The 107,039-nt window shown below is 42.0% G+C and overlaps 4 protein-coding genes and 1 non-coding gene across 8 annotated transcripts; 4 read left to right on the forward strand and 1 right to left on the reverse strand.

Moving 5' to 3' along the window:
* The first annotated feature begins 4,618 nt into the window (after positions 1-4,618).
* Lmod3 (leiomodin 3) lies at positions 4,619-17,506 on the forward strand. Of its 2 annotated transcripts, XM_085840238.1 has the most exons (4): positions 4,619-4,720; positions 5,162-5,479; positions 9,280-10,668; positions 17,127-17,506. In XM_085840238.1, exons 2-4 carry the CDS (start codon positions 5,186-5,188, stop codon positions 17,151-17,153), a joined length of 1,710 nt encoding a protein of 569 aa, XP_085696364.1. In that variant the 5' UTR covers positions 4,619-4,720; positions 5,162-5,185; the 3' UTR covers positions 17,154-17,506. The 2 variants fall into 2 exon arrangements, with proteins under 2 accessions (XP_085696364.1, XP_085696363.1); XM_085840237.1 differs by lacking the exon at positions 4,619-4,720 and having other exon boundaries at positions 4,912-5,479.
* A 3,940-nt stretch (positions 17,507-21,446) lies between these two features.
* On the reverse strand, positions 21,447-45,791 carry Arl6ip5 (ARF like GTPase 6 interacting protein 5). Its single transcript, XM_021164981.3, has 3 exons — positions 45,527-45,791; positions 26,182-26,399; positions 21,447-23,542 (listed from the first exon to the last, which is right to left on the reverse strand). Exons 1-3 carry the CDS (start codon positions 45,700-45,702, stop codon positions 23,370-23,372), a joined length of 567 nt encoding a protein of 188 aa, XP_021020640.2. The 5' UTR covers positions 45,703-45,791; the 3' UTR covers positions 21,447-23,369.
* Positions 45,792-50,929: 5,138 nt separating this feature from the next.
* Positions 50,930-72,962, forward strand: Uba3 (ubiquitin like modifier activating enzyme 3). 3 transcript variants are annotated; one of them, XM_085840239.1, is made up of 18 exons: positions 50,947-51,023; positions 51,209-51,250; positions 52,971-53,091; positions 54,557-54,637; positions 57,237-57,319; positions 59,643-59,723; positions 63,855-63,898; positions 65,054-65,118; positions 65,395-65,550; positions 66,934-67,036; positions 67,148-67,261; positions 70,229-70,282; positions 70,734-70,770; positions 70,857-70,938; positions 71,200-71,300; positions 71,404-71,467; positions 71,553-71,607; positions 72,095-72,962. In XM_085840239.1, exons 1-18 carry the CDS (start codon positions 51,004-51,006, stop codon positions 72,178-72,180), a joined length of 1,389 nt encoding a protein of 462 aa, XP_085696365.1. In that variant the 5' UTR covers positions 50,947-51,003; the 3' UTR covers positions 72,181-72,962. The 3 variants fall into 3 exon arrangements, with proteins under 3 accessions (XP_085696366.1, XP_085696365.1, XP_085696367.1); XM_085840240.1 differs by lacking the exon at positions 51,209-51,250 and having other exon boundaries at positions 50,930-51,023; XM_085840241.1 differs by lacking the exons at positions 50,947-51,023; positions 51,209-51,250 and adding an exon at positions 51,774-52,155.
* Positions 72,963-78,820: 5,858 nt separating this feature from the next.
* Tmf1 (TATA element modulatory factor 1) lies at positions 78,821-103,453 on the forward strand. The gene is made up of 17 exons (XM_085840242.1): positions 78,821-79,093; positions 80,987-82,182; positions 84,419-84,522; positions 85,505-85,631; positions 87,415-87,520; positions 89,084-89,226; positions 89,711-89,877; positions 90,453-90,609; positions 92,298-92,390; positions 92,972-93,128; positions 95,089-95,281; positions 96,273-96,342; positions 96,540-96,632; positions 98,414-98,515; positions 98,776-98,928; positions 100,008-100,133; positions 101,209-103,453. Exons 1-17 carry the CDS (start codon positions 78,952-78,954, stop codon positions 101,350-101,352), a joined length of 3,273 nt encoding a protein of 1,090 aa, XP_085696368.1. The 5' UTR covers positions 78,821-78,951; the 3' UTR covers positions 101,353-103,453.
* Positions 93,692-93,822, forward strand: LOC115031370 (small nucleolar RNA SNORA36 family). Its single transcript, XR_003837011.1, has one exon. It is a non-coding gene; the product is annotated as a small nucleolar RNA SNORA36 family (small nucleolar RNA).
* Positions 103,454-107,039: the final 3,586 nt, after the last annotated feature.

Raw genomic sequence — 107,039 nt, forward strand, 5'->3', positions numbered from 1 at the left:
AGGAGATGACCTCAGTGAAAGATGAAGGAGGAAGAGGAAGAGAAGGGGAGGAGGAGGAGGGGGAGGGAGAAGGGAGGGGGAGGGGAAGAAGAAGGAGAGGGAGAAGGAAAGAGGGAGGAGGAGGTGGAGGAGGAGGAGGAGAAGGAGGAGGAAAGAGGGAGGAGGGAGGATGAGGAGGAAGAAGAAGAAGAGGAGGAGGAGGAGGAGGAAAATTCTAAACTTTGGCACAATCTGCCACAGGGATTGATGGGAATTGCACAGGAGGAAAGCATTGTAGTCCAGATCCTGCAGGAGCCTAGGACTACGCATGCATGCACACATGCATATACACACACATGCACACACACATGAATGTACATGTGAGAGCTTCAGGTTGATCAAAAGCCAGGAATCCTATACCCTCCTGTCACAGAAGAATCATCACATTTCCAAGTACAGATGTTCGTCTTGTGGAAGGCCGTCCGTGTGTCTGATGGCTGTTCCTCTACTGATACGTTTCCCTTCAGCTTCCATAGCCAAGTGTCCATTTCTTGTGCAGCTTCCCAGAGTTACTAAATCCATTTTGAGTAAATATGTGTGGGTAAATTATTATCTTTCATACAAATGTGTATTATGAATATTAATCTCTTACAGAGATAAGCCACCACGTATCTAACCTTTTCCCCTAATTTATTTAAAAATTATTAGTTCATCTCAGATGTAGAGAATAGACAGCAAGTGGTTTTCCTTGGTGCGGTTTCTCCTCCCTTACTCCCTATTCCAGTTTCTTTCCCTCCCTGCCCCCTCCTACTCCTCTCCCCCACCCCTCCCTCAATCTCTCCGTCTTCCATTAAACTTAGATGTACTCCTCTAAGGGGAAGGGGAAGTAGAGTGGGGATGTGGGGATGGGGGTGGCAGTACAGGACATACAGCAAAATGCTGCAGTCACTAAAGGTCAGAGCTCTAGGTGGGAACACTATGGGGTTTTAAAGCTTAATTTTTGGCTGACACAGTGAAAGGCCCAAGACCTCCAACACCTCCAAAATGCTACATTCCTTCGTTATTAAGGACAATCTGGGTTTTGTTTTTGTTTTTTGTTTGTTTGTTTTTTGGTTTTGTTTGTTTGTTTGTTTGTTTGTTGGTTGGTTTTTCAAGACAGGGTTTCTCGGTGTAACCCTGGCTGTCCTGGAACTCACTCTGTAGACCAGGCTGGCCTTGAACTCAGAAACCCACCTGCCTCTGCCTCACAAGTGCTAGGATTAAAGGCGTGTGCCACCACTGCCCGGCTATTTTTTGTTTGTTTGGTTGGTTGGTTTGGTTTGTTTTTTGTTTGTTTGTTTGTTTGTTTGCTTGCTTGCTTTTTGGACAATCTGAAGGCAAGTGTCTCCACTCATTGGTCCAATGTGCTTCCTGAGCAGTAGCCAAAGTGGCCTTCTGAAAGCATAAACCGTAGTATGCTCCATGTAAAACCCTCTGCTGGTTCCCAATGATGCTTAGAATGAACAACAGAGCCCTGGATGTAAAGACACACCCTGCCTAACCCTGCCTTCCTCCCTGCCCCAAATCCTCCATGCCCAACAATGTCCAGTCATGTGAGGTTTAGGTCACCTCACATTCCAAGATCCGTCATGCCTGACTTTGCATGTGCCATTCCCATGCATTTCCTAGGTCTATGCTTATCAGATTCCCCTTCCCAGGGGGAATCAGTCTCCACTGTTGTTCTCTAGCATATAGAATCCATCTTCCTTAGCATTTCCTGCAACCAAAAATGGTTGCTGTCATCTCCCGCACTAGAATATAATGACTTTCTCTGCCTCGATTTCTACCACATTCCTAGCTACCTAACATAGTGCATGGCACAAAGCAGGCCCTCACCAAACATTGTGTCTTGAGCTACGTAAGCCTGGCCTGTCAGATGAGTGCTTGGCCCTTGCCCTGGGATTCCCAGGCCCAGGGCAGTGTCAATCATTTCTGGTTGCATTGAAAAGTAATGGGAGAAGAATGAGCAGAGTCTTTGAGGCATTGGGCTGTTCTAGATTTACACATCAGGATCACCAGAGGATGTCCCCGTCCCCGCAAAAGCACAGATTCCAAGACCTCATTTTGAGAATTCCGATTCAGCAGCTTCTAGCAGGGAGTCGATTTCCTTTCTTCCACTAGACTCCAATCCAGAGACAGTTGATCTGTGACCTGTTGGGCCATGCAGGTGACATACCTACAGGTAGCTGTTTGCTCTTGTGGTCATGTTGGATGCTGAGGTGGCAAGCTGCTGAGGTGACCACTGTAATGCACTATGAAGAGCAAACACAGCTAACCCATCTCAGTGTTCAACTAATCAGACCTGTGAAGATGCCCTGTCTGCCGGCAGGAGGGTAAGGTGCTCTGGGAAGCAGCTGAGAGAGATTTAGTCACTTCCCACTCATGAGAGATGCCGTCAGAGGAATCAGGGCTCCTTGTAGCAATGATCTTCAATCAGCTTGGTCATCAGAGGCACATGAAAACCAGTGGCATACCTCAGGACCAAGTGATAATCTGAAAGAATTCAAATTGTCTTTCTCGGGAGGGTTCCATATCTACATTTCACTGCTAAGCTTTTATGTTCTTCATAGGCAATTGCATCTAAAAGATGCTAGGCTGCTTTCTGTAAAATTGCCAAGATTTTAAAAGCCTCTTGTTTGTGGCTGTTAATATAATGTTTTCTTTTACGGAAGCATTTTTTTTTTAATGCAGGGTCAAAAAATATGAAAAACTAAATTCATTTCATGTAAATGCCTAAGCGGTCCTCTTAATGTTATCCCATGGTAAATTATATACATATATGTTACTATGCCTCTTACATATATATGTGTTTATATGAATACATACATATATACATATGCAGGTATGTTGTGGTGGTTTGAATATGCTTGGCCCATGGGAAGTGCCACTATTAGGTGTGGCCTTGTTGTTGTTCTATATTTTATACTTTGTTCTTGTTTTTCCTTAACTGTTTCTGTGGCTGATGCTGAAATATGACACACTGTGTTGTTTGAGGGGATGAAGCCCTGTTTGTACTTCTGAGAAATGAAAACAGTTTAGATATGTAACAATTAGGATTGGTTATATGAACTATGCACTTTATCAATTATAGCTCTTTACAGAGAGATCTTAAAAATTATGTGGTTCTAGAATATATAATTGCCTCAAAAGTAATCTGATTTGGTCAAGGAGAAAACAGAGAGCAGACTGGATATGGGTGGGGCTTGCCTGTAATCATGACACATGGCTGTCAGAGGCGTGAGAATAGCTACAAGTTCAAGACCAGCCATACCACGACGTGTGTTCCAAAGCTACGTAACAAAACTCTATGTCAAAAACAAACAATAAACCAAAGAGCACAGGGCTAGGGGCGCAGCCAAGGGCAGAGCTGACTTCCAAGGTCAAATTGCCAAAGGCTATAAAGATGGCATGTTGATCCAGAGTTCCTATTTCTAAAGAAATGACTGAGACAAGCCAGAGCGTTCATTGCAGTTGCTCTCAACAGGGAAATAAAGTGAAAAATTCACACTCTCTCTTGCTCTGTATTTTATGTTCCTATTTGTACAAAAATATCTAAATTTCTGAGTAAAGAGTTGCAAAACTCAGAATTTGACAATAGTTAGCCTATGGTGACACACGCCTTTAATTCCAGCATTTGGGAGGCAGAAGCAGGCAGATCTCTGGGTTCAAGTCCAGCCTGGTCTACAGAGTGAGTTCCAGGACAGCCAGGGCTACACAGAAGGACTCTTGTCTCTGGAAAAAATATAAAAATATAATGTATATGAAATATATAAATACATAATGGTGAAGCCTTTCCCCAGCCCAGCCCTCCAACCTATGCCCTTCCCTAAAGTCACGTGAAATGTTTTGTTTCTTATTTATTATTCAATAATCTATCTCACTGATATTTTTATATTTATCTATTTGGGTTGTGTTGGAGACAGGGTCTCTCTATGTAGCCCTTTTTGTCCTGGAACTTGCTATGTAAACCAGGCTGAACTTGAACTCACAGAGATCTGCCTGCCTCTGCCTCCTGAGTACAAGTACAGAGACTAAAGGCATCCAGAACCTGACCCGGCTCTTATTTTTATTTACGTACATTTGTTTAATTTACTGTCTCAAGACTATGTCATGAGACAGTAAGTTAAACTGTCATGCACACTGTTTTAGAGTTTTGTGTAGCCAGTTAATATATCCAATTGTGCTTTCATCTTGGTGGGAGTGTATCTGAGGGATATACCTCAAAAGGTAGGGTTGTTGGGTCAACATAAATGTATGTTAGTAATTTGAAAAAAAATTAGTGTACCTCCCCGACAGGTTACAAAGAAATTCTTTTCCCGTCCCTTTTCTCCCAATATTTCAACAGTATGATTACAAAAATTCTCTTCAGAGCCATCTTATGTAGCTAGGTTTGATAAACACTAAAGACATAAATGGTTTTAAACCCCTTACATGGCCCCTCTCCCTTACATGGAAATTCAGGGCCTTGTTATCCCCATCTGTCAGGTCACAGGATCTAGGTGCAGATAAGAGCAGCTTGCACCGGTTCACTTACACAGGGGTGAATACCATAGCAAGACCTGAGCTGTTCCCTTCAGAGGCACGGCTTCCAGAGCCTGCTGGAAAGAACAGGCAAAGCCCAGCTCACTGGCCACCTTCAGGGGACGACGCTTCTATTCCAGGAGAAACTGCATTTGCTGGCTGGTTTTCATTCTGATGTTTTGTGAGTTGTTTAAATAAGCAGTGGCAGGCTCCCCCGGGAGATCTAGAGCATGGGGTGTGGGCTGCGTGGGGTGGGAGGGCTTTAGAAAAGAATGTGTTTATTTCTGCAGAGATTCCATAGCCTGGCTACTCGCTGTCCGGCCCAGCAGCTGTACTGAAATGTCAGATGGATTTGTCCAGATGACTCAAGTTGCCAAAAAGGGACTCATGTAGTAGTTCCACAACTAGACGCTGCCCAGAAAACCTTGCTTAATATAGATCCCACATGAGCTGAGCTATAGTCAATCCCAGCAGCTCAACCAACACCATTGAGTGAGAAAATCTCTCAAGGGTGGATTGGCCTAAGATATTTGTTAATTAGAAGACACTGAGGTGTTTGCATACTGATTCCTTCTTTTTAAAAATATCATATTGGATTATTTCTTCTTTTCTGGTGATCTAGAAACAGATAGAAAAAAAGTAAACTATGTCGGGGCACAGCAGGAATTCGGAGCAAGAAGACACCTTTAGTGAGGAGCTTGATGAAGACGAACTCCTAGCCAACTTATCCCCTGAAGAGCTGAAGGAACTGCAGTCAGAGATGGAAGTCATGGCCCCTGACCCCCACCTTCCTGTGGGGATGATCCAAAAGGATCAAACAGACAAGGCACCCACAGGAAACTTCGACCATAAGTCTCTTGTTGATTACATGTATTTGCAAAAGGCGTCTAGACGCATGCTGGAAGATGAACGAGTTCCTGTCAGTTTTGTGCAGTCTGAGGTAACCAGGGATCTGTGTGGGACACAAATGGCTGCTGGGACTGGGCTGGCAGGGTAGTGTTTTGCAATTGTGATTTCTCAAAACTGAATGAAATGTGTGATTCTCTTTTGGATTTTGCCACACCTAAATTAAATTATAATATTAAGTTCTATCCCAGGCTGTAACTTTCTGAAAAAATAGTATAATTGCAAGGTAGGGGGGAGAAGGTGATAACCTCTTGTCAGTGTTTCTCTTTCAACATTGGCACCAGGGTCTCTGTGTGGAGTTGGTGGTCTGTAGCCATGAATGATATGTAATGGTTTAACTCAGAAACAGCTCTTCTGTCTTTTTTTTTTTTTTTTTTTTTGGCTTCTCCTTTTGAGAAGCTTGTCCAAATTCTACTCCACATTTCTTCAGACTACTTATGCATATACGATATTTTACATATAATGTCAAAGATTCCCCACTTCTGAAGAAATCTGGCCATACACTAAACCAAACCCAAGACTGAAAATGTGGGCACACTGTATGTGCATTGGGCATCAGTGATGACATCTGGAAATTGATGTCTAAGAAGGAATCTTCAAGATAGTCCTCTCTTGAGACACTTATCTAAAAACTAGAGCTGGCATGAGTTTTGTATAAAGCACAGTTAAATTTTAATTACATTTTTTATTATTAGGTGTGTGTGTGTGTGTGTGTGTGTGTATGTGTGTGAGTGTGTGTGTAGGTCAAGCGAGGTGGCAGGTACCTTTACCTGATAAGCTATCTTGATGGTTCTAAAGGACAAATTTTAATGTTGCACTTAAAAATGATTGAGAAGAAAGAAGGCAGATTTCTCATGTATGGTTTCTTTGGGGCCACCTGCTAGATACAGGTGTATGTTGTCACATTGATGTAATAGAAGGCAGTAGTGAACATTAAGCAGAAACTGAAGTCCAGGAAATAAATCTCAGGCTTGATCAGACCAGAGCTTACCGTGTCCTTTGCAGACCTCTTACAATTGCACTTCTGTGAGTTCGAAGACAATTCCACACAAAGACCAGTTTTAGGAGGACTAGACAGAACCAATGCTTTTGTTTCCTGGTGTGCATTAAACACCTTGATAATTGGCTCCCCCTGCTGGAGCAGATGAGGCATGGGATGTTTTAGGAGGTAGTTTAAGGACAATGTTGTCAACTGTCAGATCCAACCTGCCATGTATCACCAGCATTGAGTTCTTGCTCAGAACACTGCATGTCAGACTTCTCCACCAGCTTTGGGAATTACAGCCGCAAGATGCACAGATGCACACAAAGTGGAGAAGGATTCAGGAGAAGCTAGTGAACTCTGATTTGAAGCCTGCCTTTTCCCTTCCCAGACACTGCAGAGTTGTAAATCTCACCCTAATCCTGTTCCATTTCAAGGCTGGCTCTTTCCTCAATGCGCTTTGCTTCAGAGACTAGTGAGTAATGAAGGTGGTTTCCCCAGAGCTAGGATTCAAACCAAGGTTTTAAAAACACACTCCAGATTATCAGAGGAGTCTCCTTCCCCTGCACCATGTCGCAGTCTCAGAGTCTCAGGAAATGCAATATCATGTGTGTCTCCGAGAGCAGTGGATACTTTAGGAAGGGTAGAAGGAATATTTTTTTTTTGAGACAAGGGTTTCTCTCTGTAGCCCTGGCTGTCTTGGAACTCACTGTGTAGACAAGTCTGGCCTCAAATTCACAGAGATCCACCTGCCTCTGCCTCCCAAGGGCTGGAATGAAAGGCGTGTCCCACCAGAGCTCGGCAGGAAGCTATTTTCTAACACAGCTCTGTGGAGTAGAAACACTCCCTTTCAAATACACATGGAACAAAGGCTTTGCTACAGGGATCTAAAAATCTGTATCAGTTCTAAATATGTTTTAACAACCATCTTTTAAAATATCGAATCTGTGGGTTGGGGATTTAGCTCAGTGGTAGAGCTCTTGCCTAGCAACACAAGGCCCTGGGTTTGGTCCTCAGCTCTTGGAAAAATAAATAAATAAATAAATAAATAAAAATATAGAATCTGAAAACAAAATTAACTAACTTTTATTTTAATGTACTTGGTCTTGTGTATCCTCAGGGACTCCATCCTTGAACTCAACGAATTGTGAACGGAAAACACTGAAAAGGGTTTTGTTTACTTATTTATTTGCCATGTGGACTGGGTATATACAGACACTTTTTTCTTTTTTAAAATAAAACAGTCCCTGTTTACATCATGTGTAGTAGCTATTAGGGCGTCTAGAGACAGGGTAAAATGTTCTCATATGGGCAGGCGGGGTGTAGGATGGAAATGTGCATACACATATATATGTATGTACGGGCACAACCCCAAGCGTGTGTCTGCAAAAGCTCCTCCTTGGTTGGTTTTGCTCACTGTGGGATCCTCTGTATCAGCAACACAAGGCAAATGTAAAACCAAAGGCTGCACAGTGCAGGTAGCAGACACGCGGCAGACATTCAGTTCCTCCAGGGGTCACCTTCCTGACTCAGAAAAAAACAAAAACAAAAACAAGGATTTGATAATAATTATAGAAGTGTTTTCCTATACATATATAAATTTGTACGTATACATATATGGAATAACATTACACATGTGGTTTATTAGATTGAGTTATTTCACTTAAAATGGTTTTCATTAAAGCTTTTGTTGATTTGGAGACAGGGTCTCTCTATGTAGCTCTGGGTAGTAGAGACACATTATTTAGACCATATGCTGGCCCAGAACCCAGAGACCTGCCTGCCTCTGCCTCTGGAAAGGTGAAGTTAAAGGCAAGTGCCACCATGCCTGGCTTTAAGTTTTTACAAAATCTTTTGTATATGTGTGGTTTTTGTATGTATGTGTGTTTCTGTGTATGAATGTGTGTGTGTGTGTCAGAGAGGGAGGGAGAGGGAGAGGGAGAGGGAGAGGGAGAGGGAGAGGGAGAGGGAGAGGGAGAGGGAGAGGGAGAGGGAGAGGGACAGGGAGAGGGAGAGGGAGAGGGAGAGGGAGAGGGAGAGGGAGAGGGAGAGGGAGAGGGAGAGGGAGAGGGAGAGGGAGAGGGAGAGGGAGAGGGAGTCAACCACCTTAGGTGTCAGTCACAGCATTCACCTGTTTGAGTCAGGGTCTCTTAGTCTCTTAATCATCACTGCCTGGCAGGCTTAACTGGCCCAGAGCCTTCAGAGATTCTTCTGTCTCCATCTCCTGTCTTTCATCTTACTTTATGTGGGTGCTGAAACTGGGGTCCTCAGATTCTTACACTGGTACACCCAGTACTTACCCACAGAACCACTTCCCCAGCCCTAAAAATATTTTGAAAGACTTTTTTTAAAGATTTATGTATTTATTATATGTAAGTACACTGTAGCTCTGTCCTCAGATACTCCAGAAGAGGGCATCAGATTTCGTTACAGATGGTTGTGAGCCACCATGTGGTTGCTGGGATTTGAACTCAGGACGCTGCCGGCTCTCTTAACCACTGAGCCATCTCGCCAGCCCTTGAAAGACTTTTTTATGTTTAATGGTGTGTGCATGCACGCATGCATGTGCATTCCTTTGTGTGTGAGATTAGCCTTAGTGTATTTGAGTACAGTACCTAAGGAGGCCGGAAGAGGGCGTCAGGTCCCTGGAGCTGGAGTTAAGAGCAGCTGTAAGCAGCCAGAAGAGGGTGTGGGGAAACAAAATCAGGTCCTCTGGAAAGGCTGCAAACATTTCTTAACTGCTGAGCCATCTCTCCAGCCCCCTAAAAAATACTTTAAACTCCAGTAGACATTGCTATATTTTGTATTTCTTCGCTGCTATGGATTCTAATTGGTGTAAACCTTTCTTTTAGGGAAACACTCAAAAACAGCATGAAGTAAGAGACAAGGGCATTAAAAACATGCCCCAGTTTTTAAAAGAAAAGCTCAATAGTGAAATCCTTGCAAAGAAAAGAGAATCAAATGGGAGCAACAATGTACAAGAAACAGAAGATGATGATGAAGATGAAGAGGAGGAGGAAGATGAAGAAGATGAAGAGGGTGGTGAAGATGAAGAGGATGATGAAGAGGAAGAGGATGAAGATGGTGAACAAGCCAACATAGAAAAAAATGACGCAAAAGAACAAATCCACAACAATACGGGCACCTGCCAGCAACTGGCTACTAAAACAGCAAACGAGCAAAAAGACACACCAGAGACCAAAGAAAAAGGTGAGAAGAAAATAGCCAAATTAGACCCTAAGAAGTTAGCTCTAGATACCAGTTTTCTGAAGGTAAGTGCGAGGCCCTCAGGGAACCAGACAGACCTGGACGGGAGCTTGAGACGAGTGAGACAGAACGACCCCGACATGAAGGAACTCAACCTGAACAACATTGAAAATATCCCTAAAGAAATGTTACTGGACTTCGTCAATGCCATGAAGAAAAACAAACACATCAAAACCTTCAGTTTAGCCAACGTCGGTGCTGATGAGAGCGTAGCGTTCGCCCTGGCCAACATGCTGCGGGAAAACAGGAGCGTCACCACCCTCAATATCGAGTCCAACTTCATCACCGGGAAGGGCATCGTGGCCATCATGAGGTGCCTCCAGTTCAATGAAACGCTAACTGAACTTCGGTTTCACAACCAGAGACATATGCTAGGCCACCACGCCGAGATGGAAATATCCAGGCTTCTGAAGGCCAACAGCACTCTGTTGAAGATGGGCTACCATTTCGAGCTTCCGGGTCCCAGAATGGTGGTAACGAATCTGCTTACCAGGAACCAGGATAAACGGAGGCAGAAACGACAGGAGGAACAGCAGCAGCAGCAACTGAAAGAGCAGAGAAAGCTGATAGCTATGTTGGAGAATGGGTTGGGGCTGCCTCCTGGGATGTGGGAGAGGTTGGGAGGACCCATGCCCGACCCCAGAATGCAGGAATTCTTCCAGCCTGCATCTGGGCGGCCCCTCGATGCTCAGGAAGTCCCCTTTGGCTCAAGAAAGGAAATGATCAAAAATCCGCCCCAGCCTCCACAGTGCAAGACGGACCCTGACTCCTTCAGGGTGGTGAAGCTGAAGAGAATTCAGCGCAAATCTCGAATGCCGGAAGCCAGAGAGGCACAGGAGAAAACCAACCTCAAAGATGTAATCAAAACGCTCAAGCCAGTGCCCAGAAATAGGCCGCCCCCGCTGGTGGAAATCACTCCCAGAGACCAGCTCTTGAATGACATCCGACACAGCAATGTTGCCTACCTTAAACCTGTAAGTAACAAGAGGGAGAAAAGACAAACGCTTCCCTGTGCCCCTTCCCACTCTCTCTTGTCTATGTTATATTTTAGTTTTGAGACAGGCCCCCATGTGTTTCAGGCTGACCTCGAATCTACTAGGTATTAAGGGTGGTGTACCCCACCATGCCTGGTTTATGTGGGGATTGATATCAGGGCTTTGTGCGCGCTAGGCAAGGGCACTACCAAGTGAGCTATACCCTCTGTGCCAGCCCCATTAGTTTAACACCGTGAGGTCTTGATTGTTGGTAAGCAGAGGTGAAAGACCAATACAGTTAAATTTCTAGTTACTCTTAAGGACAGACTCATATACGCCCTGGGACAGCAATACTTGCAGCTAAGTTCTATTGAGGTCGTACATGTATACGCCGACGCTTATGATCATCGGAATTCCAGAAGGTTGGCACGGTTATTCTCCCCCTTTTGTGAAGGAGACACGGATGCTTGGGGAAATTATTAGCATGTCTAGCAGACGCGACTAAGGAAGTGGTAGGCACCAATGTTAAAACTTGTTTTTGAGGTGTCCAACTTTTACTTAGCACACTATTTTGAATCCTTGGTGTGCATATGTAAAACCAGATTGTTCTGGGCACATAGAGCTGAGAATTAGAGACCCTCAGAGCCTCCTTGAAGGAGTCAATAAGAAAAAAAAATTGAGCACCTTTGTAAGTATCTGGAATAAAGGCTCCAGGGACTCCGCTCTTCATCAGCAGACGAAGCTCAACCACCTGCAAATGCATGCCTGTTTGCTTTTGAGGCAGCCAGTCAAATGGCAAGCCTCCGGTTACTATCTTCCTGAGCCAAGGGAGTTTAAAATATCTGACTGTTATTTCAGTTTTAATATTCATAGTGTCTCCATAAAAGTCTGTGATAAAGCTGACTAGGGAGCTGGCTTTATTCCCTGAGCCTAGGTTGCAGAAATGATTTTTTTTTGCGGTCATTATTACAGTGGTAGTCATAAAGGCTGAAGGATCGGTGTCCATAGGCCATGTTGATTGATACCTGACTGCATTAAATATATATTATGCTATCTGATATGATATGCATTGCATAATATAATATATTCTATTAAGTGTATAAAATATATAATTATACAAATATATACATATATACAATTGAGCTAAGATTGTGTTGAGGACACAGTCTATATATTATTTCATCGTAGAGATCCCCATGTTTTCAGGATATGGAAAGCAAATACCATTGTGAGTCTGTGATTTTTTTTCTCCTGCTTTACTGAGCTATAATCTTAAGGTAGTTGCCGTTATTCACATATATGTGTAGGAATGTCTTGAATTCTCATCTCCTCTAAATGTATTGTCATTGTCCTGTTACCTGCATCAGAGACGTTTTTCATCTGTGATTTTGAGAGAGCTTGATTGGTCCTAAGACAGGTGTCACTGTAGAATGCTAGAAGTCACGTGAGGCCAGGCAGAGGTCCTCTGCCTGCCTTTGGACAGGACAGAGACCAGACCTCTGCTGGGGTAGGTGAGAGTGCTGTCTATAAAAACTGTCACTTTGTAGTCATGGGTGGACAATGGTCAAGCTGGCTTGGTGCTATATAGTCAGAAAGCAATATACTAAAAACTACAAGAGTTTTAAAAATCCATGTTAAAGGGGGAGGAGCTCAAGTGACCATCTGAGCAAACCTCCTGACTCTGGAAGGAGTGACCTCTGAGGCTACAGGCAATTCTCTACCATAGCCAGCATTTTATGTGGGCCCTGGGGATCTGAACTTGGGGCCTCATACTTGCATAGTCAGCACTTTTCTCTCTGAGCCAGCCCCCTGGTGCCATTCTTTAAAATACTACTACTACTGCTGCTGCTACTGCTACTGTTACTGCTAAATAATAATAATAGCAATAACAGCAACAACAATAAGCTAAAAGGGAAAATCCTTTTAGAATGGGAGCCTTGCTTATTGCCATGTGCTTTGAAATGGCTTTCCACTTCTGGTTGCCAACAGCTCCTCTTGCCTTCGGTTGCCTGTGTCTGTCTTTTGCATGCATCTCTCTCGGCTATGCCCCATGACTTCTGTTCAGCCCTATAAAGTGCTCTGTGAGGACAACGTGAAAACACATCACTCAACTGCTGGACAAGCTTCACTGACGTCCAGTTGCTCCCACCTCTCTATGTCTTCGTCCCATAGAAGAAATGTCTTGCTTTAAAGCCAGACCATAAAGCAATCTTTTCAAAGTGTTTCAAATTTGTTTTAGCTTGTCTTTTGAAATAATATTAGATTGACAGATGCTCAAAACCAGCACAGACTTCTTACCTTTGCCCATTGCCTGCCCCCCATTTGCTGTCATTATTTAAAATGCAATGCATGCATGCTACCCATGGCAGCTGGCTCCCTGGCGGTAATGATGATGGTAGTGTGTGCTTACCTGTGGCCAGCTGCTGTAAACACCTTCAGCTGTAAGGTGCTTCCTCATACCAGAGGAACTGAAGCATCATGAAGTTACATCTCAGACTCAATGAACTGCCATCAACACTAGAAATGGCGCTGTCATGACTGCCAGCACAAAGGGATGTCTTTGGTCAGTCAAATGAGACCTAACCAGGTTCTCTTTATAGGGGATAGAGGGGAGGCATTGTGGATTTGAACTGTAAGTGCAACAAAGAGGTAAACACACTCTGCGTGTGTGTGTGAGCCCTATTCTGACTGGATTTTTGGTTTTTTGTCAACTTGATGCAAGCTAGAGTCATTTGAGAAGAGGGAACCTCAACTGAACTGAGAAAATGCCCCGACGAGACTGGCCTGTGGGCAAGCCTGCGTGCCATTTTCTTGATTGATGATTAGATGGTGTGGGAGGACTGAGCCCACTGTGGGTGGTGCCATCCCTCAGCAGGTGTTTCTGGGTTGTATAAAAAAGCAGACTGAAGAAGCTGTGGGGAGCAAGTCAGTGACGTAGCACTCCTCCAGGGCTTCCACCCCAGCTCCTGCCCTGGCTTCTCTCAGTGATGCAGTCATAAGTTGTAAAGTGAAATAAACTCTGTCTTCCCCAAGCAGCTTTGGGTCATGATATTTTTCACAGCAACAGAAGCTTAGAAAATTAGAAAATTAGAATATCGACTGTTCAAAACACACCTGCCAATCATTGGACCTTGGAAATCTCTAAAACATATGTATTTCTCTCTTAGACTTAGAAATATTATTATTATGCATTATTAAGAATATCCCGGGCGTGGTGGCGCACGCCTTTAATCCCAGCACTCGGGAGGCAGAGGCAGGCGGATTTCTGAGTTCGAGGCCAGCCTGGTCTACAAAGTGAGTGCCAGGACAGCCAGGGCTACACAGAGAAACCCTGACTCGAAAAATCAAAAAAAAAAAAAAAAAAAAAAAAAGAATATCCCAATAATCAGTTTGAATTTTTAATTTTTGTTTAATTTAATGCTTATTCTCTCAGTACCACATGCTCCTGGTCTGGGATCCCAGAATGGGAATGAACAGCAATAAATAAATAAATAAAATAAAGGAAAACCTGTATACTTTGCTCAAATGCTACATACTACAAGAAACAGCCAATTCAATTCAGTTTGAGAGAAATACCCTCTCCAGGTCACATGCTGAAAACAGGTAGCTACAAACCAAACTTCAGGCCTACTTTAATTGGACAAGGTATTATTTTATAAGTTCTAAATGTCCCAGGAAACATGCAAATATTTGGCACCACTGAAAGATTAAACCCAGCCATGTAAAACTTGCATGTGCATGTCATAAGTGGGGTGTGTGTGCATTGTGTGTGTTGTGTTTTACTGGGAATTGATCTCAGAGCTTTGCACATGCAAGGCAAATGTTCTCCGCCAGTTCCTTCTGCATTGTGGCCTCTCTGTGGGCTGGGTAATGGCCTCTCCAGTTTTTCTTATGCTGACTGACCTCCAATCATCTTGCTTCATTCACATTTATTGTTTCCTGAAGAATTCTTTAGGAATTGTTCTTGTTTTTTAATGTCTTGTCCAAGAAAGTGCATTCCTTAGATAAAACCCTATGAGTTGAGTTAATAGCTGTCAAGAACTCTGATGCCAACACATAGTAAGGTTCCCCCTCCCCCATAAATGCACATTTTCTTTTTTTGTTTTGTTTTGTTTTTCGAAACAGGGTTTCTCTGTGTAACCTTGGCTGTCCCGGAACTCACTCTGTAGCCCAGGCTGGCCTCGAACTCAGAAATCCGCCTGCCTCTGCCTCTGCCTCTGCCTCCCAAGTGCTGGGATTAAAGGCATGTCCCACCACTCCCCGGCTCTTTTTTTTTTTTTTTTTAAGATTTACTTATTTATGTATATGAGTACACTGTTGCTGTCTTCAGACACACCAGAAGAGGGCATCAGATCCCATTACAGATGATGGTTAGCCACCATGTGGTTGCTGGGACTTGAACTCAGGACCTCTGGAAGAGCAGTCAGTGCTCTTAACCGCTGAGCCATCTCTCTAACCCCATTTTCTTTAATCTTTCTTAAAAATGTTTATGACTCACTTACCATCTACCATAACAGAGAAACCTTTGTACTTTTCACTGAGATAAGAGTCCCATACATGTGGCGCTTGAGCCATCAAGGGGACTATACATAGCATGCACTCCACTGCACACTGGGCTGACCTGCCTGGGTAGATTGCTCCCAGCCAAGTCAGCAATGGAATAGCATCACCAAGCTTTCCCTCCAGAAAGACTTGAGTTTGATAGCATCACGTGCAGCCCCAGCTCACCAGAGCCACCATGGCACACCAGCAACTTCGGAGTTTAAGATGATAGAACTTAATCAAGGCCAGTTCCCTTCGGATGCTTCAGGGTACTCCAAGTGTCTTCCTTCAGCCTGTTCTCAGACCAGGCTCCTCTGTGTAGGCTGTAAACCCTACCCAGACACAGCCACCCCCTTTCTCTCGAAGTCTGACACCAGAAGTGCAGAGGATCAGAGTTACATGGGGACTTCCTTTGGCCTGAAGAGGATATTGAATGTCCCCTCAGGAGGGCAGGGCACTGTGAAACATTCCTCTCCAGAGGGCATAAACAAAGAACTGACTGCAAGCAGAACCCACAAGGGCTCGTCACGCTGACAGGTGCACATGGGCAGGGATGAGGAAAAACATGCTCAGCTGTTAACAAACTCCGAGCGTCTTAGCACTGTCAGCATCTTCTGAAAATGCACACACGATGGATGCTCAAGTCACCTCCTAAGGCAGAGCACCACTTAAAACTCTTTAAGGACTGGCTGGACTTGAGGCTGTTGCTATGCAACAGAAGCTGAATGTAGATCTTAGAGTTGGGCAGATGTGACTCATTTGTAGTTATTTTGTCCTTGTGAAGTTTACCTAGATACAGTTTACTTTCTTTTTGAAGAATATATTCTGTTTTTAAATGTTACTGAAATATTAGAAATGTGCTTCAAGAAGGATAGGCTCTGTGTGTGTGTGTGCGTGTGCGTGTGCGTGTGTGTGTTTTCATGTCAGGAGTCAATCTCAAGCATCATTCCTTGGGAGCTATTTACCTTGGTTTGTGAAACAGGGCCTCTCACTGGCCTGATAAGCTTGATTAGCAGGCAGAGGCTGGCCAGGGAGCCTCCCGGGTCACTGTGTCGATCTCTCAAATGTTAAAACCGTGAGCAGATGCCATCACTCCTGGCTTTTTAATGTTGTTTGGAGACATCTAATTCATTTGCCACTCAAGCACTTTACTAACGAAGCTATCTCCCCTTCAGCCCCTAGAACATATATAATTTTTCATTATATGTAGATGCTTGTGTGTGGCTATGTGCATGTGAGTGTAGGTGCTTGGAGAGGCCACAAGAGGGCGTAAGATCCTCTGAAGCTGGAGTTTCAGGGAGTTGTGAGCGCCTAATGTGGGTGCTGGGAAGCTGAGCGTCTCTCCAGCAGTTCTAGCCTTGTGACCTCAGGGAAGTCATGTCTGCACAGAGCCCCTCCTCCTCCTCTTCCTCTTCCTCCTCCTCCGTCCTCCACTTCCTCCTGCTCCTCCTCCTTCTCCTCAAAAGGCTGGTGTAGGACAGACACAGTGTAAGAATTAGTTTTTTTTCCTTTTGGTTTTGTTTTTTAAAGTAATTGTCCCTGTTTATCGCTCACTCCCCTTATATAACTTGATCTTTTAACACTATGGACTGGAAACTCTTACTGTCATTTTACAGTGGAGGAAAGCGATACTTAGCACCCACCAAGCAGCTAGTAAACTCTTGGCACCAGACTTGAGCTTCCCTTGTTTCTGTGGTCCATTTCCCCACAAGCCTTGGATTGGTAAATGCCCAATAACAGTGGCTTTGCTTCTTTTGCCTCTGTGGTGATGTTGGAGAGCAATGCAGCCAATATTTCTAACGTCTTCTGCATCCACCAAGACATGTACGTTTTATGATTTTTGCTTTACAGCTCTTACATTTCCAGGATTCATTCTTTTTCTTCTTCTTCTTCTTCTTCAAATGCTTAAAACGCAGGTGCAACTGCCAAAGGAGCTGGAGTAAGATGAGCGGAGTCACCTAGAACAGCAAGATCAGAGCTGGAGGCCATTTCACGAACAGTGCAGGGGATGGACCTGGGGCCGTGGCTCCAGCCAGGCTGGGGATGGTTTGGGCTGTGAAAAGACACAGGCCCAAGAGGAAAGGGAAGGATACAGAACACCAATGTTCACAGACAACACGTTCTTCTCAGAGTTTGACTGCCTTGCGTGAAAATTGTAGCGTGGTGCTTCTAGAAGCAGAAGCTAACCTCGTTTGGTAAACCCTTTACTATTGTCTTCTTCTAGTGAGTAACAATAAATATGAAGGAAGTGTTAACTGTCGAGCCCACTTTCATCTTTTTCCTCCTCCCAATCTCCTCCATCATCACTGCATGGCATCTAAAAGGGAATAAATGTGAGGTGAGTGCCTGCCAGGCCTTCTGCAGTTTTTTGGAATAAAGGACTCTTGGCTAGTTCTTGCAGAACCAGTAAAAATCCCTCCTCTCACTCTGCTCGTTATTGGTCTCACAAAATACCCAACAAAAGCCACTTAAGGAGGAAAGGATTTACTGTGGTTCATGATTGGAGGGTGTAGTTTATCATGGAGTCCCAGGTAAGGCACGGCAGCAGGAGCCTAAGGCAGCTGGTTCCATCGGTCACAGGAGGCAGAGGGAGATGGAGATGGCATTCAGTGGCATCCTCTTGTGACATTCAGTCTAGGACCCCAGGCCAGGGATGCTGCCATCCACATCCAGGGTTCGTCTTCTCTCCTCAGTTCAGCCTCTCTGGAAAGTTCCCCAAGATGTACCCATAGGTGAGTCTCCTAGGTGGTTCTAAATCCAGGCAAGCTACCAGTGACGATTAGTCAGCCTGAACTCTGCTCAGCATCTCCTTGCTGACTCCCTGATGTCTTGAAGTAGTCTACTGCTACAGGTGTCTGTGAGGAGCAAAGCGTGCAAGCAACAGGCTGTGGGGAAAGCAAAGTGTGACCAGAAAAAGTCAGGAGAAGAGCAAACCCTTCACACATACAAATACCCTGCTGTGATTCCGAACTTAGGGACAGCGACAGACAGCATGCTGTTTTACAGATAAAAATGTGGGGGTGATAAATAATACAGTAATCGGCAGTTTTTACACACACACACACACACACTTAACCTGAGTCTCTTCAGAACCCTTCTAAAGGAGGCATGTCTACAGGATTAAACCCCTCATCCTCTGCTTCAGGATACTCTACCACCAGGCCCTGGTGAGCCAATCCATTCTCTTCCCTTGAAAGTCTTATGTTGCTCCTGACAGAACATCCATCCATCCTCCTACACATGCAGTGTATCTGTCCTCTTTGACTTTTCCATAGAAAAGCCCAAGACATCCACCATCTATGAAGGTCCTGTCCAATCTCCCAACCACATGGCAGGTCCTATCCCTTCTGTTTAAGCGTTCCCAACAGCTCCAAGCCCTTTCCTTCCCTCCTTCCAAGTTTCTGCGGTTCTTAGCATTATAGTTAGGAGATGCACAGAATTTAAGATATTGTAATAAAATCTCTAAAATAGTGAACTTTTTTTTTAAGTAATGAAAATACGGGAATTAGGAAATCAAGTTTTGGTGACTTTCTGGGTTCTTTGGTCTTTTTGTTTGTTATGCTTTGTTTTTCTAGACAGGGTTTCTCTGTGTAGCCTTAGCTGGCCTGGAACTTGCTCTGTAGACCAGGCTGGCCTTGATCTCGTGGATCTGGCTATCTCTGCCTCCTAAGTTTTCAGATTAAAAGTGTGTACTTCTTTTTTTTTCTTTTTGTACTTTCTGTTTTCTTACCTGAAAAAGAAAGCAACACCTTCCTTCTCTTCCCTTTTAATAATCATAGGTGATGTATTGCAGGCAAAGTGGGCTGGGAGAGAATCTCTCTAACGCAGCGGTTCTCAACCTTTCTAACGCTGCTGTGACCCCCCCCCTTTAACACAATTCCTCATGTTGTGACACGACCCTCCCCACTTCCCCGCCAGAGGCCAAACCTACTCCATCTTGGAACCACCCTCATCTTAAAAGAAAAAAGAAAGCCTGAGAACTTGACCTGCAGCTAAACCCAAGTACCAGGAAGGATCCCATGGCTTGCCCTTGGCCAGAGTTACTCCCTAGCTACTTCTTAGCAACAGTTAATCAAAACTTAGTCTGATTGTTTCAGATGCACTTTCAGACCCTTCCTGACTGTATACCTTCTTGCTTCAGAGCACCCACCTGTTGGCTTAATATAGGCATTCAGTTAGATGCTTACCAGGATGGAAACCCGCCCCCACCCCCAACTTGCTCCCATTTTCCTATAAAATCTTGTCTCAATGAGAGTTCAGGGCTGCTTTACATTGAAGTCGGCTCTTTCATGGTCTTTTGGGGTTCATGAAATCTTTCTGGCACAACACTCCAACTATAAAATTAGTTTTATTGCTGTTTTATAACTGTAATTTTGCTACTGTTGTGAATTGTAAAGTTAAACCTGTGTTTTTGGATGGTCTTAGGCAACCCCTGTGAAAGGGTTGCTTGACCCCCAAAGGGGTCAAGACCCACAGATTGAGAACAACTGCTCTAATGGAACAAACTAGAAACAGTTCATCGTAGGAAGAAAAAATTATGAAAAAATTCTGGGCTTTCTGGTTTGATTTGGTTTTGGTTTTAAAGATAGAGAATACAAAAGTGGACACATTTATGTAGTTTTCAGCTAAGCAATTTTTTAAAAAAATAGCCATCACATAATAGCTTTGTTATCCCCTTCAAAAATGTTATTTTTAGCTGTGTGTGTAAGAGCATGCACATGCATGTCGTAGCATGGGTTATGGTCAGAGGACCCCTCGGTGGAATCAGCTTTCCCCTTTCCCCGTTATATGGATTCCAGAGATCAAATCAAGGTCAAGGGAGACACACAGAGAGAAAGCAGTTCCCACTGTGCTCTTTGTTTATCTACGATTTTAACTTGTTTTAAGAGGTGGGTCGTATTAGGGCCAGTGAGATGGCTCAACAGGTAAGCATGCTTGCTGCCAAGGGCTAACAACCTGAGTTCTGTCTCCAGAACGCACACAGTAGGAGAGAAGTGATTACCATACATTGTATTCTGACCTTCACATGAACAAAATAAATAATTGCAAATTTTAAAAATATGGTATTTATACACCATGGGTTTTTTTTTTCTGTTATTTTCTGTGATTGATGGTGTTAATTATCAACTTGACAGAATCTGAAATCACCTGGGAGACAGACCTCTGAGCATTCCAGCTGAGGATTACCTTGATTACATTCAAGTGGGAAGATCCGCCCACTGTGGGTAGCACCATTCCCTAGTTGAAAGTGGAGCTGGACGACAGCACTCATCACTTCCTGCCTCTGACTGTGGGTGTAGTAAGTCCAGCAACTTTAGGCTCCCATTGCGTTGACTTTCCCACGGTGACAGACTGTACCTTCCTTGAACTATAAACTAGCATAAACCTTTTCTCTCTTAAGTTACTTTCATGGTGCAGGAATCTTTGTGGAATAAGCACTCTGACACCAATGAGAGTGGAAGAGAGGAGATGTCACTGGTAGACTGAAGCCAGGACATCTTGTGAAACGCCTCAGTCCTGGGTCCAGTTTGTATTCTCATTTTAGACTCTAAAACAGCAACCCTGATTTTAGGAACTACATTAAAGGGTCACAGCATTAGGAAGGGTGAGAGCCACAGCTTTGAAACCACAAGGATGTACAGGGCAAGCAAGCAAGATTTTACAGAAGTGCCAGTCAGCAGGTTGGTAAGGACAATGTTTCCCTTGTTGACAACTGTCTCTCCAGGTCATTCTGTTCCAGGCAGCAATGTAAGTAAATCACTAAACAGATCAATAAATCAGTACCTAACAATTGGTCCTTTCTACGGTATCCTCTTTCATTAGGCGGAGTATTTTATCACAGCACCAGGAAGGGAGACTAAGAAGTCATCTTTCTGGACCTGATTACTGGCTGCTGGAAATTGCACTGAATACCTTTTTAAATTTCAAGCTATCATTTCCTACAAATTCATGACACTTGTGTCAGAACATATCACATTAAAATGGAAGGGGTTTATGTGGTGGGCACTCGCCTTTAATCCCAGCACTCCCGAAGCAGAGGCAGGTGAATCTCTGAGTTTAAGGCCACCCTGGTCTACATGGTGAGTTTCAGGACAGCCAGAGCTGTTACACAGAAAAAACATCTTGAAAAACCCCAAAAACAAATACAAAAACCCAAAGACCAAAACCCAAAAACAAAAGGGGGAGGTCTTAGTTAAGGATTTACTGCAGTGAAGAGACACCATGACAAAGGCAACTCTTATAAGGACAGCTTTTAATGGGGGTTGGCTTACAGGTTCAGAGGACCAGTTCATCATCATCAAAGTGGGAACATGGCAGCATCCAGGCAGGCATGGTACAGGGTAGGTGAGAGTTCTACATCTTCATCTGAAGACTGCTAGCAGAATACTGTCTTCCAGGCAGCTAGCTTGAGGGTTTTAAAGCCCACGCCCACAGTGACACATCTACTCCAACAAGGCCAAACTTTCTAATTGTGCCACTCCCTGGGCCGAGCATATACAAACCATCACAGGGTATAAATGTATATAAACCTATAGCAAGTTTAAAAGATTCTGCCAAACTTCAGTTGTTTTTCTAGCTTCAAATAAACACCTATAATGGGTTTTATTAAACAGCTTTCAAAATACAAGGTAGAAGTATTAAGTTTTTTCAGTTTTTTTTTTTCAGGCTATTGCCAAGTTTCTTGATATTTAGCACAGATATACATTGAATAAAGTCTCACTAAAATGCTTCCAACTTTATTCTTCCTACTTGGGTAATGCTACAGATTCTAAACCCTATCTGAAGCTCTGGGCTCAAGATAAGGCTTCATATTGACTGAGAGGCTAAAACACAAGACATCAGAGCTGCCATGGTGGTCATGGGTTATTTAGGACACACAGAAGGGCTTTGGGAAAGGTCCCACCAGTTATCCTTTCAATGTTAGGAAAACCTAAGTGTTTTCTATTTTACCTGTGAAATCACCAAACTGGCAAACACCCACGTGTCATCTATTTCTTAATATATGAGCCATAAAGGGGTAACTGTAGCGAAACGCATAGGCTCACGTCATCCTAACTCCAATGCTATTTATGTAAGTGTATGGCCACCATGCCTACTGTCAACAGCTTTGAGGTACAGGACCTGTTTAAACCCTTTTGGCTTGGTCCTCTAGGAAAGCTTTGCAGGCTCAAAAGCTCAACCTTGGTTGTCCTCTCTGAACTCCTAAGGAATTAATAAAATACATGCTCATTTCTTTCTTTCTAAATGCTCTCTCTCTCTCTTTCTCTCTCTCACACACACTCTTTCACACACACAAATAAAAACGATAAAAATAAATCTTAAAAAAAAAAACCTAAACCATTTAAATATCATTATCTTGGATACCCTTTTATTGTTGTAGTAACGAAAAATGTGCCATATAGACAGAACTCAAGTTTGGTTCTATTTGTATTTATTCTTAACAAGAATAACAGAAGTTACAGAGTTGTAACCATCCCCCCACCCCCAACCCTACCCCAGGAGGTTGACATTTAGTTTGCAAGAAACACCTGCTGGTGAAAGCATATTACTAACCCTTTTAAAAATTTTTACAAAATTTAACAAAACATTGCCCTAAACAGCTACCTTCATATTCGTAAACAAAATATAAACAACTGGCTGACCCAGTTTCCACTGCACATCAAACAGGTGCCCAAGTGATAGCCTCTGGTTTTAAAACAACAAAAATAACACTGCTAAACTAACATACCCGAAACATCATACTCTTAGGGGATTTTGGAGGGGATGTCAGACAGCATTAGAAACAGGCTGACACACAACATCCTCGCCTTTAACTGATCTTCATGTCCTCCACATTGCCTCCAGACTCTACAGGGACTTCTTCCCTACCATAAGATGGAACTGTGGCTGTCTAATCCACACTTTTTCAAAAGCACACCGGACACTTCAGATACCACGGGAGAGTGGGTCTGTATTTTTGCAGTTTCTGAGGCCTTCTGTGGGTCATATCAGAGATCTTAGCAGTGGGCCTGTGCATGCATGATGCCTTGGAGAGGTGGGTGGTAAGACGTGCACCGTGCACCTTCTGTTTCAAAACCACAGACTTGAAAATGGATCTGAACAAGGGGGAAAGTGCAACCGGATTCCCGCTGCAGGCCCCGTCACTGGGCGGGCTGTGCTTACTCCCTCGCTTTGCTGATGTAGTCAGCAAATTTGTTGATGTTCTCTTCCTGCTGTTCCAAGGCATCCAGGATGATGCCCATCGGAGTTTTCTTCAGGCCGATTCCCTCCATTTTATTTTCCAGCTTGTTCTTGAGGTTTCGAAGTCTCAGGGATGCGTGGATGAACATCACTGAAAGAAGTGACAGCATCAAATTATGTCAAATAAATAAAATTTCTATTGTTTTTGAATCGTGTGTGGGTATGTCTGTGTCTGTGGGTTTATGCACGTGAGAGCTGATGCCTGCAGCGGCCAATGGCATCAGGTCCCCCTGGAGGTGGCTCCTGGAGGTGGCCTTCTAGGTGGTGCTAAGCCACCTAACACGGATGTGGAGAACCAACCTTGGGTCCTCTGTGCTCTTAAGCACTGAGCCATCTCTCCAGCCCAATAATCCCCACTTCAGCCCCTCACACATATAGTAAACTGTGTCTTTTAGCTGTCAGGTCTGCTTGCTTCACTTATCCTCAGATGGTTACATAGCCTTTATATAAAGCTGCTTCCCAAGCCACACACAGACTGTTGTGTGTGTGGAAGAAAACACAGTACTCATTTGGAAGACCGTTGATCTGGCAGCCACATTCTTTTATTCTGCCCACTGAAATCCCTACCTTGCAAATGTTCCTTAAACAACATGACATTCAACACAATTGTTCACTGATGTGACTCCAGTCTGACTATGAATCCACTTGCCCACGGTTTCCCAGGAAGGACATTTTTTTTTTTTTTTTGCATTCTTGGTTTATCTGTACTTTGTTCCTTAAATGCCAGAATATAGGAAAACCCCACCTTTAATGTACTTCCAAAGAAGCATGTTTTCTGAAGGCGTCACTGGGAATGACCTGGCCTTGTTTACTATGAAATAGGTTCCATGGTCCTTCTTTGTGGACCTCTTGTCGCGGAACCTTAAGGGAATGGGATAGAGAATCTGTATTTTAAGACACTCTATGTGATCTATAACAGTTATTTGTTCCATGTACATACACAGCACCCAAAGAGCCTATTTAAGTAGGGCTGGGGAGTTGATGAGATGGCTCTGTGGGTAAAGTGCCTGCCTCCAAGCCTGGTGACCTGAGTTCGATTTCCAGGAATCACATGCTAGAAGAAGTCGTCCTCTTACCTCCATAGTTTCTTGGGCAAGATTATGTCTGGCTGGATGAAGGATGGATGGATAGATGGATGGATAGGTGGGTAGATGATAAATAGATGAAATTTTGAAAAATTAAAAATAAAGGGCAAGAAAATGACTCAGTGCATAATGTGTGAGGGCTGGAGTCTCCAGGACCAACCTAAAAGCCAGGTAGGCATGGCAGCCAGCCTGCAACCCCAGCACTTATAAGGAAGACACAGGAGATCCTCAGGACAAGCCAGACAGAGTAGCCAAGTGACTACTGCCTTAATCAATAAAGTAGAGAGCACTGGTGGAGGACACCTGATGTAAACTCTGGGCCTGTGTGCTCACCCTTACGCACATGGGAATCACACGTATGCATATGCACACATACATGTACTACATAATACATATATAAACAAAAGAGCCTATTATAAGCAAATTTCCATCCTACACTATGCACAATCCAGAGAAAGACTAGACGTCCGTAGCCTACTCTGACCTTTAAAGATACGGGCCATTTTCTAAGCATCAGGCACTTGGGGTACCACTGTTGACCCACAGAATCAGGCTTTCCCAGGGATATGGCTTAGAGATACATGTTTTCAAACAGTTCTTGAACAGATGTTCCCCGTGTATCAGAGTTTGGGAGTGACTGATCTTAGTTTCCTTGTCTCAGAAATAGGTGAACACAGCCTACTTAGGATGACTGATGATGCTCTGGTTTCCTGCAAATCTGGCAAGAGAAACAAATCGACTCTGATGTCTTTCATTCCTCTGGCCTGTCTCAGGCTCTCAGGCAGAGAAGGGACTGCCTTCTGTTAACTGTTAACAGGCAGTATATTTAAATGGGATCATTCCGGCACTAACTCATAGTATAGCAAGGAAAATCTGGGGAAACTTTCCCAAAGCTTGAACTTACTGGTTGATAGAGTGTATGTAATAAAGTGTAGGATTCATTTGTAAATATTTTGGGCTCAATCTGACAAGATCTCAGATAAGCAAACGATTTTATTTACTATTTAACACATGCATAGATGAAACATTTTCAAATGTAAAGGGACATTCTCTCATCAGAAAGGACACTAACATTTCGCCAGATCTCTGCTGCTAAGACCTGGAATTAGATCTCTGTTTCACTTCATACTGTTTGAGGTCTTAGAAAATAAGGTGTTTAGAAAATATCTAGTTTACCAGAATCACAGTATTTAGTGTTTATACCGTGGTCCAGCTACTTTTTCAGATATACTTACTTTTCTATGAGTATGAGAGTTTTACCTGGATGTATGTATATATGTAAACATGCATGCATACCTCACGCATGCCTGCTGCCTGCAGAGATAAGAAGAAGGTATCCCCTGCAACTAGAATTGTGGATGGCTGTGAGCTGCCATGAAGATACCATGCAGGTTGTACCAGTTCTTGCCACGTGACTGGGATTTGCATTTGTTTTGTTGAGTGATATCTCTGTGTAAGAAGAGCCACATGGCACACTGCAAGTGCTCACACATATCTATGGGAATAAGCAACTGCCAGGCTTTCATGTGCTGTCTTAGAAGATGCTAACACTGTTAGATATACGGAGGGGCTATGCAGTGCTCACTGGCCAACTTCATCTACATTTATTTTAATGAAGGGAGGCAAGGAAAGCAGGCTTACTTACACAGCAAGGGAAGAGTGATGCCGAACACAAAGACCATGACACCCCCGAACATGGATATAAGGAAGTAGCTGGCTAGCATGACCACCATCACGAAGGCCGTTGGGTACTGCTTCTTCATCCGGCGGAGGATGTCTTTATTGTGCGCTGCCCACACAAACCCCATGAACACCAGCACCACAATGACTCCTCCGAGGATCATGTTGAAGGGGCTCAGAAACCTGGGGTAGGAAAGCAGAGAATGGCTGGCTCAATGGCAGGTGGAGCATGGGCAGAGAAGGGAAGAGGAGGGGTGAAAACCACTGAGAACCCATGAAGTACTTCATCAACACCGGAACTTTAAAGCCCACAAGCTATGAGGTAGAAGAACTGGCTGATTCTAAATAGAGAAACAGCCTTCATAGTTAGAAACGGTGACACTTACAGCTGGACATGGCGGGCCACACAATCCTAGCACTTGGGAGGCTGAGGCAGGAGGATCATGAGTTCAAGGCTAGCTTTAGCCACATAGCAAGACTCTATCTTAACAACAACAACCCCCGACAACAAAACAGAATGTGAAAAATATGAAAAATGTGAAAAGAGGAAGAGGAGGGAAGAAGGGGTGATCAATAACAACAACAAAGGAAACAGTGGAACTAAGACCACCACAAGCAGTCTGGTGCCTACCCGACTTGCCAGGATATCTTACTAGAGCCCACAATTTGAAGAGCCCATGTTTTTTTGTTTTTTGTTTTTGTTTTGTTGTTGTTGTTGTTGTTGTTGTTTTCGAGACAGGGTTTCTCTGTGTAGCCTTGGCTGTCCTGGAACTCACTTTGTTGACCAGGCTGGCCTCAAACTCAGAAATCCGCCTGCCTCTGCCTCCCGAGTGCTGGGATTAAAGGCTTGTGCCACCATGCCAGGCTAGCCCATGTTCTTATAGTTGCATTGTGTTTAACTTTCATACATCCTAGGCACTACTGCACACCAATTGCTTTGTTCTTTTTTTATTTACTTTTAGCACTGTTTCATGTTTAGTAGAAATAATGAATGAATGAAGTCATCTATCCATCGGTAGGGGGATCATACAATGGCCTCCATGAACAAGATCCTGTCTACAGTCATATTTCTGTTTGGACTACACAGTGCTTATTGGAGTATTTCTTTGAATCCTATAGAAAAACCACAAAACAAAACATGGGGTAACTCCTGCTTCAATTGGAACAAGAGAATTCGATCACTCTGAGCCCACCTTCTATTTTGGAACCCAGCAGCTGGAATACCTTCTCCCTGAGGCTGAACAGAGGCTCTCCATGGAGCCCAGTCATCCCTATCCACCACCGCTTCCTTGACATGAAAGCCCAAAGCAAGCTGCTGATCGCAGTAAGTGATCTAGTCCTTATGCCCCACAGAAACATTGGTTTATGGTTTCTGACACATACACACAACAACCCCTTGATTGAACTTTCCAGCAGCCCCAAGCATCTTCAACATAGGTTGTCAACTCAGAAATCCAAATATATAGCCTCTAAATTCACTGGTCCATGAGACAAAGGTCTTCATCGGAGGACAACTGTCACTGACTTTGGATAATGCAGGAAACACTAGGAAGAAGAAATTTACCACAAGTGTTTTGTAAATGACAAGGACCCAGCACTGTAGTCTTCCCCTCCTTTTTTTTGGGGGGGGGGGAGGTTTCGAGGCAGGGTTTCTCTGTGTATCCCTGGCTGTCCTGGAACTCACTTTGTAGACCAGGCTGGCCTCGAACTCAGAAATCCGCCTGCCTCTGCCTCCCAAGTGCTGGGATTAAAGGCGTGCGCCACCACTGCCCGGCTTCCCCTCTTTTTTATGGAGATAGATTCTCACTACATAGCCCAATATTGTGGTTTGAATGAGAATGACCCCCACAGGTTGATATGTTTGAATACTTGGTTCCTACTTGTCAGAACTAATTGGGAAGGATTTGGAGGTATGGCCTTGTTGGAGGAGGTGTGTCAGTAGGCGGTGGGCTCTGAGATTTCAAAGGACTCCAGCCATTCTTAGGGCACCCGCTTTCTGCTTGCCAAACCAAATATGGGCTCTCAGCTGTTCCTCCTGCCGTGCCTTTGCTTTGCTGCCATGGACTCCTAACCTTCTGAAACGGCAAGCCCAATTTAAAGTTTCATTTATAGGCTTCCTTAAGTGAGAATTTTGGTTTCTTTAAACATTCAGTTATATGAATATGCTTTTGTTTAAATGCCGGGTGTGGGATGAGAGGCTGCTTCCCAGCAGGTGATTGTGATTTGCCTTGTGCACTAGCAGGGGTGTGATCTTTGCCAGTTGTAGATAGTCTAATTCTGGGGACTCTGGAGAAGGTATACATGGGAGAGCTCCAAGAGGGCCTGGTGTGGCCGCTGCTCGTGGCTGCTGCTCCTCCCCGCTGCTCCCACCCCAGTTCATCCTGCTGCTGTTGCTGCTGCTGCATCTGCTGTTGCATTTGCTATTACTGGTTTGTTGGGCTGCTAGATATAGTCTGATGACAGATCGGACTTGCCACAAGGAACCCAATTCTAGTCAGCAGGAAGTAGCCTGTTGAGGTCCACGCCCCCTTTCCCCTCTAACCTTCTCTCTCTCCTACCTAGTGTTGGAAGTTGGAAGGAATCAGGGTGGAATAAGGGTTGGAAGAGTGATAGACATAAAAGCCCAATAACTAGCTAAAAGAGCACAACAGTTGCCTTTATCGTGGCGTTTATCACCACTATAGAAAAGTAACTAAGACACCCAGGTTGACCTCGAAACCCACCATCCTCCTGCCTCAGCCTTCCAGGTACTATAGTTACGTATGTGCACCACCATTTCCAAATGAAAATTCCTTCACGTTTTAGCTCTGATCCTACTGAAACACCAGCTATTTGAGTAGGGAGTGAAAGTCTCTTATCCTTGCTGCCAGGTGGTTGGAATGAATGTAAAACTGCTTAGAAGAAGCTTCAGCTTCTCCACTTAAAAAAAAAAAAAGCAAAGAATCGCTGGGTGTGGTGATGCAGACCTTTAATCTCGGCATTCGGGAAGTGGAGACGAGTGTGTCTCTGTGAGCAGCAGTGTGTCTCTGTGGACAGCCTGGTCTACAGTCTGAGTTCCAAGCCAGCCAGGACTGCATAGTGAGAGCCTGTCTTTAAAGCAGAAAAGGGGAGGGGGAGCGTGAGCATGCAGAGAATTAGACAATGGAAAGAGTAGTGTACTATAGCTTAAACACACTACAGCCTCTAACACTTACGAATGCAGTTCTGGGACCAACTGCTGTTCTGAGCCAGTCTCACCACAGAACGTGGAGACTTTAATCTGTCACCTCCAACCAGGACTCTTAACCTTCTCAGAAAAGGGGAAACACAAGCCCCAGCTAGAAAATACAGGTGCCAGCTTAGGACAATCATCATGCCGAGCTACTTCTGACTCAGGGCAAGACCATTACAGCCTCTAACCATGACAAGCTCCAACTGCAATTACTCCAGGACACTGTGACATTGAGCCACTGCCTGCCTGCCTGCCTGGAAATTCACTCCCCTTCTGGCATGGAAGCAGCCCCTCTCAGAGCGGCTGTGTGCAGATGGGCTCTCTCTACTGCCTTGCCCTCTGTTGATGTACCAAAGTGTAGCTAATGAACTGTGTGTCTTCCTCCTTTTGTCTTCAGAACATCCATTCCCACCAGTGCCATCCCCGCCAGGACAATCACAGTTGCCTATTTCACTCAAAATCCTTGACAACACTGAGACCCTGCAAGCTTGAGAAGACAAAGGTAATAAACAATCTTGCCAAGACTGAGATATATCCACACTGGTGGTGTATGTGTGAAACACTGTTAGGAATAACCTATGTGAACAATGCTTTACTGGACTGGGATATATATATATATATATATATATATATATATATATATTGCCCAAGCTACCCTTGAACTCTGTCTTCCTACCTTAGCTTCCCTGGCAGCTGGGATTACAGGTCTGCACCACCTGATCTGGCTTATAATTGGCATGTTATTTTCTAATAACAATAACAATATATATATTATATAATAACAATAACAATATATATATATATAGTATATATAAAGTAACTAAGATACCTGGGTTGGCCTGAAACCCACCATCCTCCTGCCTCAGCCTCCCAGGTACTATAGTAATATATGTGCATATATGAATATATGATTAAAAAGCTGAAGTATACAGACAGGCACTACTAGATGTGGCTTATAATTTAGTAGCACAACAAGATATTGACAATAGCTAGGCGGTGGTGGCACTCGCCTTTAATCCCAGCACTTGGAAGGCAGAGGCAGGCGGATTTCTGAGGCCAGCCTGGTCTACAAAGTGAGTTCCAGGACAGCCAGGACTATACAGAGAAACCCTGTCTCGAAAAAGCAAAAAACAAAAAAAGATATTGACAATATATTGAGTAGGTGAAAAAATAAAATACATTCCCTCTATTATATTTAGCATATTATGCTTGTGACATAACCCTAAAGCAGAAATGTCTATCATTTACATTTCCTTTTTACCTCCCTTTCTTCTTTCTTCTCCTCTCTCTCTCTCCCTCTGTCTCTCTCTGCCTCTCTCTCTCTCTCTCTCTCTCTCTCTCTCTCTCCTGTGATAGGGTCTCATGTATCCCACCATAGTCTCAGACTTAATGCACAGATAAGGACAACCTTATCTCCTGATTCTCCTGCTTCTACCTCCCAAGTCCTGGAACACAGATGTGGGCCACCGTGCCCAGTTGACATGTGCTTCATATCAAACCCAGGACTTTATGGTTGAGTGTGCTAGTGGGACTGAGCCCAGGGCTTTGTACATGCGTAGGTAAAGGTTCTATCATGAAGCTGTGTCCTCACACTGGTGGTTCTGGTTTATCTTGTTTTTTTGTTTTGTTTTGTTGGTTTTATTTTTCTGGGTTAGGGGTGTGTGTCTCAGCACCTCAGCAACTTGCCCAAGCTACCCTTGAACTCTGTCTTCCTACCTTAGCTTCCCTGGCAGCTGGGATTACAGGTCTGCACCACCTGATCTGGCTTATAATTGGCATGTAATTTTCTAATAACAATAAGACAACTACATAAAGAAGAAAATATAGAAGTATAAGATCAACTGCTTCTCAGCTCGCAGCCGAGGCTTAGCGCTCTCTTTGTATCTCTCAGATTGCATTACTGGGGTTTGAGTTCATATGCCACCTTGAGGCTTTTCCATCTTTACCTCAACCTTGGCTTCCTGCTGTCTGTCTGCACTCTGTGTGCCAGTTTGGACCATCTGACCTCCTCCAGGCTCTCAACACTCAGATCACAGGCTGTTCTGCCTGCTTGCCCTCACTCCCTCCTGGTTCCAAGCCTCTCTGTGTCATTATTATTTTACTGTGTATTTTCATCTGGGTCATACCTTGTCTCCTGATACAATCCCAGCTTTGATTTTTGTTTGTTGTTGGAGACAGAGGCTCATATAGCACAGGCTAGCTGGATCTCACCGATGTCTTAAGTTCTTGACCCTCCTGCCTTTACTTTCCAAGGTGGGATTAAGAGCACATGCCGCCATGCTCCAAGACTTAAATCTGAGAAAGGCAGAATCAGGCAGTGCAAAAAGTATATCCTTCTGAACAAATCTTAGACAGCCTTGTGTCAGAGGCCAGGGACCTTCCACAGATTAAAAAAAATTGTCATTCCTAGTACATACTCCCCCCCCCCCCCACACACACACACTGAGAGAGAGAGAGACAGAGAGAGTCCCCTTTTCATCCCTTTCTTCTTTTTTTTTTTGGTTTTTCGAGACAGGGTTTCTCTGTGTAGCCCTGGCTGTCCTGGCACTCACTTTGTAGACCAGGCTGGCCTCGAACTCAGAAATCCGCCTGCCTCTGCCTCCCGAGTGCTGGGATTAAAGGCGTGCGCCACCACACCCGGCCCCTTTCTTCTTTTGTATGTGTATTTTTGTGAAAAGGTCTCCCACTGCAGCCCATCTGTCCTTAAAGTCATGGCAATCCTTCTGCCTCACCCTTCCAAGTGCTGGGATTACAGGCATGGGCCACCATGCCTAGCATTTATTTTTATATTGTTCAATCACCTTATGCTACTTGGATAATTAAAAATACCTGACACTTAAAAATAATAAAGATATCCTTTTTAACACAGCCATCCTTGTAACCTAGGACCCAGCCAAGTGTTTCTGGGCTGTAAAGAAAAGCAAAGATCAAAATTAACAGAAAGAACTAGAATGGAGGGCCAGGGAGGAAGGTGCTTGCTACACAAGCCTGAGGGAATGAGCTTGGTCCTCAGCACCCTGAGAAAAGCCAGTGGGAAAATGTGCACTTGTAATCCCAGCACAGGGGAGGTAGAGCTAGGCGGGTCCCTGGGACTCACTCAGTGACTAGCTAACCTCGTCTGTTTGGCAAGCCCGGGTCTCAGTGAGAGACTTTGTCTCAAAAGCGTGGTGCATGGTGGGGAGAGAGGCAGCTGAGGATGGAGGTCTGGAACTGACGAAGACTCGGACACACTGAACTCCAAACAAGAGCTGGTGAGTCTGCAGCAAAGTACCACAGCCTTTCTGGAATTCTCATTAAAAGAATAATTTGTAAGGTGTATAGTAAAAGTCACATAAAGTATTTTTTCTTCTATTTTTTACTTTGGACAAGTAGAGCAGAGATCTGAACCGAATGTCTAAATAAAGCCCTCGATGAAGAACAATGGAAAATCCAGAGCTGACTCAAGCGATTCCACATTTGCTGTTCACCTGTTCCTGTAGCTCAGGCTCAAGGGAAAAGAAGCAAGGGCTCCTAGAGAACCGGTTTTAGCTTGCAACGTGGCCAGCCACAAACTATAATTAGAAAGCATCAAGCTTCAAGCTGGGGGCGGGGGCAGGGGGGGGGGCAGAGAACAAAGTTACTGGGAGGAGAAATTAGTTTCTTCCACATTCAGAGTACGTGCAGCTTCCTTCTGAAAGTCATTCAAATGAGCACCACAGAGATGGTCTGGTAGCCACTTACACTTGTAACACAATAACACACAGGCACACATGAAACACACACAGACACAAGACTAAGTGCATTTTCCAATGAGGGCAAGAATCTGGGAAGCAGTTATGGTCTGAGATGCCAATGGTTGGGCGGTTAGTCACACCCATCAAGATAAAACCCACTTTTGGAATAGTGGTTTCCGTAAACAAGACACTCATCTTTCACGGGGCCCTGCTGGGTGTGGGCTTACTTACTGGTTATCCATGAATAATAAGAAACAACGGGGAGGAAAAGGGAAAGGGAAAGTACTTAGAGGAAGACGATAGAAGATGGAGAATAGGCAGGACATTTGAGATTCTGTTCTTTGTGGAACACAAACCTAATTATGCAGGCCAAAACCATGAAATATGTTTTCAACTTGAGATGAACATATTTGTATAGATTACCCCATTCTGTTGGATAATAAACGTTTTCCCGAGGTGGGGTTGTTCTTGATTGTAAAAACATTCAGAATGCCACTGTGAGTTTCTGAAGCCATCTTAAACGGTGAGCGAAAACAATCCCACTGTGCAGTATGAGGCAAAACAGAGGTTCAAAAAAAGCAAGAAAGCAGAGTCATGGGGGAGATGTGGGGGAGGAGACACGGTGGGGCTGGGCTTCACAGTCCACCCATTCTGTGTGGGTAAGCACCTCAATGCAGACAGGGATTTAACCCCTCCATTCCAAACTGCTCTGTTCCTCCACCATGGGAATTCCCCTAGATTATTTCTCTCTGAGTAGAAAGAGGCAGAGGCTGAGGGGCCGTTGAGGGATAGAGAGAGCAGTTGCCCAGTGTGTGCATGTGGAGGGGGTAGGGAGAGAGAGAGAGAGAGAGAGAGAGAGAGAGAGAGAGAGAGAGAGAGAGAGAGAGATCTTAATGAAGGTGGCTCTGTGATGAAATACATCCCAATGCTGTCCTGTCCTCATGATGCAGCTGGCCACATCTACAGATTCATATCCACTCACAAGAGAGGAAAATCCCACCCAATTACCGAGTTCTAGGGCTAGGAGCATCTTGGAAAGTCCCTCAGCTCAGAAAGAAGTGAGCCAAGGAAGTCAGCAACCGTGCCCAAGGCCACCAACTGCAGGGCTGTCAGTACAGTTAAAGAAAACAGACGGTTCGGAGCAGAGCAAGAACTTTTGATAAATTCTGTCACACCTAGAGAACTCCTAAGGCCCAGAAGTGTTTCCGAAGCAGAAACAGTCTCACGCTGACTTCTAACCCAGCAGCTGTTTCAGACGTGTGGTTCCGGAGGAGCCTGACTCACATGGATGGGGAGCAGAAGGCCTGTTTACTCACAGGGCGCTTCTCTGAGAAGATGAGGTTTTCCTGTGGTCTTTACCCAGGCAGGGACTCACACCAAGTATGAACACACCCAGGCACTTGCTTGCTTCTCGTGGCCTTTATAAAAACAGCATTCTGTACATTCTACAAGGCCTGCCCAGACTACAATATATACACTGTTGTACCTGAGGTGGGTCCCTCGGACAGGAAGCTTGGCTGCAGAGTGAGGTGCCTGCTCTCTCTACTCACCAACCTCGGTGTTTGGCTTAGACTACATCTACTAAGGGACCCTTTTGGTACTTGACACGCAGCAGCCGTTCCTGCCAGCTTCCTGATGCCATGTCTTGATTCTGCACTTATGCCAGGCTTCAGGGGGGTTCTAGAGGTTATGCGGCTTTCCCGGGCTCCCACTGGCCTGTGCAGGAGCTGTTTTCTCTGCCTGATTCACTCCAACCCTCTTTCAGGCTCAGTTCAGCAGCCTTTTCTCAGCCTCTCTGATACCATATGCCTCTTTCCCGCAGCCCCAACCACAGTGCCGGCTTCAGCTTCACAGCTATGTGGGTGAGTACTGAACACATCTCTAGCTCCTCCTACATAGGATGCTCCATAAGGAACAGAAAGGTCCCATTTTTGGCCCTAGCACTTAGCACAGTACATTTGATAAATGTGTCAATGACGGGGGTGGGTTGGGGGGAGTAAGAGACTTTCACATTTTCATACCATGTCACTAAGGTCAGCATATTTCTGTGGCCCTCCATTAAGAAGAATGAAACTTAACATAGACAAGCCACGATTACTTCCATTGTATACTAAATAGGACAGGGAAATAGTTCCAGCCTTTGTTTCTTCACAGAGTTTGTTAAAGGGACAAGAAAAGTACCCCTGGGGGTGGGGGTGGGGGCGGGGTGGGAGGGGGAGGATCGCTCCCACACAGTGAGGGGACGGGGTGAGGAAGCAAGGCAGTGGGCTTTCTGGAAGGTGCCTTTGCATGCTGTGTGACCAGCACAGGCTGAAACATCAGGGACAATGGAGGGAGGTCAGTGTGCTGCTGACCTGTCCTTTGAGGGTCCTTTCTGTTTCTCACAGTCACTCTAAGAGTTCAGTGGCTGTTTTGCTTTCCCAACATGGCTTCTGTCCTGACAAGGACTATTTCTTTATTTCTTCTTCTTCTTCTTCTTCTTCTTCTTCTTCTTCTTCTTCTTCTTCTTCTTCTTCTTCTTCTTCTTCTTCTTCTTCTTCTTCTTCTTCTTCTTCTTCTCCTTCTCCTTCTCCTTCTCCTTCTCCTTCTCCTTCTCCTTCTCCTTCTCCTTCTCCTTCTCCTTCTCCTCCTTCTCCTCCTCCTCCTCCTTCTCCTCCTTCTCCTCCTTCTCCTCCTTCTCCTTCCCCTTCTTTCTTCTTCCTCCTTCCTCCTTTCTTCTTCTCCTTCTTCTTCCTCTTCTTCCTTCCTTCTTTTCTTCTTTCTTCTTTCTTCTTCTTCTCCTTCTCCTCCTCCTCCTCCTCCTTCTCCTCCTTCTTTCTTCTTCCTCCTTCCTCCTTTCTTCTTCTCCTTCTTCCTCTTCTTCTTCTTCCTCTTCTTCTTCCTTCCTTCTTTTCTTCTTTCTTCTTCTTCTTCTTCTTCTTCTTCTTCTTCTTCTTCTTCTTCTTCTTCTTCTTCTTCTTCTCCTTCTCCTTCTCCTTCTCCTTCTCCTTCTCCTCCTCCTCCTTCTCCTTCTCCTTCTCCTCCTCCTCCTCCTCCTCCTCCTCCTTCATCATCTTTCAAAATTACATTTATTTACTTAGTGTGTATATATATTCATCACAGTGGTGATGTAGAGGTCAGAGGACAACGTCCAGGAGTAAGTTCTTTCCTCCCACACAGATATCAAATTAGGCTACTAGGTTTCTCTGCAAGTGCCACTACCACTGTGTAATCCAGCCAGCTTGGAAGACCTCTATCTGACTGTAAAGTATAACTAGGAGCTTTAGAAACAAATTAGTCTTCAGTACGTGGGACCATCACCTCTTGGGCCTAAGGATCACCAGGGTAAAGGAGACTTCAAAGGACAAAGGAAAGTTTAGGTGGGAAAGGAGCATGTCTCTCTTGTTTCAGAAGGTCCAAGCAACATAACCTTGGGGTTTCTCTACCTGGTTGCATTAGCAAGGCTCACAGAATTCACCATATCCTGTATGCTTTGCACCACCCAACTAAGTACTCTCCCCACCCCCAAAAGCCTATGCAGCTGACGTCTCCATATTTCTACCAAGGCATACTTTGCTAACTGCTTTTGTTCTGTCTGACATTTACTAAGCTACCTACTTATTTATTGGTGTATTTATTATTTATGTGTATGCATATTTGTGTGCTCATGTATGCGTACATGGAGGTCAAAGGTTGACATCAAGTGTCTTCCTCCATTGCTCTCTCTATCCTGTTCTTTGAAATGAGATATCTCACTGACCACCAATTTGGCTAGACTGGCCAGCCAGAGAGCCCCAGGGATCATCTGGTCTCAGCATCCCCAGGCTGCTCTTTTTTATGAGGATGGTAAGAGTCCAAACTCAGATCCTCATGTTCCCATAGCAAGCACTTCACTTCTCCACACCCAGCACTGGTAAGTTTACCTCTGATAAGCAATCAGTAGGACCTGAGTTAGTAACCATAACTAGTCCTCCCCACAGGGTCAGAACTCACTTAGACTGCAGCAAGTCCTTTTAAACGTTCTATAATGGGGCGCCTCCTTCATCACCTACAACGTTGGGGAGAATGGAAGAATAACGCTCATATGCTCCTCACTGCCTAGGCTCTCGCTCCTTCCCACACACAGCCAGGGACCTTTTGGAAGTGATAGAAGACACTTGCTTATTGACAAACTGGTCCTTCTGAATGCTTTTAGTAGTGTACTGTCCGTGAAGGAAAACCTGTGAATAACTGTTGCATGGCAAGGGAGGGAAGTTGGATTGGATACATGCGAATGAGATTGGTGATACTAAGTTCCCTTCCATAGAATGTCTGGCAGAGGCAGGAGAATCTTTGTGAGTTCCAGGCCAGCCTGATCCTACAGAGTGAGTCCCAGGATAGCCAGGCTGTTACACAAAGAAACAGTGTCTTGAAAAACCAAAAAATAAAGAAAAAACAAGAAAGAAAGAAAGAGAGAGAGAGAGAGAGAGAGAGAGAGAGAGAGAGAGAGAGAGAGAGAGAAGGAAGGAAGGAAGGAAGGAAGAAGGAAGGAAGGAGGAAGGAAGGAAGGAAGGAAGGAAGGAAGGAAGGAAGGAAGGAAGAAGGAAGGAAGGAAGGAAGGAAGGAGTGTCTTATTTATTTCACACCAACCTTCAACCTATACAATCACATTGGTGGGCTGTAATCTGGACAGCAAAAGTAGCAATGAAAAAGGCCACTTTCTATATTAAATGGCCTTTCTGCCTGTCTGTGAATGGAAGGGAAGGCTGAGTCATGTATTATATCACTTGTGAGGCAAGTCCCTGAAATCCTATTTACACTAAACAGCTGTTGAATGGGAGCCAAACTGCAGGTATTATTGCTCAGCGGACACTGCAAAAGCATTCCCTGAACAATGCTACGTCAAGGGTAAGTCTTCTAAAGATGAATGCTAAAGGATAAAATTCACAGGTCCAGAGGAAAATAATATAATACAATATAGTATAAAATGATAGAATCCCAACATTGCCTGGAGTTCTGTAGCCCTAAATTGATTCACAACTCTAACTTCTAAGAGGGGAGGCCAGTGGAAAGATAGCAAGCACTGACTTTTCTCTCAGGGGATCCAGGTTTAGTTCTTAGCACCCATGTGTCAGCTCATGACTGTTTGTAACTCCAGTTCAAGGGGTCTGGCACCCTCACACAGATATACATGCAGGGAAAGAAGGAAGGACAGAAGAAAGGAGGAAGGGAGGAAGGGAGGGAGGGAGGGAGGGAGGGAGAGAGGGAGAATTAGTTGACTGAGACAGGGTGGGAAACTAATTCTTTTAACAAAAAAAAGATGGTGACAGAGAGAAGCCAGGAAGAAGAAGAGACATATATGACACCAAGGATATTTTATGAGGCAATTTGCCTACAAGGGATAGAACACAGGGCCTTGTGTATGCAAAGCTTGCTCTCCCTCTGAGCCACATCCTCAGCTCAGATGAAAGATCTTTAGATTAAATATCTGAATGTTGACAGATCTCTTAAAGATCTGCAGTTAAACAAACAAACAAAAAACCCAAAAAACAAAAAAACCTCCAGATCCACCAGAAGATGACATCCATCTACACTGTGTCTTCCCTGAATGAAGTCTATTTAAAGAAGCAGGATGGGGCAGATGGAGATGAAAACTGGGAGGATTGGGCAGGTGGGGTGTTTATCCTCAGGACTCCAGCTAAGCACCCTGTTTAATATTTGTTCAACTGAAAAGTACTGTCAATTGCGATTGAAATATTATATTATATTATAAAAATGTACTAGCCCTCTTACCTGTCCATATAACAGTGTTTCCCCTATTTCTAACACTGGAGAATTTTCTAAGTGTAATTTATATCTATGTAGTTGTCTATTTTTTCTTTTCTTTCCTTCTTCCTTCCTTCCTTCCTTTGTTTTTCCACACGGGGTTTCTCTGTGTACCCCTGGCTGTCCTGCCCTGTACACGAGCCTGGCCTTGAACTCAGAGATCTGCCTGCCTTTGTCTCCTGAGTGCTGGCATTAAAGGCGTGTACCACCACCATCTGGCTATAGTTATGCATTTTTGTAGGCTTGGTTGATGTGTATAAAATTACTTCTGACCTTTTCCAGCATGGTCTTACTACCTCTCGGGACCTTCATCTTGATAAAGGAATCACAAGGCACTCTTTTCCACCTCCTCCCAGCAGCATCTGAAAGGCTGGTGATGCGTCCCACTCCCATTGAGTGAATGAAGGAAGCGATCCAAGTAAGAACCCATTGAAAAACCACTGGCACTCACTAATCTTAAAGCATAAACAGACGGCCATTTATCCTATTTGCAAACAACCATGAAAATAATTGTTAGTAGTTTCCAATTCCTATCATTCTTACCATTCATTACACTGGTAGAATATAAAGAGTTAAAAAAAATGACAAATCTGTAAGCGGAACAAAGCTACCAGCATAAACGTACAAACAGGGTCAGTGGACAGGCACTGGGTGAAACAGGACTGGGCTCGTGGAGGGTTCACTTACCATCTATGAATGGCAATAGACAGTCTACGAAAAAATCTACGAAAAAAATTCCAAAAATTGTTTGTCTTACAGTCTACCTTTTAGTATATAAAAACCAACCAACAAACAACAAACCCTTAAGATGATCTGGTTTACCTGATCAAAGCCAGGGCAAAGGACAGTAGCTACAAGGGAACAACCGCAAGGGCTATTTAGAGGCCAGCAGGGGAGGACACAGATGTCTTTTCTTCCCACAAATGTTTAAATATATCCCCATGCAGGGCACCCAGGACTTTCTCGGCTCTTTCTTCCCTCACCAACTGGCAACCAGCTCTTCCTCCTTGTAGCCTTTAAAAGCACACTGTGAGCATTCTCAATACCAGATACTGACAGCCATATGCCTTGGGCACGCACAGAACCATACTTCTTTTGAAGAGAATCACCGTAATACTTTTTTTTTTTTTCAAGTCTATAATTACTAGCCTTCTAGAAATGTCTTACCGGCTTGGCAAGCCAGAAGCATAAAGTAGCAGCTGTTGATCCCACCCTCTTTTAACACTTTCAGGGGCCAAATGACCAGGACACAGAGTGATTCCTGCCAAGAAAACCTGGGCTCATTCACCCAGCAGCAACAGGGCTCTGTGTTAGGGGGGAGGGCGAAATGTGTGCCTGGGCCTTGTGGGCAAGGAGAAGCAAATACAGTGGGTGGTTAGTGACTCTGAGGCCACACCAGAAAATACAAAACATGAGCTTTCATATCAGGAAGGAGTAAGATAAGTTAGCATAGCAGTAAAATGATGTCATTGTCACATAGTTAAATCTGATTAAGCAGGAACTTTAGCAAATTTACCATGTGGTTTGATTGAAAAGTTATTTCACCTGCTAGCAATCACATCGGCTACCATAAGCAGTTTGGGTTCCAATTGGCTGCATGACCTCAAACCTTCATGTTTCCAAAAGTGTGGGTACTCAGCGGGATTCCTAGCTCTCATTTAGACTTGGGGGATACATATAACAGTCGCTTGGAGAGTCCGAAGGGGGAAAAGCAACCGATTCCTGACCTATCAACAGAACAATACAATCAGAATCTGTAAAAGCATCAATGCCGTCAGTCACTGTGCCATTTAATTACGCTATTTATTCACTGTCAGTGTCTCTCTTGAGTCAGAGTAGACCAAATTTTAATGTAAGGACGAATCCTCCAAGACCCTTGCTAAAATATAAAGCCAAGAGGTCAGCCAGGAGCCAGGGAGTCTTCATTTCTGATAAACTCCCAAGTGTGAACTGCTATTGCTCCTTGAATAGATTTTTCCAGTTCATATCTGTAGGCATTCCATCAAGCCCACAGACATCCTCACCCACAGCTAGAGTGGAGAGCAGGCTTAGTACTTAGTACTTAGTACTTCAAGTGTAATTAACCGTTGCCTGTGTTCTTTTTACTTTGGGAACACAAAACAAAATAGAAACAAAAACAACAGCAAAGACTGAGGTGGTGGTTTGAATGCCAGACTCCCCTAGTCTCATGTATTGTGATGTTCAGTTAGGGAGTGGACACCTTTGAAAGGATTAGAAGGATTAGGAGGTGTGACTTTGTTGGGGGAAGTCTCACTGGGGGTGGGCATTGAGGTGTCAAAAGCCCCTGCCAGGCTCAACCTCTGTCTCTGCCCCATCCCTCATTGGCCTGTGGATCAGGATGTACCTCTCAGCTACTGATCCAGCGCAGTGTGCCAACGTACTCCCTGCCATGATGATAAAGGACTAAATCTCTGAAGCTATAAGCAAGCCCCAATTAAATACTTTCTTTTATAAGAGTTGCTGTGGTCATGGTGCCTCCTCACAGCAATATAACAATGATTAAGACGACTTCTGTTGACATGTGTGATGTGAGTATAATATCTTAATGCATGGATGGCTCTTGTCATGGATAGGAAGGTAGTTTCTGGTCTCTCATCTTAGACATCTTTCTTTTCTTGTATATAGGTATACACAAAAGACTTTGGGGTAACAGGAAAGCGACAACTACAGATGTGGGGTCCAACTAACACTGGCAATGAGAGACATGGGGACAGTGTGTTTGCCATGAGGTGAGACCGAGGCTGAGTCTTGCAGAAGTGGGAAAACAGACCCAGGCTGGATTCTGGGGGTAGAGGTCACTGGTCTAAAGCAGCTGTGTTTCTGAGTTGTCTTGTTGGCAACACTAACAGTGATAAGAGATAAGTAACATTTTATGCAGCAGAAATGAGGAGGCTCTTGTAAAAGCACTACCTATGGGATGCTGGCTAGTCTTCAGGCAGGCCTGTGAGGTGGGTGCTGCTGTGAAGATGAGGCAGTGTGCTCACACAGCTAGTGCCTGGCATCTGGGATTCCAACACACTTAATCTGGCTCATAACTAATAACTCATACTACTTAAAGAGACAGATGAAAATAAAAACTGTCTGTAAGAGGGGCATGGAGGCTAAGTGATGCACACCTGTAATCATAGCCCTTAGGAGACGGTAGCTGGAGAACCTTGAGTTCCAAGCCAGCCAAGAGGAGACCCTGTCTTTAAAACAAAACAAAACCAGAGATGGTGGGAGGAGAAGTAGAGAGTGTGAGAGGAGGAGGGTGGCAAAAGGGAGGAGGAGAGGAAGTAGAAGAAGAGGAAGGAGAATGAAAAAAAAGGAGGAAGAGGAGGAAAAAGAGGAGGGGAGTGAGAAGTAGGAGGAGAAAAAGGAGGAAGTGGAGGAGGAGGAGGAAGAGAAGGGGGAGGGAGAGAAGTAGTTCACAGAATCTGAGATGCACAGTGTACATGGAAGTCAGGTACTGAATAAAGCCACGGTTTTTAGGACAAAGACCAAACTTCCTCTTCTTTTTGAGATGAAGTCTTGATACACAGCACAAAACTCACTATGAAACTCAGGCTGCCATTAAACTCTCTACCCTCTTGTCTTGACCTCTGTATTGTTGGGATAATAAACACGCACTGCCATGCCTTGCTTGAAGACTTAACTTCTAACCCCCATGCCCTTCCTGGTCAGGATCCAATATGCACATCTACCTCTATTTTAACCCCTTCTAATCTCCATCTCTGTCTAGTGTTTCCTACTGCTTCATGTACTCCTGAACACCCCTCCACCATGCTGAGATCTGAGAAAAAAAAAAAAAAAACCCAGCCCTGTCTATCCTCAGCCAAGCCAATCCAAAACAACAGAGGACCTGAAGAGCCATCCAGTGTCCCCAAGGGGCTGCCTGGCCACAGGGCTGGAATCACTGACCATTTCCTCATGAGAGACTATTACCCACCAGCAGAGGATCCAGATAAGCAGTTCCCACAAGTGCCCAGACCCACCCATCCTCTGCAGCATCCAAAGAGGAGGACAGTTCTGTTTAGAATGGGGAATGTTCCAGAATCAGCTACGCTTCTCTGATCCCAAAGGTATTGGATTTCTTCCACCTTTCAGGCACTATAATTCTAAACCTCCTGACTCTCAGGAAGATGCCACAGCAGTTAAAGGGACAAGCCTGGGTCTGTGGCTGTAAGTGTGCCATTCAACTTCTCTGAGTGTCAGGTTCAATAATGAAGATAATCATAGTTTAGTGGTGGAACTGCATGGCACAATGCAGTAAAATACTCAGCACACAGTACTTGGCAAAGTACTTAGCACACAGAGCCCTCTATAAAAGTTTATTATTATTAGTTATAAAGAAAGAAAAGAAGAATTTGTGGGGAAAGCTAGGAAGTGTTTCGAGATGCATAGAAAAAGAAACAAATTAAGGTTACAGGCTCAAAGTATTCTGGGGTATAAAGAAAATTTCATGTTTCTGGTTGGTCTGGAACTCATGCAATCCTCCTGCCTCAGCTTCTGGAGTGCTGGGTTTATAAGCGTAAGCTACTATGCCTTGCCTGCTCTTTGTAGATATATAACAACAGGTACTTTTCTCTTTATCTTCAAAGACGTAGCTAACAATTAATAGTTCTATGTGAAATAGAAATGAGAAAGGTGAAGACTCCAGACTGCCAGGTTCAGTGGCCTAAGACCATAATGAGAGAGCTATATTTAGTTAAGAGCTGACTGTGAAAAATGGGTTCTATGAAGGCCACAAGGTGACCAGGGCTGTGCTGGAGTCTGGACATATAATGCTTTGAGTATGAGGGGAGGGGGATTTTATTTTTTTCCTTGTATATTTGATTGGTCTGTGTCAAACCTTTCTATTTAAGGTAAGATAATCCACCCGATAACTATGTAACCACCAAAGAGGAAGAAAAGAATATGAAAGTTTACAAGAGATGTAAACGCATTATTAGAGTTCTTTGGTTTTGTTTTGCTGGATTTTCAAGATAGGGTTTCTCTGTGTACCCCCAACTATACTCAAACTTGCTCTGTAGACCAAGCTGGCTTTGAACTCACAGAGATTCCACTGCCTCTGCCTCCCAAAAGCTGAGATCGAAGGCGTGCACCAGCAGTGCCCAGCTAGTTATTTTACTTTAAAGAAGTGACTTTGTGAAGTCTGTCCTCTGGGAAGAAGCAGAGTTTTGGAGGCAGGTTCAGGAACAACTGCCTCTGGCTTTCTTCCCCTGACTCATGGCTCCTCAGCTGCCCGTTTAGTCAGAGTCCGCTAGAGCCTGTGTCCTCTGCACACTAGGCCATCCCCAGAGTTGTCAGTTCCTTCAGCCACACACAGCTAAGATCTCACATGGAGCCCACATTTGAGAACCGGTGACCACTCCGAACCACGCCCGGAAATGAGGAAGCTTGCCAGTCTCCTCCATGCTGTGAGTTTGCTCCTTTTGAGGCTCAGCAAATGCCATGTGTCCCTGGGCCAGAATTCAAGTCTGATTCATCTTGGTGCGCTCAGAGCTTGGCGTGGGGTCTGGTGCCCAGAGGTAGCTAAGTAAATAAGCCAGCTAACCTCAGGCCAATTTAAGACAGCGCCTTATCACGCACCCCTTCCTAAGAGTCCCGAGTGTGAATCTCTCCTCTCTCCTTTTTGGGATTGTTTTTTTGTTTTTCTCCCTAGCAGCTTCTCTTTCTCTTTGGGTTTGTTCGGAAAGAGAAACCTTAGAAAAGGACTTCTTTTAGGGCAAGAGGGTGTTTTGTAAAGCCTTCTATTTAAATTCGTATAAGAGATAATAAAATGGCGAATATAACCATTTATTTTGTTAAAAGGTGGGAGAAGCATTTTTAAAGGGTAACCTAGGAGGAAAAACAGCTTCTCAGGAAACAGGTGCGGAGATGTGTACGAGTATGTGCGCCAGAAATGTTCACGTATAACCTTACTTAGCACAGGGAACTTCTTAACTATCATCGAAAAGGCCTTCAGAGATGTTTAAGACCCCAGGCTAAGGAGCAAAGCTAAAGCGACTGTGCCTGGCAACTTCTAGGGGGAAAAAAAATGTCAGGGGGCCTCGTTTCCAGAGTCACCTCACAGGGGAAGATGCGCCACCAGGAGACTCGCATCCTTCTGAGCGGAAGCTCAGTTCCATGTACAGTATAGACAGACATTAGCCAGAGAGGCCACTTAAACACAGCCCTGGGTCCACACCCTGTCACTCCAGGCTTTGCTAGGCAGCCCCAGGGCAAGGTTACAACACCACCACATTTTTTCTTATTTTTAAAACACCCACTGTGCTACAAACATCTGACAAGCGAACATCTTCAGCACGGGGGACGTGGGAGGGGGTAGTTCTCATTGTCCCAAGTTCTCAGCGTTTTCCACACCTCTTCCCTCCCAGGGTTCCTGCTCAAGCCTCTAGAGCAAAAAGAGAAAGAAAGGGGATCCTCAGAGAGCTGTGGCCTCGCCCTGAGAACAAGTTTCCACTGGGTTGGCCACTTCCCGAGACCCTTCCCTGAGGCAGGCGCTCCCTGTGGACCTAGTCTTGCATTTCGCGATCTTGTCCCCGTGGTCCCTACGTCCTGACCCTGGACAGGTGCTCCAGGCAGAAGACCCCACTTACCCAACAACCGAAATCATCATGGCAGCCACCACCAGGTAGTTGGTCTGGTAATAGAGCAGATTGCTCACTACACGGTTGTTCCATTTGGAAATGTCCCTGAAGTCCGGCCTGGCGAAACGATCAGAGCCCGGGAAGAAATCGTCCCAGGCACGGAGCGGGGCGAGGTTCACGTCCATGTTCCTCTGCTTCGCGAGCTTCGCCTTCGCAATCTGGAGGCGGCGGCGGCGGCAACCAGCTGGATGAAAGATGACAGCGGGTCCTTCGGATTGGTTCTGCGGTTAGAGCACCGCAGGGCCTAGGAAATTGGCTGCGGGCGGGTGTATTGGTCTGTCTGTGATTGGCTGGAAGTGGTTAGTGACGCAGAGCAGTGGGCTTTACCCAATGTAAGGACAAAAAGTAACTAGCGGAAATCCCCTACCTAAACTAAAGGTGGTGTCAGTTCTTTCTGGCAGTTTAAATACAAACCATCTCTTTTTAAACACACCGTTTGTGTGTGTTCTTTGCCCTGGAGGGAGAGGAGAAAAAAAAAAAAAAAAAAAAAAAAAAAAGCAGCTGTTCAGCTGTTGATCTAAGTGGAATGGAATGGGAGCGGGCCTCAGTGTCACTGAAGTCCAGTATTGCTAATCTCCCCACATATGCGTGCAATTTTCATGAGTCACTTTGTGTGAAATCACACTAGAAAAAAAAAAAATGGGAGCGAGGGTTTGACTGAAATGAACCACTGATTGCCAGCTCGCCTTTTTCTTCGCCCTTCATTTCTGCTGTCCTGTGGCTAAATTAGTGAACCGTTGTGCCATCGTTATAGATAGAAGATAGATAGAAGTGGATGACTTCACTTCTTCCTGAGTGAGCTCTTAGCAGCTTCAAAGCAGACTGCTGCTGGAGGTGCTCTGTGTTCCTGGGCAGAAACATGGCTTCCCAGGCCAGAAAGGTTTCTTAGTTTTATTCCAATATTAAACAAATAACATTTACCTAAGAAAACAACTTCTACAAGACCACCAAGCTACACAACCATGGCATATACACAGAGGACCTAGCACAGACACATGTAGGCCCTGTGCTAGCCTCTTCAGTTTCTGTGAGTTCCTATGAGCCCTGCTTAGTTGATGCTGCGGGTTGTTTTCTTGTGGTGTCCAGGATCCCCCTGACTCCTAGGCTTCTAAGATGGCAGCGCCTAAGGTAACAGTGTTTCTAAATTTGCAACTGTTAATTTTTAACCAAACTCAAAGTGCTCTACTAAGACCACCAACTTACCCTAAAACAAAGAGTAATAAAATATACTTGAGGCGAAGTCAGACTTAGTTGACTAGCTGACTAGAAAGGCAGTTGAGGAAATCATGGGGGCTTTATGAAAATGTCTTCTGCCACTGGTGTTTAGGATAGCTTGGCAATGGAATCCAGCAATTTACTTGGGAGAAAAGTAGTTCCTAAAAAATCAAAACAAAACTAATTTAATGTGAATGAATGTCTTGCCTGCATTGTGTATGTGCCCTACCCGCATGCTTATGCTTTGTGCCTGCTGAGGTCAGAAGAGGGTGCCAGAGCTCTTGGAACTGGAGTTACAGATGATTCTAAGCTGCCACGTGGGAACTGGGACTTGAATCTGGGTCCTCTGAAAGGACAGCAAATGATCTTAACCTCTGAGTCATCTCTCCAGGCCAGTGGAGAAATGCTTTAACTTCCCCCAGCCTTACTTGCTTCTTAGGTAAACTGGGGTTAGTAGAAAATCTGCCACAGAGGCTAAATGAGGGATGTTTGGGAAGTGTTTAGTATATGCAGCATTCACAGATTTTACTGTTATCAGTAATAATACAAACTGGCATGGTGAGGCAGACCTATTCCAGAGACCAAGACAGGCGAATTTTAAGTTCAGGGTTTGTAGGGACTACAAAGTGAGTTCAAGGCCAGCCGGAGCAAGTTGGTAAGATTGTGGCTCAACATAAAAAGTGAGAAGAGTGCTAGAAATATAGAGTTCAGTGATCAAACTTGCCTAGCATGGAGCAGCGTTGGTCCTGTGTGCAGACCCCATTATTACAAAACAAACAACAAACAAAACAAAGAGCTAGCAGAGTCCTTAATTTATCTGGTTGATGTTTACAGTGTTTTAACCTGTTTTCTATACTTTTATAATAAACACCTGCTGCTGTTGATCTCAGGTCCTGTTGCCATTGATCATTGTGGTTGCCTCTGAAAAGATAAAATGGGAGAAAAATGTTGAGACTGCTTAGTACCCTGCTAGCAGGCATTCTAAAACCTTCCTAACGCTGGGAAGGCACAGTGGGGAGTCACAAAGGGGAAATGCTTGCCTTGCTCTGTCTTCTAAGAGCCTACAGTACAGGAAATACTCAACTCTGAGACCTTGAGGTGAGTGCTAAATAGAGCCTTGCCAGGCCTCTATTCAGTTACAGGAAATCAGAGGGGGTGGAGGAATTCCCGAAGCTTAAGGCATCAGTGTGGGTAAAGGATCTTGGTGCCTTGGTGGGGAGAGAACACAGAGCCCAGCACCTGTTAGAGAAATCTGTGAGCATTGACAACTTCAGTGAACTTTCTCCTTCCAACTGCTCAGAACTGCAGGAATAAAGGCTGTCAGAATGAACTAGTAGCGTGCTTATTCCTCCATTACAGGCAATCCATACTCAATACACATTAGCTGGTTATATATTTTTATTTATTTGATTAAACCTCCAAAGACAGCTCAACACAGTGGTGCAAGCAAGCTTCTATCCCCCAGCTCCTTGGCAGATAGAGGCAGGAGGATTGCAAATTCAGAATTGTTTGGATAACTTAGTGAGACTCTGTTTCAAAACAGGAAGAAAATGGGTATGGATATAGCTCCAGGGTAGGGTTTTTCTAGCATGCACCAAGCTGTAGGTTCATCCCTCATTACTACAAATAAAAAAGGAGAAGAATCCAAAGAGGACTGTGTTTGTCATTGTTTTATTTTGTTTTCTGTTCATAGGATGAGCCCCTTCCTTCTCTCTGAAAATGGTGAGTGTGCTTTGTCTCTGGTTGGACTATGGTAGGTTTTTGTTTGATCAGTTTTGTTTATTTGTTGTTGGTTTTTTTTCCTCTACATTCCTCTACCTTTTCCTCCAACTATTTTAAATGGGAATGAGCACAGATTGAGTCAGCTTTACCCCAGGCTCCGTTTAAGAGCTATTATTGGTGGCTATGTCACTACTTTTAGGTGGGGGAAGGGAAGTAGGAGTAAAGATGTTCACTGCATCAGTCTCTCACACCAGATGGCTCAGTGGCTCAGAGTGCTTGCTGCTCTTCCAGAGGACCAGAGGTCAATTCCCAGCACCCACATCACATGGCTCAGAACTACCTGTAACTCCAGCTCCAAGGGGGCTGACACTTTTTTTTTCTGGTTTCTGTGGGAACACACACACACACACACACACACACACCACATACATATAAATAAACTTTTTTTTTTTTAAAGCAGTCTCTTGAGGCTTTTCCACAGGGACTTAAGCTTTAGCAAGCACCATTCTGATAATTCCTCTGCCTGGCAATAGACTGACTATGCAGGATGTCTAATACTTGATGTCTAAAAATACTTGATGTCTAATACTTGATGTCTAATACTTGATGATGTGCTTCACTGTAAAGAAAATAAATCTACTAAGGATTTCGGGCCAATTGCCACTACTACTGTCATTATTAACAAATGGAGGTGGCTCTTTCTAATCAGTTAGGCAGATCTCACGATGTCTGCTGTCAGCTGTCAAAATGGTGAGTCATGGTGACACACAGATGCAGGACATCTTTGTGAACTTCTTTTGGGTGTTTGTCTGCACGTACATTTGCACCACTTGTGTGCTGGGTGCCAGCGAGTTGAAGGCCACTGTGTGGGTGCTGGGAATTAAACCTGGGTCCCCTGCAAGAGCTGTAGTGCTTTTAACTGTTGAGCTAGCTCTCCAGACTCTCCTTTTGTTTTCCTTTCTTCCTCTTCTTCCTCCTCTTCCTCTTCTTCCTCTGCTATTTTGTTCTGTTTCTAAGGCTCACTTTCCTCTTCTCACTGTCTGGTTATGACTGAATTTTTAGCTCAATATGTGCTATTGATGAAAGTAGCTGGGGGATCATAACAGATGAGCCTTCCTTAAGGTTCAATGAGAGTAGGACAAAGAGTAGATTACATGCCACAAGTGAGTAGCAGCCCCCCCGTCCCCCTTTAATGAGCACCCTAGAAGTTATATTTGGGCACTTCACTGGTTTTCAAACAGTGTGTCCACAAACCACCTGCTGTGATAAAACTCAAACCTGCATTTGTAACCTTCAAGTGATTCCAATCAAAAACTATATTTGAGAACCACTCAAAAATTCACTTAATTTTCAATCTTAAAATAGTGAATGTTGTTATTCTCACTTTACAAATGAGGATCTGGGAATACCCAAGGGCTCACAGTTAATAGCTGAGTAGTAAGGGTTTAAATTCAGTTCAGACTTACATATTAAATTTTTTTTATCTCACTTTACTAAAAGTGATATGTTTGAGATATATGAACACAATTATTCTTTCCTTTCTTGTCTACCAGAATCAGTCATTTACATACAATATATGACTGTGAAGAATAGAGTCAAAAATTCATTCATTTATTAACACTTTCAAGTGACGGGTTATAAATAAATCTCTATGCTTTTCATACCTAATCATCTATCTTATCTATCATTCATTTATCTATCTAATATATATCTTGATGTATATATGTATAACAGAATAGTTTTCTGACAGACTGGTGTGACACTGAAGTGTCCCAAAGAAAATAAGACTCTTCACCCTATGTCTATTTAATGCTTTAAACTTCATGCCCATAAAACCAAGGATTTTGAATCTTCCTGATATATGGAAAACGGAAATTTCTTTCACCAATTTTCCCGGAAAAAAGCACTGGCATATTGGGGTGATTGTTTTAGTTTTTAAATAGAATATATGAACATTTTATACAATTATGTGTCAACGTATAAGTGTATAAATAAGTAACATATCTAAGTTCATGCGGCATAGCAACGTTATAGATGGCATAATATTAAGTAGGCACAATTAATCAAAGATTTTAATTACACTGGGAAATGCTTGCAAAGCCTAAGGGGGCCTAAGCTGCCAATTTCGCCACGGCTTCCCACGGTTCAACTAGCTTTCCCAGACGCTCCCGCCCCTCCCTCTCGTCCCCTGAAGCCACGCCTCTAGTACTGGCACCGCCCCTCGCTCCTCCTCCTAATAGCCCAGTCTCAAAGCACTGGACCCCGCCCCTCCGCGCCTGCTCAGTTTTTCCCTCCTAAAGCCTCGTTCCCAAACCCCAGCTCCGCCTCTCCTCTTAAAGCCTCGCCCCGCCGCGCCCCCTCACTCTCTTACCTGAAGCTCCTCCCCTCCTCCCTGGTTCCGCTCTCCCTCCTTCCATTCACCTGCAGTCCCGCCCCTCCCGGGCGGACCCGCTCGGCGCGAGGGCCTCTGGGAAGAGGCGGGGAACAATATGGCGGATGGCGAGGAGCCGTAAGTATCGGGATTTTGCCGGAGCGCCGAGTTGGGCTGGGTTGTGAGAGAGCGCGGCGGTGGGCAGTCACCGCTGCCAGCCGGGGGTCCCCCAACCCCTGCCCCGTCCCCTCGCCCCCCATACCCTTGCGGCGCCCTCTTTGGAGCTTGATGCTGACCCTTCTTTTATTCTCTCTTTCTTTTAGGGAGAAGAAAAGAAGGAGAATAGAGGAGCTGCTGGCTGAGAAGTTAGTGCTGCTGGGAGGCCGGGGTCCTCTCCGGAGACCCCCGCCTCCCCCTAATCCCAGGCCTAGGGGACCAGCCGCAGCGGGCCCGGGGGTGCTGGGAGGGGGGTCACCTGGAGCAGGCCGCACGTCCTCACCCCTGACCCTGTCCCCAGCTCGAGCCACCGGCCGGCTGCTCCCTGGCTATGCTCCTGCAAAAGCCACCCGGTACCCCCCTCTTCCTCCAACCCAAATTGTCAGAGCTGTGACCTTGTGACAAGTGAATCCAATCTAAATCTAAATGGACACGAGGCCTGTTTTGGGTCCTTGATGAACACTGAGACAACAGTAGACATAAACTTTTTATGAACACTCCGTGAATCAGGAATTGTGTTAAAACTTGTCATTTTTGTAAGGTAGTTGGGTCTTTAAAGGACACGGCAACTCACTTGCTCTCTCATTTACCACACAACCTGTATTAAATACTTAGGTTTTTTTTTTTGATGCCGCAGACTTTAAAATTCTTTTCATATGGCCAATCCTACGTGATTCCTCTCCCCGCCCTCCGTGGGAAGGGGGAAAAAATACTCGTGTAGTGGGTGTGGTGAATTCATAATTTCTGTGTCAGCTCTCAGTAGTACTTTGGCCTTTTCCATGCCCTTCCCTATGGGTGAATTTCAAACGCAAGGGCTCACCCTTTCCCACCGCTTAATTCCCTACTCTGCACGAAATAACAAAGTTTGAGCGCTTGCTGTCTGCCAAGAGCAGCCCCTAAGTTCAATACGGGATGATCTCTTTACTTCAAGACCATCAGAAGTAGTTGCAGTCTACAGCTGAAGTTTCTGACAGTTAAGGAATCTTCTCAAAGTTAGAGTGTGCTTGGTTATGGCGTGAGACCCAGCATTGCATCAGAACATCAGCTATGCAATGTATGTTGGTCCCTTTTGTAAACAATTGAAATCACTAATATATTTGAAGGTAGAAACTTTGGGGTTACAGGAAAGTTATCACAACCAGACATGAATGAATCTGTGATTATAAAGTGCATTTGAGTGTTTTGTTTTGTTTTTTAGAGGAGTCCCACTTTATTAGTTGCATGTTCTCAAAGATTTCTTGATGGTAAATAAATGCCTATCTGTGGCATAATTGTAATCTAAACATTTTTCTTGTGTGTGTGTTTTGTGACAACAAATGGACCTTAGTATTAAGAGAGGTTTGTTTGTTTTTTATTTCTATTTTTTAAAGAAAAAAAAAATACTGGGACCCTTCCGAGGAAAGAAATGTATGATCATTGCTTTCATCCAAAGTGTTCAGTGGATCTCATCTTTCCAACTTGGGAGGAGCCATAAGTAGTGTTAGACTGAAGCAGCATAGTTCTCAGAGACCCCCCTCAACCTATGCACTGGTTACTTCTACTGAAGGAACAAATGGTTGATGGAAATTGAGAGTGACTGTAAATACCAAACAGAGGGAAGTCCTCTCTCACTTAGTGTTTAGTGTTGCGACTTTGATCTCTGGGTGCTGAGGGAGCTAGGAACACAGAGGCAGATTTATTTTATCAAGTAAGGTAAAGAGTGCTTTTCCATCCCAGACAAGCCAAAACTGGAAAAATATAACCACCACTCAGTTTTCCTTTTTATTTGAGCAGGTCTGATGTGTGGTTACCATTTGGGGAGACCTAATAGTTACGGGCGTGGCTTTTTCGTACTGATCTTTGCAGCTGAATTTACTGTGTTCTGTGCAGAATGGCTGTTGATGGTGGGTGTGGGGACACTGGAGACTGGGAAGGTCGCTGGAACCATGTAAAGAAGTTCCTCGAGCGGTCTGGACCCTTCACACACCCCGATTTCGAACCAAGCACTGAAGTGAGAAACCTTTGTTTTTAAACAACTGCTCTAATAGTCTTACATTTAAAAAATAGGGAGATGCTTCCTTTTAAACTTGCTATTATAACATAGATAATTAATAAAGTTGCTTTGTGAAATTAATCTAATTGAGTTGAATCTTTACAACTGATTTTATGTAAATGACTAGAGATGCATTTTTATATTTTTCATGTAAGTTTAAACATTTTCAAGTGTAGGATAAGTTGATGACATCATATTCTGGTATGTTTAAAATTCTAGTTTAGAATGATTCCTAAGACATATTTCCCTGTTTGTAGCCCTGAAGTGGTAAATTAATTCTAATAAGACTATAAGATACGCTTACTCAGGTATTCAAATTTAGTTGAAATCTTCACTTAGTATTGACTATAATTAATTGAATGTTAAAAATATGCTTGCAATAGAATAGATACGTATTTTGAACTGTGTCTGACTTGAAGCAAATATTTGATTAGATAGAATTTTTTATTACAAAGTAGGAACTAAGTAACCACTGTACTGTGTCTTATGGCCTTCTGTGTCCATGAAGAGATTTTGAAATAGAAACGCTACTCATAGCGTTTGGTTTAGTAGCTTGTGCGAATAAATCGTTTTCCTCCTTTAGTGGTCAGCACAATGCATAGTAGTAATTCTTCCTTTGGATAATATAGTTATGCATATTATTTTCTTGTACTTTGAAAGTGTTTCTGCACAGTAGCGCAGGGCTGTCACTTCTGTTCGGCAGTGTGTCCAGGTTTTATCTCTGCTCATCTGGAACTTGCTGATTTTTCAAGTCTTGTAAACACTCATTGTTCAAAGAAGGGAACGTGTGATTGCTCTTATCTAGTTTTTGTTAGACTTTCAAACACTTAAATTTTCACAATCAAAGAAAAAGCATAAAGAATGGGAGGAGGAAAATAGAGAATACTATAGTAAAGTTGTCATGTTACCTATAAAATAGTGTACCAACACTCGAACAAAGATATAACTAGGGATCGATTTAAAGACGTTTTTATTAATTTTACGAGTGTTTTGCCTTCATGTCTGCATGGATACCGCACGTGCCAAATGCCCACAAAGGTCAGAAGAGGGCGTCCTTTTCTCTGGAGCCTGGGGTGTGGATGGTTGTGAGCCACCACATGTGTGCTGGGAATCAAACCTGGGTCCTGTACAGGAGCAACACGTGCCTTATCTGCTGAATCATCCTAATGGTGGTTTTCCTGTTAAAAACAGGATCTTAATTTCATATAGTAAAAGTAAATTTAAAGTGTCAAAGTTGAAACTCTGAAATTATAAGGATTTCAATATTTGTAATTACATCTCTTTCATAACATGCTGGGTGTGTTTATGATCGTTAATTGACCTTTTTTGTGCTTACACCAACAACTATTGTGTGGTTTGTTGCCTTATTCGTGGTTCTTGTGGTGATCACCTGGATTTTAATATGTCTTTCTATTTGTTACAGTCACTCCAGTTCTTGTTAGATACATGTAAAGTTCTAGTCATTGGAGCTGGTGGCTTAGGATGTGAGCTTCTGAAAAATCTGGTAATATATATGTATAATACTATTCTCTTAGAGATATGTAAGTTCTTTTGCTTTCTGCCATATAAAGAATGTCTTCATTTCATGATTATTAATTTTTTCTCTTGAACATTTATTAGGTAAATTTAGCCGGTAAAATTCTAGACAATAAAGTATATAATATTATTTTGGAACTCTAAAAGTTTTAAGTCATATTTTTCTTTGGTTTTTTTTTTTTTTTTTGCTTCCTTTTGCCTAGTGCTAATATCATTTTATTGAACTAAATTGCAGAATAGAGAGTTTATCTTTTAATGTGTACTTTTAAATATTTTTTTTTCTTTTGCTTCTCTAAATAACCCAGCTAGGTGGGTTTTCGATCATTTTATCCAAAATGACACACAGAGGTGCAGCAAAAATCAAAGCCTCCCTCATTTTTCCTGTCGTATAGTGAGGTTCCTGACTCTAATCCAAGTCCTCATTTATTTATATACAGTGCTCTTTTTTACAGAAGCTCTGCATGAACTAAGATGGTTGTTTTTGATGACCAAGTGATAATAAATGCCTATGTTTTGGGACACCTGAGCCTTTAGTAAAACTATTTCTGTATCCTATTTAGAAACACATAGTTGTGATGGAATTGCTTTCATTGGGTCCTTATAACCATGAAATAGCTTTGCATAAGTTTCTGTCAATTGAACAGAGTTAGGAAGGGGAGAGTTAGTGCAGGGCTTCTGTGTACCTGGTTACTCACTGGGTAGAAAGCAGAAAACAACAAGCAGATCATAGCCATGTGGAAGACACCTGTGGCCTGCCACGAGTTAAATGTATTTACATCAAGGCTTAGTTTTACTTTATGTGGATGAGTGTTTTGCCTGCCTATGTGTGTACCGCATGGGTGCCTGCTTCTCAGGGAGGCTAGAAGAGGCTGTCAGACTGAAACTGGCCTTGCAGAGACTTGTGATCTGCCACATGGGTTCTGAGAACTAAACCCAGGTCCTCTGTAGGAGTACTAAATGCTCTTTACTGCTGAGCTATCTCTTCAATCTGGCAATTAAGATTTAGGTATCAACACAGTCATACTGATTTGCTAGGAAACAGTAGGGTTGCTCCTATTGAGGTTTTAAAGTGAAATACACTGACACTGTTTAGTGCCATGTTAATTCTATGGGAATTGTAAATCACCGTGGTCTCAGTCTGCAGTGAATTTTAAGTTTGGGGAGACAAGTCTTTTTGTCTTTTTTTTTTTTTTTCAAAGATTTATTATATCTAAGTACACTGTAGCTGTCTTAGACACACCAGAAGAGGCCGTCAGACCTCATTACAGATGGTTGTGAGCCACCATGTGGCTGCTGGAAGAGCAGTCAGTGCTCTTAACCGCGGAGCCATCTCTCCAGCCCCTGGGGAGACAAGTCTTAATGAAATCAATAGTAGTATGTATGGAACATGGTGTTCCAAAATGACAGCTCCCTCTCAGACTCACTCTAGTGTGAAAAATTAAAATTTGCCAAAGGGAAAGGTTTGTGGAGTTCGAACATTGTTTTTTGTTGTTGTTAGTTTTTTTCCATTAGGCATGTACAGGTCCCTCAAAGCTTAACTTTTTCATTTTGAACCCATGATTTACTATCGCAGTGTGCCCTACAGTATAAGTTCACTCAGATTAGATCTGAGGATTATTTATTACACCAGTGGTTCTCAACCTTCTAATGCTGCAGCCCTGTAATACAGTTCCTCATATTGTGATGACCCCAAGAATAAAAATAATTTCATTACTACTTTATAACTGTAAAATTGCTGTGGCTAAGAATGGCAATGAAAATATCTGATTTGTAAGATGGTCTTGGGGACCTCTGTGAAAGAGTCATGACCTGCATGTTGAGAATTATTGTACTACATTCAGATCCTTTAGGCACATACACAGAATGTGGGCCTTTTACTTTCTCATTTATTATTTTGCTTGTTTTAGATGTAACCGTAGAAGACATGCTTTTTTTTCCCACTTCCTATTCACTGTCTGTAAGCCCCTTAAAGGCTCACTCTTAAAAAAAGAAGAAACTATCACTTAGGATCACCAGTTAACCAAATGTTTATTGAGTTTCTTCTTGTAAATGACATGCACAATTTTGGGTGATTAAAAAAACTCACAATGGAACAATATAAACAGGTGTTTATTTATGGAACTCAGATTTTCTTTTCGGGGTGATGGGGGGGGGGGAAGGGAGGTGTATGGAATGTCAGTGGTAATGAATGGATGAAGAAAGGAAGGCCTGAGGGCAGGCAGCCTGGTGGTAAGGACAGTGTTTTCTTAAGGGGTGAACAGTGTCCTAGAAGAACATTGGGAAGGAAAGGCTCTAGGCAGAGGGTTCAGCAGATACAAAGCAGTAGAGATTGTGAGTTTTCTCTTGGTTGGTTAGAGAGGACTTAAACCTGAGTGCTTGTGCATTTTTGTTCTTTAACAAAATTCTTTTTTATGCCTTGCACATACTTTTTTTTTAAGCCAAAGAGTATAATTATGTAGAATTTATTACTGAAAGTACATGGATTTAGGGCATAGATTTTCAAAATCTATGTTATGTTTTAAAGGAAAGGAAACTGTTGCCTAATTAGATTGCTTTTCTTTTCACAGGCATTATCTGGTTTTAGACAGATTCATGTTATAGACATGGACACTATAGATGTTTCCAATTTAAATAGACAGTTTTTATTTAGGTAAGTTTGATATTTTAAAAATTCTGATAAACATTTGAATTTGTGTTCTTTGCAATTTATTAATTACAGAGGGTCTAACATGGACTTTACAAAAACAAGCTGCTTTTTTTTTTTTTAAATGTTCATTGATGTTTTGTCTGCATTTATGTCTCTGTGAGAATGCTAGAAGCCCTGTTACAGACAGGTGTAAGTTGAAGAGCAGTCATTTCTTTTAACTGTTGAGCCATCTCTCCAGCCCCGTGAAGTGATACTTATACTTTAGAAATTGGAACACATATTTGGGTATTCTGGCGATGGTTGTTTTATAAGCACATATATGAATTTTGTGTGCCTTATCCTTTCTGACAAGTTTTTAATGTGTTATAGCTTTGAAATAGACTGATGATTGGTTATTGATAACAAGCTACACCTTTTAATTTATAACTAACATGGTTATAATAATGTAAGTATAATGATACTTACAGGGGTAACTAACATGGGCATGTTGCCAGAAGGGTGACTTGCCATTTTATTTATGACAGTGTCTTAGTTGCAGCAGTCAGGTCTCCTGATCCTGTAAATTCACCTAACACTCTTCACTAAAACCATGCTGGGAGTTCCTTTGTGTGAGACTCATAAAAGCACAAAACTACATTTAGAAGAATGTTGGTACTTCACTGTTCCCTCTTCCATATGTGAAGTGCTGTCAGTGCAGAGTGCTTGAAAGTGGGATTCAAATCAAGGTTTCTATTTCATAATACTTTTCCATGCAAGTAAGGATGAAGAATGAAAGTCTTAGCCACTTTAAGCAGGGAAAGAACTAATTCTTTATTGGTGAAGAAAAAAATTGACTTGATGAAATGTTTCCTTTGAAGTTCTAATTTTAAGTAAAAATTTTATGTTATGTTTTTACTTTAAAAAAAAAATTATACTCTCCTGTCTGAAGGATACAAAGAATAAGGGTACAATGTCTAGAGTATGTGTGTTCCAGGAAGTTACAGTGAAGCACTTTCTCTTTTGGGGGTGGGGGAGGAGGGGGAGTTTTGTAGCCCTGGCTGTCCTAGAACTCACTCTGTAGACCAGGCTGGCCTCAAACTCAGAAATCTGCCTGCCTCTGCCTCCCAAATGTTGGGATTAAAGGCATGTGCCAGCACTTACCCTTATATGTGAAAGGTGACTCATATCCATGAGAATTGTGAGGAGATAGTAGAAAATATTCACATGCTTGAAGAGACACTTTGTGTCCTTCTGTACTTAACGTCTGGTTATTATCAAAGAGAGATGTTTCCAGATGTTACTTTTAGATTCTTGAAAATATTGCTGTCTTTAAAATTTATTCTTTTAAAATATTGGTAAGGAAGTTGTGGGCTAATCTCAGCATGAAGGAAGCTGAGACAGGAGGATCGGATGAGCTTGGGCTATGACCTATCTCAAAACAAACAAAGCATGACACATCCCACCATGGTTTAGGGACCTCTGATTCCTACTCAAGTGACACACAAGGATGGAGTAACGCTTAGAAGGTCTTTCTTCTCCAGAGTGAATTTCTGTGTGTATATTTTACTAGGACAAGCATATAAACACAGTGAAGCAGGCATGGTGGTTCCCAACTATAACTCCAGGATTTGAGAGGCTGAAGTAGGAGGATTGCTTAAAATTCTAGAGGCCATGCTGGGCTGTATAATCAGCTCAAGACCAGGCTGAGCTGTAGAGTAAGATCCTGTCTCAGGCAGCAGATCGATGTTCTGGGATTCAAGCTGTGTAGTTGGAAGGCTCTTTGTCTAGGATATTTTTATATTAGGAAGTGTCATGGTTGGAAATAACCACTAAACATGCTGTCGTTATGCTTAACCCTGGAGGATGGAGACCCTCCTGTTTAGAGTTCATATTTTCAGTTAAGAAATACAGTTAGACTTGTCATATTTATTTAGACTGTCAGCAGGGTTTAGTAACTATGTATTTAATTTATTACTGATATAGAAATACTGAGGGGCTGATGGAGAGTGGGCTCTTCAGTTAAGAGCACAGATTGTTCTTGCAGAGGATTAAGGTTCAATGCCAGGTGCTTTACACCTGCCCATGATTCTAACTGACAGGAGTCTGATGACCCTGGCCTCCTCAGGCATCTTCACTCACATGTACATACCCTACACACACACACACACACACACACACACACACAGACACACAGACACACACAATTTTAAGAATAATAAAAAAGTTGTAGTTAATATTTTTTCAAAGTATGTTATAAATAAACTGTCCATTTTTTCATTGGAAGCTAATTATGTAGACCATTTAAATGGATATTATAGATGACAACTTAATACATTGTTTTCTCTAGGCCTAAAGATGTTGGAAGACCCAAGGCTGAAGTTGCTGCAGAATTCCTAAATGACAGAGTTCCTAATTGCAACGTGGTCCCGTATCCTTTCAAAAGAAACTCCTCCTTGATTATAAAAGATGTTTTGTAGAGAGTACAACTGACGAAAAGGTCTGTCCGAGGCGAGCCCCTTTCTAGTGAGGAAATGCTGATCACTTCCTTTCCAGCCCAGTTTTCCCTTTCTGGTTTTATTCATGTTTTTGGCTTGACTTTTAATTTGTATAGGTGATGTTGTTATCTGCATATATTCCAGTTTTACTATTAACTAAACATCTATGCTAGATGCATCTTCACCTACGCCTTATATCTTGGACAAAAATTTACTCACAGTGGATCACAGATGTAATTTGTAAAGCTGTAAAATGAGATTAGTTCAGATCATCTTTGGGTTCTGAGGCTCGATGGAGAGGGCAGAGAGCACACTGAAATGAATAGCTGTGGTCGGGAAAGACTGTTACGGGGCTAAAAGGACAGGCTAGACACTGGAGAGCACACTTATAAAAGCAGCTGAGGAGAAGCCATCTAGAGTTCGGTTATTTCTGGGTATCTGTGGGGGATTGCTTCCCAGGCCCTTTCAAGGAATCCAGATCTTCTGATCCTCAAGTCTACATACAAAAAGGTAGCATGCCAGAGATGGGGCTCACTGGTCTGGCATGCCCTTGGTTCAACCCTCAGTACTGTAAAATAAATGTGTAAAATGTATCTGGTTCAGAGTTTTCAGTCCATTATCATCAAGACAGGAACATGACAGCATCCAGGCAGGCATGATGCAGGAGGAGCTGAGAGTTCTACATCTTCTTCTGAAGGCTGATAGCAGAATACTGTCTCCCAGGCAGCTAGGATGAGGGTCTTAAAGCCCTGGACGACAGTGACACACCTGCTCCAAAAAGGCCACACCTAATTGTGCCACTCCCTGGGTTAAGCATATTCAAACCATCACAACACATCTGTATATTTATCTATATCTGATGTCTTAAAATATCTTTTAATTATTTATAATACCTTTTGTGGTTAGATGCTATAAAAATAGTTATCATACTGTGTTATTTGGGGAATAGTGAAAAGACAAAGTCGGTTTATACTCACTACTGGCAGTTTTTCTTTTGTCATATATTTTGACCCAGGGTTGGTTGAATCTATGCATGGAACACCTTCAGATATGGAAGCTTGAGTGTTTGTTAAAGAATTTCTAAAACTTAGCAGAAAAACAACCCATCCATTTAAAAAGTGGATAAACATTGCAAAGGGATAGTTCACTGGAGACAGATGACAGAAATCTTACAAATGGTGTTTGTCATTCAGGAAGACAGCAGTGACCCTCACTGTTGAGGAAGTTTAAGACCAGCCTGGACAACTAGTGGATCCAGTATCAAAATAAAATTAGAAGGACCGAGATGTAGCTCAGTTGTAGAGTACTTGCCTAGCCTGTATGGGGCTCTAATTCAATCCAATAGCAAGAGAAAAAGAAACTTCAATAAGATGTTTCATACCTTTTAAATTAAAGGAGTAGAAGTGGTATCTAGGGTGAGCAGAAATAACAGGAAAATGTGGCTACTTATTAGTGATAGAAAGTAAAATGATGTAACTATCTGGAAAATAGTTTGATCGATTAAAAAAAATCTAAGTATACATTTAACTTTATCACCTAGTTGATTCACTTTGGGACAGTTTAGTGAAATTAATATATGTGTTCTCAGAAAAATCAGTACACAGTTGCTCACAGCAACTTTATTTGTAGAAGCTCCAAACTGGAAATAACCAGGACCTGCTTTAGGAGGTGGCTGTGTTCACTCACCTGTGCCACAGAGTGCTCCTAAGCAGTAACAGGGACAACTTAACACGTGCCGCCTGCCATGGGCATTTGAGAACATCTCCAGCCTCAAGAGGTCATATACACAGGATTCCATCTAGATCCTGTCCTTAAAACGAAATACTTAGGAAGATGGAGGACAGATTAGAAGTCACCAGAGTATAGGTGTAAGTTGGGAGTTGGAATAGTTATAGATGTACATTGAGAGATTTTAGCCGCATGCTGTGGCACGTGGTTTGAGAATTGCTCCAAGTTGAAGATCAGCCTGGTCTCCATATTAGGTTCCAGGCTACTCAAGTTATATAGTGAGACTCTCAAAGGAAATGGGGCTTGTAAGATAGTAAGTAGTTAAAGGCTCTTCCTGTCAAGCCTGGTGGTCTGAGTCCCCAGACCTCCATAGTAGAGGGAGAGAATGATTCCCCAAAGTTGTCTTCTGACTTCTAAAGTATACCATGGCATATCCCCTCCATACAGAAATACAGCAGCGGAGGGTGTTGTGGGTAGTAGTGGATTGTGCCAGTGTTGGCAGAGGGTGTTGTGGGTAGTAGTGGATTGTGCCAGTGTTGGCAGAGGGTGTTGTGGGTAGTTGTGGGTTGTGCCAGTGTTGGCAGAGGGTGTTGTGGGTAGTAGTGGATTGTGCCAGTGTTGGCAGAGGGTGTTGTGGGTAGTTGTGGGTTGTGCCAGTGTTGGCAGAGGGTGTTGTGGGTAGTTGTGTATTGTGCCAGTGTTGACTCTGATGAGTTGATCTAGTGTAAATGGGGAGCGTTCAGAGTACAGCATCTCTGTACCGCTTTCACGGCTTTTGGTGAATAATATTGATTTGAAGTAAATGTGCTTAAAAATAGAAATACAGGCCTCTTTGTAGGGACCCAGAATTAAAAGGGAGGATATTCATGTTCCATCTAGCCCTATTGTTGAAACCTGGGAAGGTTGTTTTACAGATACCCACCCAAGACAGAATATCTTGACCTGCCCCCTAGTCTCCCTGTTGGGGCTCCTCCACTGCTTCCTTTGTTTCTTTTTCAACCTAGTTCTCAGTGTACCTTAGGTTGCTGGTCGCTGCATTCAAAGGGAATAGAGTTCTAAATGGGTGAGGTTAGCCATGAGTTGGGTTTTTTTTAATACCTTAATTTGTAGGTAGGAGTCTAGATAAACATATTGTGTGTTGTCTCTCTTTGTGTTGCTGTTGAAAACATAGTGCATTGTTAGAGCATCGTCATTTGTATTAGTTTTCTTTACTAGAAAAATTAAGCACGTTTTGTACATAACTTGAGCTTGTTTTGTTTTGTTTTTCAAGACATGGTTTCTCTATGTAGCCCTGGCTGTCCTGGAACTCACTATGTAGACCAGGCTGGCCTTGAACTCAGAAATCCGCCTGCCTCTGCCTCCCGAGTGCTGGGATTAAAGGCATGCGCCACCACGCCTGGCTTTTTGCTTTTGAGAAAGAGTCTCTCTATGTAACCCTAACTGTTAGACCAGGCTCCCAAGTGCTGAGATTAAATGTGTGCAGTACTTGCGCTTGTGACTGATTCATTCTCACAGCTAACAGACTGGGGATCCACGTGGCCTGCAAGTGCAGGGTGATGACCAAAAGTTGCTGACTGGGTGAAAAGGGGACCTACAGCTGATTTTTACCAGAGGTTGAAAAAATGCATAATTCACATTGAAGCCCAGAGTCTTATGCAATCCCAGTACACCCAATTGTACTAGCAACTGAAAAAGCTGTTGAAATTCTCTGGATTGTTTTTATATAAGGCTTACATATATACATATATATATATTTATATGTATATATATAAAACTCTTTGACCTTTTTTTGGTATGGTCTGTTTCTTGCTGTAAAGAATTCTTTTCATACAGTATATTTTGACCATTTTTTTTTCCTCTCTCAACTCCCAGATCTTTGCCACTTCCCTACCCACCCAATTTTATATTCCTTTTCTTTCTTCAAAAAAGAAACCAAACCCAAGAAACAAATAGAAGCCCCCTCCCCCCCCCACTGAATCACAAATTAGGCAAGCAAAAGACCAATAATGCAAAAAATGTCAAAATAAAGCAAAATGAAACACAGTCCACAAAAAAAAAAAGTGTAACATTTATTTAGTATGTGGGTGTTAGAGACAGAGACAGACAGACCTGCCTCCACGTGTGCACATATGCAAATGCATAAAAGAAGGGAAATAACCTACTTTTTTTTGTTGTTGTTAGAAAACAGGGACAACCGAATTTTGTCAGATTTCCTGAATTTTTCACTAATTACTTATAAGTGTGGATATGCAAACACAGTTTGTTCGTTGTGGCATTGTTAAAATCACTTCAGAAGTTTAAAACTTAGCATATTGGGTTCCTTTACTTGTATTCAGACATTTCAACAAGATTCAAGATTTTAACGACACTTTCTACCGACGTAAGTTCTTCACTTGATATTAAGTTCTTGCTAATTCTTCAAGTTTGTTGTTTTGTTTTTCCCCATTCTGGGTGCTTGAAACACTATACCACTGATTCTTAATACCACTAGCTGCTTGTTTGAATTAAAAATCACTGAAGGATTAGGAGGGTGGGGAGCTTCTCATAAAATTAGCTTTTATTTTTTAATAACAAAGTAAGCCGGGAGTGGTGGCGCACGCCTTTAATCCCAGCACTCGGGAGGCAGAGGCAGGTAGATTTCTGAGTTCGAGGCCAGCCTGGTCTACAAAGTGAGTTCCAGGACAGCCAGGTCTATACATCGAAACCCAGTCTCGAAAAAAAACAAAACAAAAAACCAACAACAACAAAAAAGCAAAGTAAACTACTTTGCTTAACTGCAAAGTTAAGCAAAGTATTTAAATTGGTAAACTGTGTTCAAAGCAGTTTTAGAGTCACAGCAAAGGTGGGAGGAAAGTATTGTTTTCTGTCCCATCACACAGACAGCCCTTGTTGGTAATCTGACTTATGTGAGATGATGGAAGAAAGAGACATTCAGATACAATGAAGCCTTGAGAAAGCAGGGGGGATCAGCCTCAATGGACTGAACCCCAAGCAGCCTTTTAAAAGCATGTTTATGGACTGTTATCCTTTTAGTGTGAGGCAAGTTCCTCATACCAGAGCCCTGATCTAATTTGTGTGATTCTTAGTCTCATGCACGGTTTGCAGTGCTCCATCGTGTGAGGCTTTCTGGTTTGCTAAGAATGTCTTGTGACTAAGATCATGCAGAGGCTATGAAGCTCCTTCAGAAAAACAACTCACAGAAAACAATCACTACCTATCACAGTGATTTCTTTGAAGCCCAAGAACATCTAAGAACAGTTGCTTCATTCTGATGTTTGTACCAGATATGACGACTACTAAATTTCCACTGCAAGCCTTCCTCACTAACAGGGGTCCACAGGCAGTGATAGACTGGTACAGTCCATGAGCCCCTGCTAGAGCACTGGTATAGTAGTATGCTTGTAAGCACTAGTGACCTAGTGGGCGTGGTGGGGCCAGCACCGGAGAGGCTGAAACAACAGGATAGAGAATTTGAGACTTGCCTAGACTACATAGACTATATCAAAAATTAAACCTGTTTTTTTTTTTCTTGTAGAATTTCATATCATTGTATGTGGCCTGGATTCTATAATAGCGAGAAGATGGATCAATGGAATGCTGGTAAAGACTTCAGTGTTGGGTTCTCTAAAGGCCCTTGCTATTGCTTTTGACATACTTTAAATCAGAATTGGTTAATTTTAAATTAAGTAGATACACATCGTTAGTGCTTTCATTGATTTTCAATGAAAGGTGTTTATTGTTAGGAATGTAATTCCTTCATTCTGATATTGCTACTGAATCCTAAACTGACTTCTAGAATTTTCTGGAAATCTGCTGCTTTCTTTTTTTCCCCATTTTCTATTCATTTTTTTAAGCCCTTTAAAACATTTTCCCTAGATATCTCTTCTAAATTATGAAGATGGTGTGTTGGATCCAAGCTCCATTGTACCTTTGATAGATGGGGGGACAGAAGGCTTTAAAGGAAATGCCCGAGTGATTTTGCCTGGAATGACCGCTTGTATTGAGTGCACTCTGGAACTTTACCCACCACAGGTAATCAGAAAAGCTCCTGCATTTCTCTCTTGGGATCTTGGGTGGTAATTATTGTTGGTTATTACATCTAGTCAGTGTCTAGGGTTTGTAATTGGGGATAAACATATTTAAATGTATGTTAAGGGTATAGGGTAGTATTTACCATGGTAAGGGCATGGGGTCAAACTTGTGTACTTCAGCCTTGAAATAAAAGCAAAATTTAAAACAAAATTTGCTTAGAAGAATAAAGTATGATCGTCTTCTGTGTTTGAGAGAAGATACTCTATATCAGGTCTGCTTTTATGGTTTGGTGTTAGTACTTTTTTTCTTTCTCTTAATGTTTTTCATTATGTGTATATGTTTAAGTGTGTAGGTATATGAGTACAGCTGTCCTGGACACCAGAGGTGACAGATTCCTCTGTATCTAGAGTCACAAGGTGGTGTGAGCTCCAGACATGGGTACTGGGCACTGAATTCAGTTCTTCTGAGAGAGAGGTGTATGCTCTTAAACCCCGGAGCCATCTCTCCACCTCTTTCTTGGATAAGTTATATTCTGTCTGTTTTCCTCATATACTTTCCCTGAATGGTTTTTTTTTTTTTTTTTTTTTTTTTTTTTTTGGTTTTTCGAGACAGGGTTTCTCTGTGTAGCCCTGGCTGTCCTGGAACTCACTCTGTAGACCAGGCTGGCCTCGAACTCAGAGATCCGCCTGCCTCTGCCTCCCGAGTGCTGGGATTAAAGGCGTGCGCCACCACGCCCGGCTTCCCTGAATGTTAAACTTAACATCATTACAGAGAACACAGCCACTAGGAAAGAGGCTGGTAGGGTGGCTTAGCAGATGAAGACCTTGAGTTCAATCCTAGGAAGGTGGAGCTAAGTTTTCTTGTGACTATCTTACGTACACTCTAGCATGTGCTCACAGGCACACACATGCAAAATAAATTTAATAATTTAAAAATAGGATTAAAAAGGATCTTTTCAAAGATGGAGCTCTTTAGCCTATATACTTATTTTGATTTATAAATGTTAGCAACTCTATAAATATAAACTTATAATTGATTTAATTCTGTGTTTTTGTGTTGGTTTGCATTATACCTTTACACTAAATATAGGCAAAACTAAATCACTCACATTTCAGAATTTATTTAGTACTTTTTTCATTACCAATAGAACTTGAGTGTATACGCTTTAAAAATGTCAGACAAATGTGTCTTTCTTTATAGGCAGCTCAACCTGAGAGACTCTGATGCCTCCTATTAGTATACAAGTCTTAATGCTTTTTAAGTTTTGCTTATATAAGTCAAGAGCTGAGATGAATGCTATGAACTAAACCAGAACTAGAAGTTGCATTTTAAAATAGCTCATCATTTAAATTTTACTAAGAAAGACAAATTTTGTGGTTTCAGGTCAATTTCCCCATGTGTACCATTGCATCTATGCCCAGGCTCCCAGAGCACTGTATCGAGTATGTGAGGATGTTGCAGTGGCCTAAAGAGCAGCCTTTTGGAGGTAATTTAACAATCTAGACTTAAGAAGTATTTTATATATTATTTATTATTTATTTTGAAATTTCATTTAAAAATTATCTTTGGTCATATATGTTTTTCTCCCCTGCAACAGATGGGGTTCCATTAGATGGAGATGACCCTGAACATATTCAGTGGATTTTCCAAAAGTCCATAGAGAGAGCATCACAATATAATATTAGAGGCGTTACCTACAGACTCACTCAAGGTGAGTTAGTGAACTGTCATAATTGTGGAAATTTTAGGGAAATACTCTGGCAGTGATTTTCAACCTTTTTCTTAAAAGACTATCTGTATATCAGATATTTACATTATGATTCATAACAACAGCAAAATTACAGTTGAAATAGCAACAAAATAATTTTATGGTTGAGGGTCACCACAGCATGTAGAACTGTATAAATGGTTGCAGGATTAGGAAAGTTGAGAACCACAGTTCTATGGCAAGAATGCTTGCTATGTAATTAAGAGATCGACATCCATCTGAAGTTTAATTAAAGAATTATGGAAGCAATGTGTTTCCAGTTATTCCAAGGTAGTAGTGAACTGTGTTCAGTAGAATAGATACCACTCAGCTAGTGGAGATTGAATGGTGCCACTGATTCCTGTTTATATACAATTGTACAATTGAAAGAGCCCTTATCTTCAAAGTCTGACTGTTGACTTCATCTTTCACCGAAGAGGAATTTATCCTCTCTTGGGAGCTGTCAAAAGACTGTCAGATAGTTACTCTATGTCTTGTTTAGTTTGAGTTTTGGCCAGTATCTTACATAATCTAATTGCTTTTTCTTTTCTTTGTAAATTTTTATGTGAGTGCTTTGTCTGCATGTTTGTATGTGCATTTCATGCATACCTGGTGCCTGCCGAGTGCAGAAGAAGGTATTGCATCCCTGGAACTGGAGTTGTAGAAAGCTGTGAGCTGCATATGTGTGCTGGGAACTGAATGCCGTGGTCTTTGGCAGAGTAGTGAGTGCTTTTAACTCTGAGCCATCTCTCCAGCTCCAAATTCCCCTTGAAATAGTAGTTTCTAACTATGGAACATAGTGGTCACACTCTCTCCACATTTTAATAGTTTATGACTCCAAATCTTCCTGATTCTTCAATCCTTTGGTGGGTCACAGGCTTCAAGTCTTGGTGTGCTTCTCTGACCAGAGTCCAGTTATCCATCCTTTTGGGATCTCCTAGGCCACAATACAGCATTCTAGGGTTAGCCATACCTCTCATACTGGGAACAGTCTTAAAGGAGCTGATGTCTTATCACTTATTTTTTGCATTTAATCATTTAATACTGTTCCCATTTGTTGATGTTGCTGCCCATTAAAATTTGCATATGCTTTCACAGTCCAGTGGCTAGATCTTCCTTTCCCTCTTTCTCCCTCCCCATGTCCCCTTTCTCACAGAAGTAATATTCTGGAGGTTGTTTATTGCATTTTTGAATTGGTCCTGGAGATCAAACCCAGGACCTTAGCAGCCTTTTTAGACTTGTCTCAGTCTGTTATCAGATCTTCTCGAGTCTCTCAGACTTGTTTACTGTCTTCACAAAGATACCATGAAAGACCTTTCCAGATGCTCTCCAGAGGACTGGCTGGTCTGCTTCCCCATTTCCTGGTTGCCGAGTCCCAGTCCCAGTCCCTGAATGTGCCTCCTCTAGCACAGACTAGCAGTGAGCAGAACTGCTCAGCCGTGGTGACCAGTGTTCCATCCAGTCCTGTTATAGTTCATCCCTTTTGGAGCTTTGCCATAGTCTCTAGAAAGAGTTGTCTATTCTTTTTTTTTTTTTTTTTTGGTTTTTCGAGACAGGGTTTCTCTGTGTAGCCCTGGCTGTCCTGGAACTCACTCTGTAGACCAGGCTGGCCTCGAACTCAGAGATCCGCCTGCCTCTGCCTCCCGAGTGCTGGGATTAAAGGCGTGCGCCACCACACCCGGCTTGAGTTGTCTATTCTTTTTCCAAATTTGTCATTTCTTTTTGTGACTATTTTCTTTACTCATTCTGGTATTATCCCTTAAATTCAGTGTATGCCTGCTGCCCATTTCCTCACCTTGGTCTACCCGAGGCTGCTCTGTGCTCCTCCCACTGGAATGCTGGGAACACATCTTATAGTGCTGCCTCACCCTTCAGGTTCATGTGGTTTCTCTAGAGGGAGCAATTCAAGAGCAGTTTGAAGACTCGAGTCCCCCTTTTGTACTATGGGAGGTGGTTTGTTTCTTGCTTACATGAATATGGAAGTGAAAAGTTAAAATCAGTCAAACTAGAGAGCTATTGTTTTGTTCTGTGTGGTCATGACCTTAGTGTAAAATAAAGATACTTTTAAAAGGTTGTTTTAGTTTTTCTATTGTGATATTTTGTGAATAGAATGACTTGAATTAACTATATCAAGAATCATTAGAAATCTTTATTTATACTTACTCAGGCATTTCAGAATCTAGTACTATAGATAAGACTATGTGGGCTGGGCGTGTGTGGGCACAGCCCATTTCTATGCTTGCTAGGGGAAATGTTGTGGATATGTTCTTTTTAGAATAAGTATGGTGTGACAAGTATCACTATGTCAGGAACATTAAATAATATTTATTATTCACATTATACCTGGAATTTGAGGAAACACTGTTGTTATCATGTTTCTGCTTTGTCATGATGAGAAACTACAAAGACTTCATTTCAGTACTGTTGCTTAAGATTTCAGCACTGCAGACCGTTGAGAATGAAAGATGATAGTTCATTTTAAAGTTCTCTGATTTTATTTTTTTTTATTTTTATTTTTTTTTGAGATAGTGTCTTTGTCAGCTTTCCACCACCATGCCTGGCTATGCCCAATTTTATTTCTTGATTTGAATGCCTGAAAAATCAAGTTTCAGAAAATAGTATTTTGCAATCAAGACTTTAAAAACGTGATTTAATTACATGATTTTAACTTAAGGTGACTTTATTTTTTTTTTAAATAGAGCTGGAAAGATGGCTTAGCTGTTAAGAGTGCTTATTACTCATAACTACCTCTAGACTCTGAGGGTACCTACACTCACATGTACACATACCTGCATATGCACACATATGTACGCGCGCAAATACACGCACACACACACACACACACACACACACACACACACATTCCTGTACTCCTAAATGAAAATCTGGAAAAAAAAAGATGACCCTACTTTATTTGGCAATTTTTTTCAGGGGTGGTAAAACGAATCATTCCTGCAGTAGCTTCTACAAATGCAGTCATTGCAGGTAAGGGGAAGAGACTTCCAGCTTTACTTTCTGCTTTGATTTTGACTTGATACTGAAATTGACATTTCTGTAGTTACTTGCCTTCTAGGAATTTGATATCTTCTTGGGTGAGTTACCCAATCCAAATATACTCCTGTTTCCACTGTATTCTTGTTTCATTATGTCTTACAGGACCTTATGTTTCTCTTAGACACAGTGCTCACAGTAAAGGAGTGTTTTGGAGTGTCTTTACTCATAGGGTTAGCTTTTCATTGATCCAATGAAGGTGAAGGGAAAGTTGTATTGTTTGGATCAAATAAAACAAATATAAGACTTGCTCCTTCCTATGTTTTTAAAAATTATATATTTTAAAATCTATTTTTCTTTAGAAATTAAAACTTTATCTGACTTATTACTGACTTTCAAAGTATGTAATTTTTACTGAATTCAAATGCCTTTATTTTCTCTCTAGCTGTGTGTGCCACTGAGGTTTTCAAGATAGCTACAAGGTAATGAGTTTTATTTTTAATATGTGTATAAATCCACATTATGACCTTGCTCGATTAGATAAAATGAACTCTTTTTTTCACCACAGTGCGTACATTCCCCTTAATAACTACCTGGTATTCAATGATGTAGATGGGCTGTACACTTACACGTTTGAAGCAGAGAGAAAGGTTAGTAGCATTAAAGTAGCAACAATATTTTTCACTATTCAGTCTTTGTTTTTATATATTATTAGAAATTAGAAGATAATTATGCTATGAGTTACTAAAGCTAATAATATGTATCTTTTGTTGGATAGCTTAAGTAAATACTAGAAAACATAATTCATAGAAAATATGTATAATTATAAAACAACTTGATTTCCATATCTTTGCTTAAAAAGAGACTGAGCCTGGTTTGTATAACTCTAAATTATTCTTTTATGTTTGTAGGAGAACTGTCCAGCATGTAGCCAACTTCCTCAAAACATCCAGTTTTCCCCATCAGCTAAACTACAGGAGGTCTTAGACTACCTAACCAACAGTGCTTCTCTGTAAGTGTTGAGGATTTATATTGTAAACATCATTTTTTAAACTTCACAATAAAAAAGCCAGAACTATTTCTTTAGATGAGATGGTGTTCACTACTTTATTTAGGCAAATGAAGTCTCCAGCTATCACAGCCACATTAGAGGGGAAAAACAGGACACTTTACTTACAGGTCAGTAGTATTAATTTTTAATTTTTTTCAAGATAATTGTATTTTTTCTTAATGTGCTATACATTAAAATAATGTTGTTCTCTAGTCAGTAACGTCTATTGAAGAACGAACAAGGCCCAATCTTTCCAAAACATTAAAAGGTATTTTAAGTAAATGTGTATAGTCATAGTTTTCTTTTTTAGTAAACGTCTGCTCCCCATCCCTTCTCCCTCCGTCCCTCCTTCCCTCCTTCCCTCCTTCCCTCCCCCTCTGTGTGTGTGTGGGGAAAAGGGGTCTGTCTGTCCCTAGTACAGGTGCCTTATCCCTGTGCCTGCTGTCTCCTCAGCCCTCAGTGTTTGGAGATAGGATGCCTTTGTGTGGCTTTACTAGCCTTGAACTTGCTTATAGCCCAGGCTGGCTTTGAACTTAGATTTATTCATAATTAAATATGACCAAATTCTAATTATTTATATCTCTAAAAATAGTAGAATTGATGGCTTCTTTTAATAAAAATAATTTAAAATCCAAGAAATCAAATGTTAAGACATGTCTGAACTATAAAGCTATAATTTGTGCATTATGTGTCTGTTATTCTTTTTGTTGAGGCATTTATTTGGCTTGGTCTAATGACACTCTTTTCTATTTTAGAACTGGGACTAGTTGATGGACAAGAACTGGCTGTTGCTGATGTCACCACACCACAGACTGTACTATTCAAACTTCATTTTACTTAAGGAAAATAAATCTGCACATAATAGAAAATCCATAGAAATAATATACTTTATAAATGATATGGAATTGAAGAGCCTGGAAGATGAGGCAGAGGGGAACATCCAAGAAAGGAAATTTAATTGGTGTCATTTTTAGCATTAGTGTGGCTAGAATTTGACTTTTATATATATACATATATATAAAAAAAAAGGACTGACTCTTTTTTAACTTTATAAGTTTCTCTTGAAGACTGAACTTTGGGGTTGGGCTAGCAAGCATTTTCATTTTATTACTATGGAAAGCTATGCCTCCAGGAGAGATTATGAACAAGTGTGTTGCTTCTTTAAAGCAGGACAAACACTGTCTTTTGTGTGAGTTTGTTGTGGTCAAAGAGCATATTCCTCAGCGTGTATTTGAAATCCACATGTATAGAAATGTATCCTTGAATGGAAATGAGGAATTATGTCTTAAGAACATTAAATATTCACAACCTGACATCTAGAGTATATCAAACATAGGCAGTTTGTTCATTACTACTCATATAATTGTGACTATCCATGTGTGTATTAATTATTGCAGAATTTAACTTGTCCATGATAATTTGTAAACAGTATTAGAGATTCATACCTGTGCATGAAAATACAAAATATTTTCATGTATTTGTTTGCAATGCCACAGAGACCAGTATGCACAAATTTAAACCAAGACATGGCTGTTCAAAGAAAATTAATGTTTAAACAGTTATCATTGATGCTTTTGCACTATTTATTAATAAAATTGTACATTGTCTACTTTTTATTGAAAAGCTTAAAGTATATCAATAATAGTAAATAATTTTATAGTGATGTAGAAATAATTTTTAAATGTTTACCAGTTATTATTTCCAGACTTTTATTGCACCTGAGTTAAATTTTTAAAATTTTATTATAGTGATTTACATAGTACAGACTAGGTTCACTCGTTCTAACTAGTAAATGAAATGGAATGACTTAATTTTTATAGTAGAGTCTCTCTCTTAGCATGCCTTTTTTTTCTTCAAAAAATGCTAAAATCAAAGTGGAGCACAAATACTAAAAAAATGCAGTTGTAATGTTTTAATGTGGGGACAAATAGTACCTGATTTTCATTCTTTGTTTTTTATTTAGTTGCAATTTTTTATTCAGACTTAGTGGGTGGAATCTGCCTCTGTCTTCTTTCTTTCTGGTGGAGAAATGATGCAGGGATATAACTAGGACCTCCCACGTTAGTCAAGTGCTCCATCACGGAGCTATACCCCAGTTTCCAGCTCCCTGTTGACAAATTTAGTTCATTATAAAACCAAGCTGGGTGGTGGTGGTGCACCCCTTTAATCCCAGCAGTTGGGAGGCAGAGGCAGGCGGATTTCTGAGTTCGAGGCCAGCCTGGTCTACAAAGTGAGTTCCAGGACAGCCAGGGCTACACAGAGAAAACCCTGTCTTGAAAAAACAAAACAAAACAACAAAAAAACCCAACCAAACAAACAAGCAAACAAAAAACCCACATAGGGTACATTTATATGCTTTACTCAAAATGCTACAGAATTAACACAATTTTTTCTTTATGGTTCTTTCTAGTATCAGATTTAAGGTCTTGTACTAGGCCAATATTCCTTCACTAAGCTGTATTTCCAATAAGCCTCTTTTAATTTTCTTTTTAAAAAATTTTTATTGCATATTTTATGTATTTACATTTCATATGTTTTCCCCTTTCCTTGTTTGCACTTCGGAACCCCCCCATCCTAATCTCCCCTCCCTGCTTCTATGAGGATGCTCCCCCTCCCACCCACCCACTCCCACCTCACCGCCCTGGCATTCTTCTACTCTGGGGGAATCGAGCCTTCACAGGCCAAGGGCCTCTTCTCCTATTGATGCCAGACAATGCCATCCTATGCTACCTATGAGCCTGGAGCCATAGGTCCCTACATGTGTACTCTTTGGTTGGTGGTTTAGTCCCTGGGAGCTTGGCGGGGGTGGGGGTGGGTGGGAGGGGCTGGGGGGAGGTCTGGTTGGTTAATTTTTGTTCTTCCTATGGGTTGCAAACCCCTTCAGCTCCTCCAGTCCTTGCTCAAACTCCCCCATTTGGGTCCCTGTGCTCAATCTGATGTTTAGCTGCAACCATCTGCATTGGTCAGGTTCTTGCAGAGCCTCTTGGGACAGCTATACCAGGCTCCTGTCAGCAAGCTCTTCTTGGTATGATCAATAGTGTCTGGGTTTGGTTTCTGCAGATTGGATGGAACTCTAGGTGGGGCAGTCTCTGGGTGACCTTTCCTTCAGTCTCTGCTCCAGTCTTTGTCCCTGCATTTCCTTTTGACAGGAGGAATTCTGGATTAATATTTTTGAGGTGGGGGGTGGCCTCGTCCCTCAACTGGGAGCCATGTCTGTCTACTGGAGGGGGTCTCTACAGGTTCTCCCTCCCCTTTGTTGGGCATTTCAGTTAATCTCATCCCCATTGGGTCCTGGGAGCCTCTTGCTTTCCTGGCATCTGGGTCTTTCTGGTGGCTACCCCCATTTCCCCATCCCCTGTTGCTACACACCTCTGTTCAAAGTCCTGACCCTCTGCATATCATCCCTGTCTCCTCCTATACCTTATCCTGTCCCCCTTCTCCCCCCTCCCCCTCCTCTCTTCCTCTCAAGTCTCTCCCACTCTCTACCTCCTGTGAGTATTTTGTTCCCCCTTCTAAGAAGGACTGAAGTATCCATACTTTGGTCTTCCTTCTTCTTGAGCTTCATATGGTCTGTGAATTGTATCTTGGATATTCCAAGCTTTTGGGCTAATAACCACTTATCAGTGAGTGTGTGTCATGTGCATTCTTTTGTGACTGGGTTATCTCACTCAGGATGATATTTTCTAGTTCCATCCATTTGCCTAAGAATTTCATGAAGTCAGTGTTTTTAAAAGCTGAGTAGCACTCCATTGTGTAAATGTACCACATTTTCTGTATCCATTCCTCTGTTGAAGGACATCTGGGTTTTTTCTAGCTTCTATTATAAATAAGGCTTCTATGAACATAGTGGAGTATGTATCTTTCTTATGTGTTGGAGCATCTTCTGGGTATATGCTCAGGAGTGGTATAGCTGGGTCCTCAGGTAGTACTATATCTAATTTTCTGAGGGAACTGCCAGACTGATTTCCAGAGTGGTTGTACCAGCTTGCAGACCAATCAGCAATGGAAGAGTGTTCCTCTTTCTCCACATCCTTGCCAACATCTGCTGTCACCGGAGTTTTTCATCTTAGCCATTCTGACTAGTGAGGTGGAATTTCAGGGTGGTTTTGATTTGCATTTCCTTGATGAGTAAGGGTGTTTAATGTCTCTCTTTTCTTTTTTTTTTCTTTCCTTCCTTCTCCTTTCCCTTCCCCTTTTTCCCCTTCCCTTTCTTCCTTCTCTCTCTCCCTCCCTCTCTCTCTCTCTCTCTCCCTTCCCCTCTCCCTTCCCCCTCCCCCTTCCTTCCTTCCTTCCTTCCTTCCTTCCTTCCTTCCTTCCTTCCTTCCTTCCTTCCTTCCTTTTAATAAGATAAGGTCTCATTGTGCAGTATAAGCTGGTTTTAACTTGTGACCCTCTTTCCCTACCTCTTTCTGTACTGGATTATAATAATGTGTTGCAAAACAACAAGCCTCCATCCCCCGCCCCCCCCCCTCTTTATTTTTTCAAGACAGGGTCTTACTATGTAGCTTTGGCTGTCCTGGAACATACTATGTAGACAAGACTTGCCTGAAACTCAGATCTGCCTGCATTTGCATTCTAAAAGCTGAGTCTTTTTAAAGGTGAAGATTATTAACACTGAGTGCCTCCTTCATAAAGATGCTGTAATAAAATAAAAGGCAACAATGTTTTCATCATAAAACTTGGAAAACAACTTTGGAAGGTTTCTGTCATTGGCCCAGTGCTGTGCATTTAGAAGTATTGAGACAGGAATTCTAATAGGCCTCAACTCCTTACATACTCAGCTAAGCTCTTTGAAAGGAATTGGGTTACTTAGTACAATTATACAACCTGTTTAATTACCAAGAATTAGCACAATGTGCAAATATATTTTTCCTGTGGATCTATATACTTTATGTACATGCACATGAGTTGAAACCCTGTGCTGACAGAGTGATGTTTGAAGACTAGAGGCTTCTGATAAAGATAATGATATACTGATAAGCAAAATTAAAGTTAAAACACAGGGCTTGCAAAATCTACCAGAGCAGGCAAGGCCTGCAATACTCTCTGCAGAGAAGTCAGGGTCCAAGGACAAATGCATTAAAGTTAGAGGACATAAGACCCTTTGGAACCTCCTTCAACCTTTTCACTACCATTTTTGCCACTCATAGCAACACATCCTACACGTTTCTTTTTATGAAAACCACCTCCTCCTCGCTTTCCTCAGCCTGCGACATTGGCACAGGGCACTCTTTGGCTTGCTGAGATTCTGGGGTGTCCTCGTCTTGTGGCTTTCCCACTCTCGGGCTCCTCTCTCTTGCTTCATGATCTGGCTTTTCCTGTTTGCCTGATTTGCTCCACCCTCAGCTTTGTCTTCTGGCTCTCCTTCTGTGACACCCCCCCCCTCCCATCCCCACTCCCCACTTCGTTCTTTTCAGGTACACATAGATCTTCAAAGAACTAGGACCTGGGTTCAACAGAAGCATCCTCTAGCCACTAGCCTGTCATTAACATGCTCAGAAATGTAATACTGTGGGATAAAGTTACTTGAAGATAATAACTTGCCATGGATATGAATTTTTTTTGTTGTTAAGGAAAAGTCTTATAGCTTAGCTCCTTGCAGTGCAGAACAACAGATACGCAGATAATGTGTTGTACAGAGCTCTTAGAATGAGTTGGTAGATACATGGAAAATTGTGTGAAAATAATTGTCAAAGGAAATTTTAGTTCAGTCATTCTTTGTCACTAGGTGACACCCGTGGAAAAAGGATTAGCACCCTATTAAGAGGTCTAAGGGTGGTGCCATTGCCCTTTAAAACAGAATGTACATACTACCAAATGCCAGCCCTAAACCAGAATAGGGCTCTTAAGCCCTTAAGGATGCAACTAACCAACCTTCCTTCCTTCCTTCCTTCCTTCCTTCCTTCCTTCCTTCCTTCCTTCCTTCCTTCCTCCCTCCCTCCCTCCCTCTCTCCCTCCTTCCTTCCTTCCTTCCTTCCTTAGGGTCATTGCAGATATAATTGAATAGGATGTGGTCACTCTCAAATACAGAGGACCCACTCTGATAAGGTAGGCATCCCTATTAGAAGAGGTGAGAGAGATGTGGGAGGGAGATTAGAAAATGGAGTGCTGTATCTAACCAGGGAACAAAAGGATTGACTGCAGACTTGAAGCTAGGAGAAGCATGGTGCATTTTCCAATGAGGATTTCAGAGGGAGGACTGCTCCAGTGAACAGCTTCAGACTTCTGTCATTTTAAGCCATCCTGTTAGTAGCTCTGGTAGTCCTAGGGAATGTTTTGGGGGATAAAATTACATTTCCCCTTTCCCTTTCGTCCCTCTGAACTTTTTCATAGATCTCTAGTGCTCTCTTTCAAATTAAGTCTCTTTTATTAACTGTTAAGTATATAAGTGTGTATACATATGCGTTCTCAAGTACATTAATTAGTACAACCCTATCAGTCTGTATAATGTTTTCAGGGCTGATTATTTGGTAGTGTGTAGCCAATTGGTGTGATCTTCCCAGGGGAAGATTTTACCCAATTCCTAGCTTCGGCATTCCTTAAGTACCCGTGGTTCTTTGTGTAGGGTAGGATTCTCTTTTCACAAAGAGCTGATGTCTGAATTAAATTTAGCCCTTAAATGCTGGTAGAAATTTTTTCTTTAGCATTATTAGAACCAAACCAAACAGCTGTTGACTGGACAAGGAAGGCCATCGACTTTAAATTTTCTCCCATGACCAAGTGTGGGAAAGAAAGCATACAAGCTTTATCTTTTAGGCAGTGTGCACAGTATGTACTGATGGGTTAATATTTTATTGCTTGCCAAGTGGCTTAATCCATCCAAACTGGCCGTTACAAACTGCCATAAAGTGGCTGGCTCATAGGCTACAGAAACTTGATTTTTACTGTTCTTGTGACAGGGAGGTCCAAGACGAGCACAGCTGATGAGAGCCATCTAGTTCTAGTTCATGCAGGCGTGACCTTGGTATGTTATGCTTGAGAGGGTATAGGCACCTCTTAATAAGGCATTCATCTCTTTCCCGTGGGTGTCACAGTCATTTCGTGACCCAGAAAGTTCCTTAAAGCCCCACCTCTTAACATAGGAGTGTGCTGATGACCGCCATTCAGATGACAGAACTAGGTTGGGAGGGTGGTGGTTTCATCTGTAAATGTTCCAGGACCTGGGGACCGTCCCCATCAAGTCAGGCATAGACATCCAGGCCAGGCGAGAACTGGTCAACTATTTTTTGAGTACCAAGAGAAATAAGTGTGAGGCCTAGCCGCCGGCATTAGAGAGAGGCACACGCGGCTCCGGTCGCTCCCGGAGGTCTGGGCCTCGGCGCAGATCGCGTCCGTCAGCTGAGAGCGGCCATGAAACCCAGAGGCGGCTGGTAACTAAGGGCTCCGCTCCGCTCCCGGATGTGGCTTCACGCTACCGCCTCCGTCCTTCCGCCTGGGCGGAACTCGGCTCCCGGATCTGGTGGTTGTGTACGTGGAAAGGCGGCGCATGCGCGGCGGGGCCCGGCTCAGCTGTGCGGAAGGCTCGCAGCGCCGCGCGGCTGCGGGAGGCGGTGGGGCCGGGGCCGCCGCTGAGGCCGCCGGAGCCGGCCGGAGCCGGCGCTGAGGAGGGGCCATGAGCTGGTTCAATGCCTCGCAGTTGTCCAGCTTCGCCAAGCAGGCCCTGTCCCAGGCCCAGAAGTCCATCGACAGGGTCCTGGACATCCAGGAGGAGGAGCCGAGCGCCTGGGCCGAGGCCATCCCGTACGGCGAGCCGGGTAAGCGGGTCCCCGGGTGTCGCGCCTGCCTGCCGTCGGACCCCAGTCCCGCACGCCTCGGCCCCGGTGCGGGTCCTGCTGACCTCAGGTGTCAGCTCGAGCTCCGGCCCTGGCCCCAGGCTACAGAGTCAGGAGCACAGCCCCAGATCCCCAATTGCTAGGCGTCTTCCGCCTTGGCGCCCTAGGTCGGAGCCTTGTAAATCCCCAGTCCCGGAGCCCCGCGGGAAGCGTCTAAGGAACACAAAAGACTTTATTTACAAAAAGTTCGCCGTCTCAAAACAACCCGAGTCAGGGACGGTAGTCCCCGTGTTCTACAGAGGAGCTAACCGAAACTCAGAATGCATAAGTAACTTTCTCCAGGTGAGGCACAGACTGTACCGGGCAGAGTCCCCAGAGGATTTGTGCTCCAAGAGTTCCCAACTGTAGCCCTTTTTGCAGCACCAGGTCTTTCAGATGAACTGAAATTACTCTTTCCAGGATTATTCGGTTGCTTGTGTCTTTTAAGTCTGAGGGAGTCTGGAGCATTTTTACGTGTGTAGCAACGGACACTGGGGGCAAACCTTTGGATGAAAAAGAGTTCACTCTGTGGTTTCTGGCTTTAGATGTACATGGTTGAAAACTCCGGACCTAAGTTGAATCATTGAATATCTTAGTTTATGTATGACTGTAGGTATATCGTGATCTTATTTCATTCTCTGTGGCACCTTGCTGTTGGGAAGCTCAGACCCCAGAGCTGGAGTTACTAAACTTAAGATCAAATACGTTTCAAATAAAAAGATACTCATTATCCCCCGCCCCGGGCGAAATCTGAGACATGAATAGTGCTGTATAATTTATTTTTAAGGGCAGGTTGTCTGAAATGGAATATGCTTTCTTGAATGCTATTTTCATTGATGATCTGTTGTGTTTTAGATTACAAAACAACATGGGTCTGAAGAATAGGGATGGTTTAAGTGAACGTGTGGTTACTATAATTTTGTACCACATTTTTCAAGAGGCAAAGTTAAACCCTGGTATCCGTGAGGATGCTAATTAGCTACCTCGAAGACCTAATCTTGCCTTAAGCTTTGTTTTCTGGTTTCACACACTGAACAAATAAATGTAAAACTCTGTCCCCAGTTCAGTTTCCCCAACACTCTTCGTTCCTCATAGCTGTGGAATCTCGTTAAAAGGCAGATTTTGTTAGAGGGCTTCTTGAGTTTTTTTTTTTTTCTTCCTCAGGAAGTCCCTAGTACCCTTTCCATCAGCTTCTAATTTCGCTATCTTAAAAAATGCGGATAAAATAATTTGGGGTTTAAGAGAAAGGAACTTGCAGACTGGTCATTAAGTACGTAAAAGTGAATTCATTCACGAGAACTCACTGTTCTCATCAGTTTAATTATGATTTTTTAAAAAAAGACTGTCTATCATCTCAGGTTAAGTTTTGAGCATTGCTGTCTGTTTAGTTTACAATTAAGTTTTATTATGTAATGTTACAAGAATAAAATGAGTGTGTGGCTGGATAGTGCTGTGGCTGCATGTGTGTTAGTGAAGATTTGAACTGTCTTTGTGAGATGAGCCATGTGTCTGGGATTTCACACTGGCTGTACAGCCTTGATCACTACTTTAGGCATGTATTCGGAGGGGCTAGCATACTTGCTTTGGCCTGGCAAAACCAAGTCTGGTCTTGTACTTGTTCCTGAGACTCTCATACGTTGGCCTACACTGGTTTTATTCTTTAACGCCCAAAGTTAACCTGGAAACTAATAAGTGATGCTGTAAGGAAAGAGTCTAACTTTTCCAAGTTACAGGGTGCAGTTCATAAATTCCCTTTTCTCCCAGTTGATGACTGATGATGATTTAAATACTAATGCTAATATTCTTTACTTAATGAACTAATTTATTTTGTCAAAGGAATAAGTCCCCCTGTGAGTGGAGGATGGGACACTTCAACCTGGGGATTGAACTCAAGCAGCGAACCTCAGAGTCCCCCAACAGCCTCTCAAGCAATTACAAAGCCAGTTCGAAGGACTGTAGTAGATGAATCTGAAAATTTCTTCAGTGCCTTTCTCTCTCCGTCGGATGTCCAGACCATTCAGAAGAGCCCAGTGGTATCAAAACCTCCAGCTAAATCCCAGCGGCCAGAGGAAGAAGTGAAAAGCAGCTTACAAGAATCGTCATCTCCCGGCCAGTCCAGAGCTTCGGAGACAGCTGAAGTGAGAGACTCCGTGTGTGTTTCGGGAGAGACTCCAGCCGTGGGCACTCCCTCACCTGTAGCTGAAGACAAGCAGGAAGAAACGGCAGGTGAAGAGGCTGAGGTGAAGGTGCCCACGGTGAGATTGAAGGCGTCTGAAAACGTCGTTAATGTAAACACAACAGAAGATGTATCTACCACATCCGCTCAGTCTTTCCCGGCAGAAACGAAGGAGATGGCTGTGGAACCTAAAGAACAAAAGCACGAAGACAGACAGAGCAACACACCTTCTCCTCCTGTGAGCTCCTTCTCGTCGGGCACCTCCACCACTAGTGACATAGAAGTTTTAGATCACGAGAGTGTAATCAGTGAGAGCTCGGCCAGCTCGAGGCAAGAGACTTCGGATGCAAAGTCGAGTCTTCACCTCATGCAGACGTCGTTTCAGCTCCTCTCTGCGTCTGCTTGCCCCGAGTACAGCCGCTTAGATGACTTCCAGAAGCTCACCGAGAGTTGCTGCTCCTCGGATGCTTTCGAAAGAATAGACTCATTTAGCGTGCAGTCTCTAGATAGCCGGAGCGTAAGTGAGATCAACTCAGACGATGAGCTGCCAGGCAAAGGCGGCTATGCTTTAGTACCGATAGTAGTGAGTCCTTCAACCCCTAAGACTAAAGTAGTAGAATCTACTGAAGAGAATGCTGAAGAAGAGGAAGGAAACGAGACATTAGTTGCGCCTTCTGAGGAAGCAGAATTAGAGGAAAGTGGCCGCAGTGCTACTCCAGTGAACTGTGACCAGCCAGATACATTGGCTTCTCCCACAGCAGGAAGTGGCGGGCACTCTGCCTCTGGACCGGCCACTGAGCAGTGTGAAGCTGTTGAAAACCAGCCAAAAGCATTGCCGGAGAAAGATGTTTGCAAGGTAACTACAACGTAGAAGAGGGCATTGGGGGATGTTTCAGAGTTACAGATATTTCCGTGGATGTGTGGAGATTTGAAAAAGTAGATGTTTGATCCTTTAATTGTAGCAGTTAAGGACTTTAAAATGAATAATTATGTTAAATTATTTGAAATTCTTGCAAAGCAACTATGGTAGACTAAGTAGACATGATATAAAAGCTTAGAGTTTCCATTTTCCATCTGTCTTGCTACATCCTTATCACTTTAACATTCTTTGCTGCTCTGTTCATCTTTCTGACAGTTTGCAAAGGACTGGTTAAGTCACAGTGTATTCTCCTGACGATAGACATGGCATATCAACCTGAACGTTACCAATGTATCCTGTCTATGGGAAATCTTAGATTTTATCGTTTTGGTTTTATATGAATATATGAATACTGTAGATGCTTTCCTGTGATTACTAGTTGTCTTAGTCAGGGTTTCTATTCCTGCACAAACATGACCAAGAAGCAAGTTGGGGAGGAAAGGGTTTATTCAGCTTACACTTCCATACTGCTGTTCATCACCAAAGGAAGTCAGGACTGGAACTCAAGCAGGTCAGAAAGCAGGAGCTGATGCAGAGGCCATGGAGGGATGTTCTTTACTGGCTTGCCTCCCCTGGCTTGCTCAGCCTGCTCTCTTATAGAACCAAGACTACCAGCCCAGAGATGGTCCTACCCACAAGGGGCCTTTCCCCCTTGATCACTAATTGAGAAAATGCCTTACAGTTGGATCTCTTGGAGGCATTTCCTCAACTGAAGCTCCTTTCTCTGTGATAACTCCAACTGTGTCAAGTTGACATACAAAACCAGCCAGTACACTAGTCTAATGTTGATGTTTCATCGACATAACAAGTGTACTTCTTACAGTGCTTTGGCGTGCCTTTTCCTTACGTTACTTTGCTATCTGTTTTTAATAGCTAACTTATATGAATGAGAAAATGAAATGGCCAGGGAGGAAAAGTAGCACCTGGGAATGGCCAGTGACTTCTCCCTAATACATACAAGAGAGAATGGTGTCCATTCTTAATGTTAGACCACAGCACTGCTTTCTCCTGAGTCTTAGACATTGAATAGGAGCTAGCATCTCTAATAGGCTTCTGAAATGTATATATAACATGTGGAGAAATGTGTATATATATATAAAACATGTGGAGAGATGTATATATAACATGTGGAGAGATGTATATATAACATGTGGATAAATGTGTGTGTGTGTGTGTATATATATATATATATATATATATATATACATATATATATAACATGTGGAGAGATGTCCTGTGAATGCTCATTTTGCCTTAGTTAACATTTTTGAAAGTAGCAGGTTCCGTGCCCTGGGTTTCATATTGTTCAGGAACAAAATGCCATGCTGTAGTTTTGAATGAGCAGCAGCAGCAGCAGCCATAGAGTACATGCTGGTATTTTGAATCCCCCAAAGGCAGCACTACTTACTGTTCATGTTTTCAGACTCTTTAGGAAGGTAAGTGATTTTTAGTCTGTTCTGACTCAAGACAAGACTTTTTAGAAGCTGGAAAGGCACCCTCTCTCCCTTTACAGAGAAGTTTATCACTGCTTTAGCAAGACTTAGACATGAGATACTCAGAGAATTCTGTTAGTTTTGTACTGATATATCCTAGAAAATTCAAATTACATGCTTAAGGGTTATTTTGTTTTGTTTTGTTTTGTTTTACTTGTATTTTTAAGTATAGTGGAGAATAGTTAAAAAAGAATTACATTTGGGCTAAAGGATAATAAGAATACAGCAGGATATCTAGGTACAACGAAATTAAGATGTGAAACAATGCCAGAAGTTTGGATTGACCCTTTTTTTTTTTTTTTTTTTTTAATTTATCTTCCTTCTTTAGTGGCTGTACAAATAGGTTATCCTAGATTTTTTCTGTTAGGAACACACCGTTTTAGATGTTCTAATGCATATCACCTGTTTAGTCACCATGTGCTTCCTGTAAGGTTAGAGGCAGAAGTGGAATCTTCTATGTTCTCAGGTAGATTCTGCCTAGTCGTTCTCCCACCTCCTTCATCAGTGTGTAATCCTATCAGGTACGTGGCTGCTCTGGTGTGTCCTCTCCTAACCATTGGTTAGAGTTCGTCGGTGTCGCCTGTGTCCTCAGCAGTGGTGTTTGAGTTGTGAGCAGCTGACGCTTACGGCTTTTTACCTGCGTCACAAATGATTGACTCGTGGTTGTTCTCTCCTTTCAGACAGTTGAATTTCTGAATGAGAAGCTAGAAAAGAGGGAGACTCAGTTATTGTCCCTCAGTAAAGAAAAGGCACTTCTGGAGGAAGCTTATGATAACCTGAAGGAGTAAGTATGCAGAGCACACGAGTGATGTCACTACGTGTGTACAGGCCGTTGTACTTGGATGCTTTAAAATGGAAGCGTTTCACAATTTGGACCTGGAGAGGTGGCTTAGTGGTTAAGAACACTTGCTGCTTTTGCAGAGGACCTGTGTTTGGTTGCCAGCACCCACATAACTCCAAGGGTTCCAGGCTTGTATGTAGTATATGTATATGCATGTATATAAAACTCAATAAATAAGTCTTTACAAAATGTTTTGAAATTGAACTTGTTTATAGTCACTGAAAATTATAGTGTTTCAATTATAAACATATTTAAAGTTTTTCTTCTCAAATTATCTTTACCATGTTATCTTTGACATTTTCAATCAATGTTTTATAAAAATACATTCAAATGTGTATATTACATACACATATGTATATCTTCTTATTCTCTTAGTATTAGAGATTTAAAACGTGTTTAGTGAAAGTTGAAATCCTATAGTTAACACTGGATTGGTTTACTTTGAGACGATTGAGGAAGTGTGACAGGAAAGATTTAGAATTGAAACACTTATTTTTGTTGTAGATTTGCACATCTAATATTTTAGGTTTCTTAAATTTAGTTTGGTAGGGCTGAGGATATACATGTTTGTGGTCTAGCGTTTTCCTAGCATGCACATCTCTGGGTTCAATCCTGACTAACACTAATAAATACTTTAATTTTGCAAATACTTTTTCTTTGATGAATTAACTGTTGGGCCAGGCCTGATGGCACACATGCCATCATAAAATCCCAGCAGAGAAACAGGTAGAAGGGTGAGTTTCCAGAGGACACTTGTGCTCTGGTGTAGGACCATGTCTTACAAACAAAGCAGAGCACAGGTTACTAGACTTCACCCACTTTAATATGGTATATATTGGAAAAAATGCTGTCTGCATTTTGGGAACTGACCTCACTGCCTCTAGACTGTCAACAGCGTCTTCACTCTCATATATTTTCAATCTAGTGAAATGTTCAGAGTAAAAGAAGAAAGTAGTAGCATTTCTTCCCTGAAAGATGAGTTTACCCAGAGAATTGCAGAAGCAGAGAAGAAAGTCCAACTAGCCTGCAAGGAGAGAGATGCTGCTAAGAAGGTAATTGAAATTAAACGCTGTCGAGTTCCGTGAGTGAACTCAGATTTTGGTATTAGAAACAAGTAAACATTAAAAATATATGTAGCATATTAACAGGTGACTTGTAGATTTTTGGTATATTAAAGTTGGTAGATTTTGATACTTTAAAGAAATGTAGAGACTGGAGAGTCGGCTCCGCAGGCTTTGCAGCCCGGGGACTGAAGTTTGGATCTCCAGAACCCATGTTAACCCCAGGCTTAATGGCAGCGTCAGTAACCCCAGCGCTGGGGGAGAGGCTCAAGGATGGTGGATGCTTCTAAAGCTCTTTAGCCTGCCAGCCTCGCCAAATTGATGAGGTCCATGTTCAGACCGTGTCTCAAAAAAATAATAATGTGGAGCATTAATCAGAGAAGTTCCCTGAAGGCTCCCTGAAGGCTGCTGGGTCCTCTACTATTGTACACTCAAATGTGCACATGCATACATACATTTTCTCTAAAACAGGTATTTATGTAATTTACATATGAATCCTTGCAGAGACCATTAAGGTAACCAAAAATGATAATTCCATCAAAATAAGCAACACTTAAACCTAAGTGGTACTATGTACATTTTCAAAGTACTCATTAGTCCCCTGGATTATTTTCCTACCACTTCAAACATGTACACTTCTTTAAGTCTAGATGAAAAGTGTAGTTTGTAGTGGCTAATGACTCCTTTTTGGCGTATGTAATACTGACTTGTGCTGACATTCTTCATCTTTGATCCTATTGGCATTTGGGAGGCTAATTCTGTTAGGGAGACTATTGTACTCTGCAGTTAGATGCCTAGCAGCCTTCTCAGCCCCTGCATGTCACTGTAGTCATCCTCCCCTGCTTAGTTGCAGGGACTGCCATGTGCTCTTTGGGAGCAAAGCCATGCCTCTTCAGAAGCCGTTATTGCTGTGCTCTCAATCAGGAGCACTTACATTCAAGAATAGTTAAAAACTATGCTTGTAAATTATCATGTGAGTCCTAGCTTTTGTTAATAACTTGCTCTTTGCATTTAACTTGTTGAAATTAGGCTGCTTTCTCATTTTATTATTAGTAATCTCTTACATTTTAATGTCTCTGTGTGGGCATCTGTGTACATGTGTGTACATGTGTGCGTGTGCGTGGGGGAGTTTGCAGTGAATGGTTTTCTCTTTCCACCATGTGGATCCTGTACATCAAATACAGGTCATCAGCTTGGTGGCAAGTGCTTTTAGCTGCCAAGCCATTTGACAGGACCCCTTTTCTGCTTTTTGACTAATAGTAATTTGGTTGCCATTGTTATTGGGACTTAAAAGTGTATAACCATAGTAACGATAGACTTGATTAGTGGAAATTTACTGTTTTTCTGTGTGACTCTTACATGAAGTCTCATGCTTGGCTGCTTTAATTAGCTAGCTCATTTTAGACACTGGCAATAACTTGAGACGCTTAACCAACAAACCTCTTCCTGTCTTGTATTGCTGTGTTGTTCCAAATGCAAAGCCTAACCTATAGATTGCACGTGTAGAAATACTGAAGGACAACAGTATAGGAAGTTATTTTCACTCATTTTTATATTAAAACTTGCTTATAGAAATGATGAGTATAGACTTATGTGGTATTCACAGCTGTTTTCTTGTATTAGTTAACTATGCAAGTGGGTTAACTAAACTGATAGCTTTTAATATTGGAATGATATTGTGTGTGGGTGGCGTCTTCAAACAAGGGAAGGCTGGAAAAAAATATACCTAGGATGAAAATAATTCTTTATGATAACCACAGCTTTTTTAAATTAGGAAATGAAAACCATAAAGGAAGAACTTGCCACTAGATTAAATAGTAGTCAAACTGCAGACCTGTTGAAGGAAAAAGATGAACAGATCCAAGGTTTAATGGAAGAAGGTAGGTATTTTGTTGATTATTAATAATAGTCTAGGAAAAAGGAAGACTACTTCCTATGTAGTCGGTAGGACACGCTTCCTAATGACAGATACTGCGCTAGGTATGGTGGCCACTGAAGCCAGAGGATCTGCCAAGACAAGGGGGTGAAGATAAACCTGAGTAACACAACAACAATATACAACAGGAAAATGAAAGAAGGAGGAGAAGAGGGAAAGTGGGATGGAACAGGAGGAACAGGAAGCAAAGGGGAGGGGAGGGGAACGAAAGCCAGGAGGGTAGACTTACACCCCAGACTCTGCCTTCCACGGCTTGTGGAAGAATGGGGTGAGATGTCTTGAAAGAAAAATATGCTATGCAGTTTTTTGCTCTGGGAAGATTTTTTATGTTTAAAGTTTCCAAAAACTGGGCAGAAATTTGTGCTGCCCTTTACAAGTTTGTAACATGCCATAAAGGAGCCCGTCAGTAAACAAAGACATAGGAAGGCTGTGATGCAGGTCTGACGGGCTCCGAGTTCCCGGTCTGAGTGCGATGAGCTTCCAACAGTTGGTGACTTTTAATATATTTGTATTTTGGCTTTTTTTTTTCTTTTTAAATCTTGGAGGTCTAGTTTTTCTTCAGTGTATCTTTGTATCTTCAAGCATAGTTAAAATTGCATATTTCTTATCTGTCACTGTAGTATGAAATATTTTGTATATTATCTCTGACGGCTGTATAAAGTTCATTGCATGGCAATATTGCAACTATTTTAGTGATTGTTAATGTTAGATCTTTTATTTTTAAAATGTTCATATTACAAATGTGGGGTGGCCGGGCGTGGTGGTGCATGCCTTTAATCCCAGCACTTGGGAGGCAGAGGCAAGCGGATCTCTGAGTTCGAGGCCAGCCTGGTCTACAGAGTGAGTTCCAAGACAGCCAGGGCTAATCAGAGAAACCCTGTCTCGAAAAACCAAACCAACCAAACCAACAAATGTGGGGTGAACATTTCTTAAGTCATTGAATGTAAATATGTTTCAGAGCAGCTATAGAATTTGAGGACAATTGGAAGCAATCACTTAATTTGAAGCTAACTTTTACCCAACTTTTTTTTTACTTACATAAGAATTCCTTTAAACAGTGAGTATATTAGATATTACTCAGTATAATGCTAGATATGATATACTTTCCTGTCTTTTAGGAACCTTTTTTTTTTTTTTTTGGTTCTGAACCTATTTTTATAAGCAGGAGATAGAGGTACATAGGGAATCCTAATGTATAGCTATGAGCTGGACGCAGTGTAAACACCGATAATCCTAGTGTTTGGAAGGCTGTGGTAGGAGGAGGAGCCCGAGATTGAGGCTAAAGATCAAATGAAGACTGTTAGTATCTTGTTACCTAGAATCCTGTCACGTAATAATTTTAATATTTATTGATAATTCCTGTTCAAATGAGTTTTCACACTGGAGTTTAAAGTCTTTATGGTATTAAAAAGTCATTTTTGCTACTGGTTAGATAAAGCTTTCTATGCAGGTTCTTAGACACTCACTATTTTGTTGTTGTTGTTGTTTGTTTTTTTACAACCACCAGGAGAAAAACTTTCAAAGCAGCAGCTGCATAATTCCAACATCATTAAGAAATTAAGAGCTAAAGATAAAGACAATGAAAATGTCATTGCAAAGCTGAACAGAAAAGCTAAGGAGCTGGAAGAGGAGTTACAGCACTTAAGACAGGTGACCAGCACTCAGTGTTAGACTCTGAGCATGCCTTGCTCTTACTTCCTGTAATTGGCCATGGTGTGTGCAGCATTCAGAATGATCTAATGGGATGTCAGGCAAGAAAAGGGCTTAGTTTATAGATAAATGACTAGTTAATGTTGTCTCATGTCACCGTGATCAAACACTTGACATGAACAACGATTCCATCACAGTGGGGAAGGTATGACTGAGGCTTGTGGTGGGGCAAGTGTGTGGCAAGTGTTTGTTACTTGGTCTTTTAAAAAAGATAAAGACCCTGAAGGCCTGTCCTCCCATTTCCTCCAGCCAAGGTTTGAACAGCTTTCCAGAACTTACCATGAGCAGAGCCGTGTTCAGACACATGTGCCAGTGGGCCACATTTTCTATTCAAGCTATAGCCAGTGTTAAGAGATTTCCTGGAATTCGTTATGTACCATGCACCATTTATTGAAAGGTGTTCTTATCTGTTTTGCTAACATAGGTCCTTGATGGCAAAGAGGAGGTTGAGAAACAACATAGAGAAAATATTAAAAAACTAAATTCTGTGGTAGAACGCCAGGAGAAAGATCTTGGCCGACTTCAGGTAGACATGGATGAACTTGAAGAGAAGAGCCGAAGTACTCAGGCTGCCCTAGATAGTGCGTATAGGTATGAACTGTGTGGTGGGTTTACAATCTGTTATCACAGTGGGAGGTTGAAGAAGTCTGTCTTCTTTCCTCTTCCTCTTCCCCTCCTTTTCTTTCTTTCTCTCTGTGTCTGTCTGTCTTCTTTCTTTCTTTCTTTCTTTCTTTCTTTCTTTCTTTCTTTCTTTCTTTCTTTCTTTCTTTCTTCCTTCCTTCCTTCCTTCCTTCCTTCCTTCCTTCCTTCCTTCCTTCCTTTCTATTTCTTATGTGCATTGGTATTTTATCTGCATGCATGTCTGTGTACCACATGCCTGAGAAGGATGGAGAAGATTGTAGCTCTTAAATACTGAGCATCTCTCCAGCTTGTCTTTTTTTCTGTTGTCTAGGTACTAGCAACATTTACAGATTTTTCTATGAGTGCATCTGTTATTAGACAAAGCGAGTCCAACTGTAAGATCCTTATAATGACTAGAATTATTGTACAGGTGTGCTTGCTGTTATTTTGAGATTTCTGTGGCACATAGAAATTGCATTAGTTTAGCTATGTGTTTACATTTGTGTTTTATTAATAAATAAAAAGTATCAATCTACTTTTTAAAGGGAACTTACCGATCTTCACAAAGCCAGTGCTGCTAAGGACAGTGAGGTACAGGAAGCTGCTCTGAGGCGTGAGATGAAGGCTAAAGAAGAACTTTCTGGGGCACTGGAGAAGGCCCAGGAAGAAGCCCGTCAACAGCAAGAGGCATTAGCGCTTCAGGTAGGAAATTTCTGCAACGTCAACAAATGTGAATCTCTTCTTCTCTGAGGTACATCTAGGAGATTTCTATGACTGTGTCACTGGCATTTTTAGAATACTGGGTTATACAGACTCATTTGTGATGCCCTCTTCTGGTGTGTCTGAAGATAGCGACAGTGTACATACATATGTGAAATAAATAAATAAGTCTTTTAAAAAAGATAAAGACATGTATACAGAATATTACTACTTTAAATGAATGGGCTAGAGAGATGACTCAGCAGTTAGGGGCACTTACTGCTCTTGCAGACCCAGGTTTGGTTCCCAGATCTCACATGGCTGCTTAATAACTGCCCAGAACTCAGTTCCAGGTGGTCCAGTGCCCTCTTCTGACCTCCTTGGGCACCTGTACACACATGTCATACACATGCATCACACACACACACACACACACACACACACACACACACATGAATACTCTATTTTTTTTTAATATTTAAAAATTCTTTCATATTAAAAATATATTACAATAATAAAGAAAAATTGAGAGTAAGGAATAGGATATGGGACTGTCACTTTTTATTAAATTCTTTTTATTGCTTAAGATTTATTTACTTATGTGTATAATATATAAGTGCTCCATTTGCATGTCTGCCTGCATGACAGAAGATGACATCAGATCCCATTCTAGATGGTTGTTAGCCACCATGTGGTTGCTGGGAATTGAACTCAGGACCTCTGGAAGAGCAACCAGTGCTCTTTCTTAACCACCGAGCCATCTCTCCAGCCTGGGATTGTCATTCTTGAAACCACCATGGTATATAAGGATTGCTAATTTTGTATGTTACTTTGTTAATATTACCGCCCTCTAGGTTTTTTTTAATAATTGATAACCGTAGACATGATAACCTTTTATGATGAATAAATATTTTATGCCTTGATTGTAATGTTTAATGCTTGTGTATCAGCATTTGAAAACAAATCACAGGACTGCTACAGTTCAGAGCTCTGCCTTCACCTTGTTGCTGCCAGGCTTGCTAATGCTTCAGAGCATCTCCATGTGCTCCAAAGACTAAATCTGCTGTACTGCAGTGGCCAGATAGATGCCAACACCCTTTTCTGATTAGTTAAATATGATGCCACAGTATTAAAAAAGTTAGGGTAGTTACTCATTGTGTAGCTGTGTGTGAGCAGCACCTTGCTCCTTGTTCTTGTACTGAACCAGTGTTGTATAAGCGACCTTCAACTCTTGTTTCATACTCGCAAGTAGCTGTGCCCACAGGCACACAGCATCACACTCAGAAAGAGTTTCGTTTTGTTTTATTGTTTAGATAGGGCCTACTATGTAGCACAGCCATCTGGACAGCCTAGGCTGGCCTGGAGGTCGAAATGCTCATACTGACCTCACCGGTGTGTCCCAACACCCCTAGTTTAGTACCTAGGTTTTATTTGTTTGTTTGTTTATTCATTAGTCTAGTTCTCATCTCTCCTCTCTCTTATTGTATGGCAGGGCTATACATCTTTGCATACTTTTCTTTGATAACAGGATGTTTTCAGTTAGATGGTGAATATGTTTATAGCCTTGGCATTGCTTAAGGATCAGGATGTATGCTCACCATTTAGCATGAAGTGTCATGCATAAAAAGTCAACACAAATGTCAGCAGGAAGTTACAGCTAATGCTCTGACAGAGTGTTGTTTATCCTGCAGGTGGGGGACCTCAGGCTAGCGCTGCAGCGGGCGGAGCAAGCAGCTGCCAGGAAAGAGGATTACTTACGCCATGAGATCAGTGAACTTCAGCAGGTATTGTCGTCATGCTTTCCCAAGCACAAGGTCAAAAGTGTATCTCTTGAAGTAATGTGACCACTCAGGAGGCTAGTATTCCTGGATCGAAAGTGTTACTACCAGTTGGCACATGTTTGTAGCTTAGTGAACCAAGTTCAAGCAATTCTCTGAAAAGAACTAGGAAAACATTTGGTTTTGTTTTAAAGGAAGTCTTTATCAATAGGCTTGCTGCATATTCAATATTGTTTTTCTTTTCTTTTTAGAAGTAAGATAGCTAACTTTTTTCTTTTTTTTTTTTTTAAAGATTTATTTATTTATTATATGTAAGTACACTGTAGCTGTCTTCAGACACTCCAGAAGAGGGAGTCAGATCTCGTTACGGATGGTTGTGAGCCACCATGTGGTTGCTGGGATTTGAATTCCTGCCCTTTGGAAGAGCAGTCGGGTGCTCTTACCCACTGAGCCATCTCACCAGCCTCCAGCTAACTTTTTTCTTGGAAAAATTGAACTAAAGTTTAGGTTTGCTGGTGTTTTTAGCGTTTTGTTTTGTTTTGCTTTTTCTCTGTCAGTGGTAATAAAGTAAGAATTTTTTGATTCAGAGACTCCAAGAAGCAGAGAATCGAAACCAAGAGCTGAGTCAAAGTGTTTCATCAACAGCCAGACCGTTGCTGCGACAGATAGAAAACTTACAAGCAACGCTGGGGTCCCAGACGTCCTCGTGGGAGACCCTGGAGAAGAGTCTTTCTGATAGGCTTGGTAACGTCTTTAGTAGTTTACATTTGATGCAGGAGACTTTCTGTCTTGTCTGTAGAGGTAGAATAGTGATCTGACACTGAAATTCACCCAGTCCCAGGGAGACATTGTATCTAACGTATAGATATGTCTTTCCTGCTTTTTTATGGACACCTCAGTTGGAACTCTTAAAGCATTTTTTCTTACACAGTGTGTCATGTACTTTACTGCCTGCCATTTCATTTGTTGTATTTGTGTGGGGTGATGTGTTTGTGTGTACAAGTATGTGTGAAAATTCATATGCCCATATGTATGTGCATATGTGTGGAGGCCAGAGGTTGATATCTGGTATCTTCCTCAATTACTACTCTACCTTATTTTTTAGACAGGGTCTCATTGAGCCTGGAGCTAACTGATTTGGGTAGATTGGCGGGCTAGCAAGCCACCCGCATCTCCTGTCTGTGCCTGCCTCGCTGTGGGATTACAGGCATATACTACTGTATGTGCCTTTTACCTGAGTGCTGGGACGCCCAACTCAGATCCTGTTTTCTCAGTGTTATTTTCTGAAATGCACAGAGAAATTTTCACTCCAAAGTGTTGAGTTCAGTTCAGGGCAGCTTCCCTGTTCTGTTAATTAAACTTTGGGACATTGAAATTGGCTGAGGGAAATGACTGAATAGAGAGTATTACTCTATTCATATACTTCGAGCCTACACAAACAAATAAAATAAAATTTTAAAAAGTTATAAACATTTCAATAGTGTAGTCTTTTGACTGTTGAGTGTTAGTCTGGAATGTCTGTTCTATAGTTTATTTCCCCATTTACTTGGGGAAGGATGGCTGGTCTGGTTCCAGATTTAGGTAAAGGTGCTGTAAATGTCTGTTCAGGAGTGCAGTTGCTGGACGATATGGACATTCGTGTTTAGTTTTCAGAAAAATTGCTGAACTGTTTTCATAGTGCTTATAGCTGTGGGAATAATCCAGTTTGTTTAAAACCTTGGTAGCATTTTCGGTTCTCTGTTTTTGTTGTGTTTTATTTTGTTTCAATTTATCATTCATAACTTCTTATATCTCATCATCTTAATTTTCTTTTCCCTAATGAGAGCTGATGCTGAGCATTGGTTCATGTGCTTGTTTTCCACTGGTCCATTCTGTAGGGTGAACTGCCTCTTCACAGCTTTGTCCACTCTGTAGGGTAAACTGCCTATTGACAGCTTTGTCCACTCTGTAGGGTAAACTGCCTGGTGACAGCTTTGTCCACGCTGTAGGGTAAACTGCCTGTTCATAGCTTTTGCTCATTTTTTAACTAAACTGTCTACAGTTTCACTTCGGAGAGTTCTGTCTGTACTTTAAGCACTAAATCTATACATGTCTCTTGCATTTATTTTTTTCCAGTTTGTACCTGTCTTTTTTATATTACAAACAGCTAAATAAATAAGACAAGACCTCATATAGTCAAACTGACCTCAAACTGATCTCAAACCCTCTAGGTAGCCAAGGATGACCGTGAACTCCTAATCCTCCTGCTTCTTTTGCCGAGTCATGGGATTATAGATGTATACCACCAACCCTGGTTTATGCAGTGCTGGGGATGAAACCATGGCTTCATGCCTGCTATACAAGTAAACAACTAATGAAGCTCTGTCTTTAGCCCGCTGTCCTTTCCTCCTCTGCACCTGCTGCAGGAGAGGGACTCTATTTTATGGCTCTATCTTTCTTTCATTCTATTTGTTCTTTTACTAGTCTACTTTGTCCATGGATATTTGGTTGCTCCAGTGCTTTTTATTGATTCACTACCCTGCTACTGAGTAACAGTATTTTCAAGTCCATATGCTGAGGAAAGAATGCTAACTTGTGCATTGAGCAATGCTGGCTTCTTGTCTAAGTCTGGAAAAGCGAGTAACTAGAAATTTGAGGTCAGAACCAACCTGGTGTCTGATCTTTCCCTGGTGTATGTATATGATTTTTCTTCCTCTATAATCAGGTGAATCACAGACCTTGTTGGCGGCAGCAGTTGAAAGAGAACGTGCAGCTACAGAAGAACTCCTGGCCAACAAAATCCAGATGTCTTCAGTGGAGTCACAGAATACGTTATTACGACAGGAAAACAGTAGACTTCAGGCCCAGCTAGAGTCAGAGAAAAATAAACTAAGAAAACTAGAGGATGAAAATAGTCGGTGAGTATGAGTATATTTATGTGATTCTCTGTGGTTCTTGACATTCTAAAGCACTTTTGGAAAGTATTTTGTTGGGTCTTCGTTTCGTTGCATGGAGAACTGAACACCTTGAGTATTTAAAGTTAGGGTCATTTCTGATGTGTGCCAAGCTAGGGAAGGATCCACTGCAGGTCTTGTAAGGCTGCATGTGATGTTCTCCATATGTTGTGTTTTTCCAGGTAAAGTATTTGTCCTATCAGTGTTTTTTTTGTTGTTGTTGTTTTTGTTTTTGTTTTTGTTTTTTTAAAGAGACTAATGCTACCAACAGAAGCAAAGGGTTGGGGAGGGAAGGAAGGGAGGAGAGAATGGTGGCTATGCAGTCTTCCAGTGTTTTGTTTTTTTAAGATTTATTTACTTATTATATGTAAGTTCACTGTAGCTGTCCTACTAGCTATACTCCAGAAGAGGGCATCAGATTTTGTTACAGATGGTTGTGAGCCACCATGTGGTTGCTGGGATTTGAACTCGGGACCTTCAGAAGAGCAGTTGGTGCTCTAAACCACTGAGCCATCACGCCAGCCCATCCCAGTGTTTTCTAAGTAAGAATTTGGATTCTCCTAAAACCATGGCCTGTAAAATCATCTCTCTGAAATTACATAAAGTCAATGGATATGCTTTTACCCTTGACCCCTGCTTTTTCTTTTCTCTCTGTTTGTTTGTTTGTTTCTCCCCCTCCCCCTCTCTTTTTTGCCAAATTTGAGCTTGGAATGGTAGTATTTAAATTACAGTGTAAATGTCTCATTTTAAATCTCCAAGCACTGGTTTAAAAAATGGGGGTGGAGTAGAACTTTTGAATCTCAGTGATCTGGAACAGTCAGCTGGAAAGTCTTCAGTGCTGAGCTGGTGACAAAATGACTATTGACTATGCATCTGGGGTTTGACAAGTGGAGAGGTTTTAATAGTCTTTCCTGTCGCCTTTTTTGTTTTGTTCAATTCCCTCTGATTTTACTAGGTACCAAGTTGAATTAGAAAACCTAAAAGATGAATATGTAAGAACGCTTGAAGAGTCAAGGAAAGAAAAGGTATTTGTTAGTGTTCGCTCCCTCAGGCCTGTGTTAGAGATGGATGGGGAGGGCAGCCGCAAACTGCTTCGGAGCTAAGCTGGGTGAGCCGGAACCTTGTCCTCAGGGCTGAAGGGGCGGCTTGTACTTGACACTCTGAGTTTCCTGCGGGGGTGGGGCTAGGATCTCAAATGATCTTACTGTACTCTCTCTTTTAGACACTTTTGAGCAGTCAGTTAGAAATGGAAAGAATGAAAGTTGAACAAGAAAGGAAGAAAACCATTTTCACTCAAGAAGCACTAAAAGAAAAGGTACTGAATTGTGTTGGTTTGTGCTAATAGGTATAGCTAAGCTGTTGTGGGTGACTGTGGCTTGGTTGTCCTGATGTCCTGAGTTTTTCTCCTTCTAAAATTACTGAACTGAGTGTGGTAGCATGGCCAGTGCTCCATGAGAACAGGTTTGAAGTCACTGGAATGCATTCAAATGGTCTGTGATTGGTTATATAGAAACTTTTACACTTTTAAAAATGCCTCTGCGCCTCTCTCTCTGCCTGCCTGCTTCTCTGCTTGCCTGCCTCTCTGCCTCTCTGCCTCTCTCTCTGCCTCTGCCTCTGCCTAAGTGCTGGGATTAAAGGCATGTACCATCACTGCCTGGCTGTGATGTCTTACTGAAACTAATATAGCAAATGGCCCAAAGGTAACTTCAGAATGAATTGGCTTGTTGTATCTTTCTGATTAGTAAATGTAGTGAGGGGTTTTGTTGTTGTTGTTGATTTTTTTGCATGTGTATCAGTATGGTGTGTGAAAATATGTGTTTGTGTGTTTGCATATGTGCAGGTATGTGTGTCCACATGCTCGTGGAGGCCAAAAGTTGATATTGGTTATCTTCACTTATTCACTACTTTGCTTTATTGAGGCAAGTCTCTTGCGGAGCCTAGAACGAGTCTAATGAGCTAGCTTGTCTCAGGGAGCCTGTCTCTGTCTCCTGGGTACTGGGATTACAGGGACCCACCACATTTGCCTAGCTTTTCTATGGGTTCTTGCATCTGAACTCTGGTCTCCATGCTTTATGCACTAAGCCACCTCCTTAGCTCCTAAAGGTAATTTTTACAAAACATGTTTCCTTGTTTTCTTTGTAGCCCTGGCTGTCCTAGAACTCACTCTGTAGACCAGGCTGGCCTCAAACTCAGAGAGATCCGCCTGCCTCTGCCTCTCTCTCTGCCTCTCCCTCTGCCTTTCCCTTTGCCCCTTTGCCCCTCTGCCCCTCTGCCTCTGCCTATGAAGTGCTGGGATTAAAGGCATGTACCACCACTGCCTGGCTGTTTTTTGGTTTTACATTAAAATAAAAGGAATAAGTCAGAAATTTTAGCAACTTTAAGAGTAATTGATAATATGTTATATAACAAGATTTAGTTAGCTTCTGTAGGCTTTTCAACCGAAGCACTCTGATTCCATTTAAAAAATAATAAACCTGGCTAATTGTGCTATAATATAAATGGGGCAAGGCAAGCTTTAAATTTAAAAAAAAATTTTTTTTGCCTTTTTAAGATTTATTTATTTTATGTATATGAGTGTTCTGTTTTTTATGTATATCAGAAGAGAGACTCCATTACAGATGTTGTGAGCCACGATGTGGTTACTGGGAATTGAACTCAGGACCTCTGGAAGAACAGTCAGTGCTCTTAACTGCTGAGCAGCCCCCAGGCTTTAAATTTTAATTTAAAATGTTTTTATTATGTGTATTTGTGTGTGTGTGTGTGTGTATACATGCATCCCGTGTAGGTCAGAAGACAACATGCTAGAGGCTAGAATTGCTTCTTTCTTCTTTACCATGTGGGTCATAGGATTGATTGAACTTAGGTGAGGTTTGACAGCCAGCATCCTTACCTGCTGACCATCTTGCCAGCTCAGTTCCTATTTTTTTTTTAAATTTATTTTATGTGTGTGAGTACACTGTCACTGTTTCAGAAACACCAGAAGGAGGGTATCAGATTCCATTACAGATGGTTGTGAGCCTTTGTTTTCATTCTAGAAAATTTTCTTGCTTGCTTTATTTTTGTTTCTCAGTCTTACAGAGTTTTTTCTCCCCTAAGGACCACAAGCCGTTTTCTGTTTGTAGCACTCCCACCATGTCACGCTCCAGCTCTATAAGTGGAGTCGATGCTGCAGGGCTGCAAGCATCCTTCCTGTCTCAGGTAATGGCTTACGTGTGGTTCTTACATGTGTTTAGTTCTTACCTTGAGTAATGCTAAAGGGAACATGCAGTTGCCAGATCGGCTGATACCGTGACCTTGTTGGGGAATGTAGTGCTAATTGAAGTGATGAAATACATATGATTTTCTCCTTTTGAGAAAACTCATAAGACATTTCAAAGCAAGAATGAACGGGATCTTTGTTTGAACTTGATAATAGAACATAATGTGTGTTAATTGTCTGTGTGCTCTTTAATGAATAGGATGAGTCTCATGACCATTCATTTGGGCCAATGTCTACATCAGCCAGTGGAAGCAATCTTTATGAAGCTGTAAGGATGGGAGCTGGATCGAGCATTATTGAAAATCTGCAGTCTCAGCTAAAGCTGAGGGAAGGAGAAATTAGTCATTTACAGGTATTGAAAAAAATTAAGTATGCTATGGGGCAGGGAATGGAATATGGAGTGTAAAAAATTAATTACAAATAAAATTAAATTTAAAAAAAATCTCCAAAAGAATAAAAATAAAGTACTAAAAACAAAAATTAAGTATGCCATAGAAACCCATGAAATAATGGGTCCCAATAAGTAGTAGCCTTCATTTCATCTGAACTTTGTGCCCATTGGAAAATAACATGAATTGGTGACATGTATCCCACTTACTAATAATAAAAGCTAGAGTCAGATGACTGATTCTCCTAACTGGCTGACTGCCAGAATGAGGTAGATTTATCTGCTCTGTCCTAGGACATGTTGGGAGCCTGAGCCCTGGCCTTCCCCAGAGAGGACTTAGTGTATCTAAGAGCAGGAGGGGCCCTTTCTTCCCAGCATCTCTTCTCAACAAGAAAAAAGGAAGCACTGAAGTCGTGCTTGCGTCATTCTTCTCGTATATGCCACGGAAGAGTTTCTCTAACTTGTGCACTGCAAGGACTGACTAAGATGAGAGAGACCTGCACACAGAAGAAACAGCACAGAGAGGCGGGCAGGCGGGAGCTGTATCGCTTATGGAGTGGGGATTAGTAAAGCTGCTTTTAGTTTACGACGATAAACTTTATACACTGAAAATGAACAGCTCTTCCATTCTCATTGGAATAATTTTAATATGGATTGATGTAAATTGCTCGGCTTGCTGTGCTTGGGAGTGCTGCTTAGATTCTCAGCGAGTAGTGAAAGCTTTTAGTGATAAACCCACGGTTGGGAGGGACTACACTCCTATGACTTTTCTAGTAACTTAGAGTAATGGAAATGTGTATTGTTAAGAGAAAAATCTGGCTGCATTTTTGCAAGAAGTCATTGAATTTTCTTCTTGCTTGCTTAGTGAACCCTCTAATTAATAAACTCCTAAAGAAAGTTGGGGCCCCCCTTTTCCCACTGCTTCAGGATTGTATATTGACATATGTTTGTCTTCAAGAAAGATACACTGAGTATTCTTATATTAATAAGAGCATTAAACAAGGTATGTTTTTATTGAAACCATTTTTGATTATGTTTTTCAGCTAGAAATTAGTAACCTAGAAAAAACTCGATCCATAATGTCCGAAGAGCTAGTTAAATTAACAAATCAGAATGATGAACTTGAGGAGAAAGTGAAAGAGATACCCAAGCTTCGAGTTCAGCTGCGAGTAAGTATTCTTCACTTAGGGATGAGTCTAAGATATTTTAATCCAGTAATTATTCCTTTCCCTGGTTTTAGTTTACATAAAATGTGTATGGATGACTTGGTAATTTTGTTGGAAATGAATGAGTCAATAGTTGAGTAAAGAATGTTAGAGATGAATCCATTGCCTGTGTTACTGTCTATCTAAACTGTTTAGATAAAAATGTTCAGTTCTAATCGAAGAAAAGAACAAGATTTATGTCTGCCTTCTTAATATCTGACTCGATGTTTGTTTCATCACATCACTATGACATAACTAAATGTTAGGGCAGACTTGTCCTGTGGGGTATTGCCAAGCAGTACTTAAACCAAGTTAATCACGAAGGCAAAAATCTCATTAAGGATACTTGAATTAATGGGAAGGAGACCGACTAAATCTTAGTTGGAGAGAATTGTACATTTAGTGGAGAAATAGGGGTTGGAGAGTGTGTGTGTGTGTGGTGTGTGTTGTATGTGTGTTATGTACATGTGTGCTGTGATGCATGCTAGGAGTCGGGAAGAATAAGTGGCTGCCCTGTTCCATCTCTCTACCCTGTTATTCCCATCAGACAGAGTCTCACTGAGCCCAGAGCTTGCTGGGTAGGCTGAGGTTACAGGCCACATGGCTTCTTTTTTTTTTTTTTTTTTTTTTTGGTTTTTCCAGACAGGGTTTCTCTGTGTATCCCTGGCTGTCCTGGAACTCACTTTGTAGACCAGGCTGGCCTCGAACTCAGAAATCCGCCTGCCTCTGCCTCCCAAGTGCTGGGACTAAAGGTGTGCGCCACCACTGCCTGGCTGCTACATGGCTGCTTCTGTCAGTGTTGAGGCTTAGAAGCAGGGTCCTCATGCTTGCTCAGCAAGTGCCCTTCCTCACTGAGCCGTCTCCTCAGTCCCCTGTCTAGCTTTTCAAACAGTCCCTCTGTTTTGCTCTGTATCCCTAGACAGACTGGCTGTGAGTGTAACTTTTTAAAGAGATGAGTTTATATTTTTGTTCAACTTGTGATAATTTTTCTAGTGACTTATAACAACTGTAGATGTTTGTATGATCACATCTTTTTCAGGATTTGGATCAAAGATACAACACTATTCTGCAGATGTACGGAGAAAAAGCAGAAGAAGCAGAGGAACTTCGCTTGGATCTTGAAGATGTAAAAAATATGTATAAAACTCAAATAGATGAACTTCTAAGACAAAGGCTCAGTTAACTTCTGAAGTTTGTTTTCCCATCAAACTAAATGTAAACACTTAATATATAAATGCAGACATCCAATAAATTCTTTTATAGAATTAGAAACTGGGATTTGCTGTAGATTGTAAAAAACTTTTTAAAAAATTCTTTTCTAGTATATAGTAATATTTGCAGTTAAATTATTTTATGTAATATTTGAATTTTATTTTTGAAACTATTCTTTAAATTTTTATTTTTTAAAGCTTTTTTTTTCTTTTTTCTTTTTTTTTTTTTTGGTGCCTTGAACAGCACAGAGACTTATTACTTTATCCACAGGAAAGGAGACTGGTGTTTTCGTATTATTGTGGATATATAATTAATTGTATTGTATCTAATTTGTATGTGTTTGTACATATTGAGAGATTTACAGAGTAATGTTAACACTGAAATTTTGAAATCTTTCACACTGAAATCTTCAACATATTTCTTAAAATTGTTTTGAATATTTGAGTAAAAAGGTTATTGAGCCTGTAACTACTAAATTATTAACTAAGGATTTCCTTTAAAAGCAGAAGTCACACTGACATGTTTAAAATTTAAAGAGTAATTTAAACTTAAAAATATTTGTTTTGAAAATTTATTCCATGTTATCTTCCACAATGAAGTGTGAACAAATCTAGATGCTTTTTGTTACTTATTCAAAGAAAGCTATACTAGGCATAATTGGGTAGTGGGAAACGTTACTTGTAGTAAATTGTGGTAAATACTATCAGTAGCAGGTAACTACACTGTTATATGAATCTAACAAAATAAAATCACTAAAAAATTTACTCTTAAAATTAGTCAATTTACTCTTTAAAATTCCTTGTTTAGTTTCATATAATTATATTTCTGAACATTAGAAATGAATGTTTTAAAACAATCTCCATAGCAGAACAGAAAAGTAATAGGAGTATAGTTAAATTGGGGATTTTATAATTTTATGTAGTTGAACCGTTTTTCCTTGAACCTTCAACAAACAAAAAAATTGCAAAGAGGAGTAGTGTAGAATAACTTTAGAATATAGTTTTCCCCTCTTCCAAATGTCACTTTGTTTAAAAATTAGTCAGGTTGTGTTTTAGACCTGTAAAATATTTTGATAAGATTTTATTACTTAAAATTGTTTAATTGCTTTTATCACAGTCCTTCTTTATTCTTTTGCTTTTTGTGGTTCTGGCAAAGGTAAAAAATAATCCAAAAATATATGGAAATTCCAGAAAGAGTAATAAATGTTAGAGTGTATGCTGCTGAGGGGAGCCTGCTAGAATCTCACTGTTTGACTCCATGTGTCCAGGACATTCCCACACCCTGTCAGCCCCTGAGCCGCCTCAGCTCAGCTGTTGTGTCTACTGTACTAGTGTATGGATGTGCTTGTGATCAGGTAATCCCTTTGTTCTTTAATGGCCCCAAGTGACAAAGCCAAAGGTTAGCCAGGACTGCTTCCTTAATGGGAAGATGAACATCCACATTGGCTGTCTTGCTGGAAATTGATAGCTTCTACTGTTTCAGGCATCCACTCTGCGCCTCAAAACTATCTTCCCCACAACGAGAAGGTAGGAGTTCAAGTGAAAACTGTAAATTTTAGTTACATTTTAAACTATACTTCAGATCACAGCTGTGAGTAGCCATCTTGCAGAATGGAGAATTTTTAGGGGTAATTCAAGTGACCTTGTTTTTATCTTGTGTTCTTGTGTTTCTGTTGTGGGAACTCAGATTTGTAGCATGAATAAATGTTCTTTTGGTGAAAGTAACAGTCATAAAATTAAGTTTTTGTATTTTAGTGGTAAAAAGCAGCCTCATAACTTTTTGCTAGCTTTAAAATGTTTTAATATTCAGGGGCAAGATGATAAGTCTGACAGCAATAAATATATAGTGTTAAAAGAGACAGGAAACCTGAATTTCAAAATTGTTGGCAAGCATTTAGAACTGGTAGTTTGGGAAATGTAAAATACTTTTTAAACAAATAATTTGGGAATGTGGCAGAGAAAAGATTTTGAAATTAAAATTTCCTGTATTCTAGATTTTATAATATCAACATTAAATATTTTTCTTGGTTCTTAATAACATTAATAAACGCAGCCCACTTAAAAATCTTAAAATGTTTTCAACTTACTTATTTATAAAATGACATGCAACCATTTATATCTGCTTCATCTATAAATTAATAGCTGATGTTCACACTGCTTATGTTGGCTAGAATATACTTAGACCTCTCAGTACATTTCAAGTTGATAAGGGGCACTGAATAAATTTCTTGTAAATAATCCAGTAAGTGGCAGAAGACTTATTAAGCATTGGTTGCTCTTTAATTTTCTTTGTTATGTATCATTGAAAATTATCTACCCATATGCTAGTAGAATATTCTAATGCATAAAATAGTTTGCAGTTAGATGCTTCCATTCTTGGGGGAGAAAACAAAATTCAAAAAACAAAACAAAACAAAAAAACAAAAAAAAACCCTCAGATACTTGAATTAAGAGGCCCAGGTGTTGGAGGTAACACACCCTTGTGCCTCTCTGGGAGAGCACGTGGAGACTGCTGCTGCTGCTGCTGCTGCTGCTGCTGCTGCTGCTGCTGCTGCTGCTGGGCCTCTCTTGAGAACACTCGATAGCATTCAGCATGTGGGATGTACCAAATACATGATATTGCACTTCAAAATATGCTAAGTGTGGATGATTACTGACTTAGAAGAATTTTTGGTTTTTGTAGTTAAGTAAATGTAAAGAATATTTAGGAAGTATGTTTCCCATCAGTTATTTCATTAATTGAAAGTTTTATTTGAATGCTTATTAAAAAGCACATGATTTTGGCCTAGAGAGCACTTGCTGATCTTCCAAAGGGCCTGGGTTTGATTCCCAGCACCCATGTGGTGGCTCACAACCATCTCCAGTCCCAGGGCATCCAGCACCCATGTGGTGGCTCACAACCATCTCCAGTCCCAGGGCATCCAGCACCCATGTGGTGGCTCAACCATCTCCAGTCCCAGGGCATCCAGCACCCATGTGGTGGCTCACAACCATCTGTATCTCCAGTCCCAGGGCATCCAGCACCCTCTTCGGGTGTCCTCAGACACCAGGCACACAGTGGTGCACAGGCCTAGATGCAGACAAAACACCCATACACATAAAGTAAATAAATGTTTTAGATGCACACAATTTGTAGTTATTGAAAAGAAAGCCCCCAAATTAAGGAGAAATGGGTGCAAAATGTCTTATTTTATTGCTATTTAGTATTATAGACATGTATGTTCCAGGGATCATTTCTCATTCTCATTACAAAAAAGCTGGTCCAAGTTTTCTTATCCTTGGCCAGTTTTAAACTAAAAACAAAAAAACAAAAACCAGCTACATATTTTGTAAAGGGCTAAAAGTATGATTTAAACTAAAAGATTGATATTTTAATTCCAAATGAAAGGTACTGTAAGTAAGCATGGGTCTGATTTAAATAAAGATTTCAAAGTCTGCTTATATATTTCATTTTACCATAATTCACAGAAGCGCGCCTTTGTACACAGACCTGTGTGGTGGGATATGCAAGAGAGATTGCTGAGACTTGCAGGAAAACTGAGAAGTGCAGAATATGTGTATGACTTCCTGAGTCTTTCTTCCCTTACAACGCCAGCTATTTCATCCTAGCTACTTCACTTTGGCTTGTCATACAATGCCAGGATTGTCACTAACTGTTCAGTTGCTGAGCACAGCCTAGGTTGTTTTTTTAATTCTCCCCGTCTTTGAAGGTAGACATCTTGAAGAAGACTTTGTGTCTTCTAGTGTGTTTTGAAGTTGTTTGAGTAGTTCCTTTGTAGTCACATGCAACAACTGGAAAACATTTAGGTCCATTTCAGCTTTCAAGGATTGCTGCATATTTTTAAAATTTTGTTTTGTAATGTAACTGTCTGTATCATTCAAGATCCCTTTTCCTCTTATACCATAGTCCTTCCATTTAGTAAACATTTTAAATATTACTTCATCTGTGAAGTGTGTGTAAGTGTATATGTAGATGTGGTGTGTGATATGTGTGTGGTGTCTTGTTTGGGAGGTGTGTGTTGTGTCTGTATGTGTGTTTTATTTTATTGTGTGTCGGTGTTTGGTGTGTATATTTGTGCCTGTGTGTGTAGATGTGTACCTCTCAGGTAAGTGATAGCATCATTTTCCACTTAGTAATGGGCAGTGTACAAAGACACCATCAGTTACTTTCTGTTTGGGCACAGTTCTACATTTGGTTGGTTCTCTGTAGCAAGCCCATTCAGTCATCTTTGTAGTCCATGCACTAACATTTTTGAACTGAGGAAAAAAAAATCACTTACAATGTTGTTATTTCAGAGGTTTGTTACAGAGACTGAAAGCTAACAGAGCTAACTCATTCACTCAATTTTCTGTTGGTGGGATTTGAGTCTATATCAGTATCAATTTATGCTGGGTGGCAATGCCGCTTGCCTTTAATCCCAGCAGGCAGATCTTTGAGTTTGAGGCCTTCTTGGTCTACAGAGTGAGTTCCAGGACAGCCAGGCTACACAGAGAAGCCCTGTCTCAAAAGATCATTTTGAAGAGTCAAAATTTAAATTTTTTATAATGATATATTTTGAGGAAATTGGAAATAGCTATTACAGTAATACAGAACTCAGTCTCATTTTAAAATTCCATTTCTTGCTTCCTATGAGTCTCAGTGACTCCTTAATATGTTAGTACCTGAAAGAGCCCCATGTAGATAGCATGCCAGTGTGATTAGTTTATCTTTGCCATTAGGTTAGTCTGTGTTTAGCAAACATTTCACCTACTTCATGTACTTGTTTTTAACTGTATATCATTGTATCTCAAGCTCCTTTTAAAGTTGATTCAAAATAGCCATAATTACATGTTTTGCTGTAATGGGAAGCTGTATTTCCTGAAAAACAACAAAACCGGTAGAGTACCAACTAAGCTGAAACAGTCTCCTAAAGTTGCTGCTGTGGTCACGTCACACAAGCGCCCTGGTTCCATCACCTTTGCCAGGCTTACTAGTGTGGTGTACTGGTTAGTTTTGTGTCAACTTGACACAGTTGGAGTTATCACAGAGAAAGGAGCTTCAGTTGAGGAAATGCCTCCATGAGATCCAACTGTAAGGCATTTTCTCAATTAGTGATCAAGGGGAAAGGCCCCTTGTGGGTGGTGCCGTCCCTGGGCTGGTAGTCTTGGGTTCTATAAGAGAGCAGGCTGAGCAAGCCAGGGGAAGCAAGCCAGTAAAGAACATCCCTCCATGGCCTCTGCATCAGCTCCTGCTTTCTGACCTGCTTGAGTTCCAGTCCTGACTTCCTTTGGTGATGAACAGCAGTATGGAAGTGTAAGCTGAATAAACCCTTTCTTCCCCAACTTGTTTCTTGGTCATGATGTTTGTGCAGGAATAGAAACCCTGACTAAGACATGTGGTTAGTGGCTGAGTTAAGAGCACTGGTACTCTTTCAGAGGACTGAGTACAAGTCCTAGTACACACATAGCAGCTAATAACTGTAACTCCGATCCCAGAGATCTGATGCCCTCTTCTGGCCGTGTGTGCATACACGCGCAAAATACCTATACATAAAATTTTAAAAATGCATTTTAAAAACTACTGTAATGTTCTTTTGCTCTTTAATGTGTGTTTGGCACATGTAAATAGCATGCTAACACAATACATACTGAACAGGATATATATTAAACACGTTACATA

The sequence above is a fragment of the Mus caroli genome, unplaced genomic scaffold (assembly GCF_978045245.1).
Source record: "Mus caroli unplaced genomic scaffold, Mus_caroli_1 scaffold_7, whole genome shotgun sequence".
NCBI lineage: Eukaryota > Metazoa > Chordata > Mammalia > Rodentia > Muridae > Mus > Mus caroli.

Coding starts and splice junctions, on each gene's coding strand:
- Lmod3 (XM_085840238.1), top strand. CDS start 5,186: ATGTCGGGGCACAGCAGGAATTCGGAGCAAGAAGACACCTTTAGTGAG. Junction 5,480..9,279: donor TCAGTTTTGTGCAGTCTGAG/GTAACCAGGGAT, acceptor CCTTTCTTTTAG/GGAAACACTCAAAAACAGCA. Junction 10,669..17,126: donor ATGTTGCCTACCTTAAACCT/GTAAGTAACAAG, acceptor CTTAAAACGCAG/GTGCAACTGCCAAAGGAGCT.
- Arl6ip5 (XM_021164981.3), bottom strand. CDS start 45,702: ATGGACGTGAACCTCGCCCCGCTCCGTGCCTGGGACGATTTCTTCCCG. Junction 26,400..45,526: donor ATGATGATTTCGGTTGTTGG/GTAAGTGGGGTC, acceptor TTCCTACCCCAG/GTTTCTGAGCCCCTTCAACA. Junction 23,543..26,181: donor CATCACTCTTCCCTTGCTGT/GTAAGTAAGCCT, acceptor CACTTCTTTCAG/TGATGTTCATCCACGCATCC.
- Uba3 (XM_085840239.1), top strand. CDS start 51,004: ATGGCGGATGGCGAGGAGCC. Junction 51,024..51,208: donor ATGGCGGATGGCGAGGAGCC/GTAAGTATCGGG, acceptor TCTTTCTTTTAG/GGAGAAGAAAAGAAGGAGAA. Junction 67,037..67,147: donor TAAAGAGCAGCCTTTTGGAG/GTAATTTAACAA, acceptor CCCCTGCAACAG/ATGGGGTTCCATTAGATGGA.
- Tmf1 (XM_085840242.1), top strand. CDS start 78,952: ATGAGCTGGTTCAATGCCTCGCAGTTGTCCAGCTTCGCCAAGCAGGCC. Junction 89,878..90,452: donor GCCCTAGATAGTGCGTATAG/GTATGAACTGTG, acceptor TACTTTTTAAAG/GGAACTTACCGATCTTCACA. Junction 100,134..101,208: donor AGCTTCGAGTTCAGCTGCGA/GTAAGTATTCTT, acceptor CATCTTTTTCAG/GATTTGGATCAAAGATACAA.